Raw genomic sequence first — 110219 nt, 5'->3', positions numbered from 1 at the left:
TCCCCAGGGCACCAATGCTCAAGACGAGAGGTCATGGCTTTAAGGTTATGGGTGGGAGGTTCAGGGGAGATGTCAGAGGGAGGTTTTTCACCCAGAGAGTGGTTGGTGCATGGAATGCACTGCCTGGGGTGGTGGTGGAGGCAGATACATTGAACAGGTTAAGAGCTTGTTGGATAGGCATATGGAGGAACGTGAGATAGAGGGATATGCGGGAGGAAGGGGTTAGGTAGTGTGAGGGTGGTCTGATGGACGGCACGACACGGTGGGCCGAAGGGCCTGTTTTGTGCTGTATGGTTCTATGGTTCTATGGTTCTCCACATTGACCTGTGGAGATAAAACTCAGAAGGTTAGAACATTGACTTTTGCCAGTGTTGGCTATCCATACATGGTGGAATGGGGTTTGGATGACTGAGATCAATCCTTGAACTCCAGGAGTAGGAGGTAACCAGATATTTACCTGATTCTGGACTCTCCCCTCCCACCACCCCCATCACTGCCTTGTATGGCTAAAGTGAGGTATGGCTTGGCAGCTCCCTCACCTCCTCAGAGGGATCAGAGCTCAGAGGTCTGAGAGCTGACCCCTCCAAAAAACCCCAAATTCTTTGCATTTGTATGCTACAGAGGGAAAAGAAAAGACTAATTATGTTTGGAATGATATAAACAAATGAAACAATTGAACAAGCTTTTGGTCTCAACATAAAAGGTGCTGGAGAAACAGCAGGTCAGGCAGCATCTATGGAGGGAAACGGACAGTCGATGTTTTGGGTCGAGCCCCTTCATCTGGACTGGAAAGAAAGGGGATAAAAAGGAGGAGAGAAGGTGTGGAACAAGAGCTAGCAGGTGATAGGCGGAGACGCAAGAGATTCTGCAGATGCTGGAATCTAGAGCAACACACACAAAATGCTGGAGGAACTCAGCAGGTCAGGCAGCATCAATGGAGGGAAATAAAAAGTCAGCCTTTCGGGTCGAGACCCTTCATCAGGACTGATGAAGGGTCTCGACCTGAAATGTTGACAGGTGATAGCTGGATCCAGGTGAGGGAGGGTGATAGGCAGATGAGGATGGGAATGATGTCAGAAGGTGGGAGGTGATTCTTGAAGAAGCTTTTGGTCTGTTCCTTTCCAGAGGGTTTTGCACAAAGGTCACTTAGTTTCATTTAGCTTCACCTTAGACTTGAGAATGGTGCCATGATGGAGAAATGTGCAGAATGATTTATCTTGCTTGCAATGGTTAAGGCACTGAATTTCCTGTGATGTTGTTCAATCATTCTGAGCATTGTATTTGGAGCACACAAAGCTTCTACCACCACAACTCACACTTGCCATTTTTGAAATTATTACTTATCCATTTTTCAAGAAATGGGAGACACTGACAAGGCCAGCAGTTATTCCCATGGGATGTAGAGCAGTTGAGTGCTGAGCATTCCATTTTCCCACCACTGTCTCCAGATCGTCATCAACGAAGATAAAGTTCCACCTCACGGCAACCTCTGTGAGAAGAGGAAGATCGAGTTCATTGAAATATTTTTACAGAGCAACTTAAGTGAATGAATTTTTAAAAATTCATGATGGAGAGCTGCCTACTGCTCACAAACTCCAGCCAGTGAATGGAACCTTCTGTTCTTCCACTTCATTCTTCACCATCCTAATAACCTGAGACCCCAGTAGTCCTGTCCAGTTAGGCCGGAACATGTATGCTGACTGGGGCAGCACGGTGGTGCATCTAGTAGAGCCGCTACCTCACAGCACCAGAGACCCAGGGTTAATGCTGACCTTAGGTACTCTCTGTGTGGTTTTCCTCTGGTTTCCTCCCACATCCCAAAAATGTGCAGACTGTGGATGAGAATGAGGGATTGAGCAAGGATTAGTGTAAATGATGGTTGATGGGTTGGTGCAGACTTGGTGGGCCAAAGAGCTCCTTTCCGCGCTCTATCTGCCTATGATTGACTCTCACTTCATGCTTCAGAGTGGTCCGATGACATTGGCAAGATGTTTAATTACAATGTAACATCAAACGAAAAGGCACTAGTTCAGGTTCATCTTCCAGGCTGCGTTCATAGAGGGAGATTACAAACTAACCAACATGTGTCTCATTTAATGCTGGTAATGTCTTCCTCATTCAATCAGGATAAAGGCTAAAGTATTCAAGCAATATAACCTTTCCACTTTTCCATTTCTTTCCTTCTTCAATTCCTTTTTGTATCTATATTTTCTTAGAATTTGGCTTTTCCACTTCTTCAAAAATTGTACCAGTTATTACATGGAGGGCTGTGTTCAGACACAATGAGTTTTAAAGGGGGACTGTCATGTGCTTGTGCTCTGTTTGGGTGTGTGCTATGTTTAATGCAGGCTTCAGCTGAATTATGCTTCCATTGCTCAAAATGGGGAATTGATAAGTTGTTTCACCATCAACAATGTTTCAAAATGAATCACTGGCACCAACAGCAAACTAGTAAAAACTTGCACAGTACAGGCATTAGCACCACAACAGAGCCAATCTCAGTGACAAACAAGGCCCCAACCTTTCTCGCTGCAATATCTCAATGGTACTGTTGATTAAGTTTCTTACTGGTACAATCGTATCACAAACATCGACTTCAGGACCCAACTGAATGCCATACTGGCCCATCCCTGTTACTTTCACTTCTGGCTGCACCCCCAGTTCCAACAGGCTTCTCACTGGGGTAAAACCAATCAACAGGATTAATGGGATCCCATTGATTCCATGGTATCATTCTATCAGTCCCTAGAGCAGCACTGGAGTGAGTGAGGAGTTATATTGCTTGCACAAGTCACCTTTTTTTTGTTTGAACACAGCATGGTAGTGTAGCTGTTAGCGTAACGCTATTACAGTGCCAGCGACCCTGGTTCAATTCCGGCCGCTGTCTGTAAGGAGTTTGTACATTCTCCCTGTGTCTAGGTGGGTCTCCTCTGGGTACTCTGGTTTCCTCTCACATTCCAAAGACGTACGGGTTAGGAAATTGTGGGCATGCTATGTTGGCGCTGGAAGCGTGGCGACACTTGCGGGCTGCCCCCAGAACACTCTACGCAAAAGATGCATTTCACTGTGCGTTTTGATGTACATGTGACTAATAAATATGTCCTATTTTATATTATTCTCCTCACCACCATCCAGCTAAAAGAATCATTTTATTTTAGAAGATAGAAAAGAGCTGATTTTGTCCCTCCACCAGAATGTAAGGCTCTGGCTAACACATTGATTGATTACACAAGGGACTGCAGACACTGAGTTCCACCAGCAGTTTGTTATTTACATTGACTGACTAATTTAAGATCCTGTCTGATCTGTCAGTAGACGTATGCAATGCCCACTAAATCTTCTTCTTAGGCAGTATCGAAGATAACTTGCTTCCAGTTTGGTTTTGTAGGTTTTGAAGATGCTGATGAGGCCAATTTGAAATATTAGAGCACAATGTAACACTCATACCACTGCCTCAATCTGATATCCTAACAGAATGTTGGAACAACAATGCTTTTAGTGCATTTTAGCCATAAAAATGCAAATATTTGGATTGAATTCCAGTTATTTAGATTTTTTTGCTCCCTTTTTAGGACTGGAAAAATTTCAAGTGCCATATTATGGATACATCAGAGTCACTAACATGGATTCATTATCACTCTGAGCCTAATACGGACATATCATATCAAGAAAAATATGGATACAGTGCCACATAGAGCTTAACATAGATAGGACATAGTTCCATTAACAGGGATGCAACATCACATTTTGTGATTAACATGTTGATATTGTTCTGTCATTAACATAGATACAGCATACAATTACCAGAAAAATGTCATTCCAAATAGTAACATACTTTCTTCAATTCATCTTGAATTCAAGAGCCACCAAGGATCTTCTTTCAAATGACTAGTTCATGCATTAGTTTTATCTTTCCATATTCCCCCCAATCTGGGAAAGCTTCCATTAGATTGGGGGAAAAAAATGAATGTAACTCTTTTATTTAAAGAGGAAGGAAGACAGAAAGCATGAAACTGCACTAGCTTAATATCTGCCACAGGGAAAATATTGAAGGGTATTTTTGAAGGCGTAAAGCAGGGTACTTAGAATAATTCAAGATAAACAGGCAAAGTCAACCTGGTTTTGTGATAGAAAAATCATATTTGACCAATTTCTTGGAGTTCTTTGAAGAAGTGACATGAACTTGGATAAAGAGGAACTAGTGGATATACTATACTTAGATTTCCAGAAGGTGTTTGATAAGGTACCATATCAAAGATTATTGCAGAAAACAAAAGTCGTTTAAATGATTGATGTAAAAGCTTTATATACATGACTTAGATGAAAGGATCAAAAGTAAGTTTGTTAAATTTTCTGATGGCTCAAAGCAAGAGGGTAAAATAAGTTGTGAAGAGGACATAAGGAAGCTACAAAGAGATACAAATGGGTTAAGTGAGTGGCAGAGATCTGACAAATGGAATGTGGGAAAATGTGAAATGGTTCTTTTCAGCAAGAAAGTTAACAGAAAGCTTGGAAAGGCTAGGCATGTATGTATGGAGCTCAGAAGAATGAATCTTTGACTATTTTTTGGGCAGCGGTAGATAAGTTGTTGATAACAAGGGGATGCAATGTTCTTGGGGGAATGTAGAGTTGAGGTTACAATCAGCTCAGCCACGATCTTAATGAATGGTGCAGCAGGCTCCAGTGGTCAAGAGGCCGATTCCTGCTCATAACTTAAATGTTCATCGGGTATGCAAGTCAGCATTTAGTTGACTGAAAGTGAGAAGGTGATGGTACTGATAGAGAATGAAGTCCCAAACTACTTGTTGACCACTATTTTCTCACTGTGGCTCACACGTGGCAGAGGTATTGAAACTGTTTCATGTTTAGCACCTGCCTCCACTGTGTTGTGGACACAGCCCAGTGCATCACGGACACCACTCTCCCCTCCTTGGACTCTGTTTTTATCTCTCGTTGTCTTGGTGTAGCAGCCAGGATAATCAAAGACCCCACCCACCCGGGACATTCTCTCTTCTCTACTCTTCTATCGGATAGAAGATACAGGTGCCTGAGGGCACGTACCACCAGACTTAAGGACAGCTTCTACCCCACTGTGATAAGACTATTGAACAGTTCCCTCATACGATGAGATGGACTATGACCTATGACCTCATGACTTCACGATCTACCTTGTTGTGACCTTGCACCTTATTGCACTGCACTTTCTCTGTAGCTGTGACACTTTACTCTGTACTGTCATTTTTTTTTACCTATACTACATCAATGCACTCTGTACTAACTTGAAATAACTGCACTGTGTAATGAATTGACCTGTAAGATTGGTTTGTAAGACAAGTTTTTCACTGTACCTCGGTACAAGTGACAATAATAAACCAATACCAATACCAATAAAAGGTGATAATTTCCAATCATGTGGTTGAACAGCTAGAGTCCATATGGTTTAACATCTTTACTTCAAAGAGAAAAAAGACGTGTTCACCACCCCTACCCCCATCCTCAATTTAATCTGTAGCTAAACTATTGTTGACTTCTGTGCCTTTTATTAACAGGACATCATAGTACAATGACATTTCCTTATATATAATAACTAGAAATTCTCTTGTTCTGTTGCTTACAGTGAGTAAAGAGATAAGTCAAGATCATTATGCAATATTATAGAGGAACTTGACAAAGAAGTACTTCTACCATCCTACAGTTGTCCCATTTTTTAAATAATCCTTTTTCAATGCAGTAAAACTCCGATAATCTGATATCCTATTATTTGGAAGTCCCAATAGTTCAGCATCTGGCTCAATAGCTGATGTTTCCCGCACTCCCTTTAAATTCACTGGGGCCCCATTTCCTGGGCTCCCTTGGAACTCACCTTGATCCCATTTCCCGCACTCCCTTTAAACTTACTGGGTTCACTGCAAAATTTATGATTCAACTGTGCAACATCTTTAAAAAAAGCAAATTAACAATATGTTGGGGTACTATCAGGAATAACATCCAATAGTCCAGAAAATCTGCCAGTCCAGCAGCACCAAAGTCTCAAGCGTGCTGGATTCTCGGAGGTTTAGTATTCTGTCTGTTTGCTCTTTCTCTTTCTCTGTGTAGTATTTGCAATTGCTATTTCATCTACCTATGTATGTTTATCAGTTCTCTTTCTCTTTCCTTCCCTCACTATTTGTCATTTTGGCAGGAAAAAAAGTTAGAATGTCTATTATCTAAATGGGGCCTTAACTTTTTACATGGCACTGAAGATATGGTTGTTAGATTTGGTAATGACAAAAAGATACAAAGGAAAGTAAGTTGTCAAGAGGAAATAAGGAGGTTGCAAAGGGATTAGGATAGGTATATGAATGAGTCAAGATCTGGTATGGTGCAGCAAAATGTGAGATTATCCATTCTGAGAGACTGCAGAGCTCTGAGATGCAGAAGGATCTGGATGTCCCAGTGTGTGATTCACAAACGACTGGTATGTAGGTACAGCAAGCAAGTAGAAAAATGAACACAATATTATTGTTTATTGCAAGGGGAACTGAATGTAAAAGTAGAAAGGTTATGCTTCATCTATATAGGGCATTGGTGAGATCACATCTGGAATATGAGTCTCCTTACTTGATGTTAATGCAATGAAAGCGAATCAGAGAATGTCCTCTAGTCGAATACTGGGAATGAAGGTTGTCTTACGAAGGAAGATTGGATAGGCAGAGCTTGCATCTGTTGGAGTTTGGAAGAGCAAAAAGGATTTTTGATTGAAACATAATCTTATTAAATGGCAGGGCAGGATTAAAAGGCCAAAGGGTCTATTCCAGCTCCTAATTCATATAGTTGTATGTAAGTTACCTCATCCCTCTTTCTAATCTTGATGTGTCATGATCTCTTTTACAGGGCTGACAGTTGTTCCTTCCTGGATGTATTAACTTGGATCACACACTCCCTGAGGCCCAGATTGACAGCCATTGATGGTCAATACCTGGCAGGTTCTGGGATCACCACATCAGGCAGGATTTGGCAGGATGCTGAAACAGATGAATTTGAGAAAGAAAATGGAGGATTGTCAGGTAAAGGCCATACCAGAGGCAGACTGCTCTGAAGCAGATGGAAATGAGGGTGAACTGGAGCCTCAGCTGGTATGCTAGTGCAAGCCTAGTAATTTCTAGGGTAGGGACATGTTCGGCACAGCTTTGTGGGCCGAAGGGCCTGAGTTGTGCTGTAGATTTTCTATGTTCTATGTTCTAAGTTGAGGTTAGGGTCAAGGAGAAGATTGGCAATAGACCTTGCAATATTTAAAGGAACTAAGTCTGGGACTTCAGAGCAGCCACAGAGATGGTGCCATGGAACCTGAGGGTTGAAGTAAGGTTATTGAACATACCATAGTTGCCATAAGTGATGTTAAGTTAGAGAGGTCAGAATCTGGGATGAAGAACATTTTTCAGTGAGGTAACACTTGCTAGTAATTGATGGGTCCAAGATCTTGGAGGATATTGGATGATATTTGATCTATCATGGGGGTGGATAACAACGTACCAGGTGGGAGCAGTTTAGAAAGGTTTGGGGTTTTGGAAAACTACTTCAAGAGAGTAAAGCGATGTATGGTCCATCTTCTTAGCTGATGATCTCAGAGGATTTAGAAATAAAGAACTGAGCAAGAAGGCAAAGTGGAATAGATGAATTCAATGACAAATTAATTACAAAATAAGAACTGACTAGACAAAAAGGAAAACTGGGCTGAGAAAGAGAAGTAAAGGGACAGAAAGAAAAACCCAAATTGTAATATCTAATATCTAATATTTTAAAAATTTCCACTGACAATTCACAACATGAAGGAATTCCCATACTTTTACATGTTTGCTTTTGGGGAAGACTTGCAGTCATTGATAAAAATCCTGCAGGTACAATTAAGGGGTCTTCTGCTGTTACTTACTAGATTTAACAGCTCAGTACTCTATTGGACCAGCAACAATATGCAACCACAGTTAACTGCCAGAGCATATCTCAAACTCATGAGTTCTAAGAGAACACAGCTGTCAGCAAGGGCAAAGCCAGCATGCTCATGAGATCACTACCTTCTGTAAGCTTCCCTGCAAGCTGGACACCATCTTTCTTGGAAATATTTCTTAATCCTTCATCCTCATTGGATTGAAATGCTGGAACTCACTTCCCAACATGGCCAGAAGGGTTGCAATGTTTCAAGAAGGTGTTTTGTCACCACCTTTTGTGCACTTAGGGATAGCTTATAAATACCAGCCTTGCCAGCAATGCTGAGTTTTGATTAAAGAATGAAAAGAATTAATTTTCTGCGGTGAGATTGTTGGGAGATTAATTGTAAGTGTAGCAACATCAAGAACAATTGTTGGAAAATTAAGGCCAAAAAGTCACTTTTGAGAACTTAACGGCGGAGTGTCTCTGATTGTTTAGAAACCGAGGCATTCATAGTATATTTCTTCTTCACTAGATTCCCTGCATTAGCAATAGTTCAAGTTATTCACACATTACTTTCTAGATTTTACCTTTAGTTGTAATACTGGCATTAGCAGTAAATTGAACTGACCACTCAACACATTTAGAAAGAAAAATAGCCATATTTTAGTTAGATTTATGACAGTTGGTTCATACATGACAGCCTTGAAGGAGGTTCATGATCATTGATTGGTGGCTTTTCCTCACTGACTAAATACAGGCCCTCCCCACATTACAAACACCTGATTTATGGACACCTCATCCATACGACCAAGTGTTTGGGAGAACGGCGGGATGGATTTGCCAGCTGCTGTGGGGCTGGAGGCATCTCCCGCCAGGTGGGAATGGGGCATTTCCATGTACCTTTAATCTCCTCCTCCCCCACCACCTGAAGCAGCAACAATCAGGGGCTGGGTAGCCAAGCAGAGCCGGGAGCCCTGAGCAGACTCGCTCGCTCACTCACTGAATCAGCAAGGTCAACTAGCGGCCGCTCTTCCCGCACCTGCTTGCTCTCCCATCACAGCTGTTTCCATGATCTTCTCCCACATTCCGTTCTTGCTCATTTCCGACTTACACACTGTTCGGGTTACGAACAGTTCTCGGGAATGGAACCCTGTCATAACCTAGGGACTGGCTGTAATCAGACTTACCTTTAATTGAGTTGTAGTCAGTGAATGCTTAATTTGATAGCCATTTAGGCAGCTCCCAGAATAGAAACTGGAAAATTTCTTTATAAATGAAAACCAGGCAGTTCCCTTCAGCAATAACTGATGTGCAATGCTAGTTTCATGCTTTGGTTACAGTTTGAAGGAGGTTGTGACATTTTGCCACACAAATGCATGACACTTTTAGGTTTAAATTATGTGACAAATACCAGACACTATTTTCATTAGGTTCTTGTGCATAATTTTATATCTTTAAATCTTCTGTGAAGTTGTAATTTTTAGAAGCAGCTTCAATCAATTGTGTCTTATTTATATGTGATGGGATTCAGTCCTTTGATTAAACAGAGCTGATGTTATAAAGTTAAAAAGAAACTCTGATACTGTGATGATGCAGTGAAATGATTGACAGAGGAAAGGTTTTTTATAAATGCAAGGAGATTCTGGATGTGAATCATTGACATTACCTCACCTAGGCACTTTGCCAAACTCTGAGAACCAATGACACTGGAGAATATGTCACCCTCCCATAGGAGCACTGTGTTCAAATAATTCTTTTTTCACATTTTCAATTAAGTTCCTCCGTATTGGTAGATGAATCATTTATAGCACAGTTTCATCAGCAGAATGAGTTACATTGATGAACTCCATTTGAAGTAAAATTAATTGTGTTTGCAGCTCTCTGTTGTCAGATCCAGTGGAGAGTAACCTTGATTGCACATATCATTATCTGTTGGAAACAGAGGATTTGGACCATGAATGTGACCACAAAATCTATTTGTTCACAGTTTATAAGAAAAATCCATACATACAAAAGGTCTGATTTTCTGAAGGGATTTTCTCAATATTATGACATGACTTTGGCTGTAGAATCCCTGGATGACTAGTATGTACATCACAAACCTCTTTTACCTAACCCATGTTTTCAAGTTCTGGATGTTATGACAGGAGACCAGAGAAGCATTCCGGGAAATGTCAGGACCAGTACCTCTGAGGAATAGTAGAGCAAGCATGGATTTCTCTCCCACCCCACTTCCTCTCTCCAATTCAATGGCCGCTAATATGGAACTGGGACTTAGGCTGATCAAGATGTTACTTCCACTTCTGACAGTGATGATTCATGCTAGAGTACACAGGAGTCAACTTCCCTCTCTACACCACCCAAGTTCCACAGATTCACCACCCCCTGGCTGAAGAAATTCCTCCTCATCTCAAAGGGATGTCCCTTTATTCTGAGGCCGTGCCTTCGGATCCTAGACCCTCCTACTAATGGAAACATCCTCTCCACATCCACTCTATTCAGGCCTTTCAGTATCCGGTAGGTTTCAATAAGATCCCCTCTCATCCTTCTGAACTCCATTGAGTCCAGGCCCAGAGCCATCAAACGTTTCTCATATGTTAAGCCTTTCATTTCTGGGATCATTCTTGTGAACCTCTTCTGGGCCCTCTCCAGAGCCAGCACATCCTTCCTTAGATACGGGGACCAAAATTGCTCACAATATTCCAAATGCAACAGTCCTCACTGAAATCTGTGACCTCCTGCAGTCTCAAATACACGCTTACAATGTGTCTGGCCTGCTTTGTCAGTGGAGGCCAAGGTCACTGTCACCTTCCTGGCCTGAGGACCATTCCAGGCTGCTACCACATCTCATTGCTGGGGGGTGGAGGTGGATATTATAACCACAGCAAGAAGTCAGGTATCTCATATAAGGCAGGCTGGTGAACAATGGCCCTGAAGGAGATTAAAGAGAAACAAATTCTTCCTTAACGTTAGAGAATCTAGAAGGATTTTGCAATAATTGAATGCCATCATTGTTGCCATTACTCATATTATTTTTCCTACAGATTTCCTAATTAAGTAATAATATATTCACAAATACCCATTGATAGATTTGAACTTATACACTGGGTTATTAGTTCAGGTTGCCAAATTATCTGCCAGTTACAAACCCACCAAGCACATTGAGCTAAACAAAATGAATACATATTGAGACAAGGGATGAAGTCCTGTCAGATTATCAGATGCTATGTCAGTAAAGTTTCAGGAATGCTCCTTTCAGTTGCACAGACAGAAAACCAGATCGACAGTTTCAGTCAGAATTTCAGGAAATATCTCTTCACCCAGGAAAGAAAACTTCTGCATTTTTTCCAACACTACTTTCTTTATGATTTCAAGGGTAGTTGAGAAATCGCAACATGAATGGTGACCACGTTATCAGAGCTAACGTAGGTTGAATATTTTTCTTCCTTTAGATTTTTGTTGTGTTTACAAAGGCATATATGCAAGATTAATAACTCATTGGCACTAAGACAAATGGAACTGGCATTCACTGCCTGTTAAAGAGGCTGCCTGAGGGACTTGTCTTTTTCCCTCTGGTTGACTCAATTTGCAATAGATATTATTATATCAGAGCACCTCAGTGGATCTTCATTCCTTTGCAAATAGAGAGTAAAATAATGTTAAGTGGCTTGCTGACAATCATTCTGAAGATATCCTCAAACATGATAAAGAGTACAATTACAAATGTTTCACAAATCCTTCCAGAATTAGTAGTTGGAAATAGCTAAGGTGTATCTTGCAGGGGTTAAACGTTGACCAAAACTTCTCTTCCCAAACCCTTCATCTAAAGAGGTAATTCAACATGTCTCATTTAAACCAGGACACTAATGACCGTGTCAATTATGAGCCCCCAACTCACCCCCCCCCCGCAAACTTGAGTGGTGTGTGAGGCACAGGGTCTCAAGTGCAAATGAAAAGGGCACCAGATAGTCAGAAGCAAATTTATGATGTCTAGGAGTAGGGAGCAAGATTGGTTCACAGGGCTCGAGACGGCAGCTGCCATTGCCCTATTCAGGGCCAATGTTGGGCTCAGAGTGTCGCACTCGGTCAGAGAGAAGACTCAAAAGACCACTGTTCTCGTTCAATCTCTTTATTACTTGATCTGAGGAGAGAGCACCAAGCCAGGCACCTACGTCCCGGACCGGGTGGTCTCTGAGATACATTGATCTACATACATACTTATACTTTTTCAGAGGTGCAAACAATTACCATACAAGGAATGATCATGCATTAGTCAGGCAGCATGGCACTTACTTTCTACATCGTGATTGGTTACAGACAAAGGAATTTACTTTAAAAAAGTTACTAAAGCTATAGTTCCTTAATCTTTTCAGACCATCTTGTTCCACCGGTTATCTTTGTATACATGAGGTTTCTCATGGTGGGCTCAGGGTCAGTTTAGTGGAGCAAGAGTCAATTGTGCAGACTTGCTGAGACAGGAACTGATTGTACTTGGTATTATCATACCTCAAGGCTGAAGAAAACTAGCTGAAGCAAACAAAATCTCTGAAGCAAGGCCCTGCAAAGCGAAGCACAGCTATTTCAAGCAGTCTGTTACAGACATAGTGATGTACCCTTTAATTCACATCTCAGGGCTCACAATCTTTTACTCTCCTAATCTTTCCTTATACACATTCTCAAGAGTAGGAGGTGAGGGGCGAGGGAGAAGAAGGATTGGGTCTGTGTCATTTCTGAGGAGTGGGGAGGAAGATTAGGGATAAGAAGCATTGGGCCTTTGCTGTTATTGGGGAGGAGGGAAGGGTTTAGGGGTAAGAGGTATTGGGGCTGTTGAGGAGACTGGGGGAAGAAGGATAAAATATGTGCTGTGGTCAGGAGGACGTGATGGATGATTATACTTGAATTGGTGGTGCCTGTGCTGTGTGTCTGTTTTGTGTGTGCATGTGAGAGTGCGTGCGTCTGTGTGGTTGTGTGTGTGTGTGTGTGTGTGTGTGTGTCAGTGTGTATAGCTATGTGTGTATGTGCCTGTGTTTGTTTGTGTGTCTGTGTCTGATGGTGTGTATCTGCGTGTGTGTGTCTGTGTTTGTGTGTGTGCTTCTGTGTGTGTGTGTGTGTGTGTGTGTGTGTGTGTGTGTGTGATGTGTGTGTGATGTGTGTAGGGGGTGGTGTTCCAAAGTCACGGCTGAGGACTATAGCTTCAGTCAGGTAAGTGGTGGTCTGGCAGGGAGGGGCTCTGGGGAAAAATTGTAGATCAAGGGCTCAGTTGAAGGATTGGAAAGTTGAGGGGCTGAGATGTGGGCATTAAGGAAGAATAATATCCTAGTCTTCAAATAGCCATGATTAGGATAATAATTCTCACATTTATGCAGCAATAATCCATATACATGGATCCAAAAAAACAGGAGACAAACTAAACTTTTTATTTGAAATACATAATTTTAATAATATATATCAAATGTTCTTGGAGAGACGGAGGATGAGGGGGGACCTGATAGAGGTGTATAAGATGATGAGAGGTATTGATAGGGTAGATAGTCAGAGGCTTTTCCCCAGGGCTGAAATGGTGGCCACAAGAGGACATAGGTTTAAGGTGCTGGGGAGTAGATATAGAGGAGATGTCAGGGGTAAGTTTTTTACTCAGAGAGTGGTGAGTGCGTGGAATGGGCTGCCGGAAACGGTGGTGGAAGCGGATACGATAGGGTCTTTCAGGAGACTGTTAGATAGGTACATGGAGCTGAGTAAAATAGAGGGCTATGGGTAAGCCTAGTAATTTCTAGGGTAGGGACATGTTCGGCACAGCTTTGTGGGCCGAAGGGCCTGAATTGTGCTGTAGTTTTTCTATGTTTCTATGTTTGCGATTGACTGTAGCACCAATTCAGTGATATTAAGCTTGCACAGGTAGCACAATACTAACAAACTTGTTTTAAGTCTCATTTCACTATTTCCTGGGAATTCATAAAGCATCTTCATTGGTGAGAATGTTTGTAACAGTGGGGACATTTGGCATGCAAAATGGCTGATCACACGACTGCCCAAGCACGTCGGCGAGGACAACATGGAACAGGATTCACTGGTGAGTGGGACAGCAGAGCTCCACAGGTTGGTTGGCAGATGCCATGAGGGACTGTCCATTGCAACAACAATTACACACAAATAGTTCACATGATAAACATGAGTACTAAAATTTATGAAGATACAGATTTTGCTGCCATTATCTTAACTGTGTGTGAATTCGCCATCAAATTTCCTGTTAAACCAATGGGCTGTTTTATGTTTGACAGGCAGTTTGTGTTGTCACATTTTAGTGTGGGAAATGAATGCTTGTCTTTGATACAGTTCTGGAGCTGCACTGTTCCAGCCTCTGCAACAACGGGCTGGAGTGAACTGCAAACTTTAGTGTCAGCTTCAAATCTGCTGAATCACGCTGCAATTAATTCTGTAAGTGTTGCCACTCTATCAGCGCAATACTGAAATATAAATGGCAAAAATAAAGATTGTGGATTTTCCTTTTATCATATTTTCCTATGTGCCCCATGGCCGTCTGATGTTGTCTGATAAAAATCTTAAAATATGGTAAATAATGGAATCTACTTTCAAATAATTTTGACCTGAATTTGATGTATTCCTTATTCATGCATCATCATTCTGTCATTTCCTTAGATGGCAATTCATTAGGAGGTGTAAAGTCATTTAGCTGCACCTTTAGATGCACTCATTCACCATTAGATAGAAATTCTAATGCTCTGGAAGTTGTAGATCCCAAGGAACAGCAGCTGCAATGTTCTTATTCCCAGGTGTATACCTGTAGCTGTACTCAGGAAAATTTACTCTGTCTAGGGGGAGTTTTTTTAAACTGCCAGCCACTCGTTTCTTGCCAGAAAAACAGACAGCAGCAGTGGAAAATATCTTCAAGTTTCCTTGGAAGCTCAAGGCCCACCTGTCTTGCAGCTGGGCCTGTTAAATGTGCACAACAGGCAATTGACTGCTAACATATGTAAATTTAGATTCAACTCTGTTTACAGGTCTAAATTTCAGGTACAAATGAAGGTGCCTTATCTGCAGTCTTTAAATGGGCTCCTTGTGGCCATTTCACCAAAGTCCTAGAAGAAAGGTTACTTGGATAAGATATCTGAGGACTGGTGGTGTAATTCAAACCATGGACTAAAACTAAAGCAAGACTCTGCAAATCTCTTAAAAGGGCATCTTTTATGTGTTTTCTCTGATTGGATGCAGAGCATTTATTGGAATATAATGTTATAAAGTTATAATATTACAATTTACAAAGGTAAAATACTACAAAGGAAAAGTCTCTACAGTGTATAATAAAGGCTATTCAATGTGGATATTCAGGTAACAGAGCACCACTGTATCAGGAAGAAGTGTGGTTAGGTTGTATAAGCTCCTGCCATGCCAATTATTACAGTATAATTAGCTTAGTGTTCATGATATCTTCACACTGCCTACAGTTCAGGAAAAAAAACCCTATTCCCTTGATGATATATGAAATAGGCACTACTTGTGATTAGGTCTGTCTATTACTCCTTGCTATAAAAATTAAATGGCGCTGCCAGAGCCAAAGCGATTCTAGGTGGCGATGCATTTTATCAAAAAAAAAACCTCCTAGCTAAATGTGGTTTTATTTATTTATTTATTAAGAACATTAATTTAAACCTTTTTTTAACCAGCCTACTATCTTACCCTTCCTACCTATCACTGGATTTCAGCAGATTGTTATGTAGCTTTGCAGCAACATTTTCTTCAACAGTTTGAAATAGAACATAGAACGTAGGAGAGTACTGTACAGGAACTGGCCCTTCGGCCCACAATGTCTGTGCCGACCATGATGCCAATCCAAACTGACCCTATCTGCCTGCACGTGGTCTATATCCCTCCATCCCTGCCTGTTCTTGTGTCTGTCTAAAATGCCTCTTAAACATTGCTATTGTATCTGCTTCCACCACTTCCCCTGACAATGCATTCCAGAAACTCTCTGTGTACAAAATTTACCTCATAAATCTCCTTTAAACTTCCCCCCCACCTTAAAAACTATATCCTCTAGTATTTGACATTTCCACCCTGAGAAAAAGACTCTATCTTACCCTATCTCACCTCTCAGTGTTCATTAACCTGGCCCCGCCTGTCCTTCCTTTCATCCTTACTTTACCTAACCTCTACCTTGCCCTGAATCCCTCCACTTGCTGACCTACTGCTCTGATTCCCACCCCCTTGTCACGCGAGTTTAAACCCTCCCGAACAGCAATCGCAAACCTCCCTGTGAGGATATTGGTGACCCTCTAGTTTAGGTGCAACCCATCCTTCTTCATACAGATCTCAGCTACCCTGGAAAAAAACCATGATCCATATACCTGAAGCCCTCCCTTCTGCACCCGCTGTTTAACTGTACTATCTTCCTAGTTCTTGCCTTGCTAGTGTGTGCCACAGGGAGCGATCCTGAGATTCCAACCCTGGAGGTCCTACTTTTTAACTTTCTGCTGAACCCACTGAATTCTGTTTGCAGGATCTCATCCCCATTCAATAGTACCAATCTGTGATTTCAAGTTTGTCACAAATTTTGACACGTCATCTTGCTTATCAGTGTGAAGGGTGGGGAGACTAGATTCTGCAAAGGTATTTGGATAATATTCATAGTTTTCTTAGCCACTTCAAAGAGGTAAGACCAGAGACCAGTGCATAAACCATGCTGTGTTTAATAATGAACCCTTGGGGAAATTTCAATCCTGGTTCAAATTAGTTGATTTTTAAAATAAAATGCAAATGCAAAATATGCATTAATAAGCAGGATCATAAACCAAAATTAATCAAAGATGGTCTGATTTAGATAAATAAATCCAAATTTTAAAAAAATTGCTTTAAATCTGAAATATAGAAAATTAGAGAATAGTGAACAATGCAAACTGTATCCAAAGACACATTATAGCTCAGAGTGAATAATGAATTGATTTGTTTTATCATTTGGATTTGTTTCGATTTGGAACCCCAACAACTCACTGTGCATATAATCTATCATTCTGGTCTGTTCTAGACATACATGGATCCACCAAAAGACAAGTTACAGAAATAGACCATGAATTAATTTGGATCCTAAAGTTTGCTTAATTTTGATCCTTGTCCAGAATATGTTCAACCATGAGAAGTTCAGAGTCCAGTAGCAATGCCAGTTGCAGTTTCCTAATCTTTAAAGCAGAAAATGCTCTCTAGGTATGTTATTCTTTGCATATTGTTTCAAGTTGTGCTGCTTTACATCTGGATCATGTACTGTGATAACTGATTTGATGTTTCTGCAATGCACAGTCATCTTAGCATTTACTAATAATTTTGTGGTAGTAGTTTCACTATCATCAATTCCATAATATGAATTTTAATTGAGACTGCCCGTTTAATTGATACTGTAACATTATCATCCTTAACTTTCTCAATAGGTGGGAACACCAGGTGTTGAATCTGCAAATCAATTGTACGTAACCAGTATCCTCGTATCTTGTATCCTACACAAGAATGCCTGATTATTTTGTGACATAGGACTGTAAATGCTGGAATCTAGAGCAAAAAAAAAACAAATTGCTGGAGGAACTCAGGGGATCAGGCAACATCTGTGGGTTGGGGAAAGGAATTGTCAATATTTGGGTTGAGACCTGGCATCAAGACTGAAGAGGAGAGGGAAGATACTATAAGGAAGAGATGGGGAGGGGCGAGACAAGGGATGGAATGAGGAGGGGTGAAGCATGATGGACAGAAGGAGTCAGGGAGGGGTGGAGTTGGGAGACAGAGGTGGGTGGGTGAGAGGTGGAAACAGACAAGGAAAACAAAGAGGCAGATGGAGAGAGGTGGGGGAGGGGAGGGTGGGGTGGAGACATAGGGTGGTGGGTGATAGGTAGGGACACAAAGGCTACAAGTGTTGTACTCAGATAAATAAGGAAGGTGATAATAGGAAATATTAAGGCAGAGATGAAGGGCAGATGTGACCAGATGGGGGAGGGGATTCAGTGGGTGAAGTTTGTGGGTAGTAGGTGGATGGAACCAAGAGGAGGAGGGGAAGAAAATGGGTGGTGGGAGGGGGGGCTGAGGGAGGATATGGGAAAGTGAACAAAAATGGGAGGAATGGAAAGAGAGAGATAACACAGGAGGCAAGGGATTTTGGTAGTTACAGTGAAGGTTTCATCCTCAGGAAATCCACCTTTCCTAAAATATTCCGGGAAGAAAAGCCTAAGCCTACATAATTCCTGATTTCCGTGGCCACTACACTACTCCAAAGTTACATGGGAGTTGGCCAACTGAATCACAATGAATACATTAACAAACTAAGTATCTATTTTAAGTTAATGTCAGTACCAAATCACATGAGTGGGCATACATTCTGCTTGGTATTCAATGCTAGCAAATGGCTCCTTACCCACCTCAGTCCTCTAACTTTGTGTCAATATATACTACGAAAACAACAGATAACAAACAATGACTTTAAGGTAGTAATCCAGTCCTGAGAGCAAAATTACAATTATAAATCATTCAAGTCATGAGCTAACAGCATTCTGAGACTATCCGTATGCTCAACTAGGTTACAGGATTGGTTTTATTGCAGTTTTCCATTATATACTATACATTATTAAAGTTAATAGATTAACGACCCCTGTGATTGCCCATCCCTAAATCATGTATTAAGTGGATTTTATCTCCGTGAATGCAAAGAATTATAATTCTGTACTCCACACTCAGAACAGGTCGGAAAGCAAGTACATGCATTCATATTCCAAGCAAATGGCACATTTATTCTACTTTTGCCGGATGATACAATGGAAGGATTGCAATTTCAGTTTATTTTCCTGCCCTTGTAATTAATTGCAAGCTTAAATATTCATGAGTTGCTCATCTGTTGCATGATTTATTTGGGCATTGTAAATATGAATTCGGTCATTGTTGCTGCTGTCAGTCGATGCAAACCATCATGTTAACTCATTCTAAGATTGCTCTATTTTCATGCTAATGCTGTGGCAAGAAAAAATGAAAATTATTTAGCCATTTCTATCTATACCTTGGGTGAATTTGTCTGTAATTTAGTGAGGAATCTCACTATAACTAGAACTGAAAATGCATCTTCTGGTATTCCTTTCTAGTGCTGAATTTGGACAGTCAGTGGTTTCAGACTAATTGAACCGATACGGTCACCTGGGGTGCGGGGTTGTGGGGCATTGGGGGAGGGAATTGATTGGAACCTGGCATTTTGAAAGATGTGGGGTGGATGACGAAGGGTGTTTGCGATGTTGTGGGACAACAGTGGGAAAAACATGGAGGAAAAAGTAAAATTGGAAGGTCAACTGCTGGGATGAGGGTAATGGGGATGTCGAGACTGTCGGTTCCTGTCTTGCCCCTCCCTTTATACTGGCTAGCTTCCCTCTCCATTCTCTGATGCGGGCTCTCCACCTGTGAACAATTCCTTCCCTCGCTCCCCCCACCCCCTTCAGCAGTTTGCTTTTTGCTCCAGGTTCCAGCTCCTGCAGTCTCTTGTGTCTCCGTGCAATAGACAGATCTAAAGTGATTTCACAACCAATAGATCAGCTCAAAGCTCTGCAATACAGTACTGCCACACCTAGCTGTGAATGGTTGCAGACAACGGAACAGCTAATGAGGGGAAAAAGGTCCCAAGAGCATTCCCACCATCAGTGATCTGGAGTGGAGCATGCACATGGTAAAGACAGGCTTGAAGCATTCATAAACACATTCGACCAGATGTGGAAAGGGGATGATCCATCGTAAAAGCCTATCTTCATCTAATTCACTTGTATGCAAGAAAAGGCTATGTGACCAGACAAGATCCTGGCTGGACAAAAAGCAGGACAAATCCAAGCCACTAATTACAGCCCAATTTACTCTCAGTCTTCATCAAAGTGAAGGAAGTTGTCATTGACAGTGCTAATAGCACTTGTCAATAACCTGCTCATTGATGCCCACTGAGTTTGCAAGGACTTATAGAAACTTTTTAATTTATTTTAGCACGTGTTTGGGTTTGATCAAAATATCAGGGAATTTTTCTAAGAATTCATAAAACTATGTTTTCTCATTTTTGCTTACAAACTGCTACTGCCTTTAAGTGCTTTTGGTCAGTTTTGTAACATTTGTATGGAGTAGGATATGAGCAATTCTAGAATTAAAAGTACAACTGCAAGTATTTTTTTTATTATTACATTTTTCTAGATCTGGGCATTGCTGGCAAGTTTTAAGTTGTCAATTTTCTTGAAATTAATCTGATCTCTACTGGAAATAATTAAAAGACTCCCAAGTCTGACTGGCATGGTTAATTGGAATCCAGCCTGTGGCTGACATCTGAACTTGTGCATTTCTCACACAATCATCAGGCACAGCAACTGGTGTAGTTGGGTATCTCTAATGAAAATGGTTGGCTGCACAAGGTGTTTGATGAGTATCTTGGGATCTGTTTTGTTATTTGTCCAATCCCTCAACTGGAAATTAATATGGAAAACCAAGTAAAGGAACTGGGGTTCACTAAAACAAGTCTATATTTATTGTCTGAATGGCAGCAATCCAAAGTGGACAAGAAGCTGTTTATCACTCCACTACATGAAACCAAAGAACACCAACTCTAGGGAGACGTGGCCAATGGGCAGGTAGAGTTTCATGTGGAAATAGGTCACAGTTGGGGACTTGGAGGATTGTGTAATCATTGGGGGGGGGGGGGGGTGTGGTTAGCGATTGAATGGTTGGAGGGGCTGGAAGCCTGTGTCAGAGTAGAACCAAAGTATCTCTGTAGGGCCTGTTGAGTATTCCTGCACTGCCCAAAATACAACAAAAAGAAACATCCTCCAGCTTCTATTCCTGAAGAAAAAGACACAAGACAGAAAATTGCAGTTATGCCTGGATAGAAGCATGCTCCCATAGCAACTACAAAATGGACCAGGGTGGGGAAGGTCCCCACTCTTTTAAAAGGGTTCAAGGAATTGTTAAAACTAGAAATGTGAAATAACAGTAAATGCTGGAAACCCTCAGTATGACAGGCACATGTGCAGAAATAGATAAAATTTTGAAACATTAAGAATATAGCAATGGAAGCAAGAATAGGCAATTCAGTAAGATCATGACTACCTCAGCATCACTTTCCTGCACTATCCCATACCTCTAGATTCTTCCAATATTTAAAGAGATATCTCTATCTTGAACATACTCAATAATTGAGCCTCCACAACTCTCCTGGATAGAGAATTCAGGTTTGCTTGGCCAAAAGCAGTAGGTCAGATGGTGCTCAATCTTACCTCTTAGCCTCACAGCCACACTTATCATTCATGGTTGCACGGCTTCCAACGACCTCAAAGCCTCAGTTGCAAAGCTATTCCGCATGCAACAACCCATTTTACTATTTTTAATTCTCTCTGGTTATCAGAGGCATTCAAACAAAATTGATTTAATAAAGTTTAAGTTACATAAAGGTACATTAAACTATCAATTTAGAAGAAATATACAGTAAAATAAGCAAAAATTAAAAAATTGAATTAAGCTTTTTTTTTAAAATGAAGGTCGGCAACCCCACTCAAATTAATGGAGCACACTATAGTTATACCAGTTTTTGTTGGCATGAAACTGAGAGGCCAGACAAGAAAGTGCATCCGGCCCCTCTGTTGGGCAAGTTATGGGATGCCCCTGGAGTCAATGTAGGTGCGAAAGTCTGGAATTGCTGACGTGCACCTTACAGCTAGCCAGTAGTTCTCTACAGAACTGCCGGCTAGTCATCTGCAAGATGCTGCCCATTATCTATGCCACCATGTTTCCCATTTTTCATTTATAATTTTTTTCTAGAGAACTTTTCCTATTTTGGGTGAAAACATGTATTCTGTTAGTATAAATGTTTGCAAAGGTATATAATGGATGGGCATTTAATCTGTTCATATCTACAATTAAATCTTAGCTTTAATAATGGTACTTAACACCAATAGAAATGGAATATAAACTTAAAGGAACAAGATGCTAATAGAAACATTTACTTATCTAGAAAGGGAAATCCACAGTACAGATTGATCAAATCGATTACCTCATTCCCAATTCTTATTTGCTATGGTATTTCTCCACTTCATTGAAAGCAAAACCACATTTACTTTATGTTGTGTCCCTATATTTTAATCCAATTTGGCTGGCCATCTAATGCATAAGCTTACTGATAACACATCTGATTGCTTTGGAAAGTTTAAAACCTATTATATTTTAATTTGCTCCCTCTGACACGATAACCTCACTTACAGCTTATCCCAGTTCTACACTTTCAGAGATGCACCCCTCCCTGCAACTTAACAAAATCCTTTTGTTTCCTTTCCCGTTCCAATGAAGGGCCTTTGATGTGAAATGTTAGCTGTTTCTCTTCTCATAGATTCAGCCTGACTTGCCAAGTGTTCCCAGCATTTTCTGCTGTTATTTTAGATTTGCAGCATCTGCAGTTTTTTTTATTTTAATTTGCATCAGTTATTTAATTGACAGTGAATTTTAAACTCCATGAATAGAAACTAATGTGGGATTTATATCAAAGCAATTCTTCCTTAAGCTATTCCCCTAAACTGCTATTGCAGAATTGGATCTATGGTGTCTATAGCAATAGCACTGGTTTTAAGATATCTGTTTCTGTGCTGCTGAGTAGCTAGGAGAGATCTGTACAGACTAATCACGATTATACAAAGCAGGCTGCTGTCGGCATGCATCATTTCACATCCCTTTCGACAAACTGGTTAGCAGGTATGCTGGCAGTTCAGTAGTTCATCCAAAATGCAGATGGGAGTGAATAATTTACATTACCCACCCCCCACCATGACATTTAAATAACATGGTATACACAATGAATTTCAAGGTACTATTAATTCATCTATGCAAAATTATACAAAAGCAGGCTTATTTCATGTTTAAGTCAATTTTTTTCTTGCTGGAATTACTTTAAAAGGGGTCACTTTTAGCTATTGACCACAGAGCAATGGTGTGGGGAGTGGATGTGGAACTTCTTTCAATTCACCACATGGCACTCATTATATTCTGCTGTGAAATAATCTATGAGTACGAGATAATTTTCTGTTCTGTATTGAATTTCGCCTCTTCCTTCCCCTCATTGAGATCCATTAAGTAACACCAATTAAGTGCTAATGTAACCAATCAATAGTGTAATGTTACAATATGTTGCTTGATGCTCACCTCTACACTTGGAATATGATGGCAGATTGATTACATGTAAATATATTATACAGAAAGTATTGTATATGCACCAACTTATCACTCAAAGAGCATGAAAGATAGCTTTACATTAGATTGTGGGACTTTACAATTACTTGGCCTTGAAATGTCTTCATGATCTATATGCCGGCAGACCTGCATTTAAAATTCCTTGATGCCTTTCCTTACAAGTGCTGGTATTAAACTTCAAGTAAACCCTTTCTCCAGGGAAAGTGTCAGATTTACTTCGAACCAGCTGTGCAGTGCATAGTGTCTCCTCAGTATTGACTTACAGACTTCATCCACAGAAAACAAAATTACTCGCTCGGGGAAATTGAATGGAAGGGTGCTGTTTGAACTTCAATAATTAACCAGCTATGAAAGGTTATTAGATTGATCTTGAGATGGTCTATCCAGAGCATATTAAACATTACAATGAAATGTTATATAAATTTGGCTTGTCCAACAGAGAATAGTCATTGTAAAACTAGATTGAAGAAATCTGGCAAGTTTTGGGTTCCAGGGAGCCTAACAGCCCTTACTTGGCCAGGCTGCAAGCAAACCAAGTCCTATCAGCAGTGAATTTAGGCTCCATGATATTCTAAACCAGGGGCAATCATGCATCAAAGCCAATTTTAGAATGATCCTTGTGCACCATCATAAATGCCATCTATTAACCCCATGAATGTATTTGGCTCAGGTGTGGTTTTGATGTGGAGGGAGGCCACACATTTACATTTGATAAAATTTTACACAGAGCTTCTTTGACAGCTTCGAGGGTCCCATAAGAGTGACAAACAAGATGCTGGAGGAACTCAGCAGGTCAGGCAGCATCTGGGGAGGGAAATGGAAAGTCGATGTTTCAGGTCTCGACCCTTCAACCCGAATCCAGATAAAGGGTCTTGACCCATACTGAAGACTTTCCATTTCCCTCCACAGATGCGTCTGACCCGCCAAGTTCCTCCAGCATCTTGTTTTTTTGCTCCAGATTCCAGCATCTGCAGTCTCTGTTCCCATAAGAGTGGCTGGTTGTTTAAAGCCTAGAAAAAAAATAGTTGGAAGTTTCTAGTGACAAATGTTCCAAATACTTTTGCCAGTTTTGGAAACAGATCCAGAATGAGCACAGGAGCTAGATTTCAATGATGAGACAAACCTCAGTCACAACAGACAACAGCCATAGACACTGAAAAACATTGCATGATCACAGGCCCAGACAAAGGACACTCAAACTTGGACCTTCCCGCTACTAAATTTATCATGGTTCAGAATCTCCTTCTCTCTCTCTGCTTGCTTCTCTTTATTTGTCTGTGTAGTTCTCTCTCCCCTCAAGCCTCTGTAAATCTTGTGCTTCCAATGTTTCCACACCAGAGTGTACGATCCCTTACCATGTGCATGTTTCTCTCTCTCTCTGGGGTTGTCTCTGCCTTTGTCTCTTCTCTTTACCCTGCCTTTTCAATTTCTTGCTCCACAATACAATTTAATGAAGACAGGGAACTTCAGATCTATCTTCATTTACAATTTTCAATCTCCATTTTATTATCTGACTGATTTTTATCCTTAGACATTTTTAATGATTACACAATAGTTAGTTGTTTTTGCCAGATGCCCAAGATCAATGTATCAACAATTAACCAGTCTAACTGAGTGCTTTAAACTGGTATTTTAATTTTATTCTTTATATTGTTCCCATCATTTTAAAGGTCAAGCCAACATCCAAGAATCATTTTAAAAACATGGGAAAGAAACCAATTTAAAACAGCAACTTCAGTTTGAAAACAAAAGACAGAAGTCGTATTAGAACAGGTCTCTAGTATAAAAATGAAAATTTCCAGGAATGGTTTCAGTAACATTAGAAGATGCAGGTCAACATATAAAGTTACAAGGAATCATTGGTCACAAATGATTAATAAACAAAAATAATTTCTCCAGTTTAAAAAGCAGCATGAAGGAAAAGTGCAGGTGCTCCGGTTTTCTACAGATGTTATAAATTAAAGCTTTACGTCTAATGGCAACAAAACATGGGTTTAGGAGGGGAAATTTTCATCTTATAATTTACAATACAAGATACAATACATAGGACAACTTTTCTGAAACTACTGTACACATTGTTTACTAAACATTTCATTGGTCTACATGGTTTATGGAACATTACTTTATGTAATATCAAGAAAGAAGCAGCAGAAATAACCTTATCCTGAGATTGGAGCAATCTCATAGTCATTTACTGCTGTGATTTGTTTTCCCATCATTCTGACATTCTTGGCATTTGTAATCCTGGGCATCACTAGCCCAGCCCTCTCAAAGTATCTCACCAAAGCAGACTCTGTCAGAAGTGAAGCCAGAAACTGCTCAAAGGTGATAGCCCAGTCTTTGTCTACGTTATTACTCCTGGGAAGCGGGTTTTCATTGTTATTACGCACAAGTACCGTGTCCTCTGTGATGTCCTCACATTGTAACTTCTCATCGTCATTAGAGCCAGCACTCAGCACAGAGTACGAGGACATGGAAGTATCGTCTTTAGTTTCGTCATCAGAGATTAACATTGCTGAAGAAATACCATTTTCTTTTGGTGAACTGTCATCCAGTTTAATTTCTTGCATCTCACTGGAAGACACCTTTTCATCATCCATCCCATCAAGGATGGCACAGAAAGAATCCCCTTGTCCATAATGTAATGGTTGGTTTTCCTTCCTCGGATGCATTCTGCTTTTACTATCATGACTGCTGCCTGGTTCTTGAAGTGCCTGACTGATGAACTGTTTTCCTACTTCACCAATCTCTAGAAGTAAACTAGTTACAGCTGCAGTAGAATGGTACAATTCTTGCTCATTTGCATCTTCACTGAACATGTTGTACAAAGTTCTACATAGCTCAATGAATTGCTCCTGCAAAGGATTAAGAACAAGTGTGCTTTAAATGTCAGTGTGTTTGGAAGTTACTAAGTTGCTAGTTACATGCTAGGGTATAGAAGGATCTAATTTACCTGATTCAGTTTAGGCAAATCTTTGATATTCTGCAACTTAGGCTCTCTTTCCTGTGCCCACATTCTGATGTAATGTCGATAATCATGTGGATTTTGTTGCTTCTCCACTATAACAGAGCAAAAACAAAACAGGTTAACCAAACATCGAGCTACCAGATTATACTAAGTTCCATTGTAAAAGTTGAGACAAAATTTTAAAACAGTACAATATTTCTTTAAGTGTTAATTTTAAAATCTATTTGTGGAGCATCAGTTGGTATACTTCAGTCTCTACCTTTCTCATTCCTCAGGTTTACAGTGACAAAGCCATCTTCTGTTTCACTTTTTGTTCTTGACTCAATTTCTGTAACTGAAATAAAAAAGTTATTTTATTACCTGCTGTAAAAAATAATTGCCATATTATTTTTTAAAGGTTTTGGGTTGAATCTTCCTGGAGAGTGTTTATGATGTGCCAATTTTTAAAATATTTTTGTTTTACTTTGAATCTTTTTCTCTCTTCTGTTTTCTTTTCTATTTATCTTTCTATACCCCATTTAACAAATTTACCAATTTAAATTCATTTTCCTCCTGGCTGTTCCCATTTCTTTCTCGATCTTAAAACTTCAGTTGTTAAGCTAATACACTGTCGGCCCCGTTATTTATTGAGATTTCAAATACCTTCCCCACACCCTGCGCCCACCACCCCCCCGCCCCTCCCAACAGCAAGTTATGGTGCATTGTTTTTGACCATCTGGTAAAAGTCTATATTCTGTAGGATTTCATGTTCTGACAAGATTTCACCCATCATGTTGTAAAAACTAAAAATTAAGGAGCGATGTACTTAATAAAACAATTGTAATTTTTTTTTGCAAACAAATGTGGAGAAGGGATTGAAATACTAAACTGAAAACAGCTGAATACATGCTGGGATTGTGTTGAGCAACTGAAGGGTAGCTTTTGACCTGGTGCAGAACAAACACAAAACTGCACTTCAAACTCCGGACTTCAACATCTAATCAGCTTCAGCCGCCTGTTGCCAACCTTGCTGCTCAATTTCATGAGCAGCTGACACCTGCTGAAGCATGCTAGCACTGAATGAAGCCATGGTTGCACATCTTAAAAAGTTAGATGCTTTATAGTGATAGATGCCACGGCAGAACTTGAGTAAGAGCAGCAACTCCACTTTTCAGATGTAGCTCTGGAAGTCTTGGTTGGTGAAGTAAAGAGTACTACAATCCAACCTGTAGCAAAGTGATTGAAGAGTTTGCAAACAAAGTACCAGAAATAAAGCCCCAAAAACATTGATACAGAGTCAGAAAAACTTTACTTTTACAAATGCAGCCAACACCCATGAGTACATAAAATCCATCTCACAGCTCAGTCACTAGCCTCACACAATGCTTCATGCAATAGCTCCCCATCACTCAACCATCTCTTAACAACTAGGAATCCTAACAAACACTCAAAACCTTCACATACTTACCACTACACCAAGCTTTACAATGTCCATAACCCAGAACATCCAAACTTTGCCTGCTAGTTCACTATAGCAGGTGCATTACCCAGAAACACTGAAAGACATTCACTGAAACACATGACTTATTTGCGAGATAAAACTCAATATACTTGATGAGAGCAGCAACAGACCAGTGGGGGGAACAAGCCTGGATCCAATTCTCATCACCCTGGTGGACAAGTTCTCACCATCATTGAAGGAGCTGCCATAAGAATCCACAGACAATGCTAGCAAAGACATCACTCACTCTTAATTCTCCTCACATTCCAAAATCTCTTCTGATTTATAAGCTGCAGGTGATGTAGCCACACTACTCTAACTTGTTTCCTCCCTCACCATAATCCTACACATGCTTCTTTCAGATTGCCAAGATCCCTCCTCTTCTCAGGCAAGGGTGGAACAGATCACATGGAAGGTGGACCCGTCACTCAATCTGAACTTCTCAGTCACAAAATACTTGCACATCATGCATTTCTGCAGCACAGTTTAGAGAAGGGATCTGCACATGCTCAGTCTTCAGAGATGAGAGGCGGCAGGGCAATGGGAAGGCTAGCCCAAGTGAAAGCTTCCCAGGAGATCAGGGTTGCATGAGTTCTGCTGCAAAAGACGCAGGCGAGGACTTTAGCAAGTTGATGGTCAGGGCCTAAGTCTATCCTTTTCAGCATGGGAACAGTGGCCAGCTCCATTGTAACACTTGCAACCTAATTGATATTCAGAATCTGATGGGCAACATGTTTGAGGGGATTATGACATTCCAACAATTTGCCTTCCAACACATTTCAAGGAATACTACCCGGAGGGAACAGCAGGACCTCCATGCAAAGCTAGCAACTTGGCCATTGACTTTTAGCTGGTTAACACCAAACCACTATAATTCACGCTCAGGTGATACAGTCAGAACATCCTCCAATTCAACCCATCACTCTTCCACCAGTCACACTGCATCACTGCTTTCTTGGGGGGGGGGGGGGGTGGAGTACTGCAGAAGAATAGGAAAGGCAAAAGCAAGAGAGGACCGCTCCTAATTTTATGTACTTTTATGTACAGACAAAAAGTGGAAATATGGTTCAGAATGAATTTAACATGATATTATTTTCATCAATTTTGGTCGAGTAGATTCCAAGATATTTTGCATCAGTCTGAAGGTTTAGTGGGAACTGTGGTGGGTTATTAGTGCATTCCCAAGACTACTAGTTCATTGGACAATGACTTGCTATAACCAAAAGGGGTTAATTTCTTGGTTTCTGACACTATCAACTTGTGTAAAACGATTTGAAAATCTCTTTACACAAGTTGACAGTATCAGAAACCAAGAAATTCCATTCATAACAATTGAACAGATCCACATTTAAAGCACTGTTTCAGGGCTTGTTTGCAGAATAAAAAAAATGTCTCTGTAGAAATGACCTAGTTTCTTAATTATATGATTTTGCTCACCATAAATTGGATGTTTTGTGGTTTGCAATGATGAGAGAATTATGTTATGTGCAAAAAAATTACTGCTAAAGTACAGTTGCTTTCAAGGTAGCAAATCTCAGACTACAAAAAGTTTAATTGCTGTAAAAATTTCACAAATTTGACATGTTTCAGAGTTCACATGATAATGATTCTCCCATCTAAAACATTAAGTATTCTTTTTCATTCTCAGCAAGAGACAAATGTGAAAAGGTGTATCATTTTCTATAGTTTTTCAACTATAGGATTTAATTATATTCTCTAATTCTACTAATCCCTCTAGAGCTGAATATCAACTGAGTTACAAAGCTGAAGCAGCTTTTAGAGAGAGAGAGAGAAACATTTGTAAAATTTCAAAAACAGCTGTGTTCATTTTCTTTTCCTCTTAAGGTTTCTTTGCTCAGAGTGAACGACTGTGCAATTCTAATTTAGCAGCAAGATGTATAACAGAGCCTTTCCATCCACTTCTAAGGATATCAAAAAACTGACAAAATTCTTCTGGGACATCTGTCAATTATAGCTACACCTGATGGACAGCATCTGGAACAGGAAACTGTTTAGTGTGTGGAATTCATTCACAAGTTCAATTTTCATGCGTCTTACCCACCATTTTCTATAACATTTTCCAAAAGCCGAACTTCAGAAAGATACCGTTTGCATCCAGTAAAATACTGCTTGATCCCATGATATTAACGTGTAGCTAGCCTTCGCCCTTTTTGCAATCTATTTTATTGCACCTATGCAGCTACTTCTACATGTCTCAGTCAATGAGACCTATAACAATGCATTGCCTTATCTTGCGTTATAAATACACTATTAAAAATAGACAATAAGATGACCATAAAACCTACCGTGAACAGTTTCAGGTGTTATATCTTCAAAGAAGTATTGCGTAGCTTCAAATGCAGAATCAGGGTCCTCTTGTTCATTGAAAAATGGTTCTAAGGACAATGAGAAGAAACATCTTCATTCGGTTCTTGGGAAACCTTTTTGAACATGAATGTTTTCTTTGCAACAATTAATAGATGGTCCGATTTATGGTTTAACCCATTTTAAACCACTCAATTTGAAAGATTTTCACATTTTAGGTTATGTGTAGTGAAATGTTCAACTGGCCCCAAACCCTCTGCCAAAATGCCACCAGTCTGTAGGAAACTGAAGACATGTAGCCTTTAACTGAGCACAAGCTCCTGACACACACAAGCATGTCCCAAGACGGAAATTCCAAATAGGACCATTGCATTCCTCTTGGAGCCCAGCAGGGAAGTATGAATTTCTGCAGTTAACTAATCAAGAAACATTGGAAATCTGCCTGCTATTCCTGTCTATGATCAACCTGGAACAGGAACAGCAAGCTCATTTTAATTGAATGGAGAGAACAGCTGCAAGAAACATCTATAAACACATTTACATTTTTTTTCCCATTTAACCGAGTTAATTATATTGTTTGTTTTCTCATGTCATTTTTTAAGAAGAATTTTGAACATTTTTAATATTAAGCTTAATTTCTAATAGATTGACTTTTTATATTTGTCAGAGACGTTCACATATTATTAGCAGTTTTGAGAACTGATAAGTGTAGTAGGGAGGCTTCAAATCAACTGTCAAAAGTAATTCTGTGGACAGTGCTTGCTACTTACAATCAAAAGCCCTGGATTAAACAGAACATTGGGTCAGAGCTGGCCCTCTGGATGTAGTTTGCATACTTAGTGGACAGCAAGCAGCAATCACAAAGAGTGAACCACTCAGCAGAAATTCAGACTAATATGTCCTTGCGTTGAAAAAAAAGAGCATTTACAAGATGAATGGAACTAACATCACAGGATTCAATCCTCTTATATGGAGACAAAGGGTATTTTTAATTAGTGCACAGAGCTACTTTTAGGAGGTGAGAGCTTTCTTACACATTTACAAACTGCCAAAAAGATAGCTATACTCTTTTGCATCTTTTTTACTATCACCATTAGGCACAATACCAGGCTCGGGAACAGGACCTCCAGTTTCTAATTGTAGGCTTTTGTGGTTAATGTTTCTATTTTGGTTTTATGCCATTATCATTAAATAAATGAAGCTTGTGAGTGAAAATAATCAACAGTTGGCCAGCATGTCCTCCAGACCAATATGTTTGAAGTGGAAAAGCTTTGAGACATTCAATACAGGTCAATGCCTTCACACTGGTTAATGTAACTGTACACACAAATAAAATTTCTCACTTTGAGAGATATCATAGGAGGCCCTCTTCCCGAAGTATACTGTGCTAAACTATGCCCAATGGAATGACAGAGATACAGAAGACCAAATAATCCGTGTGCTGCAGAATTCTAGAAATATACAATCAAAGCGTGTAACACATTACGTGAAAGTAGCCTGAACTGCATTTGGACATGCCTGCCAAAATACTCCCTAATATTTCTGAATATTTATGACCAACTACAGAAAGCTGGCTCAGCATACGCAGCTTGTACCAAGCTGTTTAATCTCATACAGGCACAAAGCATACTGTACAGTTAGTGCACTTGCAAGGACAACAAGAATCCGTGATGTGAAATTTGACTGCACCCTTATGGAAACCAGTCCTTACACAATCTTGCTATAGCAATTTGGTTGCTCACGTTCCCACTGAATTGGCCTAACAAATTCCATAAACACCACTATGTTGAAACACAATGAGACTAAAACTTGACAACCCTCCATCAACTAGCACTGAGTTCTAAAACTGCAAAGGCAGTGTTTCCCAATTGACATTGCAAAGATCTAGTTGATTACATGATGTCCAAACCAAGAGAACTACCCCATAGACTTTTTAAGCAACAGCATAACAGCTGCACTCAAGAGATTCTTAACTAAAGCCAACATGTCACTCTCATCATCACAATCTACCGACAGGACAGATCCACCAGAGCTGGTGCACAGCTCAGATTAAGTGAAACTGGAAGCCCTCAACATTGACTGCAGACCGCGATGTCTCATGGAATCAGATTAAATGTGAGCAAAGAAACTTCCTCTTGATAATTATCCCGATCTCACTAATCATCCTGACCGTACCATCTTTTTAGTGTGATCAGCACGAGCCTTGCATCAACTGAGCAGGTTCCTATGTGAACAGAAGAGAACTGGACCTCCTGTGAGTCACTGATAATAGAAAAATCTACTTTCACCACAATTTGCAACTTCATGGCCTGGAATATGCCTCACTCTACTCCTACAAATAAGCCAGGAAGCAACCTTGGTTCAATAGGAGCCCAGAATGATAAATTGGGAGCAGCAACAAGCTCATCTAAAAGTGAGGTGCCAAACCAGCAATGTTACAGTGGATTGATCTTGTGCTTAAAAAGCAAATGCATCATACAATTGCTAGGGATAAGCAATCAATTACCAAAAGGATCTGATCAAAGCTGTGCAGTCCTGTCATATCTAGTCATATGGTATCCACCACCATTGATAACAGAAATAGGAAGAACATTCTCATCCAGCGCACAACTGCCAAGGACAAGATAAAAGCATTTGCAACCACCTTCAACCTTAAGTATCTATTGCATGATCGATCTCAGCCTCCTCCTGTGGTCTCCAGCATTATTGTAGCCTGTCTTCAGCCAGTTCAATTCAGTCTACATGATATCAAGAAATGGCTAAGAGCAATGGATAAAGCAAAGGTTATTGCACCAGACAATGTGGCTCTAGTATTGAAAACTTACAACAGAAGTAGCCATACCTCTAGCTAACTTATCCCAGTATAATTACAACTCTTACATCAACCACTGTATAAAACTGCCCATGTATTCACAAACATGGGGACAAATCAATCTGATTAATTACCATCTGATCAGTCTGTACTCTGGTCATCAGCAATGTGATGGAAGGTGTCATTGAAATTAGCATCAAGCAGCATTTACTCATCAATAAATTGCTCACCAATGTAGAGTTTGGGTTTGCCAAGACTACTTGACTCCAAACATCAGAGCCTCTGTTCAAAAAGACCATGGAAACCAGAGGATTTGGGGAAACCCACAGAGCCACAGGGAGAATGTGCAACATCCACATGGACAGAGGATCAAATCCAGCTCACTGAAGCTGTGCAGATGTTCCTCAGGGCAGAGTCCCAGGCTTAATCATCAACCCTTTCATCAATGACCTTCCCTCAACTATATGGTCAGAAATGGGAAGGTTCATTGATGACTGCACAATGTTGATTTCCTCAGAAAACGTAGCAGTCCATGCCTACATGCACCAAAACTTGAACAACATTCAAGTATGTGTTGATATCTGGCATGAATGTAACGTGACACTTTAGTTCCAGGCAATGACCATCTTCATCAAGAGATTGTACAGCCACCTACCCATGACACTCCTGAAACTCCCCACCTAAAAGCAATGAAAAAGTACCATCACCTGAACTGAAGTGATCAAGGAAATAAATGCATGGAAGAAAAAAAAATGTTCCTGAATTTCTGCCCTTTCAGTCTTGCAATGAATGTTGAGGATTGGGATCTATTCTAATGCTCAGTACTTCATTTCAAAATTCCCACAGTCCTTCTGAGTTTTCTCCATCCATTAAAATTGTTTTTACACACAATTTCTCTCCCCTACCGGTAATGTCATCTCTGCTGAGACGTGAATAATTATATAAAGAGTGCAGACTAGAGAAATACATACCATTTCTACCTGTGATATAGATAAATAACAATATTCTTACCAGGAAGCACATGTACTTTATATAGCAGTTTCAATTTTTCTACAAGATCTGCATGACACATTGTACCTATGAAAACAAATTACAGAAATTAATTATAAATAAAAACTCAGAAAAGACCATTTACTCAGTTTAAAAAAAATATAATCACAGCTGAGCTTTAAAATTGGGTTTCTCCCCACCCCGCTACTATTGTGAAGTTTTCCTATTGTTTAACATCTTAATTAAACAGTAGTATGAAAAAAATACACAAAAAAGTGATGCAATTTATTTGCCCTGCTTTCGATGAATGAAGTTACTTTCAAATTAAACAAAAGAATGACAGAAAGTATAATTGTAGAAGTAAAGGGGATTTGAGGAGTTCTTAGTTATTTGAACTGATCTGCAGCATCAGGTTCATGCCAGAAAGACCACAAGTAACCCCACTCGATGCAGCATCAGACCTGTTCATCATCACAAATGAATGACCATCCCTAAATATCGGGTTCCAGATCTCAAGTTCTCTATGAAGAGTCCAATCTCAGATTGACATCCCATTTTGCTGCATGTGCTATCATTTAACCATTGTGCCTGTTTAAATTACTGATGAAAATGTTAAGTTTTAAATTTTTTTCTTCTGGACCTTGCCTGATCTATTTATTAAGTACTTTAATGTGCATACTCTATATAAACTTTTCAGTTTAGTTGTTAATGATTAAGCCATGCGCAATGGTGAATGGAAAAAATTACTTACTTAATCCTGTGACAAATTCTTTGAAGTTTATTAAAGAGTCTCCATTCTCATCTAGTAGTCGAAATAAGCGTCTAGCTAGTATATCCGAATGTGCACCACATGACCAGGGAAAAAGTAGTACAAACAATCCCTTGAATTGTTCAAAGTCAATACGGTACTGTTCAAGATAAGGCAGACTAGGGTCATGCCGATCTGTGGCATTACTGTTTCCACCCCAATAACAACTTGTGAGATGTTCAGCCTAAATGTGAAAAGATAAAAAGGTTATTATATTCAGCATTTAAGTGTGGAGTACAAAGAGGTAGTTTTACCATATATTTTTATATTAGATATCACTCATTTTTGGAAATTAATGGACATGTTTAAAAGTTACATTTTAAAGAATTCACACAGGTTATATTTGTCATTAGTTTCCAGAAAGACAGTCAGCTCTAATATTCAGAGTGTGCTCTTTAAGCATACAAAAAAAGGGAGATAATGAAAGAAATTCCAGAAGAACAAATGGAAAGATGGCTATTACCAGTCCATTCCATCACATTTGCTCCATTCATATAACATACAAAAGATTCTGTGATTTCTTGTCAATAATAATTTCTGGACAGAAAACATTACACAAAAACTGTTTAACCTCTCATTCTCAATATTCAAAATTGGCTTGCAGTCACCATTGGCCTGCAGCAACAACTGATCTTCCCAATCTGAAACTATTTAAGGTCATTATCAATTACCTGTATAATACTCTTCCAAAGAATAAAAATTGTTAAGAAAATCAAAGTGTATTAGTGAGAGTTTGTTCCAAGCTTCATTACCCTTGAGTAGGCAAAATAATTCAATTTTTCATCTCACTCATTAACTTTGAAACTACTTTTCAGTTCACATTAAGCAAACAGCCTTTATCCAATGTTATTCAGCATTTACAAAAAGAAATTAGAGCACACAATCTTTCCCTTAATCAAACCAACACTATAAGTCTCATCAAAAATTTAGAATTATCCTCAAACTGTTCAATCCTCACTAAATTGTTATGCATCATTTACTGCACAACCATTAAAAGTAATTTTCTCATTTTCAACTGAATGTACTAAGATAGTCAATTCTCACTCATATTGCAATAATTATTTTAAGTAGGAATAGTTTTCAAAATTAAGGATAGTAGGTAGAAACTCCAATTCCCTCAAGTTTCTCTATCCATTATTTTAATGAAGCATGAATCCATTTAAAATAAGGAATCCTGTACAATTATAAACTGGTAGTTTATGCCTCCATTGATGCTGAAAGTTGCAGCAATTATTTTGTTTAAAGGAGAAATATTCTTTCTGAACACTTTGAGAGTCATTTAGGATGAAAAAGATGAAAGAAGCATCTATACAATTAATATCTCACTGTTAAATACTCACAGTTATAGATTTTCAATAGCATTATACCTTTCACATCTCAAGTGTTACTTAATTGAAAATATATTTTCATCCCTGGAGTGAGATGTGATGATGACCATCTTTCACCTCATAGAACAGTATTGCACAGGGACATGCCCTTCAACCCAGGCCTGTGTTGACCATGACGACAATATAAACTGCCTGCACAAGGCCATATCCTTCCATTCCCTGCCTAAATGCCTCTTAAATGTTCCTTTTGTATCTGCTTCCATCACTTTCCCTTGTAGGGTCTTCCAGACACCTACCACTCAATGTATAGAAAACTTTCCCTCCTCACTTTAAACCTATGTTCTCTAGTACTTTACTTTTCCACCCTGGGAAAAAGACCAACTATATCCTATCTATGCCTCACATAATTTTATATACTTTTACCATTGTTACCCTTCAGCTCTGATGCTCTGGAGAAAACAATCCAAGTCTATCCAGTCTCTCTATATAGTTAATACTCTCTAATCCAGGCAACATCCTGGTTAACCTCTTCTGCACCCTCCCTAAAGCCTCTGCATCCCTCCTAAATATTGCAACCAGAACTGCACACTATATTCCAAATGTGGCCTAACCAAAGTTTTACATAGCTGCAACATGACTTTGACTTTTATACTCAACACCCCAACCGATGAAGGCAAGAATACTGTACGCTTTCCTTACCTCCTCCTTCATTTGTGTTGCTACTTTCAGGGACCTATGGATTTGCACCCCAAGATCCCCCTGTATATCAATGCTCCCAAGGGTCCTCCATTTACTGTATACTTTCCTTTTCCATTCGACCTCCCAAAGTGCAACAACTCACATTTATCTGGATTAAACTTCATTTACCAGTTTCCTGCCCACATTCCCAACTGGTCTAATTATCCTGCTGAATCCTTTGACAATCTTCCTCATTATCTACAATTTCACCAATTTTGGTGTCATCTGCAAGCTTACTAATCAGCCCATCTACATTCTCATCCAGATCATTTATATACATCACAAAACAGCACTGATCCTTGCAGAACACCACTAGTCACAGATCTCCAGTCAGCATATCACCCATACACCACTACGGCCAAGTCAATTTTGAATCCAATCTACCAAGTCTCCATGGATCCATGTGCCTTAATTTTCTGGACCAGCCTACCATGAAGGACCTTGTTGAAAGCTTTACTCAGGTTCATGCATACATCATCCACTGCCCTACTCTCAATCATATTTGTCACATCCTCCAAAAGCTCAATCAAGTTTGTAAGAGATGACCTCTTCTGCAGAGCCATACTGACTATCTCACTGATGTAATGCCCACTGGCCTATAATTTCCTGGTTTATCTCTGTTGCCTTCTTAAACAGAGGAACAATACTGACTATTCTCCAGTCCCCAACACCACCTCCTTCTTGACATCAACACATCCTAATGCATCAGCATACCTCTTCCCTGATCTCACTATCCTCCATGTTCTTCTCCTTAGTGAATACTGACGCGAAGTACACATTTAGTACCTTGCCAACTTCTCTGGCTCCTGGCATAAATTCCTCCTCCTTTGTCGAGTGGTCCTACCCTCTCCCAAGTTACCCTCTTGCTTTCAACAGATACAAAATGCATCGGGATTCTCTTTAATCCTACTCATGAAAGACATTTCATAACCCCTTTTAACTCTCCTGATCCCCCGTTTCTCTCCTGCTTCCTTTATGTTCCCTCAAAGGCTCTGTTGGATTTCAGCTTCCTATAGCCAATGTACAGGAAGGAGATAGGACAGCTGGTTGAATGGTGCCACAACAACAACCTCTTGCTCAACATCAGTAAAACTAAAGAACTGATTGTTGACTTTGGGGAGGGGAAAGAGGGCAAACATGCACCAGTCTACATTGGTGGGTCAGTGGAGAGGGTCAGCAGCTTTAAATTCCTAGGTGTTAACATATCAGATGACCTGTCCTGGGCTCGGCACATAGATACAATCACAAGGAAGGCACGCCAGCGTCTATTTTCTTAGGAGGTTAAGGAGGTTCAGCACGTCACCAAACACTCTAACATACTTCTACAGATGTACTGTTGAAAGTATCCTGACTAGTTGCATCACAGTCTGGTATGACAATTTGAATACACAGGAACTCAAGAAGCTGCAGAGAGTAGTGGACTCAGCCCAATACATCCCTCCCCACCATCAGAAGTATCTACATGAGGCGCTGCCTCAAGAAAGCAACATCATCAAAGATGGCCACCATCCAGGCCATGCCATCTTCTCGCAGCTATCATCAGGCAGGAGGTACAGAAGTCTCACACCACCAGGAACAGCTATTTCCCTTCAACTGTTCAGTTCTTGACTTTAGAGGATCCTGAACTACAGTGCTTCAGGAACAACTCTACAATGGTGCCCAAATTCCACCCCAAAAACCTACCAGAGCTTGTATTGCCCCCAAGCAACATCCTTGGTCCTAATCACACCTGTCACATTACCCACATTGTGATATCCATTCCTTTCCCATTCAGACACCCTGCACAACTAAGCTCAGACCCACCCATCAACCCCAGACCACAGGCATGAAAGTGCATTAATTTGAGCCAGACCTCAGTTGATGGTGGCAAACCAGATGCCCAGAAAGAACACTGAAGCTTACTACCCACTTTAAAACAAGCTATTAAAAAAAAACAAATATATTGCCTATCAAATAGGTTCTCCTGGCATGGAAACTTGCCCACTAGAGCAGGCATCAGGAAATTCTCTTCATTGGTTAGTAATACTAGTAACAATAACTAGAAATGAAAGAAAGTTTGCTTGGGGGAAAAAGAAAGTGGTCAAAATCTTAAACAAGTTAATTCTTTTTTCAGGTATTAATTCGTGGAACTTTTGTTCCAATGTAGCATCTCTTAGCAGCGCCCAGATGGCCCTATGCTCTAATCAACCATGCCAAAGCTCCAGAGCCTGCCCCTCTGTAAAAAGGTTGCACTCCAATCCATGCAGGACTGAACACCATGACATCAGGCAGACTGCCACCAATTTCAATACAATATTTATGAATATTGCTCTTGAAATGTGAAACAGCATTATTAATGTAACACCACGTCATGGCAGTTTGGGCTACAGAAATTCACCCTTACAAAATTCACAAATCACTACCAAAAAATGTGAGATACAGAATAAACATTTGCTCTTACAGAATTTGTGCGAAACAGGTAAATAAGCACAAAACACAAAACCTGTACAGAGAACTGAACTAGCTTACCATGCAGCTGGTTCACAGCAGGAGGCCACTTAAGAGATTTGTTTTGGAAACTGACAAGGCAATCTCTTCTATTGATTCTTAAAAAATGATGCTTTATCAAACAATGTAACATATGTTTCTAGTTAACAACTATTTCTCTTTTGCCTATAATACAAATCAGAATTCCCTTGCCTACAAGACTGTGCACCCATGGGGGCATTACAGTTGAGAGATAAACATTACGTGGATTTCAATGGAGAAAAAAGGTGTTTGCATTACGGAAAATCGCAATACCATCTTCTAGGAATGCAACCCTCCTTAACGTGAGGGTACAGTTATATTTTTAGTTTGTTTTGCATCTCAGTGCATTAGCAGATTTAACAGCATGTTAAAATCTGGTTGACCTATGGGCACTAAATTATTAGGCTCAAAAGTTAAAGGTTGCGCTGAATGAGATCTGCCATCTGGAGTTGCTGCTTGGTTTCCCCATCACACCTGCACACCTTGTTTTATTTAAGGCAACAAACCATGCTGGCAGAGAACAGATTGGACTTGATTGGCAGGGCAATGAATAGTATCAGGGCCTTGCCTGTCAAAGTTTGTGCTGTATTGGTGATCTGGAAGAAGTCCTGCCCAAATAAAAACTAGTGAACAACATACTGACAGACAGAAAAGCCACATGCTTAGTTTTGCTGTCTTAAAGCTAATCAGCTGATGATTTTAATACCCCTGACCTTTAGAAATACTCAAAAGGTGTTAAAAATAAATATTTAATTCTACAAATTAAAAAATACGACCATATAAATGTTTAAACACATGAAATATTACTAACACTACTTCAAAAAATGTAATTTACCACAATTTTATCTACCTTCTCTGTAACTGTAAAAATCACTGAAGAGTATGAATCATAGAATCAGACCAATATAGCACAATATAGGCCCTTCGGCCCACAATGTTGTCCTGACCTTTAAACCTTGCCTAAGACTATCTAACCCCTTCCTCCCACATTTCCCTCCCATTTTAAATTCCTCCTAGCAATCTCTTGAATTTGACTAATGTACCTGCCTCCACCACCACCCCAGGCAGCGCATTCCATGCCCCAACCACTCTCTGGGTAAAAAAAACCTTCCTCCGATATCTCCCTTGAATTTCCCATCCATTACTTTAAAGCCATACCCTCTTGTATTGAGCATTAGTGCCCTGGGAAAGAGGCGCTGGCTGTCTACACTATCTATTCCTCTTAATATTTCGTACACCTCTATCATGTCTCCTCTCATCCTCCTTCTCTCCAAAGAGTAAAGCCCTAGCTCCCTTAGTCTCCTCATAATGCATACTCTCTAAACCAGGCAGCATCCTGGTAAATCTCTGCACCCTTTCCCACACTTCCACATCCTTTCTATAATGAGGCAACCAGAACTGGACGCAGTACTCCAAGTGTGGTCTAACCAGAGTTTTGTAGAGCTGCATCATTACCTCGCAGCTCAAACTCGATCCCGCGACTTATGAATGCTAACATCCCATAAGCTTTCTTAACTACCCTACCCACCTGTGAGGCAATTTTCAGGGATCTGTGGATATGAACCCCCAAGATCCCTCTGCTCCTCCACACTACCCAGAATCCTGCCATTAACTTTGTACTCCGCCTTGGAGTTTGTCCTTCCAAAGTGCACCACCTCACAATTCTCCAGATTGAACTCCATCTGCCACTTCTCAGCCCAGCTCTACATCCTATCAATGTCCCTCTGCAATCTTCGACAATCCTCTACACTATCCATAACATCACCAACCTTTGTGTCGTCTACAAACTTACCAACCCACTCTTCTACCCCCTCGTCTAAGTCATTAATAAAAAAAAAATCACAAAAAGCAGAGATCCCAGAACCAATCCTTGTGGGACACAAGGGCTCAGCAAGAGCTCAGGGACACAAGAGTATGGGCTCAGAGAACTTGGCACAGGATCCAAAGCAGGTTCCTCAGCTAATTGCTGAAGAATCTCAGCAAGTTAATGCCCTGCTCTTAGATTCCATTCGAGTCCTGTGGCAGAGCGTACTGACAGATTTGGAATTGGTCAGCAAATTTGAGACTTCAGTGTCTGGATGCGCCAATAAGTCCTGAACTTGCTGACTTTTATGAAAATAACTGACAGCAATTTACTATAGAACTACTGGCATTTACCAGCTAGGTTTGGGCTATTCTCCAGATAGGTGGAAAAGATACCATAATAAAATTAAATGGAGTAAGATCAACAGGGGAAGATAGAAAGTTGAAGTTTTAAAGATTCTTCTTTTAAAATATTTTCAGTTGTCTATCTGAACAGCATGTTACACTATTCCTGAAACGTGGAACTATTATTAGTGATCAGTGGAAGAGAAAATGGTTTAAAATCTGATTGACATAATGGATGCAGATTTGACAGCGAGATATATTAATGGTACAAATACATTAACTTTTTGCATATTAGATCACTGCACAAAGTGTTCAGAAAGGATATTTCTCCACTAAATAAAATAATTGCTGCAAATTTCAGCATCAACGGAGGCATAAAGCAGCAAGATTGGACTAGATGCTTATTACTTCCCTTTTAATTTGCAGTGGTTGGTTAATCTAATATTTATCTATGTTGTTATGCCCTGGCCAAAGTTGAAGACACCACCCAAATACTGGAAATTGCTAAGTGATATTAGAAATATTTGCTCTTACTGCTGATCAAGTCTGAAAGAAATCATTAAAACCAAAATGAGTAAATAAATCTGCTGGAAATTTAGAAGGCTAATGAATATGGAACTTAATCAGAAATAAATCAGCAATTACAGAAGAAATACATGCAATTCAATTGTTCTTTCCTCATTTCTTGCTCAATGCATTTCAAATTAAGTTGCAGCACAATATAAGTCACAATATTAAATTGGTTTTGATGATGTACTTCAACCCTAACCTCAGAAAATAACAGTAGTATATTTCCCTAAATTTTAGTTTATCAACCACACATTTCCATGTCCTCTCTACAACTGTTATATGTTGATTGAACTGATTGGGTTTTGTTTTACTTACTCCTTACAGGTAATGGCTTGATTGATGTATACTAACTAATCAAATAGTTCAGCCTTGGTGTTGAACTATGAGAAGAACCATGCTCTGAACTGAAGACTAAATTAAGATAAATCAAGCTCGTTAGTGAAGTGTTACTTGTTGCTAGTGAAAGAAACAGATGTTTTAAGTCATTGCACTTTTTATATAAAGTGCTATTACTGGTTGAACTAAATGGATTGAATCAGGCTAAATGTTAGGGCAAGGAATGAAAATGAAACAGGATATATTTATATGTGCATAACATGCTCTGCAACATAGAGATGTTGATGTGTGCTCTGAAATTACACTGCCAGATAGACAATGACCACCAGCTGCCCTAAAAGATAGCTGCTTGACATGTATACATTTTGTTTTTGATAGAACTAAACAATCTTCTCAACAAATGGTATTTTGCATCGCCATCCATTTCACACTTTTGCATTTATACCACAGAAGTAGTAGCTTTAACACTGCAATTTTGGAAGACTTTATATTTACAGTGCATTTCCATTTTAGATGCATTTTAACCACATGCACACAGTATTATCAGGAATGATGGACACTTACTACTGAAGTATTTCACATGCCAACCTAGCCAAAATGACTTTCACAGGTAAATTGCTTACCTTAAAAAGAACATAGAGTTCCTCCAATTCATCTATAGTGAATGCAGTGTCTGTCACAATGGCTCGAACCTAAACATTAGAAGAAATTAAAACTATTTTTAGATTAAAATGTAAATGTGGAGCAAGGTTTGCAATTGCAAACAAAACTAGTAAAATATAAATTACTGCACTCACTACATTTCGCTTTGTTGTATCTTCAAGTGTCTGAATGACTCGCAGTCTCTGCTTAAATCGCATCTGTTCGATCACATCTGCTCTAATGCTACCAAATTTCTGAAAAGATTAAATATGCCTTAAATATATTTTCAATACACCAAATACCACTAATACAATAACTCTATTCCGGCAGTTTAATCAAGCTTTATTTCATACCATTTCTGAAAAAATCATTTTACAAACTGAACAAGTCACTGGCAAGGCCAGCACTTATTGCCCACCCCCACTAGCCACTGAGATGATGGTGATGTAATGACTTCTAGAACAGTTGCAGCCTTTCTGGGGAGTAGGGAGTTCCCGAATTTAGGCCCAGAGGCAATGTTTCCAAGTATAGGATGGTGCACAAACTCTCAGGTGGTGGCTTCCCCATGCACCCATTGTTCTAGTCTTTTATAATGGTAGAGATCACAGGCTGGGAGCTTCTGTCCAAGTAGCCTTGGAGACCACTGCAGTGCATTGATAAAAGGTGAATATTGTAGATACAGTATGCTGGTGGCAGAAGGATTTAGTGCTTAGAATAGTGGAAGCTGTACAGTCAAATGTTCTGCTATACCCTGCATAATGTCAAGCTTTGAGTGTTGTTGGAGCTGTACTCACCTATAGTGACTAGAGTATTTCATAAGATCACATGCCATGATGGTGATGAGAAGATTTTGGGGAGTACAAAACTAGATATTCACCAAAGAATAACTAGCCTCTGAACTGCTCATAACCTGAACTGTGAAGTAGTTGGTCCAGTTAAATTTCTGGCAAGTGGAAATTGCAAAGTAACTTGATGGCAATATTAAGGTAAGTTGGTTAGACAAGATCTTCTTAGAAATGATCAATGCCTGGCACATTATCTGCCAAGGTCATGCCTCAATGTTGTATAGATCTTTGTTTATGTGGGCATAGACTGCAAGTCACAAGAACACAGGAGCAAGAGCAGATCATCTGGCCCCTCAGTCTGCCCCACCATTCAATGTGATCATGGCTGATCTGCCCCCAGGTTTCAATTCCTCTTCAGTGCCAGTTCGCCATAAATCTGAATTCCAATCTTTCAAAAATGTATCATCTTCTTCTTTAAGGTCCTCCAATGATCTAACCTCCACAGATTGGAAGAGTAAGCTGGCTGGAGGGACTGCAGAGGAGAAATGGAAGGAATTTCTACAGGAAATAAGGAAATTGCAGGATAGATATATTCCAAGAAAAAAGAAGGTTTTGAATGGAAAAAAGGCACAAATGTGGATAACGAGAGAGGTGAAGGCTAAAATAAAAGCAAAAGGGGCGGCGTACAAAGAAGCAAAAATTAGTGGCAAAACAGAGGACTGGGAAGCTTTTAAAAACCTGCAGAGAGAAACTAAGAAGGTCATTAGGAAAGAAAAGAGGAATTATGAAAGGAAGTTGGCGGATAACATTCGAAAGGATACTAAGAGTTTTTTTAAATACATAAGGTGTAAAAGAGAGACACGGGTTGATGTAGGACCAATTGATAACGGTGCAGGAGCTATTATAATGGACGATAGAGAGATGGCAGAGGAATTGAATGAATATTTTGCATCGGTCTTCACCGTGGAGGACATCAGCAATGTGCCGGTTAGTCAGGAGTCTCACGAAATGGAATTGAGTTCAATTAAGATTACTAGGGAGAAGGTGCTAGGAAAACTAAATGGACTAAAGACTGATAAGTCTCCCAGACCGGATGAGGTGCATCCCCGGGTTCTGAAGGAGGTGGCTTTAGAGATAGCGGAGGCATTGGCGATTATTTTCCAGAAATTGATAGATTCAGGTGTGGTTCCGGAGGACTGGAGGGTCGCAGATGTAGTTCCGTTGTATAAGAAAGGTGGGAGGCAGCATAAAGGAAATTACAGACCTATTAGTCTGACGTCAGTGGTGGGAAAGTTATTGGAATCTATCCTCAAAGACGGGGTTACGGAATACCTAGAGGCGCAGGGCAGGATAGGTCCTAGCCAACATGGTTTTGTGAAGGGAAGATCCTGCCTGACCAACCTATTGGAGTTTTTTGAAGAAATCACAGGCAAGGTGGATAAGGGAGAGGCGGTAGATGTTGTGTATTTAGACTTTCAAAAGGCCTTTGATAAGGTGCCTTCACAAGAGACTGATTAATAAGATGAGAGGTCATGGAATTACGGGTAGGATAACAGAATGGGTGGAGCATTGGCTGGTTGACAGGAAACAAAGAGTGGAAATAAAAGGATCTCGTTCTGGCTGGTTACCGGTTACTAGTGGTGTGCCGCAGGGGTCGGTGTTGAGACCGCTCCTTTTTACCTTGTACATTAACGATTTGGATGATGGAATAAATGGTTTCGTGGCTAAGTTTGCGGATGACACCAAGATAGAGGGAGGAGTAGGGAGTATTGAAGAGATAGGAAGGTTGCAGAGGGACCTAGACAGTTTAGGAGAATGGGCAAGGAAATGGCAGATGAGATTCAATGTAGGGAAATGTGCAGTTGTACACTTTGGAAGCAGAAATAAGCGGGCAGATTATTATCTAGGAGGAGAGAAAATCCAAAGCACGGAAGTACAAAGGGACTTGGGGGTACTCGTGCAGGATACCTTAAAGGTTAACCACCAGGTCAGATCGGTGGTAAAGAAAGCGGATGCTATGTTGGCATTCATTTCAAGAGGTATAGTGTATAAAAGTAAGGAAGTGTTGATGAGGCTCTACGGGGCACTAGTGAGGCCTCATTTGGAATATTGTGCGCCGTTTTGGGCCCCACATCTTAGGAGGGATGTGTTGACGTTGGAGAGGGTTCAGAGGAGATTTACGAGGATGATTCCAGGAATGAAAGGGCTTAAGTATGAGGAGCGTTTGTCGGCTCTTGGACTGTACTCGCCGGAGTACAGAAGAATGAGAGGGGACCTCATAGCGACATTTAAAATATTGATAGGAAAGGACAGAGTAAATGTGGCTAGGCTGTTTCCCTTGGTGGGTGAGTCCAGGACCAGAGGGCACAATCTTAGAATTAGAGGGTACAGTTTCAAAACAGAGATGAGGAAAAATTTCTTTAGCCAGAGGGTGGTGAATTTGTGGAACTCCTTGCCACGTACAGCAGTGGAAGCCAGATCAGTGGGGGCATTCAAGGAGGAGATAGATAGATATCTAAATAGTCAGGATATCAAGGGATATGGGGATAAGGCCGGTAATTGGGATTAGAATAGTTTTTTTTCTTCTTCTTCCCCCATTCCCCATTTCTCATTTCTATTTTCCTTTCCTTGGAGCAGACTCGATGGGCCGAATGGCCTGCTTCTGCTCCCTTGTCTTGTGATCTTGTGATCTTGTGAACCCTCCAGGGTTGAGAATTCCAGAAATTTACCAGCCTCTGGGAGAAGAAATTCTCATGCACTTCTGTGTAAGTGACCATATTTTTATGTTGCAACTGCACCCCTCATTCAAAATTCTCCCACTAGAGGGAGCATCATTCCCCTTAGAATCCTATGTTTCAATAAGACCACCACTTATTTTTGTAAACCCCAAAAGGATACAGATCCAACTTCTTTAGCTGCTCATGCTACAAGTGTTTGGACTGCCTCCAATGCCAGTATATCCTCTCTTAAATAAAGTGACCAAAACTGTGCACTATACTTCAGGTGCTGCTCATAACAAATCTTCCATTTCTAAACTCCAACCCTTTTACAATAAAGGCCAATTTTCCATTTGCCTAATTACATGCTACATCGACCTGCTAACTTTTTGTGATTCATGCACAAGAACACCTAGATCCTTTTGAGTTTCATTCATTTGCAGTCTCTCTCTCTCCATTTAGACAGGTCTGTCTTTAGATTTCTTTTACTGAAATGCATGACCTCACACTTCCCCGATATTAAACTCTATCTGCCAAACTTTTGCCTATTCACTTGACTTACTTGCATCCTGTTGCAGGGTTCAAATATCCTCATGGCAACATGTGCTCACCTACTTTAAGATCATCAACTATCTTATATTTTTCTCTTTTCCAAGTCATTAATATAACTAGTAAATAATGGAGGGTCTAGAATGGATTCCTGGAGGTCTCCATTAATTATATTCATCCAGCATTAAAAACACCCATTTATTCCAACTGTCTTCTCTATGATAACCAGTCTTCAATCTATGCTAAGACACTTGTCCAGATACCATGAGCTTTTTCTTATTTTGTGTACCAGATTGGAACTGTAGCAAACAGATTATTATGTAATCAAAAAGTATATAAACATCACATAATCAGAAGTAGTCAATATGTAATCATTGAATTTTACAACATCTGTTATTAGGGAGAGAAGACCATTGATGGAGCATATGAAGATGGTTTGACCTAGGACACTGTTCCAAGAAATTCCTGAAGTTGCCCTGGAATAGAATTAATTTTAGTTCACCCAATCTGATCTTAAGTTCTCCGAAAATGGATTTGCAGGCGCATTCCTACAGTGAGAGGGCAAAAACTCCTATCATGCACATCTATGCAAAGATTTTGACATCTGGTCTGAGAACTCCTAAATAGATTATGGTGATGGTTTTCCAAAAATAAATCTGCACGGGGAGGGTAGGATGGAATTTAAATCCCTTTTAATAGATAGTTATCTCAATGACACTTCCTCATCAACAAAATGCAATGCTCCTTCACCTGGCTCAATATGAAAGCACAGTGGAAAAAATACAGGGAATACGGGGCAGATGAGTAGATAGGCAAAATGCTGCAAATGGTCAGCAAGCCAGGCAAAATCTGTGGAAAGAGTTAATGGTTCAGGTTGAAGATCTTCCATGAGAACATTCTGATAAATTACATATCTGTCAGTTATGGGCCTGTTAACCAATTTAGCATTCATCCAGAATATCATATAATTTCACTATTTCAGAACATTCTGATGTGGATCATTGATCAGAAATGTTATCTGTTTTTCTCTCTACAGTTACTGAATGCTGAGAAATTCTAGCTTTTACTGTGTATATTTCATATTTCCATGAAGGAAGACATAAATAAAATTCACTGTTGCCTTCAATGCACCTACATGGCCTTTGGTCGACATACAAGGACATGCAGTATTTTGTTTCAATGAACTGCAATGTTAAGATTACAATCTTATAAAATTCTCACTTTTATGCACTAAGCAGTTTTCGTGGGAAGAGTAGGTGTCTCTCTTTTCCAGTCTACTTATTCACAGGCTCACTGATTCTGGGCCTATTAGTCAACTCAGCATTCCTCCAGAATTCCATTTGGCTTTTGTTGCTTACACATGGCTTTTGTGTACTCCTGATACATGGATGCAAGGTTCTCAAACAGTCCTTAAAGCCTTTTCTCCATTGGTCGTTGGCCAGAAATTTCCAAGCATTTGTGGGTATTTTGCATTCTTCCCCTCATGGAGACTCTGAGCAGATCCTGGAATCTTTTCCTCTGACTACCTGGTAACCTCTTCCAATGACAGAGCTCAAAATAGAGGTCCATTTCTGGAATTTGTCAGATTTATGAATAACATAGCATGACTGAATGTAACTAGGGCTTTAGTGCTGGAGATGTTGGTCTGGAAGAAGACAATGAGGTTGGTTGACTTTCTAATGAATTTGGAGGTTTTTGCAGAGAGCGCATTGGTGGTATCTTTCCAATACCTTGAGGAGCCTGTTATACCTTGTTCAGGTCTCGAAAAAGCACATGGAAAGGTGGGTGAGACCTGAGGTCCTTGTATGTTAAACATTCATTCCCTCAATCGACCAAAGGCCATGGAGGTGCATTGAAGGCAACAGTGAATTTTATCATTGATGTCTTCCTTGGTGGAGACATGGCTTGATATGAAAATAGTCCATTCTTTCCAGGGACTTGCCATGACCCATTACCGTCAGAGGGCAGTGTTATAAATAAGGGGCAGGTTGATGGGGTAACCCATCTTGTGGAGGTTAGATGCAAGCTCCATCCAGTGTGCTTCAAACTTAGAATCAACAATGGCTTGGAACTTGGCTTCTGAGCATGTGCAAACAAAAGTGTTGACTGAATATTGCAGCTTGACTATTGAGGTTTGGATGACCTTGGTTCTGGAGTGTAGTTACCTTAGGTTGAATAGTTTCCCATCAGCTCCACTTCTACAGGAAGTTTGCTGGAGATGAGGTGCCACACACAGCCAAAAAGATTAAGTATGGGGGTTGTTTGACTCCATTCTTCATAGAACCACAACCATCAGGTCACTACACTCCTCCATTCCAACTTCTTGTGCATTTCCAATTACCCTTGCCTCATTATGAAATTGTTTCATTATTCTTCGTGTTAAGCTTACAAGAGTTATTTTTCACTGCAAGGGTGAAGAGTCAGGCAAGCTGCTCCAAAACTGACTAAAATTTGTTCTCAAATTGTTTCAGTGTGGACAATTAAATCTGACTGAGATGAACCAGAGTTCATTGCAGGATGGAGGCAGAAGAGGTTGTGAAGAGACCAAGAGAAAAAGGAAAAAAAAACTGAGTTCTGTCTCTCCAACCAATTCACAAATCAAATGAGAACAAATTGTGGCCACTGCTTAACTTGGATATCAGTGCAGTAGAGACGTTCACTCTAGCACCTCAAAGCAGGGGGCTGGGAGCAGTGGATGATTGGCTTGATGGCAATGTGCGGATTGAAGGGTGCGATTGGATTCCATGGCCCAAGCGATATAGTCTAGGGGTGGTACTGTGCCATAAAATTTAGACTTATTTAAAGCACTGGTTCAAATCTTTTTTCCATTGATCTGTATGATTAATGAATTAATTTGCCATCATGTTAACTGCACTGAATTGACATGTTATTTTGAGCATATGCTTCCCAAATTTATTTCTTTCTGACAAGTTGTTCTTCCCTCAACTAAACATGGACTTTGTGTCGTTTTTGATAAAAACAGCATTTACAAATATCCTCAACCACAAGTTAGAAATACCCAGTTAGATACACTGGAATTCACATGGTCACTCACATCATATGAGCTCCTTATTAGTTTGAAGATATCAACTTCAGGGTAAGGATCCCCATCATCACTGAGAAGAGAATGAAGATGAGGGATGGGTGGTAACGTACTGTCCTTGTTTGTCACACTATCCAAATACCTAGTGAACAAACAAAAAAAGGAATTCATGCTATGAAATTTACCTCATTAAACAAACAGAACTAAAGCCAATAAGACGGATTAGTGTTTAGTGAGACAAACTTCTGTTTTCACGACAATTAATCATCACAGACCATGAGGGAATGAGAGTTCCCCAACACCTAGCATTTCACTTTCTTGTATCTTGTTTTTAATTTCCTTCTTCTAATGTACAAAAATCTTTGTATACATATATACATTTCTCACCACTTTGTACCTATATGTTTTTATTACAAATGATAAAGAGCACACATCCAAAATCCATCAATCCATCAAAACTGTCGTCATTAAAAAGGGGAAATAGTTATAAACAATGCTTAAAGAACTTTGTTTCTGCAACCTTTAAAGATTTGTTTGGTGCAAATTATCTCTTGTGCCATGATGAGCCATCTTATTCATCCAACATTATAACATAATTCTTAAAAGAAACAGATATTCAAAAGGGGCAACTAAAATGAACTCACTTTCCAAGTATAGTCATGGCCTCTCCATCATCTTTACAATTCAATAGCTTGTCAATATTAGCATCCAGCACAGCAAGAGCGAGTTGGAAGATTACTTTGATTCCCTCAAAGAAGAAGCAGTCCACAACAACAACAGCACTTTCAAAAGGCATAACACTGAGGAAGAGTGTGAGGAACCAGGAGAGAGAGATGGTGGAGATAACACCCAAGTACTGCATACAGTCATAAAGCTGTGGTACATAATCCCTGGTAAGCTCCTCAAATACACCTTGATCCACTAATGCACCTACAGAAAAAAGCAGATAAATATTGTTAGAGTTTCAGAATAACTGCTTTGAGGTCATATTACAAAGCACAATATTTTAAATGCAGTGCATTCCAGATTTGCTTCCCCATTTACCCTGCATATTCAAATCTGGTCCATTACCTCTCCCAAGAAATTTCATGGCTGTGGGTGGGATAGCACACAGACATCATGATGAGACAAGATAGATTATCCTTTGCATGTATATCTCTTTTGTATGCAAAGCAAAAGCAAACAAAAATCTGAAAACTATTCCTCATTATTCTTCTTGAATATCAAATGTCACTAGTGCTTTTGTTAAAAGTTCCTGGACATCCAGCAGCCATGGGACAATCAAAGAATTTGCACATTCAGCACATGGGAAGCAAAATAAGGAACTATTTTAAATTAACATTTTAAATATTAAAGATAGAAATACGTAAACATGCTTGCTGAAGCATCGCATAAATATTTAAAAATTATTTTTTTTAAAGGTTATGTGAAGGAATTACAGAACTTATATACATAAAACTGGTTTATATCTGGTCATCTTCTTTGCTCAGCAGTAGTTATGGCTTATTATGCAATTAAAAGTCACTTAGACAAATAATACCTTTAGGATATATTATAGAAAGACCAGCTTGCCGGTAGATAAATTCACATCAGTTCAAATGCAGCAGAAAAGTTTCAAATAGTATAGCCTTCAGAGGCACACTGTAACACTGATAGCAACTTTGGGATGTCTACTTTGTACAATGCACCTATTGAAATCTCCAAATTGGCATCAGTTTTCTGATGTAACGGCAGTGAGTACTAAGTTTTTGTGCCTTTATAACGGTAATATCTGGGCCATTATAAGCACTGTGTTGCTGGTCTTTATAAGTGAAATAAATCAGAATAATTATTTGGCTGCTGTGTTTGCATGGTTTAGAGAATTATAGAATTAAATTAGATGATAACTAAGTGAATCAGCACAAGCTTCTCAACTGTACCCAACACACACAAAATGCTGGAGGAACTCAGCAGGTCAAGCAGCATCTATGGAGAGAAATAAACAGTCGGCATTTCGGGTCGAGACCCTTCATCAGGACAGGTAAGGAAGGGGGCAGAAGCTGGAATAAGGTGGTCGGGGGAGGGGGGAGGAGTACATGCAGGCAGGCACTAGAGCCTGCATAACCAGTCTTCGGGAAATAAAACCTGGTCACAATTTAACTTCAACTGATACTTCAAGGCTATTGAAACCAATCATTTGGTGTGGTTCTGATTCTGTCCCATTGAAACTACGCAGGGGATGACAACTTGTTAATTGGTGAACACTGAAGATTTCAGGACGAGATCAGGGAAGGCATTAAGTGGCCATCTCCTATATCCTGAGTACCCCTGCCACTTAATGTACTGATCAGGACAGATCTGTTTTGTCACTTAATATTCTGGCTGGTTGTATATTCCAGGAGCTATCCCTCAACACTGCAACAAAAAGAGGCATATTTTGGGTGCCTGGAATTTGTGCTCAGAAGCTCTTGAACCAGCTGCTAGTATTTGAATATTCAAAGCGGTTCTGCTAGTTAGGATGTGCTCCCATTGTATACAGTATATGTAATTCTGCACAGTTACCCGTCTACATTCAAAATGCTTAAATTAAGTAGGTGATTATAGCCATTGAAACTTTAGTTAATTGTTCATTGTTGTCTTTGTGATCATGAAGTATAAAACATTGTGAGAGTTAGATGCTTTCTCTCTCTCTAGTAGATCTGCTGTGTGAATAAAGACTTTTTATATTTCCCAGTTACACCTTCCACATGACTCAGTCTTGTCAGTTACAACTACAGTGTCTGCCATGGGTCACCATGTAGCCATCAGAAGCAGGAGAAGGAAGCTTCACCAATTGTGACTCTCCCTAGCAGGACTGCAGTCACCTTTTCATTATTTTGGGCTGAGATTAACTAACACGGAGAGACAAGCAAACTTCTTGTTTGGTCTGGTTCAGTTTCACATAGGTGAAGACCCTGGTAAAGAACTTGACAAAACAACTTATTACTAATTTAGACAAGAGAGACTACAGATACTGGAAACCTGGAGCAACACGCAAAATGCTGGAGGAACTCAGCAGGTCAGGCAGCATCTATGGAGGGAAATAAAGAGTTGACGTTTTGGGTCCAGACTCTTCATCAGGACTGGAAAGAAAGAGGGCAAAAGCCAAAATACAAGGGTGGGGGGGGGAAGGGGAGGAGCTCGAGCTGGTGGGTGAGAGGTGAAACCAGGCGAGATAGGGAAGGTAGGTAGGTAGGTGGGTGAGGGGGGGACTGGGAATGATGTGAGAAGCTGGGAGGTGATAGGTTAAAGAGGCAAAGGGCTGAACAGGATGGAATCAGATAGAATAGGACAGTAGACCCTGGAATAAAGGGAAGGAGGTAAGGGAACCAGAGGGAGGAAGGTGTGGGTGATGGGCAGGTTGTGAGGGTGCGGGAGGGGAAAGAGAAAGGGCCAGAGGGATAAAGGAAAACAAAAAGGAGGGGGGGGGGGAGGGGAATAAACAGCAGGGAGTGGTTGCCAGAATTTAAGAGAGATCAATGTTGATGCTGTCAAATTGGAGACTACCAAGACGGAATACAAGGTGTTGTTCTTCTAATCTGCGTTTAGTCTCAGCTTGGCAGTAGAGGAGGCTGTGGACAGACATGTTCACGTGGGAATAGGAAGTGAAATTAAAACAGCTGGCCACCAGGAGATTCTGGCTGTTCCGGCAGACGGAGCGAAGGTGCTTGACAAAGTGATCCCCCAATCAGTGTCGAGTCTCACCAATGTAGAGGGGGCCACACCAGGAGCACCGGTTGTAGGAAGCTATCTGACCTGCTGAGTTCCTCCAACATTGTGTGTGTATTATTACTAATTTAGTGCCAATAGTCCTGCTTAATTCATCTGTAAAGCTAGTAATTCCAAATCCTTACTCTAGGTAAAGTCAGAGACAATAAGCATCAATTCAAATAACAACTGTAGTTCTGTCTATGACACTTAAAATGAAAGATGGCAACACACATGCTCATGAACAACACCAGCAGCTGAATAGGTTTTATCAGTCACCTCCACTGGAGTTTTTCAGGCAACTGGAACATTTAGAAATTTCAACAAAAACAAATATACTGGGGGAAATTATTTAATCTACAGAGAATGTCCTCAGTAGTGAACAGCAAAGTATAGAAGCAGGAGCAACAATTTACCACAGAGTTTATTGCTCACATCTTTTGCCACCTCAGCAAGGTTGGGGAAAAAGGTTGAATATTCATTCAGAAGTGCTTTTGAAACTGCCCTAATATTTCAAGTGGCTACAGAATCTACAATATCGAAGAATTAATCTTGATATTTTTGCCAGCATTCATTAAGCTCCTTTCATGTACTCAGTGAAGGTTATGCCATTGAACTACAAGGATATTTTCATGCTAAAGTTGTTTTCTTTTTAAAAAAAAGGGACCATATCATATGGTCATGATATAAAAGTACGACGAAGCTGTAGCAACAGATTTCATAATCTTTCTGAGTATGTCCGTTTCCAATTTCAATAAGCCCAAATAGACACTATATCTCCTTAATTCCTCAATTTGAGAAAGTTTAACATGAAAAATTGCATTCTTTACAGTCAAGATTCAATGTGTGCCCTTCTGGCAAACACACACTTACCAACCACTCTAGTGTTATAGTAGTCTGGCAACATTCGTTCACAGAGTGCTACCAGCAACCAGAAAGCTTCCTCCTCTTTTGCATATAAGAGCAACACTGAAGTAACAATGTTCATTGCCTGCAGACAGAGACATTATTCAGTAATAAGTTGCACAATTTTACTTTAAAACCAATTAAAAACAAACATTGCTCAGCATTTTTTGAATTCTTGGAAATTTATTAAAACAAGTTTATCAATAAACAAAATCAAAATTTTACAAAGCAGTTAACATTTTCTATGAAATGTTATCCATTTTGTACTGTCTTTTCCCTATTCATTCTTAGTTTCTATCCAAATATTTGTAAGACATTCCATATCTTAACTGCCTGCATCCAAAGCATCTCGAAATATTTTCATATAAGGGACAAAGATTAAACTTTTGCCTTCTTGCCATGAAATCACCGATCAAGGCAATATAATTATTTTCACTTTACCTTTTTGAAATCTTCATGACATTGAATACATCTACTCTTAATAAACTCACTCTTAATATTCTTTGCTTCATGTAAAGAACAATTCCTCACATTCTTCCTCACACTAAATTTTGTCATCTCTGATGCTGGGCCAGGGTCAACAATTGTTCTAAACTTCAGCAATGTCTTGAATGTGGAAATCAGAGATTTATTAAAGAACAGATGGTGACCCATGGAGTCCACAAGTGGAAACCAGTCTTTTTGTAGCTAATGTGTCTTTGAAATGGTTTATAATAATATTGACATTACTATTGCAACATCTTCTTGTGTTGGGGAGGTGGTGAAGTACAAAAGAAAGATCAGAACATTCTGTGTGGTTGGGAAGGAAGGGCCAGGATGCCCTTCCAGTGGTTGGGAATGGATAGACTGGAAGGTGGGGATGGGAAGATTGTGGGGGAAAAGTAAGTGGAATGAGGTTGGAAAGACATATCAGGGAGGGTGGCACGAGGGATTAAAACAAAAATCGGGAGTACTGATACAATACAGAAATTGTGGGCGGGAAGTGGCACATGGGGCTAGCTGAAATCATGGGTGGGAAGAGCAGTGGCAGGGTAGCACAGAGGGCAGGGATTGGGAGTGGGTAAATATTTTACTTGGATCTGGGTCTATTAGTCCAGCGTTGAATCTTTAAAACCATGTTGCTCTAAGTACACCGCATGATGGGCATTCTTAGGACACTGAGATTCAAGTTCCCCTCCAATGCACCAAAAGGAAATAGTATTGTGGTCACAAAGGTAATTCACTACAAGAAAGGCCCACTTGCATTTCATCTATGGCAGGATTTGACTGTAAACTAGATTACATAGATTTTCCATTGCACAGCACCAAAACCCATGTAATCTGATTTCTAAGCATTTATATTTATACTATTAGATTACAATAATTAATTCCAAATTGGTAATGCATTGATTTGTATTACCCATTTCAATCTGGAGTTTTCATCTACACTTCCAATAATGTAGATTACTACTCCAACTATTTAAATAACCTCCACTTGCCTCCAGAGTGACAACTATAATGCCTTAGTAGTAGTATTTTGTAAAAGCTCCTCGAATACCCACATAACTGAAAATCATTCCTGCCATGTCCAATCATAAGAGTTGCAGTAACATTTTTAAGGTCACCTAATTTACTACAGGGTTATTAGTATAATTTTTCTGCACATGGGGAATCATGACTCCAGATTTTCTTGTAACATTGCCTGTTACAAGTACAGTCATGATTCCACGTGCAATTTTTTATTGTGTCCTCCCGGGTTGGCTCTGGAAGCAGACAAGTTGGAAAATGCAATTGTAAAGCTAAAAAACTGCAGATACCGGAATTCTGCAAACGCTGGGGACTGACCACTGTTCCCGTATTGACGAAGGGGTCACTGACTCAAAATATTAACTCTGTTCTTCCTCTGTGGACGGAAATGCGCAGTCAACATTTCAGGCACGATGGAGGGGTGGGGCAAGAACTGGCAAACAATAGTGGATCCAAGTGAGAAGGGATTGATTGGTAGATGGGTCAGCTGGGGGAGGGAAGGCTGGAGATAGCGACAGAGGCTGGGAGGTGACAGGTGGAAGCAACAAAGAGCTGCAGATTATGGAATTGGATAAGAAAGAAAGGTGAGGAGGAATCAAGTAAGGGAGATATGCTGGATCACTCACACATTCCTCCCACTGGGTCCCCTCTCCCCAGTGGTCCCATCTACCCACCTTACCTTCCTTGTTGGGTTACTCTTCAGAAGACCTATCATTTGCCTGCTCTTGCCTCACCCCTCCCACTCACCTCCTTATACTGGCTACCTGCCCTCTACTCTTTCAGTCCAGATGAAGGGTCTCAACCTGAAACGTCAACTGTCCATTTCCCTCCACAGATGCCGTCTGACTTGCCGAGTTCCTCCAGCAGCTCATTTTTATGCCCCATATTCCAGTATCTACAGTCTCTTATGTTGTTTCTGTCTCCACAGATGCCACCTGACCTGGTGAGTATCCCTAGGATTTTCAGTTGTTATTTTGGGAAATAAAACTATAGGTTTTATTAAGGGCATTAATCCTGTAATAATACACCACTGATGAATTTACTCAGTGACGACTGAGAATATTTATATTCTTCTGAATCGCCTGAAGTTACCACCTTTCTTATTATTTATTTTTAAAAATATTTCTTGAGAAGCTATTTAAGCACCGGCACTTTGAGCAAATTAAACACCATCATTGATTTTGTAAATTTTCAAGTTCAAACACTACATAATATTTACCTGGCAATATCCAATGTTTGGGTTTCGGAAAGCATAGGCAGTGAGTACTCTTCGTAAAGCACCGATTCCCATTTCATTCTGAAATGCTGGATGCTCAGGAAGCGAACGGTGTAAATCCCGCTCTATTTCTTCTGTGGCTAGGTTATATTTTCCAATGGATTTCTCCACCAAATCAGAGTAATATCCAGGATGGGTGGCCATCTCATTAATGGCACCTGTGGCAAAGTGGATATTTTAAATTATACTAAATAAACTAATATTCTTTATTTTTCCTCAGGATGCTGTTAAACAAGCCTCTTCCTCAAATTATGCCTTTTAAGCTAGCCATTAAGAACTGTAGAAATGGTGGAGAAGCAAGGAAAGATGGACAAGACTCCGTATTGCCAATTTGGAAATTGAAACTCAACTTTGGACCATAGTCAAAATGACATTTGCTAGCTGACCTGATATTAAAGCTGCGACTAAACATTTGGGTATGGGCTTTTGGTTATCATCCCTAGTAGTAAATGGGTATTTCCAGTTACTAAAAACTTAGGCAAATAGCAATAATGATAATACATGCCATTCAGAATCATCCATTGCTTCCATGTTTTAATTAATATGGGTTTCTTTACTCTCCCCATCCCTGGTTATAGAGTATTTCATGGACTAGTGCATGCTATTATCCCACAGACAAATATGACTGGTCGGTAGTTTAAACTCAATATCTGTATTTTGATGGCTGCCATTCCAAAATGTTTCCACAGAGTTGTTTTTAATAGAAATAAAAATTAAATCTTCAGGGGTGTTTTACCAATTATTGCTAAAAGCTAAGAAATTCAAGCCTCATATATAGCATTATATAATCTTAAAGTTACAGGCCATCCCTGGATAATGAACAAGTTTTGTTTTTAATAGACGTTCAGAAGTCGATTTTGTCCATAAGTCAGAAAATACACAAAAATCCACTCAATGCGGTAACCATACCTCCACAGTACTATAATGAATGGCATCAAAAAGAAGTCAATAGCAATAAACTCAAATTAGGCCCTAATATCATAAGACATAGGAGTAGAATTAGGCCATTCGGCTCATCGAGTCTGCTCTGCCATTCAATTGTGGCCGATTTATTTTTACCTCTCAACACCATTCTCCTGCTTTCTCTCAATAATCTTTGATGCCGTTACTAATCAAGAACATATCAATCTCTGCTTTAAATATACACAATGACTTGGCCTCTACAGCCATCTAAGGCAATAAATTCCAGAGATTCACCACCCTCTGGCTAATGAAACTCTTCCTCACCTCAATTCTGAAAGGACATCACTCTATTTGGAGGCTGTGCCCTCTAGTCCTAGACTCTCCCACTACTGGAAACATCCTCTCCACGTCCACTCTATCCAGGCCTTTCAATATTCAGCAGGCTTCAAAGAGATCCCCCCTCATCCTTCTTAAACTCCAGTGAGTGCAGGCCCAGAGCCACCCAACACTCCTCAGCCATTAACCCTTTCATTCCCGGGATCACTCTCGTAAACCTCCTCTGGACCCTCTCCAATGCCAGCGCATCCTTCCTTAGATACGGGGCCCAAAACTACTCACAATACTCCAAATGTGGTCTGACCAATGCCTTATAAAGCCTCAGCTTTACATCCTTGCTTTTATATTCTAGTCTTCTCAAAATGAATGCTAACATTACATTTGCCTTCCTTACTACCAATTCAACCTGCAAGTTAACCTTTAGGGAATCCTGCACTAGGACTCCCAAATCCCTTTGCACCTCAGATTTCTGAATTCGCTCCCCATTTAGAAAATAGTCTAGGCCTTTATTCTTTCTACCAAAGTGCATGACCATACACGTCTCTACACTGTGTTCCATCTGCCACTTCTTTGCCCATTCTCCCAACCTGTCCAAGTCCTTCTGCAGGCTCCCTGCTTCCTCAACACTACCTGCCCCTCCACCTATCTTTGTATCATCCGCAAACTTAGCCACAAAGCCATCCATTCCGTCATCCAAATCATTAACATATAACGTGAAAAGTAGCGGACCCAACACCAATCCCTGCGGAACACCACTAGTCACCGGCAGCCAATCAGTAAAGGTTCCCTTTATTCCCACTCTTTTCCTTCTGCCAGTTTCTGCTTAATGATGGCAATCTTGATACTTTAAAACACTACCGTTTTCCTGTAGAACCAAGTTTCTGCCTTTACACACCTGAGAACAATAGCCAAAGCTCTCCTCTCATGCTTTCCGGAATGCCTTTCAGTACAAGCTCCTGTGTCTTCTCTGTGCGATACATGCACACTCCACGCCCATATTCAGCAAAATGAATTTTCCAACTCTGTTCCTTCATTAGTTCCTTTGCCTGATTATTGACAAACAGTATAATCAGCAACATTCAAAATTCTAGATAGTACTAGACATAACAATGAATTTTTTAAAAATAATAAATCAATATACAAAAGCCACAAACTAACACTTTTTTAGTAGTATTATGCAATTAAAGTTTGGCATGAAGTTAGTTGCATGACAGAGAAGTCTTTAGATTTACTTGATTGAATTTCTTCATGAGTCACAGCTTGCTGTGAATAACACATCTTCATTTGTTAAAATAACATTAATAATGCTGTGGGAAATACAATTATAACAAATTGTTCACATTTTTTTTTAAGCACTGTTGATAATAGGTCCAATTTCACTTAAATTGTTGTTATGCATCCCCTAACACACTAAGGGTCAAAACTACGCCTTGTCTTAAAAAAAATCCTTAATTTCTTGTTTCTACAAAACTCAAACATTTATTGCTGCAATGTAATGTTCTTTTGACCTCTATTAAGTAATGATTTCAAGCCTGCATCACAACAAACAATGCAGCTGAATAATGTCCTCACAGGAGCTTATGTTTTGGCGGAGCAGAATGGGGTTATTTTTAATTTGTAAGCAGGCTGTCTTTAAATGAGTAAGAAAACTTTGCTTCTGTATCATTTCTGGCAGGAACACGGCTGCTCTAAATTTAATTGCTCTAAGTGCTTTAGTTGGGAAAGCCTTAAAAAGGAATAAGGAAAACTGTTATACAAAACTAAAAGCTTTTTCAACCAGGTCTCGCCTTGCATATAATAATTCTAAGACCTTGCATTTTTTTTTAAACTACTTATTTCCATGGACTAAAAGAAATAAAAATTAAACAAGTTTACAATTGGAAAACATCGATCAACTCAGAACAGTATTGTAATTAAGGAGGCACTTCAATAAACACATACCACTTTGGGATTGAACTCTTCAGGCGATTTTCGACGGTACATCGTCATTAGTGTCTGTGTCGCTATTGGAACACTATTTCCATTCAGACCGAGTTGCCGCTCTCCATCTGCATCTGAGGTGGAACTGAGGCTTCTCTGTGGACTACTTGAAACAATACTGCTTTGTCTTGAAAATACCTGCAAGGCAAATAGTCAGATTCTGGTGGCAAATCATGTTGGTCGGATAAGCCCTGGTTGCTTCCGGTAAGTGCACCCAATCATAATACAATGTTTTAAACAAAATCTTTTGCATAAACTAGTATTCTAATGTTTCACCACGAACAAAAGATCTCAGTAGAGTTGGCAATATGTTTACTAAAAGAATGTTTCTTGGCTTTTTACCCCAGCCCAAGTAAAACATTAACTTCAATTATCATGAACCAAGAAGTAATCATCTAATATGCCTAAAAGTACACATATAAGCATGGTATTGGTTGCACTTGCAGAAATTGTACACATCAAACAAAATTTGTGAATTTGACTTAGGCTTGAAGTCAAATGCAGTGCAGCAGTATAAAATGCAATTTGATTTTCCTTCCAGGTGCCCCAAAAGTATTTACTATTTCCTGGAAAGAGAATTCCAATCTAGATCATAGTTTATGGACCTACAGATATCCTGAATTAAATTTAGTATGCCAGGATTCATTTCATTTAAATCCTTTATAGTCATTGAAGAGAAATAAATAGCAAATCTCTAATCTTAAATTTAAACTGGATTTGAACAAAGGAATTAGATTGAATGTAAACTGTACTAATTCACTAAAGAAACAAGCCAATACATATTAAACACACATCTCAGAACAAGCTGCTTGTATACAAAACATGCATATACCAACCGGGTGAGAATATGCAAAACGTTTATTTGCCAGATTGTCTTCATTTAAAACAAATTATCCAAAATGCTTCATTCCACTACTGAACAGTTTTTGAATTTATTTGTCCATTCTCTGTATTTTTATATTTATATAAGTTCTAATTATAGTTTGAGTTTGTAAAATGTGAGGTTATTTTAGGTTGAATTCTCTGAAGGGCCAAGAAAATATACTTTTAATTTAATGCTTCTTCCAATGGGCACAGCCAACTGCCCAGAGCTATATAACTCCAGCCTGCTTGCAATCAGCTGGTTCAGTTGCAAAGTGCCAAACTCACTATTCCTCCACACATTCTGGGTGAGTAGCTAGATCTCAGGGTGACTGGATCTAAGGTTAAAGCTCTGAAGGTTTTGAAATGGTGTATTGTTCAGGGACTAATTTGAAAATATCCTTCCTTTAAAATAATTTTCCATTATTCTTCTACTTCCCTTTAATTATTTGAGACAGTAAGAAATTCTATCCCACACGAATATTAGGTCTTGGGAATCAATTTAGAATAATAGTTTGTCTGAAGTTATTAGTTCCTTTGTCTACCTTCAGATTTCATTCCGCATACCTCCTCATCAGAATTAAGACTTCCTATCATCTCTTTGTCAGAATAAATTCTTGATGTTGTTTGCTGCAGAAAGTCAGAAATTCTTTGCACCAGGAAGTCTCGATCTTTGAGATTGGCAAAGAAGAAAGTCATCCTGTTCTTGGTGCTGATAGATAGTGGACTTGGAAGCACACTTGAGCTGTCTGCCTTCTCCACAATTGTCACCTAAGGGGAGGGGGATAAAAAACATATCCTTCAAGGTACAGTTTGGTTACATCACTCTCAAATGAACAAGTGAAAACGAAAAGCCGAGCACTAATACTTAACACTAATCAAATGTGCTTTTCTTCAGCAAGTTAGTGAACTAAGAATTCTTATTCTATTGAAGTCTAAATTCAAAAGAATTACCTTTTCAGATCTCTAGCTATTCGAATTTACACTGTGCCAACACTCTTCCAAAAATTAAATTAAATATTTAATTATATCGTTTCATCACTGAGAGAAGGGCAATTCATAATTAAGGTAAATCTACTGGAGGATGAATTTTCTTATTTCCTAAATGGGTCACAGCAATTATTGTTATTATTCACAGATTAAATATGGAATGATAATCATTAGGGCTAATTAAACATACATTACAATAGCTCTCATGCTAAAGCCTTGCAATTTTGGATGGGTATTTTACATTGGACATGAATTTTACTTCAGAACTATAATAAACCACAACTTCATAGGCATCTTTAACAGTCTTCTACACCCCAGTTTATAGCATAACTGGAACAGCTGCCAGGCTCTGCAACATCACTCATGCTCTCTACCACATAACCTATTAATAACTTTAGTTTTATTGAAGCACAGATCATCTTCATTGATCTGCAAAGATGACAATTGAGGAATTGGAATGTTATTGTCACTTGTACTGAGGTACAGTGAAAAACTTGTCTTGCATACCGTTCATACAGATCAATTCATTACACAGTGCATTGAGGTAGTACAAGGTAAAACAATAACAGAATGCAGAATAAAGTGTAACAGCTACAGTGAAAGTGCAGAGCAGGTAGACAATAAGGGGCAAGGTCATAACGAGGTAGATTGTGAGGTCAAGAGTCCATTTTATCGTGCTAGGGAACCGTTCAATAGTCTTATAAATATCAAACATGAGGAGGTTTTAATTGTTCACATTTCTTTTCGTTGTAAAAGAGTTTAGACACTAGAATATAATTCTATCCCACACAAACATTAGGTCTTAGGAATCAATTTCAAATAATAATTTATTAACTTGATGACCTAAATATGTCATAATTCACAACTCTGGGAGGACATTGCACATGTCACAATCTTCCATCACCATTTTCTGTTTTAAAGTTGTAGGATGTATTGGGGTAGGGAAACCACTGTCACTGTTCTTTTAAGGTTCATGTGAACAAAGGAAGCTCATCTGTCATTACCTGAAAGCCCTTAGTGTTTTTGCCTGGCATTTCTTTTAATTTCTGCTGTCTACATTGAGGCATTACTAATATATTTATCAAAGTAAAGCACAATTAATGATTACATTTCCACCTGAATGGAAATACAACAAACAAAAGCTAAAAATGTTTAGAAATTAATGAAAAATAAATAGCAATACTACCCAACTAACCACTTCCTTACAGAATAATACAGCAAATGACTGTTTAATTGAAGGAAATTACTGTCGAGTTTATGGGATAGTTTTCTGCTTGAGCACTGATATTTTCACTTTTATGTAAAATTGTAATGTGAAAGCAGGTCTGAGCCATAACCAGTTATTTGCCTGGTTTACAAATTCACAAATGATTCTAACAAAAATACGTACAGAATGCTCCTAACAAAAAACAAGATCCAGTTAGAATCTTGCAGAGTTTTCTATTATAGGATAAATGCAAAACTCTAGTTCATACATACCTCTCTTAGAGGAATAATAAGACTGCACAGGTTTTCCTCCTTACTGGTGAAGCAGATGTAATTATTGGAAACAAACATCTGACCCACAACATGCATTTTACTGAATGGGGTCCAAAGGGTGCAGTCTGTGTGTCCATCCAAACGTTCATCTTTAGGAAGCCGGAATAACGCCCTGTATCGCTCGCTTTTTGCCCTAGCATCAAGATCCCTTCAATTAAAAAAAAATGGATTCATTAGAGATCATAACTTTAAAAATGCACTATAATGATACTAAACAAAATAATCAATAGTTAAGACAGTTAGACTCTCTATTAACGTTCAATTTTGCATGTAATATGAACTTCTAAATTAAATTTCCAAATTACTAACCGTTTTAAAACAGAAACTTTTTGAGGAGACTTCTTCTTTAGTCTTGGAAGTGATCTATCTTCTTCAAAGCCTTCATTATCAAGAAGCTGCCTCATGGCAATGTTCGCTAGTTGCTCCATTAGTTTAAAGGTTTCACCAATATTGAGGAAGACAGAGAAAATATGCTCACTACATCTTGTGCTCACTTTGATCATTTCAGGAAATAGTAGCGTAGCATTCTTCTCTAGCTGGATAATGTCTGCCCATCGGATCACTAACTTGGCTAGAAGAAGGAGAGAAACTCAGAATGTTTTCTTTGTTCCAAACCGCCATTACAAGGAGAATGTAAAATTCTATTTTCCAAATACCTACACAGTATTATGAACTGGAGAAAATTCATTTATAGATTATATTCAAGGAAATAGATCTCATTTATATTTAGTTACATTTTCAAAAACAAACTGTGCAGAAATTCACTTTGTCACTTGTGTTGACTACACATAAAAGCAGCTGCATACTGCATGAAGTTCCCAAAATCTTAATTCTTTGGAGTCAATAGAACAGAATTTCAGAAGTAGACTATGTACAGTTCCACCATTCACTACACTTGATTAATGTCACAATACAATAGTGCAACAATATATTCAAGTTTATAGTTGACCTTTTAGTGCAATAATAGGAGGGAAAAAAAGGAAATACAACTGTTTTAACAGCAAAACAATTATTTTGTGATTTTCTTGTAGAAGTTCCATGAGGAGCTTTCAAATGGAAAATGGCATTTACTTATAAAGTGTTGTCTTGATATTGATCACATTATCATAATTTAGCAAAATACATTTTTATATATTCTGTCCTTGGTGGTCTGTAGTCAGTCGTTCCACTTAGGAAACATTTACCTTCAGCACACTCAAAAAAAAGTTTTCCATTAATCCCACTTTAAAAACTTAAGCAACTAAACTGATTGATTTCAGGCCATTTTGTGTATTTTCTTAAATTAAGAGATGTACTCAAAACATTAAGAATGGGGAGAACAATTTGAGGGAATCAGCTGAGCAGTTATTCTGCAAAGGAAGGGTAATAACCACAAAGTAGTCATTAATCCAGTTCACAAAACCTTATTTTAGCTTTTAATTCAGATCACATGTTAATTTACTAGTGCAAGTTAAATTGTTATTTAAATTCTAACATTATGCAACTTCATGAATAATCCCAACTTTATAAGGTATACCAGCGTTCTACAGGTGGATGGGTTGTCGGGAATTAAGTGAAAAAAGGAAGATTTGTATTTATATTATTAAGAATTGTAAAAAGTATGAAGTCCAATAATATAAGTTATAACCCAAGTCTGTCCGCACTCCCTAAATTGAAGATAAACTGCCAAAGAATACTTTACCTTCTTTACCCAGCAAAAATGAGTAAAAGCAGAGGTGGTTTATACTTAGATACATCCAACCCTGCCGTGGAACCCGACCCTTCCAATAACTGCAGGAATAGTAGTTAACCAGCTTTTCCTCCTCTGGCATTCCAAAGAGTTTACGAAACTTCAAAATAGCTTCCTTAAACTTATCTGTGTCATCATCCTCCTTTACATCATTATTTTTATTGTATTCTGCAATTATACCCTAAAATCAAAAGGAAAATAAGGTCAGTAAACAGTCACACTATATTAAAAGCAGGTTCATGAAATAAGTTGTTTATGTTTTCTCAATGTATTTATACATGCAAGCGATTGTTGCAAATACTTTCAAAAAATACTTTTATTCCTGGAGTTGGAGAATCAATATATTGTTAACCATGCTTAAAAATGAGTATACTTACACTTATTTAAATATAGCAGCACAAATCCTCAATTGTTATATTATTCAATTATAGATTATTCATATGCTCTCAGTTTTTGTTTTAATATTGTTTTAACTCACTAACCTGTATTTTACCCTTAACAAATGTAGTGATATCATTTTCATTCTCAAAGATTGAGAGTGTCTGTAATAGATGGTGCTCCATCCATTCCCAATGTTCAGTTATTTCCTTCCTTGAGCTACCTATTTAAAAATAAAATTGCAGATACTAACATCAAATTTCTACTCAAATATATCAAAATAAACTGTCCACAATGAATAAACTAGCATTAAAGATGTTAAGGTAGAAAATATGGAACAAACAAAATTTCCACCCTAAACAAAAGGGTTATGCTAACTGAAATAAAGGCACTGCCGAACATCAGTTAAATACATTTTAAATCATTCAATAATAAATTGAGAAGAAATGCCTCTTGAAGATGATAGCCCATCTCAATTATTTCCCATTCTAATACACTTCTTTAAATAAAGAACAGAAAAATGCCAGACACACTCAGTAAATCAGGCAGCACCTATGGAAAGAGAAACAGTTCACTTTTCAGGTCTAACATCAACATTAAACTCGGTTTCTCTTTCCACAAATGTTTATAGCATTTTCTGTTCAGATTTTCAGCATCTGCTGTTTTAATTTTCTAATAACTTTTACTTCTTTAGTTGATAATTGCCTGCATTAATCCATGATTAAGCAGTGCAGTATTATAGGAACCCTTAATATTCAGTGTTAACTATGTCAGCCCATGCAAAGTTACTTATAGATATTTTCAGCATAAATCCTACTTTGGTTTATTTTTCTTTTAACTTTTCCCATCTCATTATAGGAACCCTTAATATTCAGTGTTAACTATGTCAGCCCATGCAAAGTTACTTATAGATATTTTCAGCATAAATCCTACTTTGGTTTATTTTTCTTTTAACTTTTCCCATCTTCATTCTTTCTTTGTTTCTTTTTCCTTCAACAACTTCCCTTTAACTGAAAAATATCCTGTTTACAGAATCAATGAAATGGGGATGAGAATCTTGGTCGGCATTAACCAAAGGACCCCTTTCCATGCTGCACAACTATGGTTTAAATTAAACTTTTTTTAAAATTACATTTTATTTACAGCGTGGTAACCGGTCCTTCCGGCCCAACGAGTCTGCACCACCCATTTTAAACCCATATTAACCTACCCATACATCTTTTTTTAGGATGTGGGAGAAAACCAGAGCACCCGGAGGAAACCCACGCAGACACGGGAGAACGTACAAACTCCTTACAGACGGCGACAGGAATCGAACCCCGATCGCTGGTGCTGTAATAGCGTCATGCTAACCGCTACGCTACCGTGCCGCCCATTCTAAATAATGAAGTCCCCAAACCAAAAAGTAACCAAGCAAAGGTGGTTTTAAGACTTACCATGAAAGCAAAAATAAAGGAAGTAGAGGGGGTATATAAAGTGGAGGGGGTATATAAAAAAAAAGGGAATTCCATACGAACAGTTTTCTGACAGCCACTTAATCAGATAGTGCCCAATAATACATGTGGCTCAGAAATGTGAAATAAATTTCACCACCAATTCTTCAAATGAACTTTGCACAGGGAATGATTACATTATGCTGAATGTGGAAAGCAAGTCATCTACAGCAGCACAACTTGCTGGTAAGTGGTTGGTCAAATTTCCATAGAAATGTGATTCAATTTGTTAATTATTGCAACTGTGCTCCACTCTAGAGGGAAAAAATAAAGCACTATGAATCCAAATTTCTAGCCAAACGTAATTCCAGGAATTAATGCATATGTTGGTAGAGTATATAGATCCTTATTCCGCACCTATCATACTATATAAACCAAGAATCTACAATGCTGAAAAATGTTTATTTGCAATAATATCCCTTTTCTATAGGTCATCTCATGATGACTAGGCTTGATGCTACATAAAAAGTTCAAGTCCAGTCTGATAAGACTGCAAAACAAAATGGAAACCTGCCATTCAACAAGATCAGAACTTATCTTTATCTCTACTTTTTAATATCCCAAGTATACTTTAAGCTATTGAAAACTTTATCCCTAGACATTTAACAACTGAGCATTCACAACTGTCTGTAATATGGAATTTCAAATACTCCAAATTACTTGAGTGAAGAAATGTCTTCTCATCTCAGTATTTTCTTGAACAAATGATCATGGCCCTTGTTCTAAGGCTATGATAATTTGGTCAAGGAAGGAAAAGGACAAAATAGAAACCTTTTTCAAAATACTTTCATGGAATCTTAATAATCTTCCAAAGAGAGCAGTTTAAAAACTACATCTGAAAGAGCAAAATCTGGCAGACAAAACTCTTAGACATAAAACTGAGTGCAAATCTAAATTTTAGGATGAAATCTCTGGAGTAGAGGCTGGAGTCCACATTCTTCTGAAAGAACCAAGAGTGCTACCAAGTGATCCATAATTGGCACTCTCCAGCCAGGATAAACAGTCACATGAAATTTATTCTGCTGGTTCTTCAGAGTTTCATGAGAGTGCCCCTTGTTTCTTCTTGGCACCAGAAGATCAGGTCAATTCTACTCAATCATAAGACAACCTCTCATTATAGAAATTAATCTTGTGAAATTTCTTAACATTCTTTCTAAAGAGGCAGGTACAAACTTAAAACAGAAATCACAGAATCTCAGAAAATGTACAAGAGAAAGACCTACATGCCCAAAGTGTTTGTACAAATCTCCACCCTAACCTCACCTTTCAGCCCTTGATCCGTAGCCCTGCAGGTTATGGCTCTTACAGTACACATCGAAGTATTGTTTAAATACAAGGGTTTTTTGATTCTACCATTCTTTCAGGCAGAGTTCCTGACCCCTACTACCTTCTGGGGGAAATTGCATTTTCCTCACATTACCCCTCTAATTCTTGCTTTAAATCCATACCACGATTTCGGACTCCCCTTCCCCCACCACCGCCAAGGGAAAAAGGTCCTTCCTATTTATTCTACCTTGGCTCTTCGATTTTACGCACCTCAATTAAGAGCTTCCTGTCTCAAAGAAAAGAATCCTAGTAAACCCAATCTTTTGTTGCAGCTATAGTTTTCCAGCTTTGGCAATATCTTTATAAATTTGCTCTGTACCCTCTCTGGTACAATCACATCTTTCCTGTATTTTAGTGACCAGAACTGCACACAGTACTCAACCAGTACCCTATAGATGCTACCTCCCTGCTCTTATGTTGTGCCTCAGATGATAAAGACAGCATCTTGCACATCTTTTTAAATTACCTTTAGATATGTCGTGCTGTCCTTAAAAAGCTTTGGCCATTAGCTCACACTTCTGTGATTAATTCCATTGGCCATCTTTCTGCCCAACTGACCAGACTACCTATCTTTCTGCAGTCTAACCCCTTCGTCCAGAGTCAAACATATAGCCAATTATTATTATCACCTTCTTTACCATGTCAGTACATTTAATACTAAATCATTAGCACACGTTACAAAAAGTTAGGGATCCCATTTCAAGCCCTGGAGAACAGCCTTCCAATCACAAAACACACAGTAACCATTATCCTTTGCTTCCAGAGACGTTTTCAAATCAATCTGTCACTCTCCTTTGGATCTTGTGGGCTTCTACTTTTTTTTTGACCACCCTGTCACGTAGGTAAAGCCTTACTCAAATCCATGTAGACAACATTAAACGTCTTGCTCTCATTGACTCTCCTCATAGCTTGCTCAAATAATGTAATCAAGTTAGTTATTCACGAACCTCCCAAAAAAAAAATCAGCTTTAGAAACAGAAAATCTACAGCACAATTCAGGCCCTTCGGCCCACAGAGCTGTGCCGAACATATCCCTACCGTAGAAATTACTCGGCTTACCCATAAGCCCTCTATTTTACTCAGCTCCATGTACCTATCCAACAGTCTCTTAAAAGACCCTATCGTATCCACCTCCACCACAGTTGCCGGCAGCCCATTCCACGCACTCACTACTCTTGAGTAAAAAAAACTTACACCTGACACCTCCTCTATACCTACTCCCTATGTCCTCTTGTGGCCACCATTTCAGCCCTGGGGAAAAGCCTCTGACTATCCACCCGATAAATGCCTCTCATCATCTTATACACCTCTCCCTTCACCCTCCGTCGCTCCAAGGAGAAAAGGCTGAGTTCCCTCAACCTGCTTTCATAAGGCGTGCTCTGCATTTCAGGCAGCATCCTTGTAAATCTCCTCTGCACCCTTTCTATGGCTTCCACATCCTTCCTGTAGTGAGGCGACCAGAACTGAGAACTGTACTCCAAGTGGGGTCTGACCAGGGTCCTATATAGCTGCAACAATACCTCTCAGCTCCTAAATTCAATTCCACAATTGATGAATGACAATACACCATATGCCTTCTTAACCACAGAGTCAACCGGTGCAGCTGCTTTGAGCGTCCTATGGACTCGGACCCCAAGATCCCTCTGATCCTCCACACTGCCAAGAGTCCTACCATTAGTACTATATTCTGCCATCATATTTGACCTACCAAAATGAACCACTTCACACTTATCTGGGTTGAAATGTATCCGCCACTTCTCAGCCCAACTTTGCATCCTATGTCCCGCTGCAACCTCTGACAGCTCTCTATACTATCCACAACACCTCCAACCTGTGTGTCATCCGCAAACTTACTAATCCATCCCTCCACTTTCTCATCCAGGTAGTTTATAAAAATCACAAGGAGTAAGGGTCCCAGAACAGATCCCTGAGGTACACCACTGGTCACTGACCTCCATGCAGAATATAACCCTGAGCTTTCTCGTACTTCCAATTGGACCGTGATCCCATTGAACATCAGGTCATTATCTCCCAGTCAATTACCTTACTTCTTCAGGAAACCTTTCTAGTGTAGCTTCCAATCTTGCAGTTTGCCAAACCCACACTGCCTACTTCCATCTCTTCCTCAAGATCCATAAGCAGGACTGTCTTGGTAGACTCACTGATTTAGCATGCTCATCATACAAAACTTATTTCATATCATCTTAACTCTATTCCCTCTCCCCTTGCCCCATCATTTCCCACTTACATATGTGTACCTCTGATGGTCTCTGCTGCTTTGACACTTTACAGTTGCCTTGCCCAAGCTAACTTGTCTTCACAACTGATGTCCAAACCCTCTGTAACTACATCCCATACCTGGATGAATTGTTAGCCCTCCATCCTTGCTGAAATAGAGGCCAAACCAGTCCCCTTCCACCATCACTCTACATTGCCTGGATTAACTCATTCTTACATTATGTAACAACTCATTCAAGTCTTTTCACTTTTTCCAAGACTACTCGTAGACCCAAGCTATGCCAGCCTCCTTGTCTGATATGTAGAATAATTCTCTTTACTGATCTAGTCAGGCCCCCTTTCTCAAATATTTAGCCATTACATTGATGAAGTGTACTGGTGCCACTACCTGCAGCCATACAGAACTGGAAAACTCTACTGCCTCTACTGCCTTTTTATATCCTGCTCTCAAATTCACAATATCCAACTCTTCCCTTCATTTTGACATCTCCATCTCAAGGCATGGATTAGCTATCCATTTCCATTATTAGCACACTAACTCTCATAACTATCTCAATGACACCGTCTCTCACACTGCACCTTTTAAGGACTCCATTCCAATCTCTTCAGTTTTTCCTCCATTCTTTTGTATCTGCTCTAATAAAGATATTCTACCAGTACTTTTAAAGTGTCTTCCTGTTTCCTTAAGCATGGATTTCCCTCAACTATGCCTTTCCCTCTACTAGTTGACAGGGTTCTTAATTGTCTATTTCTCCACACTTCTGCACTCATTCCATCCTCCTAACCAGAACAAGAGTCAGGTTCCCTTCGTCTTCTTCACCTGCCACCCCACCAGCCTCCATGTTCAATGGATCATCCTCCATAACCTCTGCTTCCTCTAACAGGATTCCACCACCAGACACAGCTTCCTCTCCCATTTCCTTTCAGTGTTCCAAAAACACCATTCACTCCACTATTTCATTTCTACCAACCACTGCACTTTCCCATGCAAGAGATGCAACATCTGTACATCTAGATCTTCCCTTCCCATCATCCAGGGACCCAAAAATCCTTCCAGGTGAACAAGCAATTCATCTGCACTTCTTATAATTTAGTGTACTGCATTTGATGCTAAAATGTGATTTCTTCTACACTGGAGAAACCAAATACAAATTAAGTGACAGCCTTGCAGAACACTCCATTCAATCCACAAGGGTGACCTTGTACTTCCAGGCTCCCACCTCTTTAATTCATCACTCCACTCACACCTGTCTTTGGCCTCCAAGAGTACTCCTACAATGCTGTTGATCAAGTGTACGTTCAGCAATTTATCTTTCACCTGCGTATATGACAGCCATCAGGACTTAACGATGAACTTGGCCATACAGTTAAACCCCTTTAATTCCCCCCCTCTCCAAGGTTATGGCTGTATCTTTCTGTTTCAGTTTGTTTTATTTTTCTTTTCCATCCCCAACTGCCTTTTATTTTAAGTCCTTGTTACTTTCACAACAAAGACCTTTCCCTCTGCAACTTGAAACACAATTATCTTCTTTATTTAAGCTCTGATAAACCTGACCTGAATTATTGATGCTGGTTCTCTCCCCACTGACACTGCCTGATTTGCTGAGTGTTCCAGTATTTTTTTTTCTATTGTTTTTGATTTCTAGCATCTGCAGTTTTTTTGCTCCAATTAAATATATTACAGTACATCTCCCCAACATCTTCAAAAAGGTAGATGAAACATCCTACTAGTTACAGTTGCCAACTCAAAACAGTTAATTTCTACTTTGCTTTGTGGTCATCAAACCCCCATCTCCTTTGTCCTAATCTTGTACAACATTTAGCACTGCACCTTAAAATTCAAATGCATGACATTCACTGGTTCTCCTCATCCATCACCTCAAAACATAAACTAATCAAATAATTTCTGTTCCATGAACTAGATACCCAAATCAGATTATGATTCACAAAGTGCCCTGTTATCATTATCACACTTTCCCAGCCTTTTCTCTCTCCAAACTCCCAAATTCTTATTGGGTATTAAGCTAGATGTCTTTGAACCTATTTCATACTTCGTAACAGGACTACTAAAGCCATTAGTAAACTGCAAAGAACCCAATGCTACTTCTTTCTCATCAAACTAAATCTCCATAACCCTTCCACTGCCTTTGGCATAGTCGACCATAACATTCTCCTCAGATCTCTTCAATGTTCAGCTTTACAAAAGTACCTTACCCTTTTTCCATTCTTACCCCAACAATCACAACCATCAATGGCTTTTGTTCCCACTCTAATATCATACCTCTACAATATCCCTATACCCCCACCAACTTATGATCTTCTAATTTCATTGCAAGGGCCATCTACTGCTGCCTCTGTAACATCACCTACTTCTACTTTTGACTCAACCCATCTGCAGCTGGTTAATTTTCAATCATTCTTTCAGCTTACATCTTCACCCAGATTAATCCCCTCCCTCATAGATTGCTGCTCCTCTTCCCTACTGTTACAGTATATAGGTTTGTACTATTAATCCTGACAAATGGCAATGGGGGAACTCAAGTAGATTTGGAATAAGCTAGCTTCAATAATTGCAATATAAAAAAAGCACCAGTTACAAAAATGTATCTGGTTAACCAATATCCCCCAGGGAAAAAAAATCTGCCACTTTTTCTGGTCTAGCTGATAGGAATCTTGAACCAAACAGCATTATGGTTGACTCTTAACTATACTCAAAATGGCTGAGAAAGTTAATTAGGAATTTGCAACAAATGCTTGCCTTCCCAGCAACATCAGCAACCCATGAAAAAAAAGCTGCCTGCCAACCTCAAACCCTCATTCTCCCATTATCCTTTAAAAACATCCACAAAGCTCAGGTCCATTTCTGTGATCAAGATTTTGCTCATCACTCCCAAAATTTAGCTCCAGCATCCCTTTGCTAATGCATCTGAAGTACCCTGGAACATATTATTGTTGATTGTTTAGTTAAAATTTGCCTTTTTCCACTGTCAAATATTTCCCCTTGTCCTAACTGTATAAGCTAATTTACAGTATCTTGTATTTAATATTCACTCCAATGGATGAATGAGAACTTAAGTAGAAACCAGACTGGACTGTAAGGCACAATGCATTCCTCCATCATTCAACGTGATCATGAAACATGACTCAGGTTGCCGGCTGATCCCCAAATCTTCAGACTTCCCAAGCTTCTAATAATCTATTGAACTCAGCATTGAATGTACTCAATGACTGAGCATCCACAGATATAAAATTCCAAAGATTTATAACTCATTGTGCAAAGAAATTTCTCCTCCTCTCAGTCCTAAGTAGCAAACCACTGAGAACATAGAACATTACAGCACAGTACAGGCCCTTTGGCCCACGATGTTGTGTCGACATTTTATCCTGCTCTAATATCTATCTAACCCTTCCCTCCCATTTCTCTATCATTCATGTGGCTATCCAAGAGTCTCTTAAATGTCCCTAATGTATCTGCCCCCACAACCTCTGCCGGCAGTGCATTCCACGCACCCACCACTGTGTAAAAAAAAACTTTCCTCTGACATCCCCCTATACCTTCCTCCAATCACCTTAAAATTACACCCCCTCATATTAGCCACATTCATCCTGGGAAAAAGTCTCTGACTGTCCACTCGATCTAAGCCTCTTATCATCTTATACACCTCTACTAAGTCACCTCTCATCCTCATCTCCAAAGAGAAAAGCCCTAGCTCACTCAACATATCCTCATAAGACATGCTCTCCAATCCAGGCAGCATCCTGGTAAACCTCCTCTGCACCGTCTCTAAAGCTTCCACATCCTTCATATAATGAGGTGACCAGAACTGAACACAATACTCCAAGTGTGGAGTAACTAGAGTTCAATAGAGCTCCAACATTACCTCATGGCTCTTGAACTCAATACCCCGACTAATGAAGGCCAACACACCAAACACATTCTTAACAACCCTATCGACCTGCACGGCAAACTTGAGGGATTTATGGACATGGACCCCAAGATCCCTTTATTCCTCCAAACTGCTAAGAGTCCTGCCATTAACTTTGTATTCTGCCTTCAAGTTCGATCTTCCAAAATGTATTGCATCACACTTATCTGGGTTGAACTCCATCTGCCACTTCTCAGCACAGGTCTGCACCCTATCAATGTCCTGTTGAAAACTACAGCAACCTTCTACACTATTCACACCACCACCAATTTTCATGTCATCAGCAGATTTACTAACCCCACCCTTCCACATCATCATCCAAATCATTTATAAAAACACAAAGAGCAGGGCTCCCAGAATAGATCCCTGCAGAACACCACTGGTCACCGACCTCCAGGCAGAATATGCTCCATCAACCACCACTCTGGAGTCTTCCATGAGCAAGCCAATTCTGAATCCACACAACCAAGTTTCCCTGGATCCCATGTCTCCTGACTTTCCGAATGAGCCTTCCATGAGGAACCTGATCAAACGCCTTACTAAAATCCACATACACCACATCCACTGCTCTACCTTCATCAATGTGCTTTGTCACATCCTCAAAGAATTCAATCAGGCTCATGAGGCATAACCTGCTCCTCACAAAGCTATGCTGACTGTCCCTAATCAGCCTATGCTTCTCTAAATGCCGTTAAATCCTGTCTCTAAGAATCTTCTCCAGTAATTTGCCCACCACTGAAGTAAGACTCACTGGTCTGTAATTCCCAGGGTTATCCCTACTTCTTTTATTAAACAAAGGAACAACATTTGCCACCCTCCAATCACCTGGCACTACTCCTGTGGCCAGTGAGGACACAAAGATCATTGCCAAAGGCGCAGCAATCTCTTCCCTCACTTCCCATAATAACCTTGGACATATCCCATCTGGCCCCGGTGACTTATCTATCCTAATGTTTTTCAAAAGTTCCAACACATCCTCTTTCCTCATGTAGACATGCCCTAGCATATCAGCCTGTCGTATGCCATTCCCACAAACGTCAAATTCTCTCTCACTGGTGAATACTGAGGCAAAGTATTCATTAAGGACCTTCCCTACCTCTTCGGACTCCAGGAAGATGTTTCCTCTTTCATCCCTGATCGGTCCTACCCTCACTCCAGTATTCCTCCCATTCTTCACATATATGTGGAACGCCTTGGGGTTTTCCTTAATCCTACTCACCAATGCCTCTCATTGCCCCCTTCTAGCTCTCCCAAGTCCATTCTTAAGCTCCCCTCCTGGCTACCTTGTAACTCTCCAGAGCCCTGTCTGATCCATGCTTTCTAAACCTTAGGTAAGTTTCTTTCTTCCTCTTGAAAACATATTCTTTGTCTCTTGTCAACCAGTTTCTTCACCTCTACCATCCTTACCCTGCCTCAAATGGGACAAACCTATCCAGAAGCCCATGCAAGTACTCCCTAAACAACCTCCACATTTCCACTGTGTACTTCAACAAGAACATCTGTTCCCAATTTACACTCCCAAGTTCCTGCCTAATAGCATCATAATTTCCCCTCCCCCAGTTAAATACTTTCCCATATCGTCTGCTCCTATCCATCTCCAAGGCCATGGTAAAAGCTCAAGGAGATATGGTCACTCTCTCCAAAATGTTCTTCCACCAAGAGATCTGAAACCTGATCAGGCTCATTGCTTAGTACCAGGTCCAGAATGGCCTCTCTCTAGTCAGCCTGTCCACATACTGTGTCAGGAATCCTTCCTGTACACACCTTTATGCTAAGGAGGTGCCAATCAATTAGGGAAGTTGAAATCACCCATGACAACAACCCTGTTATTTTTGCACCTCCCCAAAATCTGGCTCCTGATCTGCTCCTCAGCGTGTCTGCTGCTAGTGGGGGGGGGTTTCTGTAGAACAGTCCCAATAGAGTGATTGCTCCCTTCCTGTTTCTGACTTCCACCTACACTGACTCAGTAGATGATCCCTCCAGGACATCCTCCCTTTCTACAGCCATAACACTGTCCCTGATCAGCAAAGCCACTCCCCCACCTCTTTTACCTCCATCCCTGTCCCTTTTGATGCATCTAAACCCCAGAATATCCAGCAGCCATTCCTGCCTTTGTGACAGCCAAGTCTCTGTAATAGCCACCACTTCCATGTACTTACCTATGCTATAAGTTCATCACCCTCATTCCTGATACTTCTTGCTTTAAAGTAGGCACACTTCAGCCCATCCAACTGACTGCAATTTTTCCCTTTCAAATGCCTATGCATCCTCACAGTCTTTCTACACTCTGCATCTACTAGCACACTAAATGCACCAACCACTGACCTATCACTCTGGTTCCCATCCCCCTGCCAAACTAGCTTAAACCCTCCCCAACAGTACTAGCAAACCTGCCCGCAGGAATATTGGTCCCCCTCCAGTTCAGGTGTAACCCATCCCTTTTGTACAGGTCATACCTTCCCCAGAAGAGATCCCGATGATCAACAAATCTGAAACCCTGCCCCAGCTCCTCAGCCACATATTCATCTGCCAAATCAACCTATTCTTGCCCTCACTGGCACGTGGCACAGGCAGCAATCCAGAGATTACTACCCTTGAGGTCCTGCTTTTCAGCTTCCTACCTAGCTCCCTATATTCCCTCTTCAGGACCTCATCTCTTTTCCTACCCACGTCATTGGTACCAATACGTACCACGACCTCTGGCTGTTCACCCTCCCCCTTCAGAATGCTGTGGACCCGATCTGAGACATCCCTATCCCTGGCACCCGGGAGGCAACATACCATCCGGGAGTCTCTTTCACATCCACAGAATCTCCTTTCTTGCCCCCCTTACTATGGAATCCCCTATCACTACCACTCTCTTCTCCTCCCTTCTGTGCCACTCAACCAGGCTCAGTGCAGAGACCTGGTCACTGGTGGCTTTCCCTGGTAATCATTCCCCCCCCCAACAGTATCTAATGCAGTATACCTGTTATTGAGCAGAGTGGCCACATGTGTAAATCTGCAGTACCTGCCTATTCTCCTAGTGATAGGGGATTTCCATAGTAAAGGTGGGGGGGGGCAGAAAGGAGATTCTGTGTACATGAAAGAGGGAGTGACTGCCTCCTTGTAGCTCTCATCTATGAGCTCCCTGTTATCCTGTATGAGCCGAATGCCATCCAACTGCATCTCCAGTTCCCTAACACTGTCTGTAAAGGAGCTGCAGCTGGATGCACCTCGTGCAGATGTAGTTATCAGGGAGATGTGGATGTCTCCCAGAGCTTCCACATCTCACAAGCTGCAGGACACCACTGACACTGGAGCCATTCCAACTACTCTAGCGTGGTACTAAAGGAAACACCCAAAGCAGAAAGAAGGCAACTTACCAGAGACTTACCTTCGCCTCCTCTCATCGAAGCCTCCAGCCAAAGCCTCAGTCCCCCCCCACTCTAACACTGGCCCACTCACACAAAGGCTGCTCCGCTTATACCTACCCTCCTTTTATTTGCTGCTGTTAATCAGCCAATCAACTGGTTACAATTGCAAATATGCCTCGCTTAGACTCTTGGCAAAGTGAAACTCACAAGCACACGCACAGGACTCACCACTTTTCAAAACTCCTGCTCCAAATCCCGACTCTGCAAGGTGAAACTCACAGGCACAGAGACTCACTCTTATTTCTAGATTTCCAGCTGAAGAAAACAACTCCTGCTGTCTATTTGGCCAATCCCTCAATTTTTTTTCTATGCCTCAGCATTACTTCTATTCCTCTACGGTCCAGTGACTATAGACAGTTTTATTTAAATCTCCCTTCATATGACAAACCCTCTGTTCCCAGATGTTAATCTCCTGGATCTATGCTGCACTGACTCCAAGGCCAATGCATTCTTCATTAGGTATGGAAACCAAAGCAGCACACTACTTCAAATGAGGACTCAAAGCATGTTAAATAAGATCATAAAACATAGGAGCAGGAATTAGGCCATTTGGCCCATCAAGTCTGCTCTGCCATTTGATCATGGCTGACTTTTCGCTCTCACCCCATTCTCCTGCCTTCTCCCCATAACCTTTGACACCCTTACTAATCAAGAATTATCAACCTCCGCTTATTAAATACACCCAATGACTTGGCCTCCACAGCTGTCTGTGGCAATGAATTCCAGTTTCACCACCTTATAGCTAAAGAAATTCCTCCTCATCTCTGTTCTAAGGGGACATCCTTCTATTCTGAGGCTGTGCCTTCTGGTCCTAGACTCTCCCATTTACACTCCCATAAGTCTCAGGAAGACTTCTTCATTCTGGTAATCTAACCTGCCTTCTATAAATGCTGACATGCCATTTTCCCTTCTAATCACTTGTTGTTCCTGCACATTTACCATGTGCTTCAAGAACCTGTAAACCAAGATCCCTCTACAATTCTTATTCCCCCCCCCCATTATACTCCATTGCTACCTTCTTGCAGCCTCTGTTCATTTTCCTCACAGTTCCCTTTCTCACCACTGAAGTTTATGTCATAAAAGTAATTTTGAATACTTTGCTGCTGTGCTCAAAAAAAGACTTTACTGTACTGAATTTAATCTAAAGTCCTCAGAGGTAGGTATTTGGTACTATAGCATTACATTATGATGCTCACTATAAGTTATCTATAGTAAATGTCCAATCTTTGCATGAGAAGATTTGATCAAAAATAATATTGTTCCAGCTCTGGCTTCAGATCTATTAAAAAACAATTTTCCATTTTCTTAGAAGTTAGAGTTGCTAAAATTACACAAGAATACACTCGTTCCAAAACTCACCACATGCAATTGTTCCAGTATACTAGAGATTCAGGAGTCTGGTAAAGGATTCTGTATGGTGCAACTCGAGCACTGGAATCCAAAACGACATCAAGTGTCCCCACTAAGCAACCCTGCATTTGACGGTCCAAAACAAAATTTCAATTAGGCGACTTGAAACATAATTCCTGTAACAATCTTTTACAATATTTTTATTAAATCCACGAAAAAAATAGAGAGTACACGCATCAAAAAGGAGAGTAAGAATACTACTGAATACATTGTGTTAAATCATACTTAGGATTACAATATTCTAGATTAATAATCACATGTAATAGTTAATAAAGGAAAAATTGGGAATATTTTGTTATTAAAAAAAAACCTACTCCCACTACCAAAAACCGAAGCTGTTTAATAAAAAAACAAGGAAAAACCTTTGAAAAGTAATAATGTCAGCCAATGTCTGTATTTTAGTCACACAAATCAAAAGTGTTGAAATAATTCAAAAAAGGTCCCCACGGGGTTTGAAAGTCTAAGTTAGATTCAAGAATTGAACAATGGATCTTCTCTAGAATCAGGTATGACATAACATCCTGTAACCATTGAGCACGGAGTAGGCGGAGTAACTTCCTTCCATTTAAGCAACACAGCTCTCCTGGCTATAGAGAAATAAAAGCCAGAATGTGTGATCAGAAGCCTTCAAAGTTGTATCTTTTTCTCCAACGATCCCAAATATGCAGTCAAAGGATTAAGTTAAAAAGTTATTTTAAAAAGTACAGAAAAAACTTTGAAACACCTCTGTCCAATATTTGTTAAGACTCTAACACATCCGAGAAGATGTGAATTAAGAAGCTTCTCTGTTATTGCATTTGTCACAGTAAGGAGATATATCGGAATAAAAACAGGATACTTTATCTTTAGACAAGTGAGCTCTATGGACCACTTTAAATTGAAGAGAATGACGGGCACATAATGACAAAGTATTAACCAATTTAAAAAATTCCATTCCAAGTTTTCTCAGAAATTGACATCCGCAAATCTTGTTCCCAAGCGTTTTTAATTTTATCTAGTGCACCTTACTCATTCCTAGTAACCTGTCATAAATATTAGATATTCAGCCATCATGAAAAGGTTTAAATTAAAGATTACATCTAATAAATTACATCTAACAACAGATTTTGAAAACAAGTAATACCTAATTTACCCCCACTCTTTAAAACATCAGTCATAGAAGGTTTTAAAAAATAATTAGAGAAAATGGGACTAGACAAAGAAAAACTCAATAAACAATCTTACTAAAAACTCCTTCGTTTCAAAACAAAATAACCAAGATCATATCACAAGATCTAAATCACCATGAATTTTACAAGGCATGTTCTAACTGTAAAAAGAGAATTTTATCATTTAGAAGTGATCCATAACTGCAAAATCTCAGGACAGGTTGGAGATGCTCTGAAAAAAACCTGATTTGTTTTAAAGCTTTCATACATGAAATCCAAAAATGGCAACTGAAAAATGTCCCTGATGTTTTCCCACAAAGTTGTTGGGCAAGAGTCCCACATTGAAATCTGCAAATGAATTTAATACCATTTGGGGTAATCATGGTTCAGAACCATAGAAGGTGACGTCACAAGCATTTTCCACCTTAAGCTTATATGCCCCTAGATTGTATTGTTACATATCTGGGGGTGGGGGGGGGGGGGGGACTGGAATCCTACAGATCCTACTACTTCCTTGTATAACCTTTTCAGGGACAAACAATTTACAACAAACCTCTGCTTCGCAAAACTAGAGGTAACAGATTCTTTGGCATCAATGAGGCAATCAGGTTTCTGACCTTCAGATGCGTCAATCCACACTTTAAGAAGTGCAAAATATTTGGCTTGAATTCAAAAAGCCTTGCTAATTAAAAAAATCTCTGATATTGAGTTACCATATAATAGTAAGACACCAAATTAGTTTGTAATAATTCGAAAGAAAAACCATTTCTTCATTTTCACCTTGTCATAAGGACAGCAGATATAACCTCTGCAAATTCCAATTGTCTGAAATTGACATCAAAATTTCATATTCACATTGGTGTTTTCTGTATTTAGAATCATGTTCTTGTTTACCATCTTTATCTGCTGACTTGTTTGTATCAACATCCGTAAATTAAAGTTCTCTGCTTCCTTTACTACTGAAGCTGCAGTGATAATATTTTTAAATGGTCAACTTTATATATAGTTGACTTTCCTCTCAGTACAGAATTGCTTTCTTCACAGTGGTAAGACAATAGGAAAACATTTTCAATTTTCAACAGACATACTTAACACAGCATTCATTAACGACTGGGGTAACAAAGCCTTAAAGATTCACAACTGTCAAAAGAAATTTAGCCTCATCTCAATCTCAAGTGATAGATCCCCCTATCCTATGCCCCAAAGTTCTAGACTTTCACTTGAGGAAAAAATCTTACTGCATCTACCCCGTGAAGTTTCCACTATTTCAAGCCTTTCTTCAAAACCTTGCATGTCTCAATGAGATCATTCTAAGCTCCAGAGCACAGGCCCATTCTGCTTAATCTTTCTTCAAAGAACAGCCTCCTCATCCTAAGATTTAGACTAGTGAACCTTTACTGCATTATATCCAAGAAAATGCATCCTTTCTTCAAGAACAAATTGTACACAGTACTCCAGGTGCGATTTCAAAGGCCTACACAGTTGTAGCGAGACACAGGATTACATAAAATATAAAGGCAATGAAACATTCTATTTGGCTTAGCCAGTCAACGTTTATGCTTTACTTACACTTTTAAAGGTAGGAGGAAGTGTAAGTAAAGCATAAATCAGTGTAACCCTCTATTTCCTTCCCCCTCATATGTTTGTCCAGCTTCCCCTTATATGTACCTATACCATTCATTTCAACCACTCCTAGTTGTAATGAGTTCTACATTCTCATCATCCTGGGAAAAGTTGTTTCTGTTCAATTTCCTATAGAATTTCTTGGGGGCTAACCTATATTGATAGCCTCTAATGTAGTTACACTAGTCTCCACAAATGGATACACATTCTCCATATCCACTCAATCAAAACCCTTTATAATTTTAAAATCCTTTAATAGGTCACCCCAGTTTTTTTTATTGCTCAAGAGGAAAGAGCCCCATTTTGTTCAGCTTCTCCCATCATGCACACTTCCAATAATACTTTTGTAAATCTTTTCTGCACCCTCTCCAGGGCCTCTATATTCTTTTTATAAAAAGACAACCAGAACCAGATGCAATACTTTTAAGTATGGTATACTGAAGTTTAACACAAGCTTTGCACAATTCCCCATATTTTAATCCTACCCATCTAGAAATAAACCCTAATGCTTGAAGTACTTTTTTCATAATTTTGCTGATGTGATGCAACCTTAAGTGATTGGAGCATCCAAAATCCCATTATTCATCTACTTTCACCCTGAAAAATGCTAACGTATTTATGAAATATGTATAACTACTGTATCTTGACATTGCTTCTATGTATTATACTCTGATATCACTCCCTTATTAAAGATTCCAGCATTTTCCTGACAATTGATGTTAGGCCAAATAGCCATAGTTCCTCATTTCCTCCTTTTGTGAATAATGATGTTACATTTGCTGTTCCCCCAGTTCACTTGGACCTTGCCCAGAATCTAGAGGAAATTTAGAAGACTTACTACAGGATGTTTCATGCGAGCCTGATTAAATTAACTTTTCCATGTATTTAATCATATCCCTGTGGAATTCCCAATTCATTTTGCAAAACTCAAATGTGATCAAGGCCACTAGTGTGTCACTTTACAAACAATATAATTTCAATAATTTACCAATCTGCATTTCAAGCCATTTTCCATTGATATTGCAACATGCCAGAAAAGGTATAGTTTGATATTTTTTCCTACTTTAGAATTTATATATCTTCTTAAAGAAAACATTTTCTTTTCTTTACAAAAGTAAATCAGCCTAAACTAATGTCAATGTGTCCTTTGATTCATCCATGCACTAATGGATACTAACCAATCATCAGCCATTTTAGAGTGCCAAAGCTGACCTCATCACTTGAGATTTGACAAATTATGTGTTACTTCTTGAAACTGTAAAACATTTTCAAGTTAAATGTAAATAATATTCAAGATGCACAAGTAGTACTTCCAGGTTTTTTTTTGATACAATTCTTGCATTCTCCTAAGGATCATGCTTAACCTCATGATGCTTAAATACCACAACGTTGTTCTAAGTATAGTGATTTCTTAAGGACCAGAAAAGTTCTGATGTGTTTCATTTATCATTGACATTTGAAACAACTACACACTCATTTGATATGTTGATGAATTTCTATACCTGATGATGTTAGTTAATGACTGAGTTTAGAGTTGAGACATTATTGCTTTTGGTTTTGCAACAGTATCTTTACTATACAACAGTGAATATTTTGCACAACATTGGTGCTGAACACCGCAATCCTACAATGGAAAACGAACTGGAAATAGATCTGAATACATAACAGTGAGATGGCTCAGAATGAAAGATCGGTTTCAAAAGCATTCTTTTACATCAGATAATATAGCCTGCTTTAAAAAGTTGTACAATTTCAAGATTCTCAGTAATTTGATATTCAATGTCTAACTGCAATGTCTCACCATATCAACTGTGAAGAGGTATTTCATAAAGTGTTCATAAATAAGGATTCTTTGCAAATAATAGAAAGATTAAAAGCAAATGTGCATTAATAGTTCATACCACTGTAACATAAAACTTATTCATCATACCAGTAATTGCTGAAACCTTTTACCTTGGTGGTCCTATTAATTCAGTGATAGCAAGATGAGAAAAGTGGGTCAAATCTATTAAAGCCCTTTCCTGTGTCCAGAACGAACACATCAATCCTGAATATTCCTACTAGCAGCACCTGAACGAGCATAAATCTAAAAGATTTCTACCACTATGTTTTGAGTGTTGATTGGATTGTATTTTGGTGGTGGAGGGATTGGGGGAACTTTGAAGAAAGGAATATACAGTAATTAGAGAGAGCTTGCTTTAATCACTTGCAGCAAAAAAGTGTGTGGGATTATAGCATTATCATGCCACAACCATGAAATTGCAACATCCTAATTTGCTGGAGCAATTATAGCTGTAACAATGGCCATTGTTATATTCTAAACATTATCATCAATTTATTTGATTAAATAAAATGTTGGACTATGTGACAAACTGGTTATGTCTGAAGACCCCTAGGTCATTATATTCACAATACAATAGCAAAAACATTGGAAGTTTCCAGAAGCATTGTGATAGCTTGTAGCTTACATGCAATATAAAAATCATCATCCCTTCCAAATGGCAGTTTTCACTTTTAGTCAGTGAACATTAATCGGCTTTACTTTTTGGCTTACAAAAGTAATCAGAACACTGCCACTACAATCACATGACAGAGAAGCTAAAAGACATTACTGTATTCTGGCTTTATTGTACAAAGATTCTGATAATTCAGAAATCTTGCTTGGATGTCTGGGAATACAAACAAAATTAAACTTGTCAAAACATCTCAGCATGAGCCAATTAGGTTATATCCAGCTTGAAGTCCAGCTGAACTGAACATTCAAGAAATAAAAGGCAACCACATTTGTGATTAGATATAGCACGAATCTACCTTTGGATCGTTTCAAAAGAATTGAACATTGCATTATTTAATTTCATCCTAATTAGATTTTTAACTTTCAAGGGATAAATACATAACCAGCCATTGCTTAAAGGTCCATCAATAATACCATAACAGTCAAATCACTGACTTCAAAATGCTATTCCTGAGCATATTATTGGCACTAGATTTGAGGTGCCACATTTACAGTGACCCTACAACATGCTTTGTTGGTGAAGGGCACTAATGTTCAGCAGATGTGCACATAATATCATCAATCTACATGCAATTGCTGATATTAACACCTTTGTCGCCAAACTAAGCCCAAGGTTCTAGTTCATACCCTCGTTTAACCTTGCACATCTGAACTTGTATTCAGCAACTGGAAGGACAAATGACATTAAAAAGGGAGACTTGCAGGTTAGTAGCTGATTGGATTTCTACAGCTGTGATATGAATGTATAAGAACTGGAGCTTTTTAAAAAAGAGTATTTTGTTAAAATACTGAATAATTTTTTCTCAACTTCAAGATTTTTGCAAATACTACTTGCTCACAGACATGACTGGATCATTGATGATTTCTCTTGAAGTACAGTGTGAATGGAAGGACAGCTAGAGTAGAACAAGCTGCAAGACACAGTGTTTGTGTTTCAGTGGGATATTCACTTGTTCCTACCACAACTCTAACCTCTGAGCAGGAGAGGACCACATAACCAGTGAATGTCAAGTCATAACGGCCCATGAACATTTAAGCTTTGGGATCCTTCCAGACTCGAAATATTTGCAGTATCTCAGTTTTTCATCTGCTGTTACATGAGGGAGATCTATAACTATTTTGTTAAATGCCAGCTGGCCCATGGTTCATTCCATCTTGCAAAAGAACGTGCAGCACATGGCTTTGCAAAGATTGTAGACTTTCACGTGGTACTACTGACTCTACGCAGTGCTTTGCAAGTGCTGCACATCAACTGAAATGAGGTACATTCAAAAGAGATTCTACTCTCTCAATGTCCAACTGGCATGTGGACAATGCTGATCAAAGCAAACTAAACTGGCAGCAGTCACATTGTCTTCCTTGTATAGCTGTTTCCCATCCCTGCTGTATTTGTGCCATTAAGACAAATGGTGGCTACTCAATGAGAGTATCTGTTGCTATTTTGGATCTTGACTCAGGTGCCCAAGGTATGCACATAAAATGTAATACAGCAATCTACTTGAAGACTGAAACTGTGATTCTCTTTCCTTCTCCCTGCACTAGAGTAGATACTAGTCTGAAGAATGCTGTACAAGCAGCCAACACAAGGGCCCACTTCTTACCATCAGTTATCTGGTAACTATCTAGAGAGGAGGAAAACTCTAGAGAGGAGCAGACAACTATGGCAGTTCCTTTATCACTGGGCTGTGCTGTCAGCAAACAACTCATCCAAATCCAGTGAAGAACTCCAAATCAGCAAAAGTCCCTCTCTTGCTTATCATTGCTATGGCTTCTTTGCCACAATAATAAAACCCAGCATGAAAATGTAAACTTCAAAAACATTCAAAATTGCATGGAAGCATCAACTAACTACTGTGGTACATTCCCTTAATGCCTGTCCTCAGGGTCCCTGACTGAGATGAGGAGAAATTTCCTCACTCAGGTGTTGAACCTGTGGAATTCTCTACCACAAAAGACCATGGAGCCCAATAACCATGGTATGGTAAAGGCAAACAGACAGTTTTTTTAGTACAGACTTGCAGTTCAAGTTCAAACAAATTCACTTCCAGAAGATCTGGCTTCAGACTGCACATCTCAACAACAGTCATGGGCATTTGGCTTGAAAGTCAACAGAAGGCTACTGGCTAAGTGACAATAGGAGGATGAAAGTGAATGCAGTCATCCTCACAGGACAGCTAATTCATTATGCATAAAGCCACTGCCCACACCAGTGCACCAGATATCTGAGTAATTGTTGAAGAATAGATTTCACGCTGCTGTGATACCCTGAGCTTCCACTAAAGCCTCCATGATGTCTGCTTATGTTGTGAAAGAGGTGGAACCTCATCTATCAGGTGATGCACAAGGTCTGCAGATATGTTAATGAAGTTGCATTCCATTTCTACATCAATGGACAGAATCTCAAAATAAGGATTCTGTACTCAAGAGGGCAATGGAGGCTCATCACTCAGAGATGGTTTTGGTGTGAGCCCGGATGAGAGGTTAGTATGGAGAAGGCTGGGATTGTGAAGTATTGAGATAAGAAATGTTTGGATGAGTGTTTTCGATAAGAAATAAGCTGGGAACAGGGTAGAGACAGGAAACATTAGATGAACTTGAAGCAGCAGCAAGTGTTGACCAGAAGCTCATCCAAAGCCCAAATACAATAACAAAGTTGCAAATGATCTGGATCAGCTTCAGACAGCGAGGGTGGGGTTTGGTGGAGAGAGAATGAAATTTGCAGTGATGACACAAGACAATCACTTTGGTCGTTACAAACATTTAGATGGGAGGAAGAAATTTCAACTCATCCATAATTGTATGGTAGACAAGCAGCTATGGTAAAGCAGAGACAGTGGATTAAAAAATGACAGAAAGCAGAATGGGGTACCAATGAGTGCACACTTGCAACCTTGCTCACATAGGTGGTCATTTGATGATGTCAAGGACCAAAAAATAAAATCTTTCGTTGGTCCCTTCCTCGAAGGACTCCAGAATTAAGAGTGCAGGAACAGGAAGACAAGCCATTACAAGCAATTCTTTGGTTTGACTAAGTAGATAAAAATAGAACCAGTGATGGACAAATGAAAGGTGTTGGAATAAAATGCAGTGTTAACCTTATCAAAGAAGCACACTGGTCAAAAAGGTTAAGGAATGGTTTATGATAAATGCACTTTGATAAGACCTTGATGAAAGTCATCAAATGAAAATATAACCCTGGAGAAAAGCAGGCAGTCAATGTTTTGGGTCAGGACCCTTCTTCAGGACTGAAGGTAGGAAAAGGGGAAGCCCAATATATAGGAGGGAAAAGCAGAGTAGTGATAGGTGGACAAAAGAGGGGAGGTGGGGTGAGCACAAGGTGGTGATAGATAGGTGCAGATGAGAGATAGTGATAGGCAAGTAGGGGGGAGGAGGAGAGAGCAGATCCACTGGGGAATGGGTCAAAGATAAGGAGAAAGGGTCCTGACCTGAAATGCTGACCACCTGCTTTTCTCCATGGATGCTGCCTGGCCTGCTGATTTCCTCCAGCATCACAGTGCTTTTCATCTAGATTCCAGCACCTGCAGTCCTTTGTTTCTCTTAAATGCTAACCTTGTTATTTCCCTTAAATGCTAACCTTGTTAGTTCCTTCACATCTGCTGCTTTACCTGATAAGAATTTACAACATTTCCAGATTTTAAAATTATCTTGATGAACCAGTAACACAATGTGCAAGTAGCAGTCTTCAATTTCTGCATAATGAAACTTTTTTCCTAACTTACATTGGATAAAGTGATTTTACTATAGTGATAATTTCAAAAGGTATGTACGAAAGTGTATGAATATCACTTTATGGAAAATAAAGATTCATGCAGGGAAACGGGCAATGAAAAGCTTATTCCAAATGCTGTATCATCAAATGGTTTATAAACAGTTTCTCTAGGGGAAAAAAAGCTTAAAGTAAGCAATGCAATAGAGACAGGCAAATATTCAAGCCAATATTCAATTTTGCTTGCATCCATTCTCAAATTGAGAAAGAGTGACCATCTCATGTTCAATTTCAAAATGCATTTGGATTAGCTATCCAATTCCATGAACACTGCTGTTAGAGCTGTCATCTGGACTTGTGGCAAGACCACACAACTTCACGACATAATTATTGGCACTGACAGTTTCACAAGAAAACTACTGGCCACCACAAACACAACGCTGCCCAACTCATCCATGCCAACCAAGATGCCCATCTAAGAGAGTTCCATTTGCCTGCATTTGGCCCATATCCCTCTAAACCTTTCCTATCAATGTACCCGCCCAAATGTCTTTTAAGTGTTGCCATTATACCTGCCTCAACCACTTCCTCTGGTGGTTTGTTTCATATATATACCACCCTTAAATGATATGCATCTCAAGGTAGTGAAGTAGCTTTAGAACCAGCCCAAATTTTATTAACTTCAAAAGGACCAAAAGCTGTCCACATTCCTCAACCTATGCAGAATGGACTCCACTGGACTATCATCCAGGGATAATGAACAACATTATTTACAAAGTTTGTCATCAGCAAATGACCAGAAACTACCCTTTTACATTTGGGACCAATCTTTCAACTGACTCAAACTGCCCAACATTCATTGTTTAAGCAAAACTGCCAAGGTCAGGCTCTTGTAAATGTGAAATTAAAAGAACTTCTCAATAATTTGGGGAGATTAATTAATTGTAGGGGAAATCCTGACTGGGAACTTATCACATTCCAACTAAAATATCTCTTCTGAACTCCCATATTATTCAGTTAATACTTCACAACTCCACAGCAAATGAAAAGGTAATACTTGGCAAACCAGAAATCTTGACACAAGTAATTGCAGATGCTGAAATCTGGAGCAAAAAGCAAACTCCTCACCTTACACCCCACCAGCTTCCACATCCAGCACATCATCTTTTGTCATTTCCGCCAGCTGCAACATGATCCCACCACAAGTCACATCTGCCCCTTCCCACCCTTTTCTGCTTTGCACAGGGACTCCTCTATATGCGACTCCCTGGTTTGCTCACTCTCTGTCTCCTGGCAATTTCCCCTGCAACTGTAGAAAGTGCAACACTTGTCCCTACACCTCCTACCTCACCACCATCCAGGGACATAAAGAGCCCATCCAGGTCAGGCAGAGATTCACATGCACCTCATCTACTACATTCAGAGCTCTTAATGTGGCCTCCTCTACATCAGAGACCAAGAGTAGACTTGGCCACAACTTCGCGGAACACCTGTGCTCTGTCTGCGATGGTCATCCTGAGCTCCCACTTGCACACCATTTCAACTCCCCTTCCCTCACCAGCTGTCTGTCATCAGCCTCCTCCACAGCCAGGGTGAGGCCAAATGCAAATAAGAACACCACCTCATATTCTGCTTGGGTAGTCTACAATCCAATGGCATGAACAATGAATTTTCCAATTTCAGGTAACCCACACTTCCCGTGTTCCTTTCTCTCTCCTTCCGATTCATCTGGTTCTCCCCTCCTCCACCATTTTCCATCTGCCTCTCACCCACACACTATACCTACTGTATCTCTTATCCCTTCCCACAACTGGTTCCATCTGCTCATCGGTTCTTCCCTTATTTGGTTCCACTTACCACCTTCCTTCCTTATTAGATTCCAGCATCTACAGCTTTGTGTCTCCACTTATCATCTTCCAGGCTCTGTCTTTATCTCCACCTTCCCCTGCTCTGCCCAGCTGCTGGCTCCATCTGCCCAAAGAGTTCTTAAACTCTCCCTATCTGTCTCTACCAATCACACACCAAGCATCATCTGCTAACTTTGCCTCTCCTCCTCTCCCACCTGGCTCCATCTGCCCATCATCCCTCTCCTCACCTGTCTCCACCTATTGCCTACCAGCCCCTGCTTCACCCCTCCCTCTCACCTCAATACTGGCTCTTCCCCCTCAGTCCTGATGCAGGGCCTAAACCTAAAATGTCAACTTTTGTCTCCACAGATGCTGCTTGACTTGCCGAGTTCCTCCAGTAGTTTAATTTTTGTTTGAAATCAGATATTTTGCTCACAAGCGTTTCATATTTCATGCATCAGAGTTCCCTTAAAAATGAACTAGTTATGCATCCTGAGCACATTGTAAACATGGTCATTGGAATAAGTTAAAGTTGTGGTACCACTTCATGGGTGTTTGGCTAAAGTCTATGAAAATATTTGCGCTATAGCCCTATTATCTTTAGTAAAGTACAATTTTAATGCATTAACAACTGTTCACACTTTTTGAAAGTTATTATACATCTATAATGGAAACTGCGAATGTAAATACACCACACTAATTGCAGTTTATCACTGGTGGTGGAACTACAGGACCTCAGTTTTGCTAAATGACTAAATAACAGCAAATTCCAAGTTATTACATAAAGGCACATTTAGGGAGCATGACCTTCAGAATGGACTACAATTGCATGCCCTGCTCCAAATATCCTTGCCTTATAAGTTGTGTTTACCTACATTTGGTGTCTTCCCAACTTTATAGAATATGACCAATATTTAAACACATTATTATATAATTAGCTCAGTGCCAGCTAAAGACAGAAGGGCATACTTCTTACATATTTTCTTTTATAACAAAGTTAGGAATTATAAATACATTCTTCGCAATTACATAACAAATGTAGTTAGATATATAAATAATCTGCCATACTCTGAGCTCAGCAAATTGTAAGTTTGAATCTGAGAAGTTACAAGTCAGCATGACCAATAAAATAAAATCTGCTAAGCCACTTCTAATTCCTGTTCCTACATTTTGTCTTTCACTTCCTTTATTTCAGATAATATTAGTGGTTTGCATTGGAGTACAATGTTCATGCATTCTGTTATTTGGACCAGGAGGTACTTATTAGATGCTCATGGGGTTACACGTAGAGTTAAATCTAACCAATAGTACTGATCTTGGCATACTAATTCAAGATTTGGCAACAAGTTAAACCCAAACTTCAAGTTAGGCAATGCAAAGAATAGGAAATGTACATAAAAAATACTAAGTTGCCTGAACATCCAGAGGCAGAATTTTCAACACAAAAATCTTCAATCTGCAGCAAAATACAAATAGTGTGAATAAATGTTAGTGTGCTTCTTGAGCTGGATGTTTTCCCACTGGAATATTTAATATCAATGAGAGATTGTTCATTTTACAGGCCACTTTCAGGTTTAGAGATACTTCAGTGATGAAATCATCAGAGATGTGGGATGGAGCACCTCCATTGATTTTCATTGGAGCTGTCATTTTAGCAGCCTCCAGCTGATCTGGAGCTGTCTGCTCTAAACAAGTCTATAAACAATCTGTAAAATAGTCAATACAAATTTCCTAGGAAAGGTGAATGTTAATTTTTTTTTAAGAAGTCCTATGAAAAGCTTTTCTTATTCAAAAGATTTAATGGGGAAAGAGCAGAGAGAATTTTGTGTCTGGCTATACTATCATTGGACTGGCTTTCATTACAGGTGATACAAGATACCTGAAGTAGAAGACTTCTAATCTCCAACAATTACATTCCTTAATCTAAGCAAATCAAATGTTGACCATCTGCTTTTCTCCATCGATGCTGCCTGCCCTGCTGAGTTCCTCCAGCATCTCATTTTTTTTCCCTCCACGAAAATATTTTTGCTGTATGATTATGTGGGGAGATGGCAATTTTCATTTCAGAATTGGGGTCGACAGTGGGTAGCTAAATAACAGAAAATAGAATCGGGTTAAATGGATCATTTCTGAGTGATTAGTGGAGTACCACAAAGATCATTGCTAGGGTCTTATTTATAATCTATATTGACAACTTGGAGGAAGGGGCCATGTGTACTACAGCCATTCTTACAGATTATACAAAACTAGGTGGGTTGTGACACTAGTTGTGACAAAGACCAAGAGCCTGCAAACAGATATAGATAGGTTAATTAAGCAGGCAAGAAGTTGGCAGATGGTGCATAAATGTGGGAGAGTGCAAGGGGATCCACTTTGAAAAGAAGAATGAAAAAGCAAATTATTTAAATGGAATTAGACTACAAAATGTTGTGGTACAAATGGAGTTGGGGGTCATAATACAGCAAACAAAAACAATTTGCTGCACCTGCATGCTAGAATTAGGAAGGCTAATGGAATGTTGGCCTTTATTCCAAGGAGTACGGAGCGTAAAAGCAGGGTGGTCTAATGAAACTTTAGAGGGTGCTGGTGACACTGGCCCTGGATACCAAGTTCAGTTTTGGTCTACATTTTTCAGGAAGAATGTGCTTGAATTTGAGGCAGTTGGGAGAAAGATGCATCTTTTCGTGTGATATGTGGAACAGTATTTGTTTCAGTTCTGGACCTACTGACTCAACTCTTTATCTGGTATGCCAATGACTGCATTGGTGCTGTTTCCTGTACTCATGCAAAATGTGACAATTTCATTACTTTTGTCATCAAATTCTACCCTGCTCTCACCTTCATATGATCAATCTCTGACCACTCTTTCTGGATCTCTGTTTCCATCTCAAGAGATGGACTAGCGACTAACGTCCATTCAGAACCAACTGACTCGCATAGCTACCTCAACTACTCTTCATCCCACTCTGCCTTCTGATTCTGTCCTATTTGCTTTGATTATGAGACTTTCCATACAGGAAATATCTTAATTCCTTCTGAACCATGGCTTCCCCTCTGCCCTTAACCTTCACTAGGGAGAAATAAAAACTGCAGATGCTGGCAATCTAAAATAAAAATAGTAAATGCTAATAAGAGCCAATAGAGGGTTGATATACAAGATGTAGTAAATGCTAAAACAGATTAGAATCAATTAAGATAACAGAAAAATTCTTGTAAAGGGAACACAAGATATTTTAACAAATGTATTGGTTAGATCACTGAGCGAACCGAATTTCCAATGGATTGAATTCAACTAATGGAATATATATATCAATTATAGGAATCACAGAAAACCACAAATCAATTCTTAAAACTCCATTGAAGTTCGCTTATTTTTCACAATTGTCAGAGTAAAATTCAAAATATAGATGCTACATACTTCATAGCGAGAACGACACAAATGTTATGCACTGTAATTAGATAACGCAATTGATACGTTGCATCCCAAGGACTAAACAAATCTTGTGTCACTTACAGTAAACTGATCTCAACTGAGAGCTGCTGAACTGACAGATTTTGGACAAATCTACTGAACCATGTATACATGCCGTGCAACTGAAATACACCTCCGGTTACTCTAATTTTTCCACAAATCGGGCTTTAGCATTCACAAATGTAAATAAATATATAGATATATATACACACACATATCACACACACACACACACGTAAACATAATGCGGAGTCTAGAGATAACACACGGAATCCTAGCATTGCTGCCAAAGTCACAGACATTAATGTTTATCCGCGCAGCACTAAAATGCACAATTATTGGAGAAGCCACACGCCTGGGACACGTTCGCATTCCTGCTTCGCCGAGGAGCACCGTCGGTGTCCCACCGGTCAACTCACCAGCCAGCCCTCCTCCCCCTTCTCCATGCCCTTTCCTCCTCTGCAGCACGAAGTACGGGTTGGCTCTCTCCGTCACCCACAGCGCGTTGGCTAGCACCACTTCTTCGGGTTTGACCCACATCGCCGACAGTGGCAGCAGCAAAAAGAAAAAACACACACACACACGAGAGAGCTTGAGGGCGAGCAGGATAAATCTCAGCGACTGTCGACAGCGACCTAGCCGAGCCGAGGGAACCGCAGCATCATCGGGAGCAGTGCAGGTCTTCACACCAGCAGACGGGGCGTCGCTCCCGGCACCCGCGTCTAAAAGTCTCTCAATCACTCATTCAAAGGTCCCAGATACGTTTTAAAAATAAAGACAAAAATAACGAGAAGTCTTATCGACGAAGGATGTCGTCAACAGCCAAATAAACAAAAATTCACCGAGCCCTCTTCAAAGCGACGGCTGCGTCCCCGCATGGTGTTGTTGATACGTCATAACGCAAACCAACGCGCCCTAGAGCAACCGAATTCGAACTCGGTGATTGTTTAAAGAATAGAATGCGAGCGACGTCGGCAGCGCGGGGCGGTTGGTGGCGGCGCGAGGCGCCCGTGTGTGGCTGCCGTTGATTCCGTGGGAGAGGCGCCAGCCGCTGATTCACGTCCGACGGTGGCGGCTCGGTCACCGTCACCTGACGTGGGCAGTGAGCACCGCCCCTGGGCTCCCACCATTACATCTTACATCATCTACCTGTGCTATTGTCCTGAAGTTTCTGTTGAAGTATGCCCGATGCGGTGTGCATTTTCTCCGTTCCTGAAGAAAGAAAGGCATCAGACCACCGTCAATGTGGAGATTCTGCAAATGCCTGCAACTTGTCCAGGTTGGAAGCGAATCAAATGCACCAGATGGAGAAAAAGCCACGTAGGTTAGGGCACCTGGTTTAACATGAGGGTTTGATGCCTTGCTGCATTGTAAGCATCAGAGTACCAAATAAGTCGCAGGAACCTTTCCTCATGGAAAGGGACCCTGGCAGAGCTGATTATACATGTTTTCAGCAAATCTCACCTTTAATGTTTGGTTCATGTTTTCGGGAAGATTTGGGATTAACCAGCAATACAATCATTTCAAATATCAAATGTATTGTCATATACATACCCCGGGTATAAATGCCATGAAAATTAGCCTTTGCAGCAGCAGCACAGTACCTTGTCATTGGACAATAACCAACCTCTGTACTTCTTAAAGATTGAAAATAAAATACCTTGGATGATAGATCTTCTTTCTGTTAATATAACCAACAACCCTTTTACTTGATGTTATACATGATCAAATTGGAGAGGGCATTTGATTCTTAGTTTTTGGAGTTGTCTGCTGAAATCATTTTCTTAAGAGAGATGTTGGAATGAACTTTCTTGGGTAAAGTTATCCGTTTTTACTTAGTGTAACAACTAAACAAAGAAAGATGAGCTGAAGTTCTGCCTCAAAAAAGAGCCTGTCAAAACCATCTTCTGGAAAACCCACTGTCATTAAGATAACCTGCCCATTGCTTATAAATGCAAACAAGAGTGTGGTTTACTTAATGCTTTTTTTGTTGATTCCACTCTAATAGAATGCAGCGCCATAGCAAAATTGCAAACTTTCAAAATAGTTTGGCTTTTTTTCATAAAAGGATATAAAAAGTTTGCCTGAAAGCATACAGTTTAATGAAACAATTAATTGAAAGGTGATTCAAATGTGGGATGGGCAGTTGTTTTACACGTTTTCCAAATAAAAATCAGTTTATTAGCTATGTTGGTCTCATCCAAGAAGACACCTAGCAGCTTTATTTTCATAAACTCATTTGAACTTTCTTTCAAAAAGAGAAGCTTTTACAAAACAAAGCATGGCAAAAACTCAGTCCAGCAGTAGAAAGGCTGTGAGTGGCAGAGAATGCTCAAAAGCAGGAAACAGAATGAAATCATCCTTATGAATTTATGATCCCCTGGATGAGGGTGTGCTCTTTATTTATGTATGGATAGGAATTGCAGAAGTCTTGCATCATTATCCATATTCTGCATCAGAATAAATCAGTGTATGAGGCAAACTAATGCTGGTTTGCTCCAATTATGGATTTGCAATTCAAAATATCAGGGAAGACTTTCAGATTATTCTGGTGTCAGCTTTTATGAGATGAGCATTAACTAGTTTGTATAGAGATGAGGAAATTGTGATATTTTCTTTATTTTGATTTTTCTTCTCTTGCTGTTATGCCATTGTATTCTAGCATTCAAAGTGGATTAGAAAAATCTTTGTGTTAATCACAACTATCCTTAGTAAAATGCCATAAAACTGACTTGTTGAATTTTTACAGCATTTTCAAGAAAACATTGGAACTGGTGAAACATCTCTGAGATCAGGGCATGCATGGTGATATCAACTTACGTAAGGGATGTTGTTATTCAGTAGTGGAACACTTTCCATTTTTGGCATCCGCTGTTAGCACCAAGCACTCCAAGATCTAGCACAGCTATATGCAAAGTAAAGCACTCACTACTCTGCCTCAACCATGTGCTCTAGCCCAAAATACAGAACTTAGCCTCAATTACTGTGCAATTTCTATATTTCCTTATGACATAGGAGGCCATACAGCCCATCGAGTCTCTGCTAGCTCATGGAGCAATCCTATTCCCATACTAATGCACCCTGCAACCTATTCTCCCCCCACTTCCATCAACTCCCCCTAGGTTCATACTATTTATAGTGGCCAGTTAACCTACCAACTCACGTCGTTGAGATTACTTCAGACCCTGGTTCCTAATGAAATTGCTGATTCATACTGATGATACAAATGGGAGAAGTAACTTGGTTCACAAAGATTACCAAATCTCCTCCTGTATTTGTTTCTTATAGCTTGGACAGCTACATTTGTCTAATGATGCAGAACAGAAGCTTCTTTACAGGTCCCCCTGATCTGCACAAATTGCCTATTGTGTAGTCATATGGTTGCATCAATTGCCATGGTTAGTATAGTGTGTTAGTAGATTCCCTGAAATTTTCATGAATCTTATAAAACCATTCCAGAAGGGATCTTACTGTTTTCTGCAGAGTGACTCTTCTATGTCTGTATTTATTGGTATCAGTTACATGTAACATTTCTCGTAGATAGAAACAAAATGGGAAATTTTTTGTTAGTATAAGAATGCAGGAAGTGAAAATGGACAAAGTTCATTCAGCACCAAACACCTAACATTTATATATTATCATGTACGTAGAAATGATGTAGGTAGAGAAATGGATGACGTCCTGCGGAATATAGAGAGTTAAGAAAGAAGTTAGAAAGCAGGACCTTGAAGGTAGTAATCTCTGGATTACTTCCAGTGCCATATGCAGGTGAGGGTAAGAATAGGAAGATATGGCAAATGAATGCGTGGTTGAAAAATTGGTGCAGGGGACAGCGATTAAGGTTTTTGGACCATTGGAATCTCTTTTGGGCCAGAGGTGACCTGTACAAGAGGGACAGATTGCACCTGAACTGGAGGGGGATCAATATCCTGGCAGGCAGATTTGCTAGAGCTACTACGGTGGGTTTAAACTAGATTGGCAGGGGGGTGGGATCCTAAGTAAATGAGAGGCTGAAAAGTGATACAGAAGTCAGTGACAGCAAGTTGAATAGACAAGACAGGCAGGAGCACTGCAGGGAGTGAGGAACGTTTATTGAATTAAATTACGTTTCAATGAAAGAGTTCTGACAGATAAGACAGATGAACTCGGCCTGGATGTATATATGGGACTAGAATATTATAGCTATTACAGAAACATGGCTAAGAGAAGGACAGGACTGACAGCTTAATGTTCCAGTGTACAGGAGCTTTAGGCAGGATAGAGGTGGAGGAAAGAGAGGAGGGGGAGTTGCATTTTTGATTAAGGGGAACATCACAGCAGTAGTCAGAGATAAAATTACTGAAGGATCATCCAGTGAGGCTTTATGGGTGGAGGTCAGAAATAAGAAGGGTATGAGCACCTTGTTGGGGTTCCATTAAAGGTCCCCAAATAGTCAAGGAGAATTGGAAGAACAGATATGCGTGGAGATTGTGGAGAGTTACAAGAAAAATAGGATTGTCATAGTAGGGGATTTCAACTTTCATAACATGGACTGGGACTGCCATACTTAAAAGCTTAAATGGGGTGGAATTTGTTAAGTGCGTTCAGGAATGGTTTCCTCTAGGCAATATATAGAAGGCCCTACTAGGGATAGGGCAAAGCTTGACCTACTTTTCAGTAATAGGGTGGGCAAGTGCCTGAGGTGACAGTGGGGGAGCACTTTGGGACCAGTAACCATAGTTCTATTAGTTTTTAAATAGTCAGGAAAAGGGACAAAACTGGGCTACAGGTCAAGTTCTAAACTGGGACAAGGCAAACTTTGACAGTATGAGACAGGAGCTTACAAAGGCTGATTGGAGTAGGGCAAAGGGACCTTCAGCAAGTGGGAGGCTTTTAAAGATGGGATAGTGAGAGCTCAAGGTCTGCATGTTCCTGTTGGAGTGAAGGGCAAGACTGGGAGGAGTGGGGAACCCTGGATGACGAGAGATATTGAGGCCTTGGCCAGGTAAAGGAAGGAGGCATGGGTCAGGTACAGGCAGCTGGGATCAAGTGAATCCCTGGAGGAGTATAGGGGATGCAAGAGTGTACTTAAGAAGGAAATTAGGACAAAGAGGGGACATGAGATAGCTTTGGCAGAGAAGATTAAGGAGATTTTATGTATATTAAGGGAAAAAGAGTAATTAGGGAGAGAATAGGGCCCCTCAAAGACCAAAATGGACATTATGTGTGGAGATGCAGGAGAAGGGCAAGGTCCTCAATGATTATTTCTCCTCTGCTTTTACCGTGGAGAAAGACATGAAGACTTTGGAACTAAGGAAAGTTAATGGGGAGGTCTTGGGGATAGTCTGCATTACAGTAGAGGAAGTGCTGGATGTCTTAAAATGTATGACGGTAGACACATTTCCAGGGCCTAACTAGGTATATCCAAGAACACTGTGAGAGGCTAGAGAAGAAATTGCAGGAGCCCTGGCTGAGATATTTGCGTTATCGTTAGCCATGGGTAACGTGCTGGTAGACTGGAGGGTAGTGAATGTTGTGCCTTTATTTAAGAAGGGCTGCAAAGAAAAAGCTGAGAATTATAGGCCAGTAAGTCCAACATCTGTGATATGTAAATTACTGGAGAGGATTCTGAGGGATAAGAAATACAGGCATCTGGAGAGACGGGTTGATTAGGGGTAGTCAGCATGGCTTTCTGCATGGGAGATCATGTCTTACGAATATGTTTGAATTTTTTGATGATGTGATCAAGAAGGTCGATGAGGGCAGGACGATAGACATGGTATATATGGACTTCAGTAAGGCCTTTGTTAAGGTTCCACATGATAGGCTACTCTGGAAGGTTAGATAGCATGGAATTCAGGGAGAGCTGACCAATTAGATAGACAATGGCTTGATGGTAGGAAGCAGAGGGTGATGGTGGAAGGTTGTTTCTCAGACTGGAGGCCCGTAACTAGTGGTGTTCCTCAGGGGTCGTTGCTTGGCCCATATAGCAATGATTTGGATGACAATGTACAATGCATGGTTAGTAAGATTGAGGACATAGGTTTAAGGTGAGAGGGGAAAGATTTAAAAGGAACTTGAGGGGCAACTTTTTTACACAGACCGTGGTACGTATGTAGAATGAGCTGCCAGAGGAAGTGTTGAGGCAATAACAACTTTTAAAAGACAATTGGACAGTTACATAGATAGGAAAGGTTTAGAAGGTTATGGGCCAAATGCTGGCAAATGAGACTAGCTTGGATGGGCATCTTGGCTGGGAGAGACCGGTTGGGCTGAAGGGCCTGTTTCCATGTGCTATGACTCTATGACAGGTATTGTTTAGGCACCATGCTTAATGATTTCTAGGTTAGGATTATGTGTCTGCAATAGCCATTGAAGGCTCCCTGTTAAAGAGAAAGTGAAAATAACATACAAACTTTTAGGAGTGTTCCAATTTTGTGATAGAGAGTTTGAATGACAATACAGAATAAAAGACATATCTTTCTTTGGTGAGCTTATTAGGTAATAAATATGCAAATTAGGCACTTTTTAAAAGTAACTGGGAAATTAATGATCAAATGTATTTGTGGGAACCCATTGCGCTCAGGTAAATTGACCAACAGATTCCAAAGCTTATTTTAATCCAATTTTCTAACTCAACTTGTACATTACTAAGTGCATGCATTGTTAACATGCTATTAATTTTAAGCGAGATCAGACTTTTTAAAATTTTTGTAGTAAGGTTAACCACAGTTGTGAAGCTATCTCCACAGTGCTCGGCTTGATCACGTACATTAGTTGCAGTTAACAAACCCAAGAGAGTTGATGCTCCAAAAAGCCAGTTAGGTGGCTGAAGTGAGTTGCTGGTGGTTTAGACTTTCCCTCTGGCGGTCATTCAGAGTGAAACTTGTTTGTCTCCATAATGCAGAAAGGAAATTTAGATACTGAGGTCAGAAACCAGAACAGCAAAGCACTCTCGCCCTGTAACCTCAATACAGTAGCCAATGTAATCTGCATTTAGTAATTTCAATCAGCTTCTACACAGTAAGTACGAAAGGAAGTTGATATTGAGATCAATGTAAACAAGCCTATTTTGAGATACAAAAATGCTGTTTTACTTTTTCCAACCATCTGTTATTATTGATGAATGTCACTTTATTAATTTGTAGGTTTTTTTAGTGAGTATAAAGTACCTCCAGAAATTATTAAAACATGACCTTTTAAAAGTGCCTGATACAACTGATGATAATGACACTGTTTCTTTTTTCATCTTGACTACTCTCCTTGTCAATGTTGTGGCTGCATCTCTGCAACAAAGGCAGAGAAGAAAAATATGCCAATTATCATTTCTAAAAAAGAACCTATTGTCATTCTTTTTTTAAACTGTGAGATATTTAGAAATGCAAACCTAAGAATTGGCCTCATGAACCAGGGTTGGGATAGGTTCCTAATATGAAACAATTATTGTCAGACACTCCTGTTGTAGCTCATGGCAAGTAGATGCAGTCCAAAGGCAAGCCATTTAGCCCTAGGATTTCTTTTAAGTTGTCTGTCAAGGCCATCTGCAGCCTCCACAGCTACAAAGGAGCAGCCATCCATCAACCTGGCTGCAGCTACTAAGAGCACCAAAATGAAATAGTGGAGGGTTAACAAATCCCAATGGTTTGGCATCTGGCTCACCAGGTAATGTTTGCCACACTCCCTTTCAACTCACTGGAGCTCTGGTTCTCATACTCCCTTTCAGCTCACCAGGACCCCAATTCCTACACTCCCCTTCAATTTACCTGGTTAGCTGGAAAATGTATTACCATGCTGTGTAACATCTAAACAAGGGGTTGAGGTACTAATAGAAATAACGTTCAGTAGTCCAAAAGACCTGCCGGTGCAGCACCACCAAAGTCCTGAGCATGCCAGATTATTGGAATTGGATGGCATTGTATTGTCTTGGTGCTGATTAGATCAATACAATTCGTGGGCATGTTGGTTTACTTGGTTCTCTTTTTCATAACGTGATCAAGCCAATCATCAGCAACAAGGGTATGGATGCATGAGAATTGTGTCATGAACTCAAGAAATAGAACACAAGGAGGTCATGGAGCAACTTGAGCCTGATCCGCCATTCAATGAGACCATGCCTGATCTTGTTCCTCAAGTTCACTTTTCTACTTGATCCTTGAGTTATTTGATTCCATAACATCTAAAATCAATCGGCCTCAAGTCATGAATTTACTCAATCACCAAGCGGCCCTAGCCCTCTGAAGTACAGAATTACAAAGATTTACAATTCTCTGCAAAAGAGATGTCTCCATATCACAGTCCTAAATAAGGGCCCCTTATTCTGAGACAATGCCCACCAAATTTTATAAGTATGCCTGCTAATTTTAGCGTCACAACGGAGGTCAATGCTCCTCTTCATCCATAATCACTGATGAGACTGAATGGCACTGGGAGGCCAACGTGTGATGATCACCGACAATTCCCAATCTCGGTGCTAAGGAGCCATTATTCCCACCTGTTGCAATGCTAAAGGTAAAACAACACCCATGAAGCTGTTACACAGGCAGTTCTAAAATTACAACTCATGACCTCCTGAGAATGGTGATATATAATTCCAAGTTAGGCTGTTGCATGAATTATAAGCCACTTCACTATTCCAGCATCTGATTTCCTACTGGGCCGTTGAGGTGCTGACATTTCCTCATGCTGGATGGGATCTGGCCATCATTTTAATATGGTGCACACTGCAGACCCCAGATAATTGATGGGGGTGCAATCAAGTGAAGTGCTTTGTTTTGAGTGGTTAATTTTTTTTCAATCTGCTTGGAGTTAGATTTATGAAGGGAAATAGTAAACGTTCTTTGGTACGATAAAGTTCACTCATTGAGGGAATTCAAGAGCATTCTTTAAAAAACCTGATTTTTAAGTTTCATTGCATGCAGATAAAACCTGCCGCTGAATCAATGGATGGATTCTGAGCTAAATCATGGGATAATTAGATGCACCCTGATAAACCTAACAAGTGTTGAAAAAGCTTTGTGAAGGCGGTTGTTGAGCATGTCACTGCAGAGTACTTGTTCTTCCAATCATACTGACATTTACTGACTGTTCCATGTCATTTTCAGGTTAATGATGGTCTTAAGATATTGATTGTATCAAAAAACTGCAAATACTGGAAATCTGAAATGAAACCAGAAAATCTGGAAAAACTCAACAGGTTAGACAGCATCTATGGAAAGAGAAACAGTTAACGTTTCAGGTCTAGGACACTTCATCAGAACGGATTGGTAGAGGGAGACTGATTGATTGTAATGGCATTGATTGCTAAAGGGAAATGGTGGACTATTGCTGGAGATTGTTATCATTGATTACTAATGTGGCATAATGGTAACTGACCACATCAATCCAATTCAAGCTTCATTGCATGCAGATAAAAACTGCCTCTGAATCAATGGATGGATTTTGAGCTAAATCTTGGGGTAATTAGATGCACCCTGACAATATTTCACCACTGCCTCATGCCTTGTTCTTCCTCCCCCTCTTCCTAGAAACTGTTGCAGGGCAGAGGGCAAAGCTGTGACTTCTGAATGTGAAGTTTACAACAGGTCCCACGTCGATGCAGCATGGTGGCTGGACCATGAAAGGAGTCAGCGGGTTACATCAAAACAAAGTAGTCATGCAAGTTCCCATACTAATAACCCTTATCTCACAAACTATTGTAGTTCAAGAAGGTAGTTCATTACAAAGGTCTATTGGGAATGGAGAATGAATGCTGTTCTTAGCAATACTCATATTCCCTGAATGAAAGAAAACAATGGCAAACTGAGACAAAGCAAAGTGGGAAAATGAAGCTTATGTGGAGCACAGACTCCAGCATATATTTATTGGGCCAAGTCATCTGTTTCAATGTTTAATAGTTCTGTTTAATGTAATGTATTAATTAGTCCTACTCCCCTGCTCTGTTTTTCAGCAATCCTGTAGTACTTAAGAACATAGGAAATAGGAATGGGCCATAATGGCCTTTTGAGTCTGTTTCTCCATTGATCAAGATCATGACTAATCTGCCACTCACCATTCCTGATACCAATCTCATGAATCTTGTTACACTCCCTGGCAAATACACATTTTCTTGGATAAGGAGACCAAAACTGTACCCAGTACTTCACGTCTCACCAAGACCATACCAAGGCCATATATAGTTGCTGTAATACATCCCTACTCCCGCAGTCATATCTGCTCATAATAATGACTGACATACTACTTGCCCCCTTAATCACTTACTGCACTCACATGTTGCCCTTCAGCGACCTGTGTAGATGCATACTTAGGTGCCTTGGAACATTTTAAAAGGAAAAATCCAATTTCTTGTTGGACATTCCACCATCACAATTTCCATGAGTGCATTCTAGATCTTAACCATTTGGAGGTCCTTCAGTTATGTAACACCTTCTATCATGCAGAGTTATATGGAACACCCCTTGAACAAGAATATAAGAAGTGCTGATTACACACAAGCTGAGAAAATAATACCTCTGACCATCTAACCACTGTACATTTTTTAATAATAGAAAGAAGTTAATGGGGTTGTTCAGCCATAACAAGTGAAATTATGGTGCAGCATACTGATTGTGTATTTCTAAAGAAAATTTTAATTAAAATGCATTTCATACTTGATAGTAAATGGAGCATTTGACTTGATATCATTAACTGAGCTGATGATGGTAAATATATAAGATAGGGGTGTGAAATTACGTGTTGGACCACATTTCAACAAAATGGAATTAAACAATCATCAAATAAAAGTTAAGAGTATTGTCTTGGGGTAAAGCATTTACTTTGACATGGTGTGTATCAGTATCAGAAAAATAGAGTAACTGATAAGGAATTTACCTCCATTGTTCTTGGCCAATAAAACTGAGACAGTCTGCTCCTGATCACTGGAAAATGCATGCAAGTAGATCTTGAGAACAACAAAAAATATTTTCATCAGAAAGTAAACATCATGTAATATCCTGCCTGGAGCTACCGTGGAGATATGGTTCTGGCCATGTTAACAAAGAAAGCAATAACAGAAGTCCATAATGCCTGCTTGAAACATAAACTAAGGAATAGATCTTGCTTCAAAATCCTTGCAATATGTTGTTGAGCAATGTCTGGAACAGGCTCCAGGTCTGTTCTGTACAGGATACCAAAGTAGTAACCAGTCAGGCAAGTATATCATTAGCCATGCTACAAAGCCACTCTTGGGAATGTGCCGTGTTTACTTTGGCCCTCATTACCATCAGTGCTTTTTCTAAGTGGAGTGTTACACAGAAGCAACAAACAATCTGCTGGAGGAACTCAGCGGGTCGAGCAGCAATTGTGGATGGAAAGAAATTGTTGACGTTTTGGGTTGAAACCCTACATTAGGACCCAAAACATCAACAATTTCTTTCCTCCCACAGATGCTGCTCGACCCACGGAGTTCCTCCGGCAATTTGTTTGTTGCTCCAGATTCCAGTGTCTGCAGTCTCTTGTGTCTCCATTGTAACACGGAAGCTGCTGATTTATCAACTGGGAGGAGGGCCTTGCCCATGTGTAGTCTAATTTTGCGAGATTTCATGGGGTGCAGTGTCAATGGAAGACTCCCAATGTCACTCTCCACTGAATTAACCTCTGGTTGTCTATAGGACAGGACATATCCAGGGATGGTAATGGAGAAATCTGGAATGTTGGTGAAAAGAAATGACTATGTCAGGCTGTTCTTAACTAGGTTTTCCCAATTGGCTCAAGCTCCCCGATGTTAGTATTGAGTGTTGGGGATTATTCTGGAGTAATGAAATTATGGATAGCAGATATTAATTAAAATGAGAGCCAGTCTTCATGAAATACAACCTGTTCACAATTTAACTTCGACTGATACTTTAAGGTCATCGAAACCAATCATTGGGTGTGGGATATTCTGATTCTGTACCATTGGAACTACGCAGGGGAAGACAATAGGTGAATGTTCATGTTAATTGGTGATCATTGAAACTACAGGATGAGATCAGGGAAGGCGTTAAGTGGGCGCCTACTCTATTAACACATTGTTAAAGACATATCCCTGTCACTTAATGCACAGTTCATGACAGGTCTGTTTTGTCACTTAATATTGTGGCTAGTTGTATATTCAGGGAGCCACCCCTCAACATTGTAATAAAAGACGTCTGGAGTTTCTGCTCAGAGGCTTTTAGATCAACCCAGTATTTGAATATTCAAAGAAATCTGCTAGTTGGGAAGTGTTACCATTGTAAATACGTAATTCTCCAAAATTACCTGTCTGCATTCAAAATGTTAAAGTTAAGTAGGTAATTATAGCTATTGAAACGGCAGTTAATCGTTTATTGTTGTCTTTGTGTTCAGAAAGTATAAAATATCGTGTCGAGAGAGCTACTGTAGTAAATAAAGATCTTCTAGGCCTCTCAGCTACAGCTTCCATGTGGCTCAGTTTAGCAGTCACAATGAGGAAACCATTGATATATTTACTCAGCGTTGTCATATCCAATATATAGAGCAATGTTGAGATGCCCTTCTGATTTTATTTTCATTATTGATTTTTGTACTAGTTTCAATACAATTCAGTCACTAGATCAGGTCAATAAAGATCCAGTCACTTTGCTTTGGGTCTGGAAGCATATATAAGCCAGAATGCATAAAGACAGATTTCCTGCACTATAGATTACTAGCAAATCAGAATGAAATGTGTGACAACCAAATAGTTAGCAGATCATGATTATTGATTCTTGATTTTTCTTTCAGATTTAGTTAATTAAGATTATTTACATTTCCCATGATGGGAATTAGTTCACATCTCTGGATTATTTGTTCAGCCTCGTAGTCCAGTAACATAACCATTATGTTGCTATACCTGATGCTCTTAGAATTGAGGGAACATTGATTGCATAAATATTTCAGACTACTGTTTCACATATGTAGCTCATATTGAGAGGATAACATAATAAATATACTTCCTGATTTATGATAGTTCACTCAGCGTGGATTTGAGGCTCCACAACAAAATATTATTTATAAACTATTCATTGTCCTAGATAAGATTATGCCAAGATAGTCCATCAGCAAATGCTTTTCAATCTGCATTCATAGAATATCCTCTTCAAAATATCTTTTATATAATGGCAAGATAAAAGGAAACATAAATTAATATAGTTATTGCAATTAATTTATCTGAAGGATTTTGCAAGATACACTTGGTTGTTAAAATTTAAAAAGTGTAAAGAAATAAAAATCAATATACTTTATGTAGATTGCATTCTATCCAACAGGCTTTTAGTAGTGAAGCAGCGGGACTCATACATAGTGCAATTATTAATTAATGAAACATTTATCTGCAGTAAGAGCAAAAGGTGATGAAACCCATCCTATTCTGGGATTAAATTTCTGATTATTTAAATAGATTGCTGTTGTATATGTTTTAATGACATTAGAGTTTCATCTTTTTGTAGGTGGTATTTGATCAAGTGTTCCATTTACTGTAATAAAACTTGTTAGTCATATGAAAACATAAATACTAAAATAATAAATTATCTGTACAGCCTTTGCAACATATACCTAATAAGATCCTATATGACTAACTATTAATTGCATGAATCTATCACATGTGTACAGGTTTTGTAGTCAATTGCAGTAAAGTTGGGCATGTTAATAGGACAACATATAAAATAATTGTACATTAAGAAAGCTTATGACTCTCATTCAAAATTAGTGGGACATTTTTGAAACCACTTGATGTATTTGGGTAGTGTTATCCATATAGATCTGAAGTCATTTTCTGGCTAGGGAGTTAGATTGAATAGAGCATAGGCAATACTTGTTTCCTGATGGTTTATAGGATTGATGGAAATTATTAAGTGATCAAGTCATTCCAGGTTCCTTCAGTATGGCACTTAATGGCATTGATAGATCTTATCGATGGTAAAGCAGCCCAAACATAATACCACCAAGGCTATGTAAGCAATTCTGCTCTGGTTGGTTTATTAAGCACTGAAGCCAGTAAAATATTTGATGATGAGTGCTTAGCTGCAGGCATTTTTCACCTTAGTGTTTGTATGCTATAAATTAATGAATTGAAGTTGAGGGTAGTGTGAAACAGTTAAGTGGTTTAGTGATCTTCAGGATCTACCTGGGAAGAGCTGAAGATTTGCAAAATGTCTGCAGTGGTGCAGTACTCTTTTGGGCAGGCACGATAGTGTAGCGGTTAGCGTAATGCTGTTACACTGCCCTGGGTTCAATTCCGGCCACTGTCCGTAAGGAGTTTGTACGTTCTCCCCATGTCTGCATGGGTTTCCTCCAGGTGCTCCGGTTTTCTCCCACATTCCAAAGACGTATGGGTTAGAAAGTTGTGGGCATGCTATGTTGGTGCCGGAAGCGTGGCAACACTTGCGGGCTGCCCCCAGAACACTCTACGCAAAAGATGCATTTCACTGTGTGTTTCGATGTACATGTGACAAATAAAGATAGCTTATCTATCCAAAATAGAGTGAGTGACTCCAACAATCACACTCCAACAACACTCAAAGTAAAAAGCAGCCCACTTGATTGGCATCCAATCTGTCACCCTAAACATTAAACTCCCTCCACCTGCAGTGGCTGTCATCTATAAATTGTACTGCAGTTAATTGTTTTAGGCTACTTTGATCCAACCTGTGACCTCTGACACCAAAAAGGACAACAGCTTCAGGTACATAGGAACACCTCCACCTACAGGTTCACCTAGTTGCACATCATTCTGAATAGGGAGTATATCACTGTCACTGGGTTTAAATCCTAGAACTCCCTTCTGACAGCAGCATGGAAGTGCTTTCACCAGAAGGACTATCACTGTTCAGGAAAGTGGCTCATTTTCTTGAGGGCTTTTAGGGATGGTCAATAACTGCTGACCTTGCCACCATATCCACATCCCAAAACATGAGTTAAAACAAAATGTCTGCAATATTGTATTTATTTTGTGGACTATTGACCTGAGCATCTTTATTTAATTTGAATTTTGAGGTTAGAGACAGGGTTCTTGAGGTTAAAGAACAATTAACCGATGTGCTACATTTCGGCAAACTTCTGAAAGACATGATTACTGTGTGATAACCAGAATGAGAAGCAACAGAATGATAAAGTTCTGTCTCCGGGATGTCATCATTAACGAGGTTACAGTTTTTCCACATGAGCAATGGAAGCTTTGGAAATCTGTAGAAATGCAAGTGCACACAGTAACTGCATAAATCTATCCTTTACTTCTGGAATTAAAACTTGAACCTTAGCTGGTAATGAGACACTCCTTTTGAAATGGTTATATCACAATCTGGTCTCCCCAAGATCCTGGGCTGTTTAGAAATTACATCTTTTATGCTTTGTCTTTCTGTTACCATTATTTCAGTGTCCTTTTTCATTTATTGGAATCATGAACAGTGGTCATCCCACAACCATTATGTCAGTCATCCACTGACTGCCCTTCTGCAGTTTATTGGATCCAAACAACTCCAGCATTCTGCAATTTATTGGATCCAATGAGCTTCATGTTCATGTTACTCCTTCTCCATGATGCAGAAGAAGTAACAAGCATAGCTGTCTCTCAGGAGTTCAAGACATCAGCTCCCTTCCCATCCTCTCAATTAATAATTAATCACAGTGCCAGAAACCAGCTGGGTAAGACTTCCACAGCAACAAGTCTGCAATGAGGCTTCCCAGGTTTGTGTCACAATGTCTCAGGAGTCGCCACATGAAAAGTGCTAGCCGACATTGGTTCTGCTGAGGCAACTGGAGAATTCCTATTGGCAGCGATAGTTAATATTTCTCTTGAGTGAAGTGCAACAGCCAACATTTGTTGACAATATAATTCATTATATTACATTCAGAATTAAGTCATCACCTGTATGGTCTATCATTTTATTTAATTACAGTTTGTTAGTCTGCCTCATCAGTATGTTATTGATGAGCAATCAGATTTGTTTCAGTGTTCCTTCAAAATCAAAAGGATGGTGAATGAGTAGCACATATTTGGAATTTAGTAGTCAACTTTTCTCTTTAAGATAGATTTAAACAGATTGCAGAAAGTTCTTCTTTGGCTTT

General features: G+C 39.6%; 1 protein-coding gene across 1 annotated transcript; it reads right to left on the bottom strand.

Annotated features, from left to right (window-relative positions):
• Positions 1–24496: 24496 nt before the first annotated feature.
• On the bottom strand, positions 24497–95247 carry tbc1d9 (TBC1 domain family, member 9 (with GRAM domain)). Its single transcript, XM_052036484.1, is given in 22 exon segments — positions 24497–26000; positions 26099–26205; positions 26373–26447; positions 29900–29989; positions 33742–33807; positions 34472–34712; positions 42780–42848; positions 42954–43052; positions 49905–50034; positions 50537–50822; positions 54492–54609; positions 57250–57464; positions 59441–59591; positions 60487–60663; positions 61954–62157; positions 63856–64063; positions 64225–64486; positions 65597–65825; positions 66127–66245; positions 79781–79793; positions 79795–79893; positions 94557–95247. Coding segments are annotated over 22 exon segments (3801 nt in total). The 5' UTR covers positions 94704–95247; the 3' UTR covers positions 24497–25304.
• Between the last annotated feature and the right edge of the window lie 14972 nt (positions 95248–110219).

Source organism: Pristis pectinata, chromosome 2 (genome assembly GCF_009764475.1).
Source record: "Pristis pectinata isolate sPriPec2 chromosome 2, sPriPec2.1.pri, whole genome shotgun sequence".
Classification (NCBI taxonomy): Eukaryota; Metazoa; Chordata; class Chondrichthyes; order Rhinopristiformes; family Pristidae; genus Pristis; species Pristis pectinata.
Note: the sequence above shows the minus strand (reverse complement) of the source record. Positions and strands in the feature narration are given on the sequence as shown.